Source organism: Mytilus californianus, unplaced genomic scaffold (assembly GCF_021869535.1).
Source record: "Mytilus californianus isolate M0D057914Y unplaced genomic scaffold, xbMytCali1.0.p SCAF_17, whole genome shotgun sequence".
Classification (NCBI taxonomy): Eukaryota; Metazoa; Mollusca; class Bivalvia; order Mytilida; family Mytilidae; genus Mytilus; species Mytilus californianus.
In genome coordinates, this window is record NW_026262659.1 from 12,091,757 (window position 1) to 12,217,003 (window position 125,247).

The window sequence follows — 125,247 nt, forward strand, 5'->3', positions numbered from 1 at the left end:
GACACCGAAAAAACATTTAACGATGTTCAGAGTGACAAATCAGTAATTTTCGATATTCAGGCAGATAAAACAACATTTAGCGATGTTGACACCGATACAACAGTGTGTGGAAAAAATGTGTGTGACGCAAGTGAGAATAATAATTTTGAAAATAAAGTTGGCAATTATATGGAAAAAACTAGTACAGAGGAACAAAGTATTGAAAATAGTATTAAGGAGCAGGATACACAGGAAAAAGATCAAATACAGCAGAAAAGTGCAAGTAAGGCTAAGTTATTAAAGGAAGAGGGGTTCGACAAGGTGTCGGTGTCTATCCAGGATTATAAGGAATTAGACTCAGGGGTAGATAACAAAAGACCTATGGTGAAAATACCGTTAACCACGGTCCAACCAGCAACAGAACTAACCATAGAAAACCCCGTGGAACATTTCAATGTAGAAAAGACAGTTACTGATGGTTCTGAGAGGACGTTCACTACCATGCAGTTAGGTAACTCGTCTCTTTTGAGACTGAGCTTAGAATTAGGAGATACACCGTTGGTAGCAGCTGTAGACACAGCTGCGGAAGTCACTATTATTTCAGATAAAGTGTTTGAATCGCTTAAGAAGAAACCAGCGACTTTGAGAGAGACGGTTATGCATGCTGCCGGCCGGGGCATGAAAATGAGGACCTTTGTAGTGGGTCCAGTTAGCTTGAGGATTGGTACAAAACTTTATGAAACAGATGTGTATGTGGCCCCAATTGAAGATGAGATGTTACTGGGCTTAAACTTTATGGTGGCGTATGGTGTGACGGTTGACCTAGAAAAGCTCACTTTCAATATAGGAGGAGAAATTTTAGAAATGTCCCCTGGACCAAAACAAAGTATTCCTGTTGTATCAAAAGTTGTAATCAAAAAGAGGACTGTCGTTCCACCTCATTCAGTTATACATATTAATGCTAAATTAGAAAACCAACTGGATAATTACATTATTGAACCTTGTAATGAGAAGTTGCCAATTTTAATTCCAAGATGTCTGTATAAATATCAGGATCAACCAAGTATTTGTTTAGTTAACGCAAGTGATAGATACTATACACTTAAGAGAAATTCTGTGATAGCCAAGGCGGAAGTGGTCAGTGAAATTGAACTCGGTGTGTCGATGAATCAAATAACAGAAGTAACGGATGGAATACAGGTGGAATTACCTACTCCATTGAGACAATTACTGGAAAGCTCAAGTGTGAATTTATCCAAAGACGAAAAACAGCAGTTAGAGGCGCTTTTGTCAGAATACACCGACATATTTTCAAAGGATGAATTTGACATAGGTACATTCAGAGGAGTAGAACATGGTATCGACACGGGACAAGCACAACCTATCAAACAACGAATTCGAAGAACACCATTGTAGTTTGTTGAAGAAGAAAAACAGCAAGTATCCAAAATGTTAAAATCGGGCGTGATTGAGCCAAGTGTATCAGAGTGGGCGTCGGCTCCAGTTTTGATAAGAAAATCAGATGGTAAGGTTCGATACGCGATTGATTATAGGAAACTCAACTCCGTAACGAAAAAAGAAGTGTATCCGCTACCATTGATAGAGGAATGTCTCGATACACTAGCCGGAAATGAGTGGTTTTCAAAATTGGACGCAAATAGCGCGTATTGGCAGGTGAATGTGGCAAAGGAAGATCAACCTAAAACCGCTTTCATAACAAAATACGGGCTGTTTCAGTTCACGCGTATGAGTTTCGGGCTATGCAATGCTCCATCCACGTATGCACGTGCTATGGACTTAGTATTGCGGGGTCTTACTTGGCAAATTGTACTGTGTTTTTTGGACGATATTCTTGTCATGGGAAGAAACTTCAATGATCACATCGAAAATTTAAGAGCTGTGTTTGAACGCTTCCGTGAATACGGAATAAAGTTAAAACCACGAAAATGTGATTTGTGCAAAAGAGAAGTAAGTTTTTTAGGTAGAACAGTAAACCAACAAGGAATGGCAATTGGTGAAGAGTATGTGCAAGTGATAAAAAATTGGAAAAAACCGAGTAACACTAAAGAGGTAGAGCAGTTTCTAGGTTTTGTCAATTACCATCGGAATTTTATCAAAGGGTACTCCAAAATGGCTAAACCATTGACAGAGATAACAGGGAAAAAACCGTTTAGATGGGAGCAAAATCAACAAGAGGCGTATGACGCGTTGAAAAGTGCGTTACAAACCACACCACTGTTAACGTTACCAAATTCAACTGACAAGTTCATTTTGGATACTGATGCCTCTGACATGGCCATAGGAGCTGAGTTATTGCAAGTGCAAGATGGTATTGAACGGGTTATTGCCTATGGAAGCTTCACATTGTCACCTGCACAGCGTAGATATTGCACAACAAGAAAAGAATTGTTAGCAGTAGTAAGATTCACACAACATTTCAGACACTATTTATTAGGCCGTGAATTCATTGTTAGATCAGATCACAGTAGTTTACAGTGGCTAATCAGTTTTAAAGAGCCACAAGGGCAGCTAGCGCGTTGGCTTGAAGTTTTAAGCCAATATCATATGAAAATCCAACATCGCCCAGGAAGACAACACGTTAACGCGGATGCTTTGTCTCGACTCAATGTGGAAAAACCTTGCCCTGAGATGTCGATTTTGGTGAATCCAGAATCTTTACCATGTGGTGGATGTAAGTATTGTGTTAGGGTTCATGAGAGTTGGAAGGATTTCATGACAATTGATAATGTGATACCGTTAGCTGCGGTCCCAAATAAGGTAAATAGTTCAGAAGTAAAAATCGACTCCAGGGGTTGCTCTGTTCGAACACAGGAAACTGTAGCGCCAGCAGTAAAAGTAGCTGTCGAGTGCAATGGTTCAAATGTATCTGTGGATAGAGTGCTAGTGAAATCTGCATTTGTAAATGAAGAGAGTGAATTTGGAATTCAGTTTACAACTGACCAGTTGTCATCTGAACAAGCCAAGGATCCTGATTTGCAGTTGATATTGCACTGGTTACAGAGGAACGAGGAGCCACCGGATAACAAAGTATATATTGCAGGACCCGCAGCAAAGAAGTACTTGGTGAATAAAGAACAGTTTTTTTTCGATAGGTCAGTACTTTTCAATAGGTCGAAAAATAATCAAGTGCGATTAGTTGTACCAACGACATATATACCGGAGGTGTTGAGTTTAAACCATGATCTCCCAATAACTGGACATCAGGGTATTGACAGAACAACAGCTAGGGTCAAACAGAAATTTTATTGGTACAAAATGGGGAACACGATTAAAAATTATGTCCGATCATGTAATGTCTGTAACAAGAACAAAAAGGCAACTAGAAAAGCAAGATGTCCTTTGACACAGTTTCATTCAGGAGTACCGATGGAGCGAGTTCACATAGATTTTTTAGGACCATTACCCGAAACAACACAGGGAAATACAAATATATTAGTAATGGTAGACCAATTTACCAAATGGGTAGAAATTATACCTTTACCATCGCAAACCGCCGAAGACACAGCAAGGGCAGCAGTGAATGAGTTTTTTACACGATTTGGATGTCCATTCTCGATTCATAGTGATCAAGGGAGAAACTTTGAAAGTAACCTGTTTAAATCAGTTTGTAAAACTCTTCAAATACATAAAACAAGAACCACTGCGTATAGACCGTCTGCAAATGGTCAGGTTGAAAGGTATAATAGGACTTTAATGGACACAGTCAGATGCTTTGTGAGCAAATCACAAAAAGATTGGGACGAATATCTCCCACAACTCGCAAGTGCCATTCGTTCGTCAGAAAATAGAATGACAGGACAGACTCCCAATAAAATGATGCTGGGGAGGGAAATAAACTTGCCAACAGATTTAGTTTTTCGACCGCCAAGTCAAGAGAGTGATGAGAGCGAAGAGGAATATGTGAGTCGGTTGGTAGAAGCAATCCGACAAGCGCATGAAATTGCACGAGAAAAGTTAAGAACTTCTCAGGAATACATGAAAAGAGACTATGATATCAAGATGAGGAAAACTGAATATGTGCCAGGTGACTTGGTATACATACTAGACACGGCACAGGTCAAAGGGCGTAGTAAAAAACTAGACCCACCGTGGAAAGGACCAGGTATAATTGCAGAGAAAATAACATCGTATGTATATAAAGTTAAACTAGAAAAGACAGTATTCGTGATAAATCACGACCGAATAAAAAAGTGTAATGATCGTAATATTCCAGCCTGGCTAAAGAGAGCACAAAATCAGTTAAAGGATGGTGAGAATATATTACAGGATATGGGAGACATTTATTGCATATGTAGGAAAGGTGATCAAGGAGTGTTCATGATTCAATGCGATATGTGCGATGAATGGTATCATGGGACATGCGTACATGTGACTCCGGAATTAGCCGAGACTTTCGCGACGTATCACTGTCCGAAATGCCAAACTCCGAACAACGTGTAATATACCGAAAAAAGGGGGAAAGTGTATATAGGCAAAAATATGTGTTATAATGAGTGTTTTCTTTATGTTTCAGGATTTATACAGTTTTGACTTTGTAGACATAGACATATAATTGACATTTAGTGTACATATTGGTGCGGTTTTGCGAGTTTAATATTGCGTATTGTGTATATATATAAATGAATAGTGTTTGTGCGGTTTTGCGAGTTTAATTTTCTGTTTCGTGTATATATATAACTTCATAGTGTATTAGTGCTTTACCGTGTGGACGGTCTCTTAGAGCACTCGTGGTTGGTCAGAATGGACAGTGATAGGGCGGAAATTGTTTTTGAGGACATTTCAAGTTCAGAAGACACATTATTAGATGCAGAGAGCATCGGGACAGATTCTGTGCCGGATATGGACGAGTTTGAGGATAATCCTCATATTGGCTATGATGAAACCACTGGGGACATTGTGGTGCAGGAACAGATTCCCAAGTCAGATTTACCATCTAAATTACCAACATGGACGTACGAACAGATCACACAAAAGGAGCGTACATGCATTGTTAAGGAAGACTTGACCAATATTAGAAATTTACTGTCTCAGTGTGAGAATATTGAGTCATCAGAATCTGAAACAACAGAACCTCGTTGGTTTCCAAAGATGACAGAGAATATGGAAGTAAGAAGAGCATTCAAGCTGGAGGCGATTGAGAGTGATAGCGACTGGGATAACAGCTCGAGGGATGACAATAACAACTCGGTATATGAAGATATATCAGAAGGTAGTTTGCAGTTACAACAAGTTGAAGAAAAGAAGGATGATCCTCGTAACTCACCATGTCCATTTGAGGGGTGCGATTTTGTGGGGAGAAAACTCAAGTTTCATGTGCAGCACATCCACCTGCCGCGCATCATGTGGGACAATCCACAGCCACCAGTGAGACCAGAAAGATTAGCAGAGGTCCATCAACTGAGGGGTACTATTCTACAGTATTTAAGTGAGTGTCTGACTGGACACAGTTCTATGACTGAGCTTATAAGATGGGCAAATAACAACATTGCCAGACAGATACCTAGAAGAAGTGAGATCCTGTCTAATGCAAGAATCCAGATGGAAGGGCTTTGTGAGGAGCTAAAATGGCGCAAACCAGACAGGTATACTCTTCGGCCTATAGTGTCGCCTTGTGTATTAATTCATTGGAGATACCAGGTTTTGTTCAGTCAGTATTTGCTGAATGAACAACTATCAGCGTATATGTGTTTTGGGTTGGATTTCATGACTAATATCGACAACTTGGAAAAATCGCCACTGGAATATGCCAAGACTTACTCACTCATTGCTCGAGTGCTTGCCATGAGAGAGGAATTGAGTGTTGACATGGATGAAGAAACAAATGAAATAGAACCACCGACGGTAGAGGGTACACTGGTAGAGTCCGACAGAAGAATAGTGGTACGTAAAAGAGCAACATCAGAGGAACCAGTTATCCCTGTTAAAAGGTCTAAACAGGAACACTCCAGTGAACCACAGGTTCAGAAGAGGAGTGTGCTTGATGTTTTTGACTCCCATTTCCATCTGGACCGTGCCAGTACAAGAATATCTGGTAATCCGACCGCTATTACCATAGAGCGTTGGCTTGGAGAGCAAATGGAGAGACCACCAGTAGTGCCAGTAAATATAAAGGGTGGCCTTTTAATATTTTGTGACCCAGAAACATATCCGGAGACAGTTCCGTTTGATTTAAAATGGAAAGTGGCTATTGGACTTCACCCCAAGAAAATATATCAAGCATCACCACAGGCTGTAGGTAGATTTTATGAATATGGGACCAACTCGCGTGTTTCGGCAGTAGGTGAGGTGGGGCTGGACAGCAGCATGAATCCTGGCAGGGCAAATTTAGATAGACAAGAACAATTTTAAAAGAAGTAACCGAATGGATTAAACCAACAATGCCACTTATTTTACATATTAGAAGCAATAGAGAAGATGTATATTCCAAAAACCTGTATTTCAAAGCTTTACAAATTTTTAAACACCGTTGTCATCCGGATCAAATTTTTATATTACACTGTTTTACGAGCGATAAAGAGACAATAACTTCATGGCTTTCTAATTTTAGAAACACATATTTTGGATTTACACACCTGATAACAAAATTCAACCAACAACAGATTCAGGCTCTTCGTTACATCCCTGTCAACAGACTACTGGCAGAAACTGATGCACCGTATATGCCACCGAGGGGAATACGAATAAACACCCCAATATATGTTGGAGAAGTGGTTGAGAAATTAGCAACACTGAGGTATGTTGACCTCCAGACAATAGCATCAGCAACCTTAGGCAATGCTATGGAAATTTTTAAATAGCTGTATGAATATAATTTGTAAATATGTTAATTGGATTATCCTGTGTAATATTCAGTGGACTAAAAAGATATAGTAAAAGTGAACAGTCCGAGCGGAAACCAATAGTGATTATATGTAAATAGTTCACATGTATAGGACAATACAATGTGAGGAGGGGAATTATTTTTATTTGCCTTGAGACCGTGTTATAGTATGTGAAATGTGATGTTTATGAAATATTGAGTTTATGGACAATCAAGCAACTTAATGGATATTCAGTGATTGATAGAATTTTTAATGTGTACAGTGATGGAAAGTGAATCGTATTCGTTAAGTGAAGTTAGTTTGTGCAATGTACCCGTTTACACGGGTCCCCCGTTTTCACAGCTGACAAAGTTAACGCTAATTAATCCATGCTCAGTGAGAAAGGAGCAAAGGACGAAATATATATATGTTTTTGTTAAGAATAACGTCGAAATGCAGAAATGTTAGGTATTTGGCATGGGAAAAATAATTTTTTTTGTGTTGCAATTTTTTTATCCGTTTCAGTTTAATGCGATAAATAGAAGAATAAGTTTATTTCTAGGAGAAAGCTCTAGTGCTCATAGTGTTCATATAGGAATTCTGTTTTAAAAAGAAAAAAGCTGCAGGGGCGTCCCTTCGTCTTTTAAAAGGGGGGAGGGTGTAGTAAGTTAGGTAACTCTTACGGTATGACATGACCAGGACGGACATAGAGAGAACCAGGGACGAGAATAGACTAGAAGTGTGTGTGTGCGGATGGCTCTACCTCGTGTGATCGACAAGTAGCCGACAAGTGCCAAGAGAGAATCAGAGTGCAATAATAAGATTAGTTAGTGTTTCCACTTAAACCTGAACCTCGAGCCTGACTATCACAGCATTATTGGTAAGTACGCTTAAATATACATCAGATGTAAGCGGTTTTTCCCCTATGACCTTTGACCGGGCCGCTTACGTTCCATGTGTTGATACAAGTTATGATTGTAAAAATAAAATATCGACAAATCATTTTGTAACAACTGACATGTTTTCTCCATATAAAACAATGTTAAAATTTATCGGTCCGATAATACTCTCTCGCTGGTTACTGATAACGTCACACCCGCAGAGCTGTCCCTGATTCTTGTGTATGGGTAATATTCTTTGGTGTACGCTGCGACGCCATTTTGAATTTAACGCCACAAAGTTGTAAAGTTGATCGCGTTAGTTTTAAGCATTATGGATGATAATGAAATAGTTGTAGATGCTGAGCAAGAACTAAAATTTGATGCGCCACAGCCGGTACTAGATAACCCAGATCATTTCCCATGGGTGCTCACGGAATATGATATACCGGGGGCATCACTGCAAGGAAAATTGCCACATTTGTTGAAGGTTCCAGAGTTGCAATTTTGGTTACGCTGTCGCGGTATATCAGTTGCGGGACTCAATAAGTCACAACTGGTTTCAACAGTGCAAAATATACTGCCAGTCCAAACGAAGTCAACCCCCTTGTATGACCCAGACTACCCGTACTACACTGACAAAAAATTCAGCAGTTGTCGACAACATCTAAACTAACTGACGAAATATTAGAGAAATTTCCAACTTTAAAACCTCCTCTCTTTCCTGTTTACAACTGGACTCAATTAGAAAATGTAACGGACGAAATGAATATATTTCTCAGTCTTTTTACATCCTCTGAACTTTATAAATATTTTGAAATAATGGCAAAAAATAGAGGAACAGACCTGAGTTTCAGAACTTTAAGTCGTGGTGCCAAAATATTTTATGCAGGATTTGTTAAAGACACTGTAATTTCTCTTCAAAATGTTGCACCTACAACAAGCTTAGTCAGCCACGGACTTTACATTAAAGCTTTTGTATATGCTTCCATGAGAAAAGAAACACATGAGGTCCGCATTCAGATAAAAAAAATATGACCCGCAAAATCAAAACAAAGTCAAGATTACATTTCATGTTTGCTGTTTGCTTGTGCAAAGCCGGGTAAGTGTAATACTAAATCTATGAATACAAAAATCAAAGATTATAAATGAAATATATGTGCCTATATATCCTACCTTGACTTCCTTTTCTGCTTCACTCTAGATTCACACATGTTTTGACTTTTGTCATAATGAAATTCCTATTTTGTCCTGTGTCACTTTATTGTATTTTACTCCGGCTGTGATGTCACTCAGATATGTTAATTTTTTGCGAAGTCAATGCGTATGCGAAACACTTTTTATAGTTGCATTTAAGGCACTATTTGTCTGATTAAATTTTAAAGAAAACACACAAATGTAATAAAACAACACATTCCACTGTCACATATGTACTGTATTGTACATCTATACACAAAGAATACACAAACACATTTAGAATTTACCGCCCAATCAACTTCCAAATAAGTGGGTCAGCCAATGAGAATCTATGTGGATGAGTCTACATATTAGAAGGTGTAAATTAAGGTTAATAAAAATTATGCCACGCAGAAATGTAGAATAAATTAAAAACCAATTGTTCAGAGAACTATTTTGATATGAAATATTAAAATTTGGTTTTAAATGTCAATTGACAGCTTATTGTACGCTGATTCCAAAAATATATGGTATCTATGCAAAAAGATATAAATAAGGGAGATAATTTTTTACTTCCGGTTTGAAAAATGTCACTTCTGGTATTGTTTGATAGTTTACTTGACACTGATTCCCAAAATATATGGTTCTATATACTTTCAAATTAATTTAATACAAAAAATAGCTACTTCCGGTTTACAAAAGGTCACTTCCGGTTGCTTTTTCAAGTTCAAATGTCTTGCAACCTAATGCAAAATCCAATGGCTTTATCATGTATACTTATGAGGTAAAAGCAAAGGTCAAAATCTAGAACGTTACATTTACCTATGACCTTGAGCTCAATTTCAAGGTCATAAACCAAGGACCTCAAATCAAAAGACCCTAGGTCTTAATTATATATGATAAATGAGTTATATCACCATACGTGTAATTTAAAATATAATAGGGGAGAAAACTCCCATTAAATGTCTCCGTACGCTTTCAACTCAAATTTACCTGTTACGACATATCGCAACTAACAGTTCTGTAAAAACTTTTGTCGATATCTTATAAGATTTCTGAAAATTAGTGATAACAAGCCAAAATCAAAATTTTGAACATGACCTTGACCTTTGACCTTGACCTCATTTTCATTTTTATGGACCAAGGACCTCAAATCAAAAGACCCTAGGCCTCTATCACTTATGGTTTTCCAGTTACAAATACATTTCACAAATATCAAATACAAAAGGGGAAATAACTCTCATATGGAGTCTTCGTAAAGCTTCGGTCTTAATAAAACCTAACATCCTGAGGATTTAACAAGCAATTTGGAAAAATAAATTTGTTGCTTTCTTTTACGGTTGCGGAGGAGATCTCATAACAAGAAAAACAGTGTTTGGGGAGATAACTCTTACAAAGAAAAATGTTCGGTTAAACAGGGTCAGTTTCAAAAGCGTATAGACTGACAGTGTATGATATCATATACCAAAAAACTAAGCGACAACTTTTGAAACAAAAATACACCGCAAGAAAAAAATTAGGCGGAAGAAAAAAAAAATAATCAGAAGAAAACCAATAGGTCTTTCCACGGAAAGGTGGAAAGACCTAATAATCAACAAAAACACCAAAGTCGTTAAAGTGGTTAAAAAGATGACCACAAATCTAAATTCTTGAAGAAAGACAACTTGTATCACTCACAAAGTGGCAAAATTATAAAAGTTTTTTTTTATTTCACTTGTCACGGAATTTTATGAGGAAAACTTCTATCAAAATATTTTCACTCGTGGTAAAAGAAACTGTTCCTCGACGGCGCAGTTCAACATAATTATACCGGAGTCAGATTTAAGGAGGGGACAAACTTCTGAGGTTTGCTAGTTTGGGGTCCTCTTTTTCAAAATACTGATCGCAGGGACACGTACACTTTTTTTTCTAGAAATGCACAACAACTGCTTTATATATATATATAAGACATGCAGACACATTCTATGAGTCAGATATAGGGGAATATAACTATACCCCACCCCAGTGGCGGATCCAGAGGGAGGGGGGTTGGAACCCCCCTTTTCAAGTTTTTGGACGATTAATACATTTGAATGGGGACACATAGTTGGAACCCCCCCCCTTTTTTATCCTGGTTTGGGAACCCCCTTTAAAATGGCTTGATCCTCCCCTGCACCCAGTTCAACTTCCGTAAAACTTAATTAATACGCCCTGTAAACTGTTCTCTGATGCATTACTGAATATTGATAACACCCCGGATTTTGAAGGGGGGGGGGGGGTCCTTAGCAAACCAATGTTTGAATTTAAACTTGTAAAATGTCAATGCATTTATCATACATATAATTAAAACTCCATAAAGCTCCATATGGGGGACGCCACATCCTCATCCCGAAATCTGCCTCATGTTTCAGAAAGATTCGCTCAGAGTCCCTGATGATGTTTTGGTTTGTTTTCAGATTATCTGGTACATGCGGTCATGTATCCGCTGTCCTGCATCAGCTTATCGAATGGTCTCAAAGGAATAAACATATGGACTCATCATTACATTGTGAAAAGAAGATTGATATCAATGACAATACCCCTTGCACTTCAAAACAAAACACATGGAAACCACCAAAAAAGAAATCGGTGTTGCCTAAAACATGTATAGCTGACTACACATTTCATAAAAACTTATCTGTATGGGAAAACCAGCCAACAAAATGCAAGCAAAACGGGATTACAAAACATTCAATTCAGACCCCTCATTAACTGAAGACAAAATAACAAGTCGTGTTCAGGATGCAATTGATAAGTTACAATTGTCAGACAGAATTTGCCGTGTACAAACAATATTGCAACTAAAATATGTCAAGAATGAAAAAAATATTTTTTCAACAACACGATTCTCTTTCAAATTGTATTTTTGTGTATTTTAATTGCATTGAAATATTCTTTATCAATTTCTATTATTCATATACTCGACTGGCGGTTTCATCTGTTACTTTTCACCAAACTGGTTACGTGCTGGTTCATAATTATAGGTAAACAGTATTGCAAAATTGGATAAAAATAAATTACTGTGACATGTATGACGCTGCAGGTAACTATATGTAAAACTGAATATATTCTCGTGCCAACCAAGAAACAAAATTTTTTTAATATTCATTCTGACCAACCAATGCATGTATATAATGTAGGGAGGGTGCTGATCTTTTTTTATTATTGAAATATCTCTATTCATTTCTAACAATTTTAATGACTACACATGAGACTGATTTTATATATCAAATATTCATAAACTTTTTTTAAGAGAAAAATGTGCATTTCAAATGATGCTATAATGCGGGCCGTTACCCCGTTATCACAGTACAATTTATAACTAAATTTCAGTCCAGTTCTAAATTAAATCATCGGGAAAATAGATGGAGATATTATTTAATCAAATGTATAATTATCTGTTCCAATCTTTTCTTTTTCTGTTGCTGATTGCTATGTATGAATTGTTTTTTTTTCAATTTTCGCTATTGTTTGTATGTTTGATTGTTTGTTTGTTTGCTGTTGTCTATTTTAGCATGACATGTTTGCTATTCAGATTTCAGTTTAACTCTGTTTGGCAAGTAATTATTTCTTATGACCAACGTTTGAATATTGCATTCTTAATATTAGCTAATGATAGACAAAGAGTGAAGTTTAGAGGTATTATTTATCTCTTTAATGTTTTCGGATTGGAGATCTGCAGATTAACATATGCTGTACACTTCCTCGGCTTCAATCTCCCCTTCAATTAACAAGTCGACTAACCCAAGCACTAGCTCGTCGTCATACACTCTGACGTCAATCTCAGGAATGTCGGGGTCACCGTCACAGACGTTTTCTAAATTTACAATGGGCTCTAAAATGCTTCTATGTTTTCCTCTGTGTTTTCTTCGCTTTCATTTAAAAGCTGTTTGCAAAACTTTTCAATGAGCACTTTACGGTGAGCGACAAGTATTGGATGATGGATCTGCAGCGGTGACAAATGCACGTTGGAAATTTGTAAGGTAAGCGATGTTTTGTATATGTATTGAAGCCAATCAGTGAATCACGAAGATATCAGAATTCTCCTGGTTAAGAATCTGTACGATTTAATTCTACCTATCGCCTGTTCTACAAAAATGCGGGTAGATGCTATGTGCTTTGTTTTTTCGACCTGCTGTGGGTTGAATTGTTTCTTATTTTTATTGGCAAACGGAGGAACCAGAAGTTGCGCACCCTTTTCCTGAAACTGTCTCTGAAGGGTGAAACCTTTGTCGGCCATGTATACCTCGCCAGATTTAATATTATCTAACAAGCCTGACTTTTGGCACATTTCAACATCTGTTGTACTGCCAGGGAACAGGTCGGAAATGAAAGATAAAGACCCCCAAAAAGTGCAACCAACTAATACCTTCGCCGTATCATGTATGACGACTCCAATATTTGGACCAAAATACCGACTGTTTATCAAGTTCACTAGGCTCATCAACCTCAAATTCTGTACTTTTAAATTGCCATCTCTTTACCCCAGAATAAAAAGACAAAAAACGCTACAAATCACTAAAAGACAAAAACCACTACAAATGATTGTCTCGTGGAAACAAGGTTATAAAATACTTTTTAAATAGTGTCTTCCATGTTGCTTTGATGTATGACCTCGGCTCCCAGGGAACAGGTCGGAAATGAAAGATAAAGACCCCCAAAAAGTGCAACCAACTAATACCTTCGCCGTATGACGACTCCAATATTTGGACCAAAATACCGACTGTTTATCAAGTTCACTAGGCTCATCAACCTCAAATTCTGTACAGTCCAAAATCATAACGCAGTTTGGAAATTTTTTAAGTATATCAGGGGGACATAATGTCTGTTATTCGTCCATTGTAGGGTTCATATTAATTTTTGAAAATATTGATTTGATGTGACAGGCCCATGTTGACAAAACACATGAAACAGAAGATATTGAAATATTGAACATAGAAGAAAGAACGGTTTCACTTATGTCTTGTCGTAGTCTCAGTAAATACATAATAAAACTCGTCTTGTGCTGATAAAGCTCTCTGTCTACCTAAATTTCCATCCAAATTCTTCTTATCATAAGACCAATACTGTTTAGGTTTGTCAAATAGTGTAAATAGTATCTCAAATGTGTGGTTATCAGGTAAGCCAGTTAATTCTTTTATCTTTGTATCACTGTTCTTGAAATTGTTATATCTGAATAGTTTATTACTGAGCATATGTTTTTCATTTGATAAGATAGTCATGTTTTTTTCTTGTTCTAGCGCTTTTTCTAGATCTCGTATTTTCTCTTTCAGTTTGTTCTGTTCTATTTCATTTTCCGTGGCCGTGGGGTTTGGTTGACAAGCGTCACCAGAAGGCAGTAAAGGTAATTGAGACCGAGATTCATTTGTGAAAGAAAGTTGAATTATCATCTGCTTCTGGTTTATCTAGCTTTACTTTAGATTTTTTTTCTATCTTTTGAGTTTTGCGCGTTCACATTTTTTTCCAATTTGTTTGCCAACTGACAGGTCGGGGATACCATTTCTCAGAACTTTTTCACCAGCGAAAAAATGTTAAGAACAAATTCTTGTTGCCGTATTTACGTTTTCTTCCTCTAAGTTTAAGGCACTTAACCACTTTTTCGTAATTTGTTTTTTGGAATTCTGAAAAAGCTCAAGTTTTGTGAATTTCTGGAATGTATTTGGGCAAACGGCACATGTCCAACCTATTATCATTGACGTTTTCTTGTACCAGTTACTGTAAACGTTAGGGCGTCCTTAAAAACAAAATGGCGTCGCAGCGTACACCAAAGAATATTACCCATGATGCATTAGATTCTGAAACGGCGAATTACGATATTTGAAATTACTTCTGGTTTTCTTTCTTATGTTTCATGATTATTTTCTTTTTAAAAGAATGATATTTACTTGAATATTTCAGGAAATTTTTTCAATGATAATTTGTAAAATTATTTTCCAATTTTTTAACAATCTAGCTTTAATTCAAATACACTCATTTATTATTTCATAGTATTTGTAAAGGTTAAGTTTTTTTTCTAATAACTATTCAATAAGTTAACTACCCAGATAGAATTTTACAGCAAAGGAAAAAATATCCCAGGGGAATATTTTCCTCCGGATAAAAAAACAACAACTACTGTGACATTTTTTCCTCCGGATCAAATTTCACCCGGATATAATTTTGCTTTACATATTACTAGTCCCAGCGTACATTTCAGTCCATTAATGTAACAATAACACAATGTAACCGTAGACACAAACATTATTGTTACATTCGTAATTAATCGGTTCCTTACCCAACCCTGCATTCCGGCAATTAGTCTCCAATAATTTATTTATTATTGTTACATTTCCATGTAACCGTAGCCAGTGCACACTGGTATGGTTCTCCTATACAGGAGGTTAAATATACAGAGGTAAGGTAAGGTTTCCTGTTATTACGACTGGTTTCTGGTTTGGAAATACCAAATTAAGCGTTAAGTGCTTCGCTACAGGACCAGTCGATTAATTTATAGAAAGATCAAGAAAGAGATGAACCCCTTTGAGGTAAACATTTTCACGTCATTACATTCATTTTCAGCAACCAACGCATATTTTATGTCCGCTTAAACTATTTTTTACCACAATATATTCCCAGCGCGAAATGTAGATAATTTAGGAAATTTATTTATAAAATCAATTTTACGGGGTCGTACAAAATTTGTCAAAAAGCTATGATAATATTGATAAATAGGGATTAAATTCCACAACGGCTTGTCATAATGATCGGAGAGTAAAAGGGGTGCAAGTCAAATTCGCACCTGGTCAATTCGGTATCAATATAAAAAAGTCAAATCGGCACCTAGTCAAATCGGCACCTATTTTTTTCAAAAGTCATTTCGGCATTTGGTTATTTAACTGAGGGGGGGGGTAGGAGGGGTCCTGATCCCGAAATCCCGGGCTTAAAAACATAGAATCCCGATGTCCCGAATTTAAAAAAATTTTAATCCCGACATCCCGAAATTCGAAAAAAGAATTCCCGGATCCCGAAAGTATCAATCCCGACTTCCCGAGCTTAAAGACACCCGACTCCCGGAGTCCCGATAACGGTCCTACCCCCCCCCACCTTAACTGGCACCTAATAATTATTTTTATCTATTTCTTTTTCATGATGATGCTACGAGATGTATAAAAAAATTTTAATTTGATTTTTGTTTTTCTGTTCAATCTTTAAAATTATTAATGAAAGTGAAATAGTGCAAAAATAATTTGCTTGTAGTAGGCAGTTAGTATGGCTTTATTTTGTCAAAGTAAGGAAAGAAACATTGAAGATGAATTATTCACTTGCAAGTGAATAATTCAACCTCATTTAATCTGTATTCATGTGATATTTAATTTAACCCTTAGCCAGAGATGGATGACGCATGAATTATGCGTGTTCAGTTATTAAAAGTTATACAGGTAACATGGGTAAAAAAAGATGATTAACATATATTTTTTACCTATAATATGAAATTAAACCAACATAGAAAAATCCAATCAATTGCACGAGTTTGCTATCTATTTATATCTATATTTATGTTTATATCGCTTACACAATGTATATGACCGTCAGCAGTCTTTTGAGGTGAACTCAATAGATAATAAGATGGCGTCTAGACTAAAATACACCCGAAATGATGATACATATCATGCATATTATCGAGCCCATGCCTTGTAAATTGTTTATTTTAGACTTTATAATTTGGATTCTTCAAAATTGTCAGATTTTGTATAGATAATGCATGGAAAACCTAATTTTGTGTCATAAAACGACAACTACGCCATAGAATTTTGAGATAAAACATGAGAAGATAGCTCCAATAATATGCGCCTGATAAAAAAAAGAAAAAATGGGGTCACCGGACTCCTTTTCTTGCTTCATAATAAAATAGGTTAATTCCTAACACATTCTATTGTAAAAGTTACTTTATCTGAATTATCTCTCCTTACATTTGAGTTGTCTCCCCTTATGTGACAAAGTTGAAAAAAATTGAATCAAACAGAAATATTCTGTTTTTTTGTAAAATACATCTGTAAATATGATAAAACATGTCATTTTCTGTATTAGCTTGAAAAGTCTTACATATGAATCACCTTATACTCTCGAAATTTGCACATTTCATTAAAGATCTAGACCGATTGTTATCTGGTATTTCAAAATCCAAGATGGAGGAAGACACCCAAGCCACCTTAATATATCATGATAGAATGAAAAGTTTCATATTAACAGACATGGGGTACTTGAAATATGTAATTGTAGTTGACTGTAATTTATTACAATTTCTCAAGTAACTGAATGTAATGTGTAATTGAGCATTTTTATAAGCCCGTTTACGGGACATATTATGGTATACCGTTGTCTGTCCGTCCATCGTCAACATGTCGTATACTAACTCAAAAACGCTTTTCCCAATTTGCATGAAACTTTGGTGAATTGTTTATATATCTATTGACGTGAGCTCCCTTTCGATTTTTATAAATTTTAGATTTCATATTTCTGAGTTATATTCATTGAAAAAGGGGGACTTTCAAGTTTTTGGACAATAACTCAAATATGCTTTTAGCAGTTTTCGTGAAACTTGGGTGAATTGTTAATATCTATTGATGTAAGCTCCCTTTTGTATTTTATAAGTTTAAGTATTTAAGCACCGAATAATTTTTTTGCCCATTTTTTGTCTTTTTTTTTTTTTTTTAATATATAGACAGGTTTTTCCAATTATCTGCCTTAGTTTGTGACGCGACTCCTAGGCGTCGTTGTAGTACGATCGCCATTACAACCGTGAAAAAAATGTAAACAAGATATACATCTATTTCCCAGACCGCATATAATTAACATTAACACACGAATGTGAAGCGTACTTGACCTCGGCAAAATTACAAAATAAATAATAAAGTAATTAGATAAAGAATGGGCATTAAAATTATAAGTGTATTGCAGTCCAGGTGTTGTGTCCTTAAAATATAACTCATTTTATTTGATACGTTAATAGAACCGGGACATAATATTTGCGAATACGAATCCCAGGTTACATATCGATTATAATCATAATATTGATTATTATAACACATACATAAATAAAAATAAATTGTCTTGCGGGTCGAATGTGATATATCAGAAAAACCAGGTGCAATTTTATCAAACTCATAGAAATTTCTTAAGTCATGCAAACCTATAATGAGGCAGTCCTAAAATTCAACAATCTTCTAACCCAACGGTCCTATATTCGACAGCGCCTTTTCTCCGGCGCGGGGTTACTTACATCTGAAAAAAATATACCTATAGACATGTACCGTTTGATGATAAACTTTTTCACAGAAACGATTTTTTTTGTTTGTGATTCGACTCACGTATACTGCTCAAAATTGAGTAACGTTTTCGTAATCACTTTTGTCTCTGCATGAATTGCGCTATATGCTATCAGTGCGTCGGGTCATATGTTACAGTAGACTTAACTTTGCGATTTAATTGTGCCGAAGAAGTTTTGAACTTTCACGGCCCATGTTATCATATAGTTATTAGGTGTTCGATTCCAATTTCTTTTCAAAGTGTAGAAAAATTACTTGACATGAAACTACTAGTATGCATAGTATAACATCATGCTCCGGCCCGTGCTGAAAATAAATGAATGTCATTAAACCACAAAAGACACAAACGTGTAAATTAAAAGCAGTGATTAGAATTATGTTTTAAAAGCGTCATTTAGTGTTTTGCCAATTTCCCCCTCCCCACCACCCCAAAACAGAAGTCTCGTATATTTTCATCCTGAATCTGTATTAGACTCCTTTATAAGTCCCCAATATATATAATACAGTGAAATACTGAATTACAGTATTACATTAGGGATGTATATTGGACCATCCGACTAAAGTGAATATATACTTTAAGCACACATTCCTTCATATATGGACCATTAAGACGAGGTTTATAGAGAAGTGCCCTTAATAGTAAGTTTTGCTGTGATTTGTCTATGGATGCAGCTGTTTGTAAAACCTTTAAGTTTTTCAGCAAGAACTGGCACCCAGGAATAAAATAGTTTACTAGCCTTACTTTTCGAAATATGAAAGCGTCGTCCCAAATAACCAAACATCAAACTAAGTGTTAACCTTTAAATCAGTACGATCGAGCATCAGCTGATCTGCAATATCGTAGTTGAAAAGTAAATTGTGTATTTATTCCACTAAAGTACAGAAAACTTAGTTACATAAGATTTGATTTGATTTGATTTTTGGTGTTTTAACGCCACTTTTAAGCACCGCTTTTGGGCTATTTCGTGGCGGCCAGTTTTTATTGGTGGAGGAAGCTGGAGTGCCCGGAGAAAACCACCGACCTTCGATAGGAAAACTGACAATCCTAGTCAATTAAGATTGGAGTCGAGTGCACCCGCACGAGCGGGGTTCGAACTCACAACCTCAGTGTTGACTGGCTAGTGATTACAGTAGTAACTACTTAGACCACTCGGCCCCTAGTTACATAAGACAAGTATACAATAAAGCGTAACTGTCATTCATAATATGTCTATTTATACGCTGACGTGGTTTCCTTATTTTATTCAATTTTGAACTCCTTACTCCTTACTCCTCTGTTAACAATATGTTTGTCTGAGTTAATGTTGTCGGAACGTCTGTCCATTTTGCAGCCTAAAGATAGTCGTCATGTATAAAAAAAAATCGTTTTTTCATACTTGTTTGATTTACACGCATGTAGCCTCGGGGTAGGTTTTTATTATTATTATCTAAAGAAATGTGCAGGAACGGATTTAGGGGGTGCCCAGGTCCCCTTATGAAGCTTCATTCATGGTTAATTCAGACTTTTTACCGCTTCCACTACAAATTGTGTCTTGTTTGGGGACCCGCGGCCCCCTTTCAAAATCCTGGATCCATCTACTGTGTAGATCTTCTATACAAACAGAGGCAGATGCACTGTAGTCATCGGATTAATTTTCATAGATAATTTCGTTTGACGACGTGTCAACATTCGTCTGCCAGTGTAATTTTACTTTCATAAAAAGTTTTATTAAAAAAAAAGCATCGTGTGCAGTCGGCACAACTTGTATAGTTCACATACATTATTTATTGATTTTTTTTTTGCACATCTGAAATTTTCTACAATTATTTGGACAAATATTAACTGCACAAGAAATGCCTCCACCTTTTTTTTATAACTTTCGGCAGTATCCATAGTGAAATGAATAAGAAAATGAAGAAAATACAAATGTAAGCAGAAAATCGATAATGTTTTGATCAATACACGTGCATTATTTTTCACGGTTGTAATGGCGGATTGGTCACGTGAGAGGTTAATGGATGCGCCCATGTTTTCTAGGTCAATTATAGATAAACCCGTCTATATGGAAGATTCTTTATTTTCTATTGAACAAACAAAATAGAAAAAATAATAATTGTAGAAACATGCCATAATTTGTGTTTAAACATGTTAAAAGAAACCATTAGTAAGTCAATGCCTTATACCTTAATCAGCTTGTTACCTACATGTATATTCAGATAGATATTGTTCGACATTGTTTTAACATAATCAACTTTACCGCACATATAGTCAATCAATAAATATAACCTATGACTATTGTTTTATTGGAAACTATATAATGACTGTTTTTACAACAGTTATGTTTGCTTGTTTAACAGGTGTTAAGCCAATTAGAGAGATAATAAAACGTACCTCTAGGTGCATGATTTTTATGGCCCTTATACCCTTGACTGTTAGACATTCAGATTTTTGGAAAAATGACTTTTACTGTTGACCAGACTTCCAAGCCGCTTTCCGAACTCGGTTCCGTATTTTATATACTTATGTACTATACAGAATTTCATTCTTAACCTGTCCATATGTTTATTGGTATTAAATGGTATTTTGAGCTATTCCTTTGGTTTATTTTTCATATTTATACGAGCTTTTGCTTTTATGTGCATGTCTTTACAATCCGTAAAAAAATCAGAATATAAATAGATCCGTTTTGTTATGGTTTTGGACTTTTTACATACCAATGATAACCAATTGCTAGACAAAATAATTCTTGAGAGAATTTCAACCTTTCTTGTCAGCTGAACTTTTAAATCATTAAAAGAAATAATACTCAGAATCATCTTGATATCCATACGAAAGACAATGCTCTTTAATAAGATTTAAGAAGTTTTTAAGAATCAAAAATTAGTAATACTGTTATATCCACGCGGTGCGTATGTATTTTGTTTACAAAGTTATAGCTGCAGACATAGGTCAAATAACGCAGGGACCAGTTCGGCTTTTGCAGAAGTTTTTCTGTCAGCAGAAGAATTTATTTCTTTCTGAATGTTTTCACTTTTTAAAAGAATTAAAAGATGCAGAAACTTTATGAAAGGAGTAGACAGTGCTCAATAAATCATACCAAAAGTATTTAAGGAAAGTTTTACCCTTTCTCTGACAACATGGACAACGTGGTCTTGTCCATTTTGGAAACATCTACGATTATTTCATTACTATTTTAAGTTTACAACTAAACTGTTGAACCTGTATTGTTTTGAGAAAAGCATTCCCGTTGTCCATTACAAGCCCGTATTTTACGATTACTTGTCCTTGCATTGCTATTTTCAAAATCGAATATTGGATAACTACACGAAAAATAAATATAAAATATCGAGATTTGCCATCCATTTTTCAATAACTATTAATTAAACTTTATTTTAAAATCTATTTTTAACAGTGGATGGCTTGGATTAGGAATGGCATTTTAATAATACTTAAAAGACATGTCATTGGTGTAAACAGGAAATGCATAAGGGAGACAATTTTTGTGTAAAATATTTCTGGTGGCAATATTTCAAATATTCATAAAATTACCAAACACAAATTTTAAAGGTGGTTGTAATGTTTGGATTGGCAAACATTTCTATATTGATAATCCACCTTTAATAATAAAAAAAAGACTTCTTAAAAAAAAGATTTCTATCATATTCATCTTGGAATATGATCAAATATATGTTAGCCTCTTTTAAACATATCTTTAATAACATTTCAGTACTTATGGAAAGAGTTATTCCATTTCTTCCTTTCATATTAAAGGATATAGCAATTTTAGTTGCAAAATTGTAATTTGATAGATGTAAATAAAAGTTAATAAATAAAGTTCCAATTTTTATACGACCGCAAAAAAATTTTGCGATCGTATATTGGTATGACGTTGGCGTCGTCGTCGTCGTCTACCGGCGTCATCGTCCGAAGACACATTGGTTTTCGCACTCTAACTTTAGTTTAAGTTAATGGATCTCTATGAAATTTTACCATAAGGTTCAATACCACAAAAGGAAGGTTGGGATTGATTTTGGGGGTTATGGTACCAACAGTTAAGGAATTAGGAGCCAAAAAGGGGCCAAAAATAAGCATTTTTGTAACTTCCAGACATAACTTGTGTGTTAGTGTATGGATCTCTCTGACATTGTACCACAAGGTTCCATATCACAAAGGGAATGCTGGGATTGATTTTTGGGGTAATTACATCAAAATTTTAGGAATTAGGGGCCAAAAAAGGGACAAAAACAAGCATTTTTATATGGACAAATACTTAAGTACAAAACATAATTTAAAGCATTCTAAGGGAGATAAATCAAATTATATCATTTGAATTACCTCCCTTACACTGCTTTTAAATTATGTATAAAGTAATGGTTAATGAACAATTAAGACAATTTAAAACAGTGTAAGGGAGGTAATCCACATACAACGTTTTGATTACTTCCCTTACACTGCTTTTAAATTATGTTTAAAGAAATGCATATTTATAAAGGAAGACCAGTAAAAATATCTGCAAATGTTGCATCTTTTTTTTTTACAAAAAAATCCATATGAAAGATTTGACACCACATTTTAAATTCTATTATAAAATAGATTAAGTTAGCACTATGGTAAATTTAAATGGGTAATTATTTAAAAAAATCTTTTTTATGGGGGGTAAAAAGAAATTGTGGGGGGTAAATTTTTTCTCATTTCAGATTTCAGAAATTAAAAAGAATTATTCTTCAAATATTTTTTTTTTTCAAATTTCAAATATTGAAAAATTTCAAAAAGTAATCTTTAATTGCACAGTATGGCGCATTAGATTTGTAAAATCTTTGACCACATTTATTTATTTGTTATGCCAAATCTGACTGTGTATTTAGATTTTTAATTTTGGGCCCAGTTTTCAAATTGGTCTACATTAAGGTCTAAAATTAAACTTTGTTTGATTTCAACAAAAATTGAATATATGGGGTTCTTTGATATGCCAAATCTAACCATGTATTTAGATTTTTAATTTTGGGCCCAGTTTTCAAATTGGTCTACATTAAGGTCTAAAATTAAACTTTGTTTGATTTCAACAAAAATTGAATATATAGGGTTCTTTGATATGCTGAATCTAACCATGTATTTAGATTTTTTATTTGTGGGCCTGCTATCAAATTGGTTCATATTGAGGTCAAAAGGGTCCAAAATTAAACTTTGTTTTATTTCATCAAAAATTGAATTATTGGGGTTCTTTGATATGCCAAATCTAACCGTGTATTTAGATTTTTAATTTTGGGTCCAGTTTTCAAATTGGTCTACATTAAGGTCCAAAGGGTCCAAAATTAAACTTAGTTTGATTTTAACAAAAATTGAATATATGGGGTTCTTTGATATGCTGAATCTAAACATGTATTTAGATTTTTGATTTCTGGCCTAGTTTTCAAGTTGGTCCAAATTGGGGTCCAAAATTAAACTTTGTTTGATTTCAACAAAAATTGAATATATGGGGTTCTTTGATATGCTGAATCTAACCATGTATTTATATTTTTTATTTGTGGGCCCCGCTATCAAATTGGTTCATATTGAGGTCAAAAGGGTCCAAAATTAAATTTTGTTTTATTTCATCAAAAATTGAATTATTGGGGTTCTTTGATATGCCAAATCTAACCGTGTATTTAGATTATTAATTTTGGGTCCAGTTTTCAAATTGGTCTACATTAAGGTCCAAAGGGTCCAAAATTAAACTTAGTTTGATTTTAACAAAAATTGAATATATATGGGGTTCTTTGATATGCTGAATCTAAACATGTATTTAGATTTTTGATTTTGGGCCCAGTTTTCAAGTTGGTCCAAATTGGAGTCCAAAATTAAACTTTGTTTGATTTCAACAAAAATTGAATATATGGGGTTCTTTGATATGCTGAATCTAACCATGTATTTAGATTTTTTATTTGTGGGCCCCGCTATCAAATTGGTTCATATTGAGGTCAAAAGGGTCCAAAATTAAACTTTGTTTTATTTCATCAAAAATTGAATTATTGGGGTTCTTTGATATGCCAAATCTTACCGTGTATTTAGATTTTTAATTTTGGGTCCCGTTTTTTAAATTGGTCTACATTAAGGTCCAAAGGGTCCAAAATTAAACTTAGTTTGATTTTAACAAAAATTGAATTCTTGGGGTTCTTTGATATGCTGAATCTAAACATGTGTTTAGATTTTTGATTATGGGCCCAGTTTCAAGTTTGTCCAAGTTGGGGTCCAAAATTAAACTTTTTTTGATTTCAACAAAAATTGAATATATGGGGTTCTTTGATATGCTGAATCTAACCATGTATTTTGATTTTTGGGCCCCGTTATCAAATTGGTCCACATTGAGGTCAAAAGGGTCCAAAGTTAAACTTTGTTTGATTTCATCAAAAATTGAATTCTTTGGATTCTTTGATATGCTGAATCTAACCATGTATTTAGATTTTGGATATTGGACCATAATAGGTAAATTAAAAAAATTTAAGTTCTTAGACCACATTCATTCTGTGTCAGAAACCTATGCTGTGTCAAATATTTTATCACAATCCAAATTCAGAGCTGTATCAAGCTTGAATGTTGTGTCCATACTTGCCCCAACTGTTCAGGGTTCGACCTTTGCGGTCGTATCAAGCTGCGCCCAGCGGAGCATTTTATTGTCATTGAAAACCTTCTTTAAATAAGTGTCAGTAAATTATGAAGCTGTGAAGGATATATAACTAGTTTATAAGTCAAACAACTAAAAGTGAGAAAAAAATATACCCACTGCGCTACATTTGGGGATGGGTGGTCATGGTGGTAATGAAATCAAATTATTTAAGTTATCTAAGCATTTAAATTTTTAAATGTTTAATAATAAAAATGTCACTTATTTGCATTTCTGTTAATGCACATGGCACATGTATAAAAAATGCAGGTCTTTGTCTATTTAATATAATATAACCAACATGGTAGTTGTAAATAAATGTGACATCAAATTGCAAAAACAACACTTAAGGTGATATCGAATCAATCTAATATCGCACGCTTACCACAGTGCTATAAAAAAATCCTGGGGAGAACACTGGATTTTATTGCTAACAGAGTTATGTAATACACCTTGCCTAAGAAATAGGTCTAGCTAGGTCCTTATAAAAAATGAGGCTATAATGATGTAAAATTACCATATTTACATTACAGCTGCATTTTTTGCATTTGATATATATCTTATATGTACATGTACATAGAGAACAACAGATTAAATGCACATGGGTTTAATTACCACCCTAGGCATTAATATTAATAGGTGGCAGCAAATAGGGCAGATGGGCCTATATATGTGGTGTCCCCACATCTACTCTGTTGTTCCTAAGTCTCAAAATTCTGCTCGCTCTGGCTAAGTCCTCAACATCTTTCTTTTTCTAAGTATAGATCAGCAGCTCCTCTAAGGATTAGTAATGGAGCACTTTATATATAGTCCAGTGGCTCAGTTCTGTCTTTTTTGTCTCTCTTATTTTCTTATTTATTTTCTTATTATTATATTTCTTATATTTTCTTGTAAGCCACCCAGCCACAACTCCTCTTTTTCCTATGGTACCTGAAAACAATGAACCGGTTTTGTGCATTGTTGAGGTCTGAAAGTGACTTATAACTGCCAACAGCCACATTATTTGGACTCTGGTGGATAGTTATCAGACTGTTATCTCATTGGCAATCATACCACATCTCCTTAATTTAGTATGGGTTAATTATTTGAAATAAATGACTACCAAACATTAAATCATTTGAAGAAAAATAATTTTGCAATAATTTATGTTGTCATTTTAAGATTTCAGTTTACATATATATATATATATATATATCAGCAATAAAATTAAGTTGTATAAATGTTGTCACTATGTTTGTAATTGTCAAACTAGTATAACAATACTATTGTCTAAATCTACAGAAATTGGTCATGTTTAGGTAACAGAAATAACAATGTAACTATGCAGGGTCCGACACTTACGGTTGTCCGATTGCCCGGGGCAAGTTAATGCCATATTCGGACAAGTAAAAACATCATCTTGGTTGTCTGATCGGGCAAGTGAAAAAAAAAGTGTTATATGATTAAAATTCCACAATATCAATAGTGTCTGTTGTTTTGTCCATAGATTACTCAGTGAAAACACCTCACGGTCGAGTAAAGTGATCTTAACCCCCCTTCAATGAGTGTATTTCGTCATTTGTTCGCACTGAATTCCCCATTTTACCAAAAATAGATTACGTTTAAAAATATTGGCCAATCAGGTCGCTGCAGCGTTACTTCGTCATTATCGTTATCAATCGGGACACCACTCGGGCGTTTCCGCGGCACGTGTTATTCCCACCGACCAATGGAAACCGAAGGTCTATTTCGTTGTTCTAACTTTAGAATTTGACATCGGATGTGTATTTCCCTAAGATGGAAAAAAGTAAAAGCTTGAAAGAGAAAATGAAATTAAACTTAAGGTAGATGGGGTGTCTAAATTATAATCCATAGATTTTTTTAATAATTTGACAAAATGTAGTTTATATCATGCTTTTTAAAAAAAAATAATAAAAAGAATGGGTCACGGGGCTTATTTTCACGCTACAGGTTGTGCAAAATTGACAGATTTTGTATAGATTATGCATGGAAAACCCAATTTTCTGCCATAAAACGAAAAATACACCATAGAATTTTGAGATAATATAAGAGAAGATAGCTCTAATAGTATGCTTTCAGATAAATAAAAGAAAAAATGGGGTCACGGGACCCGTTTTCTTGCTTCATAATAAAATAGGTAAATTCAAAACACATTCTATTGTAAAAGTAACTTTATCTGAATTATCTGCCCTTACATTTGAGTTGCCTCCCCTTATGTGGCAAAGTTGGAAAAAAATAGAATCAAGCAAAAGTATTCTGGTTTTTTGTAAAATACAATTATAGATATGATAAAATATGTCATTTTCTATATTGAATTTAAAATTCTTACACATGAATTACCTACTATTCTCAAAATTTGCACCTTTTATTAAAGATCTAGACCGATTGTTTTCTGGTATTTCAAAATACAAGATGGAGGAAGACACCCTATCTACCTTAAATAACAAATTTGTCAGTTGTCAGTTTATCAAGAAGGGTTTTTGAAATGACATTTCTTAGATAAATTATTATGAAATAAGTATCTCTATGTAAATGATCCAATTCCCATATATTCGTCGATCTTTTCCCTCCCTCCTCGGCTCATATATGCCTCATAGTATCTCAGTGTAGTCTAGTTGCTGCCATCATGGCAGAACAATCAACCCTGGCAAGTTTTTTCAGTGGAATTCCTTGAAAAAGGAAATCTGACTCCCAGTTCGAGTCAAAAGCTAAATATGAACAAAAAAGGAAGCCAAGTGTGTTCATTGAGTCTTGGAAAAAGGAGTTTGATGGTATTGACAGCTGGGATTCTGGAAATATTATTGACTTCTCAATTCATCAATATTCATACTCCATAATCAATTTACACCCCATGTACATGATAACTATATTTTATCTGCATGTACTACATTACAACCACAAAAATAGCATGTAAAAGTTTGGGCATGTAGATTTCACTTTCGGACAAGTAAAAGTAATAGGGCACTTGCCCAACTGGACAAGTTGGTATAAAAGTTAATGTCGAACCCTGCTATGTCACCTGTAACTTATCTCTTGAATAAGGACTATGTGGAGTATAAGAGCTAGCTTACTACAGGCTCTTCATAATCATTTTGTTAAATAATTCTACAAAGAAGGGAAACAAATTCACATATTACTTTGAATATTGTAGATTGTTCAGGTAGTCTTGAGCTATTTCTTTGTACAGCAGAACAACTAGAAGAACTTTATCTTCACTTCACACATATATATATATCTTGACAAACAAATAAAAAAGCTATAGACATTGAAAACAATTCATATCTATTCTACTGTCAGTCACCCTACCTACCATGAACTGAAACGTCTCCTAAGATTCAGAAGGTAAATTATGTGAAAATCAAGACTTGCATCAAAAATATCCCAATATGAGAGACAATGGCATCATTTTTCCTTAGAGCTTTCAGCTTTTTGATTTACTTATACAAGTAGAAAAGTCAAATTATCTTCTTTTCTAGAATTTCTCAGGACTTCTTTGCTCCAATAGAAATTTTAATTGTCTGTCCATTGCAGGTGTCTTTACTAATCATTTAAGGTCAAGTTACAGTAAATGGGCTAAGTCTCAGATTTCAGTAAAAGTTTGCATGCAACTCTGGCTCGATGAACTACAACTGAAAATCGAAAAAATAATGCATTTATCTCATTTATGATTTGAAATATTACTGATTGAATTCTTTCAAAATGGGTGAACATTTGTATAGAAAGCACATAAAATCGGCGAAAAAAACCTTCTAAAATTTGTCTTAAAATAATCAAATCTCTGATTTCTACTCCATAGATTTTTCTTAAAAAACTATATGTTGTTGATACATAAATTTCCGTTTTAATGATACAAAATAAAGATAGGGTCACCAACTTCGTTTTTGTCTCGCTTGACGGAGTCAAAAAGCGAGACATAGGTATGCTGTTTCTGGTGGCGGCGTCAGCAATGTATTAGTTTGTGATTAGGTCTAGTTTGTGGTGAACCACAAGTTGTAGGTCAATCATACTTGGTATACAGTTGTATAGCATTGGCCCATTTCATTTCCATGGAGATTATTTGGCCCTGCCCCCTCAGTCATGGTCTATTGACTTTGAAACTTTTGCTTATTTTACATGTATTAGTTTGTGATTAGGTCAGTTTATGAGGAACCATTAGTGGTAGTTCAATGATATTTGGTATGCAATTGTATAAGCATTGACATATCTCATTTCCATGGAGATTATTTGGCTCAGCCCCCTTAGTCATGGTCTATTGACTTTGAAAATTTTGCTTAGTTAACATGTATTAGTTTGTGATAAGGTCAGTTTTAGGGGAACCATTAGTTGTAGGCCAATGTTAATTGGTATTCAGTTCATCTCATTTCAATAGAGAATATTTGGCCCCATCCCCTCAGTCATGGCCTCTTGACTTTGAAACTTTTGCTTAGTTTGCATGTATTAGTTTGTGATAAGATCAGTTTAAGATGAACTGCTAATGTTAAGTCAATGATATTTGGTATGCAAATTTATTGGCATTTGTAAGTATTGTTTCCATGGAGATTATATAGCTCCACCCCTTCTTCATGGTTCATTGACTTTGAAACTTTTACATAGTTTACAAGTTAATGTTTGTGTTTAGGTTTGTTTAAAGGGAACAACGTTAACTTATAATTAGTCAATGATATTTGGTATGCAGTTGTATTAGCATTGGCCCATCTCATTTACATGGAGATGGTTTAGCCATGTACATTTTGTACCTCAGTCATGGTTCATTGACTTTGAATATAAGCCTAACTTGTTAAGAATGCCATTTTAATTTCAACATTGACGGAGTCAAAAAGCGAGACATAGGTATGCTGTTTCCGGAGGCGTCAACAATGTATTAGTTTGTGATTAGGTCTAGTTTGTGGTGAACCACGAGTTGTAGGTCAATCATATTTGGTATACAGTTGTATAGCATTGGCACATCTCATTTCCATGGAGATTATTTGGCCCTGCCCCCTCAGTCAAGGTCTATTGACTTTAATTTTTTTGCTTATTTTACATGTATTAGTTTGTGATTAGGTCAGTTTATGAGGAACCATTAGTGGTAGGTCAATGATATTTGGTATGCAATTGTATAAGCATTGGCATATCTCATTTCCATGGAGATTATTTGGCTCAGCCCCCTTAGTCATGGTCTATTGACTATGAAAATTTTGCTTAGTTAACATGTATTAGTTTGTGATTAGGTCAGTTCAAGGGGAACCATTAGTGGTAGGCCAATGTTAATTGGTATTCAGTTGTATAAGCATTAGCACATCTCATTTCAATGGAGAATATTTGGCCCCATCCCCTCAGTCATGGCCTATTGACTTTGAAACGTTTGCCTAGTTTACATGTATTAGTTTGTGATAATATCAGTTTAAGATTTACTGCTAATGTTAAGTCAATGATAGTTAATTTGGTTTGCAAATTTATTTTCATTTGTAAGTATTGTTTCAATGGAGATTATATAGCTCCACCCCCTCTTCATGGTTCATTGACTTTGAAACTTTTACATAGTTTACAAGTTAATGTTTGTGTTTAGGTTTGTTTAAAGGGAACAACGTTAACTTATAATAAGTCAATGATATTTGGTATGCAGTTGTATTAGAATTGGCGCATCTCATTTACATGGAGATGGTTTAGCCATGTACATTTTGTACCTCAGTCATGGTTCATTGACTTTGAATATAAGCCTAACTTGTTAAGAATGCCATTTTAATTTCAACATTGACGGAGTCAAAAAGCGAGACATAGGTATGCTGTTTCCGGAGGCGTCAACAATGTATTAGTTTGTGATTAGGTCTAGTTTGTGGTGAACCACAAGTTGTAGGTCAATCATATTTGGTATACAGTTGTATAGCATTGGCACATCTCATTTCCATGGAGATTATTTGGCCCTGCCCCCTCAGTCAAGGTCTATTGACTTTAAAACTTTTGCTTATTTTACATGTATTAGTTTGTGATTAGGTCAGTTTATGAGGAACCATTAGTGGTAGGTCAATGATATTTGGTATGCAATTGTATAAGCATTGGCATATCTCATTTCCATGGAGATTATTTGGCTCTGCCCCCTTAGTCATGGTCTATTGACTATGAAAATTTTGCTTAGTTAACATGTATTAGTTTGTGATTAGGTCAGTTCAAGGGGAACCATTAGTTGTAGGCCAATGTTAATTGGTATTCAGTTGTATAAGCATTAGCACATCTCATTTAAATGGAGAATATTTGGCCCACTCCCCTCAGTCATGGCCTATTGACTTTGAAACTTTTGCTTAGTTTACATGTATTAGTTTGTGATAATATCAGTTTAAGATGAACTGCTAATGTTAAGTCAATGATATTTGGTATGCAAATTTATTGGCATTTGTAAGTATCGTTTCCATGGAGATTATATAGCTCCACCCCCTCTTCATGGTTCATTGACTTTGAAACTTTTACATAGTTTACAAGTTAAAGTTTGTGCTTAGGTTTGTTTAATTGGAACAACTTATAATAAGTCAATGATATTTGGTATGCAGTTGTATTAGCATTGGCGCATCTCATTTACATGGAGATGGTTTAGCCATGTACCTCAGTCATGGTTCATTGACCTTGAATATTAGCCTAACTTGTTAAGTATTGCCATTTTAATTTCAACATTTGCATAATCAAAATTACAAAAAAGCGAGACATATCTCTGTGATAACAGTTTATTACGGTATACATTGTACATCATTCAAAGTTGTGTTCTTTGTGAAAAAATCCCACAAAACGTCAAAGTAATCGTAATGTCATCAAGTTGCAGGCCGTAATATGTGGATTTTTGACTTTTTCACTACCAACAAGGTAACAAATTGATTATTAGACAAAAAACGAAGTTGGTGACCATATGATAATTTTATATCATTAAAACAGAAATTTATGTGTCAACAACGTATAGTTTTTAAAGTAAAATCTATGGAGTAGAAATTAGAGATTTGATGATTTTCAGATAAAAATTTTAGAAGTTTGTTTGCCGATTTTATGTGCTTTCTATACAAATGTTCACCCATATTGAAAGAAATCAATCTGTAATATTTCAGATAATAAAAGAGATAAATGCATTATTTTTTCGATTTTCAATTGTAGTTCAACGAGCCATGGTCGTATGCAAAATTTTAGCAAAATCTGCGACATGGCCCATTTACTATTACTTGACCTTAAGTGTATATTCATGGACAATGAAAATCTCATTTGTCTGTTATCATGGTTATCTTCAAAACACTGCTCATTTTCAAGCCTCCAAGGGGCAATTTTTGAAGGCCTTGCACAATTACTAAAGATCTTTGCACGATTAGTTTCTTTGTTGAATTAATGAGATGAAACATTGAACATGTTGAACTCTAATTATAAATTATGAGCTAACCAGAGAAAAATTGTTTAAGGCATGTTTTAACACCCCAAAACTCTAGAATTTTAGAGATAGTAAAAACAAGTTGCTTTCTTTAAAAAAAGAAAAGCAATATGTGAACCTAAGACCGCTGACTGCCGGGTCACCAAAAGATTGTTGCTGAATTTGTGTTTGCTTTTGAATTGAAATAATTGACTGTGAATAGAAGAAGCCAGTTGAAAGTATATATTTACAGCTACTATTTGAATATACATTTTAAAGCTTGACTATTTTATTTATTACTTGGGAATGTACATAATTTTTCCGATGATAACCCTTTTGCAAATCCCAATTTCTACAAACCGGATGACTTATGCAAATTGCACAAACCAATCGCAATATAAATTTATGCATTCAGTTTGGTTTATAATCTGGAATTCTGGATGCATTTATTTTATCTATCATATCTTTGTATTTTGTTTCCTGCATGGATGCCTTCATATTCTCAACTCGTTATTGAAGCTGTCTGTAATCATGATAGGTGTTGTATAGATAAATTTAAAGTCCAATTTCCATGTGCGGTGCAATTGATTGGGACCTCTTATAAAGAGACTTATTTTGGTTTCATAAAACATCTCAAATTTTAAGGATTTCCTGATTTTACTAAAATCAATTCAAATATTCTACAGGGAAACTTGGTTTTGCCGAAGAATATCTGAATTCAGAAGTTTTATGAATACCTGTACATACTTTCAAAATAACCAATTTATATGAAAAGGTATGTAGATATAAAAAGATACCAGAATTAAAATAATGTATGCCAGACGCGAGTTAAATCTACAAAAAAGCATCAGTGACGCTCGAATGAAAAAAGTTAAAAGGCCAAATAAATTACAAAGTTAAGGAATCTATTCCTTGGGTAGACAATCCTTAGCTTTTCGAAAAGGTCAAAGTGACTCAAAAAAGAAACCAAAGGGAAACAACTAGAGGTCAGAATACCGTTAGTAATGATGACAGTGCTTGAAAGTCACATGTCAAACTCTTACTGCTGTGTCCTGAATTTAGACAAGAAAAACGAAAATGCGCTTTCACGAGTAAAATTAATATTATTGCATGCACGCGGTATTTTAGCGCACGAAATAGTAAATAGATAGCATACGCACTGATACTCAGGAAAAGAATACACATTTGAGTCATCACATATATTAATCTAATAGTTGAAGTCGAATGTCAAACTTCCTGCCTCAAGTGTTTTGACCCCGGATTCATTGACATTTTATCCGGAATTTTTGAGAATGCAAACCAATAGTGTGCGTTTGAAATGTGACCTATAATATGAATGAATCAAGACGTGTAGGATAGTTGGTCAACACAGTGAATACAATTTTCAAAACCGTACCATAGTACAAATATATAGATGCTATAAGGTTAAACTATAAAGCAAACAAACAAAAATAGAACTGAAATTTTATCATGAACATACGTTCCTATTAGTAATTTTTTCCGAAAATTTTGAATATATATAATATCAATAAACACAATTGTCAAGTATTTACGGATGGACATTTTATTTATCAAATGAATCTATTTTTAACCCAATTTTCGAAGGAAATATCGGTTATTAAAATGGTGATGTACGGCTGGTGGCTGGGCGGGCCTACGGGCGGCTGCCAAACAGTGTCAGCACAATAACATGAAAACGCTTGAACAAATTTTTTTCAAATTTAAATATGTTGTTTCCTGGGACTTAAAGAAGGTCAAGTTCAATTTTCAAGATATTAGTATATCTCCTTTGTGAGTTATCGCCATTTTTAATATCCAAAAGTGGAATTTTTAAATATTTTACTCTTGTTATCTTTTTTATGACTAAGCATAATGTCTTGTCTCACAATAGACATTGGAGTAAAAGATTTATTTGAAAATTATCTATTTCCTAAGTGGTAATGATTATAAGCTATATTATTAGACATTTTGAAGTTAATTACATTATTAATTATTAATTAGATCTGGGTTATATCTTAGCATATAATATCATTGGAGTGACAGATTTATTTGAAAATTTTCTGTTTTCTGATAAGATCTGTAGGACTGTATATATAAAGTTTGAAATTTACTAGTAGGACTGTATGAATGAAATTTGAAATTTACTGTTCATTATTAGACATTTTGTAGATAATTAAGTCTCCCTAAACCATATATATTCTTACCCCCACCCCCTTTCAATTTGAGAATGTGCTTTTATCTTGTAAACGGTTGAGATCCCCACCCCTAAACCATATATATTCTTGTATGGGACAATAAAACAAATCAAATGAAATATTTAGGGAGTCCCTGGGTTCACCCCCACCCCCCTACTTTTTGAAAATTGTAAATTGTCAAGATCCCAACCCTGAAACCATATATATTCTTGTATGTGACAACAAAACAAATCAAATGAAATAAAAGGTGAGTCCCCTGGGGTCACCCCCACCCCCTCCTGTTTGAGAACTTGTAAACGGTCGAGATCCCCACCCCTAAACCATATATATTCTTGTACAGGAGAATAACACAAATTAAATGAAATATAGGGGAAGTCCATGGGGGTCACCCCCACCCCCTTCTTTTTGAAAACTTGTAAACGGTCAAGATCCCCACCCGGAAACCATATATATTGTTGTATGGGACAATAAAACAAATTTAATGAAATAAAAGCAAGTCCCCTGGGGTCACCCCTCCCCATCCTGTTTAAGAACTTGTAAACCATCGAGATCCCCACCCCTAAACCATATATATTCTTGAATGGGACAATAAAACAAATCAAATGATATATAGGGGAAGTCCATGGGGGTCACCCCCCTTTCTTTTTGATAACTTGTAAACAGTTGAGATCCCCACCCCTAAACAATATATATTCTTGAATGGGACATTAAAACAAATCAAATGTAATTGAGGGGGAGTCCCCTGGGGTCACCCCCACCCCCCTTTTTTTTGAAAACTTGTAAACTGTCAAAATCTTCACCCCAAAACCATATATATTCTTGTATGGGACAATAAAACATATCAAATGAAATACAAGGCGAGTCCCCTGGGGCACCCCGACCCCCTCCTGTTTAAGAACTTGTAAACGGTCGAGATCCCCACCCCTAAACCATATATATTCTTGTATGCAATAAAACAAATCAAATAAAATATAGGGAAAGTCCATGGGGGTCACCCCCACCCCCCTTCTTTTTGATAACTTGTAAACGGTCTAGATCCCCACCCCTAAACCATATATATTCTTGAATGGGACAATAAAACAAATCAAATGAAATTAAGGGGAAATCCCCTGGGGTAACCCCCACCCCCTTCTTTTTGAAAACTTGTAAACGGTCAAGATCCCCATGCGGAAACCATATATATTCTTGTATGGGACCATAAAACAAATCAAATGAAATATAAGGCGAGTCCCCTGGGGTCACCCCCACCCCCTCCTGTTTAAGAACTTGTAAACGGTCAAGATCCCTACCCCTAAACCATATATATTCTTGTACAGGATAAAAAAACAAATCATATGGAATAAAGGGAGAGTCCCCTTGGGATCACCCCCCCTTTTGAGAACTTGTAAACGGTTGAGATCTCCACCCCTAAACCATATAAATTCCTGTTCGTAATTTCAAGAAGATTTGAATGACATACAGGGTCAATCCATAGGCGTCACTAATGCATATCATAAACCAATTTGTACTGGACATTGCCCAATGTCAAGTGACAATGGGAATGACGAATTATTGGAGCTTTGTTTGGGAGACCTCGTAACAGCATTCTGTTACAATTATTTCTTGTTACTGATAAGTTTTATAGATTTTGAAATGACATTGTATTAATGATAAATCAAATTTTGGATTTTTTTCTTCATTTCTTTGGTAAATTGTTTGTAGCATTTTGTGGCAAGTTTGTTTGTTATTCTGTAAAAACTAATTTTCTGAATGCTATATATATATTTTTTTTTGATGAAGTAAACTCCTTTAAAAACTAAGCTTATATTGTCTATTAATAAACATATATTTAGATTTCTGATTTTGGGCCCAGTTTTCAAGTTGGTCCAAATTGGGGTCCAAAATTAAACTGTGTTTGATTTCAACATAAATCGAATATATATAGGGTTCTTTGAAATGCTTAATCTAAACCTGTATTTATTTTCATTATTAATAAGATAATACCACATTGAGGTCCAAAGGGTCCTAAATTACACTTTTGATTAATTTCATCAAAAAATTGAATTTTTTGGTTCTTTGATACGCTGATTCTAGCGATGTTTGAGTGTTAAATCATATCTAATTTTAGAGAACTTAGTCATCACTGGTTGTTGTTATTATATTATTGATTATAATTTGAAAAATTGCATCATATCTTATTTTAGAGAACTATTTATCCAGTTTGATTTATTTCCCTTTGCACAGAAAATATTATGGATAAAATTAACCTGTGTTTCATTTCAACATAAATTAAATATATATAGGGTTCTTTCAAATGCTGAATCTAAACCTGTATTTAAATATTAGATTTTTGGGCCAAGTTTTCAAGTTGGTCCAAATCAGGGTCCAAAATTAAACTTTGTTTGATTCAACAAAAAAAATATTTATGGGGTTCTTTGAAATGCTGAATCTAACCATGTATTGAGAGATTTTGGATTGTGGGCTCCTTTATCAAATTGGTCCACATTGAGGTCCAAAGGGTCTTAAATTAATCTTTTGTCTGATTTCATCAATAATTGAATTCTTGGGGTTCTTTGATATGCTGATTCTAATATGTACTTAGATTTTTGATATTGGACCATAATAGGTATTTAAATGTCCAATTTCAAGTATTTCAGTTCTTAAACCACATTCATTTTGTGTCACAAACCTATGCTGTGTCAAATATTCAATCACAATCCAAATTCAGAGCTGTTTTAAGCTTAAATGTAGTGTCCATACTTGCTCAACTGTTCAGGGTTCGACCTCTGCAGGAAAATCCGGTTTGCTGTCACTCTGACAGCCTCTTGTTAAATTCTAACATTCCACTATATGTATATATTACTATACAAAATATAAGCAAAGACTTATAAATCCATACTAAAACAGTATAAAATAATTAACATTATCATGATTATGATAGTAATTAAATTTTGTAATGATTGTAAATTATCATTACGTTTTTTTGTGAGCTGCAAGGATTTAAAATCTTTGTGAATTGAAAACACACACATATTTTTATTCACGAAAGTGTAAAATTTAAATATTTAATTAATTTATCTTACTTTCCGTTTTATGGATATATTACAATACAAAAAATTAAATAACAATTACTTATAAAACCTTACTAAAACGGTATGAAATAATTAACGTAGAAATATAATGATAATTGTTTATCAACATTTTTTTTGTAGGATGCAAGGAGTTATTCAAATTTAATTATTATGTTTCATTAACAAATGAATATTTAAAAATACCAAAGCAGAGTATCTTGTCATATAAAATACTTATTTCTTAATTGCAACTCTGAAAATATTCTGACTTCAATTATTGTTAGTTTCTACAGAAATATAAATACAGTATATATTTCTTTGATTTAAATACTTTTGATAATAATATTATCTTTCTGTTTTCCGATCTAATATAAATATTTAAACCAGATTGTTCTCTCCTAAGTCTATGATGAAAATACACAATATCACGTGGTTAAATCTTCAGACATAATTAGTTTACATGTTATCGTGAAACTGCACAATACCACGTTATGTCTGTCTGTCCATCTGTCAGTCCGGCAAATCAGTTTTCCAGACTTTTTCTTCGTGCTTGAAGATATTGATTTGATATTTGGTTCATTGATTTATCATGACAAGTTACAGGTCAAGTTCAATTTTCACAATTTTAGCTTTTCTCTTTGTTCAGCATGTTCAGTTAAAGCCCTTTCCCTAGGATTAAATTTTTGATGAAATACTTATTAATTAGTAGATTTCTGTTCAAAGGGAAATAACTAATTTTTTAAAAGATTTTTAAAAGACAAAATGACATTTTGGATTTTTTTCCTTTTCTTTGGTAGATTGTTTGAAGAATTTAGTGGTAGGTTTGTTTGTCATTCTTGAAGACATTGATTTGATAATTAGTATATAGTTTTATCATGACAAGTTATAGATCAAGTTGGAATTTTGTTCCAGTCTGATAATTTTGTGCAGAATTATGGTCTTTGGACATAGAAAATTCACTTAAATAATCAGTTTTCAACAGTTTTTTTTTTCGTCATGCTTGAAGATTTTGACTTGATTTTTTATATGTAGTTTACATCATGACAAGTTATAGATCAAGTTAGAATTTCGTTCCATTACAATGAATTTGTAACTGGTAGGGGACTATGTATTGCCATGCAATACTCACAGAATGCTTGTTTCTTTTCATATACAGTCAGGGGTACTACTTGTACAAGTAATTTTTATTTACTTGAAGAAGTAAATATTAATATACATATATAAGTAAATTTGTAAGATACTTATACAAGTGTATTTTATTTACTTGTATAGGTAAATTATTTTTTGGCTAAGTTATGTCCCTTAGATATTCAGATTTTTTATATGACCGCAATATTGGTATCACGTCGTCGAAATCTATGAAATTTAAACTCAAGTTTTATAACCACAAAAGGAAGGTTGGGATTGATTTTGGGGGTTTTGGTCCTAACAGTTAGGGGCAAAAAGGGGGAAAAACAAGGGTTTCCTGGTTAATGTACAATTAAGACAATTTAAAAGCAGTGTAAGGGAGGTAATCCAAACACAAACAATGTTTTAAATTATGTATAACGGAATGTTGTATTGTCTTGAGCTGATTAGCTGTCAATTTACTATAAGAAGTTACTATTAAATTTATGATGATTAAGGAATATTGATTTTAGCCATGGTTTGTATGTCATTTTTATACAACCGCAAAAAATTTTGCGGTCCTATATTGGTATCACGTCGTCCGAAGACATTTGGTTTCCGGACAATAACTTTAGTATAAATTAATAGAAATCTATGAAATTTAAACACAAGGTTTATAACCACATAAGGAAGGTTGGGATTGATTTTGGGGGTTATGGTCCTAACAGTTTAGGAATTAGGGGCCAAAAAAGGGCCAAAATAAGCATTTTTCTAGTTTCCAGACAATAACTTGTGGAACGGTGAATGAATCTCTCTGAAATTATTTCACAAGTTTCCATACCACAAAGGGATGGTTAGGATTGACTTTGGGGGGGTTATGGCTCAAACCGTTTAGGAATTAGGGGCAGAAAAGGGGGAAAAACCAGGGTTTCCTGGTTAATGGACAATTTAAAGCAGTGTAAGGGAGGTAATCCAAACACATTTAAAGTACAATGTTGTGTATGTTTGGATTTACCTCCCTTACACGTCTTTTAAATTATCTATAAAGAAATGTTGTATTGTCTTGAGGTGATTAGCTGTCAATTTATTTTTAGAAGTTATTATTAAAGGAATATTAATTTTAGCCATGATTATGTATGTCATTTTCTATTTTAAGACTTTTATGATGTATTTAAATTGGTAATTACGGTTGCAAACTCCATTGGAAATTTGAATTGAGATTATGACCATATCTTGCATGTCTTGAGGGAAAGAATTTTTTTTTTGGAAAAAGGGGTGGGGGGCAATCTTTTCTCATTTTAGATTTTTTTTTTTTTTTTTTGGGGGGGGGGGGGGGGGGGTCAATATGCAACAGCATAGTGTATTGCACAAAAGCAAAAAATTGAATATAAATTCAAATCATATTCCCAATTCTAAGTTCTTTGACTACAGTTATTCTGTGTCAGAAACCTATTATGTGTCAAATATTTAAGTACAATCCAAATTCAGACCTGTATCAAGCGCGAATATTGTGTCCTTCTTTGCCCCAACTGTTCAGGGTTGGACCTCTGCGGTTGTATCCAGCTGAGCTCAGCAAAGCATTTTATTACTTATACAAGTAAAAAAGTCATCCTATCTTCTTTTCTTGAATTCTTTGGACTTCTTTGCTCTAATAGAATTTTTAATTGTCTGTCCTTTGCAGATGTCTTTTCTAATCATTTAAGTGAAATTTCATGGACAATGAAAATCTCATTTACAAGCCCCCAAGGGGCAATTTTTGAAGGCCTTGGGCTAATACTTAAGATCTTTGCACAATCAGTTTCTTTGTTGAATTAATGAGATGAAACATTGAACTCTAATAAAAAATTATGAGCTAACCTGAGAAAAATTGTTAAAGGCATGTTTTTACATCTCAAAACTTGAGAATTTTTGTGGGATTGTAAAAAAAAATTACTTATACAAGTAAATTTTTGAGCTTATTCAAACATTATAATTAATGATGTGATTTCCGAGTATTATCACTCAATACTAATACAATTCAACGCCTCTAATTGTACTAACTTACCAAATATCCTCTGATATGTCCCTGGTAATATGTTTCTCGTTGCGTCCTTATTCCCGCCAATACGCCAACTCTCGTTACCTGGTAACTATCTGAGATCTTATCCTGAGCTGGGTAGTTTACCATGGATCATTCCGGGAACCGGACTACGCGGTATATCTAACTACCGTACTGTCTACATAGTAATGTCACGTCCATTATACCATATTACACAACACTCCCCCCACTTTGAAAAGAGGGAGTTTACTTCCTATTCGAATATTCACTATCTTCCTTTAGTCCACCCCGTCTGGTCGCACCACGGGGATACAAATAAATCTCCATATATATAGTTATATATATTTTCCAATGTTGACATATTAACAACATACATATATTTCAAAATTCCACAATTGCTCCGTTGTCGCTCTGCGGAGTTAATTTATAACTGACATATCATTCCTCGATATATATATTACACACAATCTTCACTGTAATGTCCAATCAAAATTTACAATTGATTTCCTTTATTCTCTATGTACACACGAATCTGCTCTATATGTACATCATAGTATCCTGTCTTATATTTTAAGTTACCTTGCGGTATCAGAGTCCTGGCACCGTGGACATCTGAACTTTACCATAGTGTCTGCCACCGCTGGTGTCAAATCTATACAAGCTCCATGGTACCACTCATCGCAGAAATCACACTGTATCATAAACAGTCCATCATCTGGTTTTCTGCACAAACAGTGTAAGTCTGGGTTAATCGCCTTGGTTACATCTTCACCGTCCTGTAACCGGTGCTGGCACTGTTTTAACCAGGGTGGTACTTCTCTATCTTTGCATGGTTTTAAACGGTCATGATTTATTGTCAGTACAGTTTTTTGTAATTTTATCTTGTACACATACGAAGATAATTTGGCACATACAAGTCCTGGACCTTTCCAAGGTGGGTCCAATTTCTTCGCCCTACCTTTAATTTTTGCAGTGTCTAAAACATAAACTAAATCTCCTATTTTGTATTCTCTCTCCAGGATACGTACATCATAATCACGTTTCATGGTATTCTGTGTAGTTTTTAGCGTGTTGCGCGCTATTTCATGTGCAGATGTTATGGCATCTCTGAGTCTTATCACATACTCATCTTGTGACTCGTCTGTTTTAGCACCAGGTACGCTGTACAATAAATCAACAGGCTGGTTAACCTCTCTCCCAAGCATAAGCATGTTTGGCGTAAAACCAGTACTTCTGTTCACCGACGATCGAACAGCTCCTGCCAACTGTGCCAAGTGTTCATCCCAATTGTTTTGTTGTTTAGACACGAAGCAACGGACGGCGTCCATTAAGGTTCTGTTGCAACGTTCTGCTTGTCCGTTTGATGATGGTCTACGGAGTAGTTCTCGCTTTGTGCATTTGCAAGATTTCACAGATGGATTTGAAAAGCTTACTTTCAAAATTGCGTCCTTGGTCTGTAAAAACCTGAAATGGGAATCCAAAACGAGAGAAAAACTCGTTCACAGCAGCTCTTGCCGTATGTTCTGCAGTTTGTGCTGGTAACGGAATACATTCCATCCATTTGGAAAACTGATCAACCATAACTAGTACATGTGCATTCCCAAATTTCGTCTCTGGCAGTGGTCCTAGAAAATCTAAGTGGACACGCTCCATTGGTGCACCTGCATGAAACTGGGTAAGCGGACATTTAGCCTTCCTGTTTGGCTTCTTGTGTAAATTGCATGTACTGCATGTTTTGACAAAGTCTCTTATGGCAGATTCCATATAAGAAATTGAAATGTCTGTCAAAATGAATAAATAAATAAAAATAATAGTTACTGTTATTTTAAAGATAATCTGTGAATGTTTTGAGGAATAATGATGTTAGAAGAAATTATAAAAATAATTTTTGGATATGATTGTTTCCGTTTAAAGTAGAAATGATTAAAACAAGTTGAAAAAATGCAAAAATTTTGACAGAATTAACTCCCATTTTTTTACACAATGTTTATGTGTTGCTATGCTTTATGTTGACACTTGTATACTGGTATTTACTAGTGTAGTCTGGTTATTCAAACATCCCTGTTCCCAAATTTGTTACTTTTTTTAGTCAAAAACATCTGTGATATATATTTTTTTTCACTTTCAAATATCTTGCTTTATAGCTCAGTGTCTGTCAATAAATCTTATGTCAGGAACATCGCTGTAAAAACTTTCAAAATCATTTTAGGTTCCAATATATGCCAGTTAAAACTGTAAGTCACGCTGTGCATAAGAAAAAACACATGTTGATTCTTTTATTTAACTTTATTCAAGCAATAGATTTAACTTATATGTTTCCTACATAAGATCTGTCAAACTTGTTTTCTTATGTCTGAAACATTTGAATGTGCTAACAGTTAAAGTTCTTTGACCTGTAGTGAAATCTTGTTAGATGTTAGGCTGCAGTATTTTCCAGGAGTTTTAAAAATGACTTTCAACTAGGATTTGATTTCCAATGTCAGTCAAAAAAAACAAATATATATTGTCTGTCAAAATATCTTATGTATGAAAAATCTTATGTCAGAATAAAGTCTGTCAAAATCTTATGTCAGAAACTCAATTTTTCTGTCAAATCTTATGTCAGAAATAATAAAGTCTGTCAAATCTTATGTCAGAAAAAAAAAAGTCTGTCAAATCTTATGTCAGAAATAATAAAGTCTGTCAAATCTTATGTCAGAAAAAATAAAGTCTGTCAAATCTTATGTCAGAAACACTAAAGTCTGTCAAATCTTATGTCAGAAACAATAAAGTCTGTCAAATCTTATGTCAGAAACATAATATTTAAGGCTTCGTTTATTTAAAAAGGATGATGCTCATAATTTTTTTTTTGGTCAAATTGTCTTTATCTTTATTAGTAAAGCATGTATTCAAAAACAGAAGTTCATTGCTTATGATTTTTGCCTAACATGCTTATGGGAGTTGTTTCACTTTCTTATATGGAATCTGCCTTATTCGTTGTGTCATACCATACCATTGATATTTCGCCTTGATTCTTAGTGTGGTCCTATTCATACCTTGGTGACCTGCAGCAGGAATATCATGACATAATGATATCACTTGTTCTACAAGATCTCTTGGTACCACAAGTCTTGGTGTTCTGTCTTTCTTGTCCAAATTTCTCAATATTCCATTATCATCTAGATAGAACATATCTTTGTTTATCCAATATTTCTTGGCTATTGGACTGCATCTGAATATTGTAGCCTCTGATGGTTCTGTTTTGTCCCTGAACCATACCAGTATTAACTCCAAGTCTGGGTCTTTAGACTGATAATCTCGTAATTGCTCTGGTGAATAAGTACTAGCTTCTATACCTGTCTCAGTAATGGCATTTACATTTGGAAGGTCCAAATATGTCGCGTAAACTGACATACCAAGTGGTGTAGTGACTATTTCAACTGAACTGTGACAAACATTTTGGTTCTGGCTTACTGTATCTTGATTGGTACTGTCAAATACTTGTGGCTGGACCGGAGATGTACCTAAATTCTCATTCACGTGACTTGTCACGTTCTGTTCCCCGTCTTGGGATACTAGTATTGAACTATCTGGTCTAGCATTGTCCTGTTTCATTAATTTGTTCTCAGAAATCAAAGAACTCGGTAGTACTGTAAGTGGTCCTGTATTGTATGGTTGCTCATAAGTTTTACAGTCTTGATGTGAAGCTAAAGGAATACCGTTATCTACGTCTTCTTGAAAACCAAGCCAACTTTGGTGAGCACGAGTACAATAATCGCATGCTCCACAGGGTAGATTGTGTTTTAGCACGTTCCCAGCTGCTAATCTATTCTGTGAACAAGCTAAATCTGGCAGACGTGATAATGCGTCCGCATTTTGGTGTCTTTTACCTGGCCTGTGCTTTACTGTCATGTGATACTGGCTTAGCTCCTCTAACCATCGAGCTAGTTGTCCTTGTGGCTCTTTAAAGTGCAATAACCACGTTAAACTACTATGGTCTGTACGGACTATAAACTCTCTGCCTAAAAGGTAATGTCTATAATGTCTGGTGAATTTCACTACTGCAAGCAATTCTTTCCGTGTCGTGCAGTATCGTTTTTGCTCATGGGTTAATGAAAAACTTCCGTAGGCAACGGGACGCTCTACACCATCTTGTACTTGTATTAATTCTGCGCCAATTGCGAAATTGGAAGCATCTGTGTCCAAAATAAACGGATCTTTATTGGTGGGTAATGCCAATAACGGAGTTGTTGTCAATGCATCTACAAGTTTGTCAAAAGCCTCTTGCTCTGAATCTCCCCATTTGTACGGTTTCTTACCGGTCAATTGGTACAAAGGGTAGGATAAATCCGCAAAATTCTTGATGAAAGTTCTATGATAATTAGCAAAGCCAAGAAATTGTTCAACCTCTCTTGTTGTTGTAGGTTCTTTCCAGTTTTTAACAACTTCAACATATTCAGTGCCAATTGCCATACCATCTCTATTGATTGTTCTGCCTAAAAAGTCTATTTCCTTTTTAAAGAAATCACATTTCCTGGGTTTCAATTTGAGCCCATACTCTCTGAAACGTTCAAAAACTGATCTCAAATTCTGTAAATGGTCTTCAAATGTCTTTCCCATTACTAGAATATCGTCCAGGAAGGCGAGTACAACATTCCATGTTAAACCTCTGAGAACGAGATTCATTACTCGTGAATATGTTCCAGGGGCATTGCAAAGTCCAAAACTCATACGGACAAAGTGGAATAATCCATATTTAGTGATGAAGGCAGTCTTTTCCTTGTCTGAGTCCTTCACTTTAATCTGATAATATGCACTATTAGCGTCCAATTTTGAAAACCATTCGTTTTCCGCCAAAGTATCCAAACATTCGTCTATCAAGGGAAGCGGATAGACATCTTTTTTCGTCACGGAATTCAACTTCCGGTAATCAATACACCAGCGCACGTTGCCATCGCGCTTGCGCACAAGTACTGGGGCAGATGCCCATTCTGATATAGATGGTTCTATTATACCTGCATCTAACACTTTCTTTAAATGGCTTTCTTCTTCGTGTGCAAAGCACATGGGTGTTCGTCTTATTCGTTGTTTGATAGGGCGCGCATCACCTGTATCAATCTCGTGTTCAATGTGGTTAAATGTTCCCAAGTCAAAATCATCTAGTGCAAAAAAATCAGCAAATTCATGAAGTAAATTTGCAACTTTGGACTTTTGGTCTTCAGCAAGTGTACTGGATTTATCCAATATGTTCTGCAACTGTTCCGGTAGTTCATTGTTATCTCTGGCTATTCCAGTTGTTGCTACTGACGGGGCTGGCCCCGTTTCAACAACGTCAGCTTCAATTGCTTCGCCTAATAGAGTTCCCTTTTGCAAAACTATCTTGTTGTTCGTTACATTAAGTAAACTGACACATGGCAAAGAACTAGCATTGTAATAACCACGTGGGATTAACAAATCTATCTCTTTATTAGGTTCAACTATAAAATCAGTTAATTCCGCTGACAAATCTGACTCTAATTGTACGACTGAATTAGGAGGTATGACTGTTCTATGTGGAACGGTAATTTTAGCTACTCTTGCTATAACGTTCACAGGCGGTACCAGTCCAACATGTCCATGTACCATAGGTAGTGCCTCTCCATTGATGAAGAAGATTAATTTTCTGCAGTCTAAAATTACTTTTGCTTTGACTAGAAAATCAAGTCCTAATAGCATGTCATTATCAATAGGCGCAACATAAATATCTGTCCGATATGTTCTTTCACCAATTTGTAATTCAACTGGTCCCACTACAAAGGCATCCATGTGCATACCACGCCCTGCTGCATGCATTGTTGCTTTTCTTTTCATGGGTGGTTTTTTGCTAAGAGATTCATAAACTTTGTCAGAAATGATTGTTACTTCTGCTGCGGTATCTACTACCGAAATTACAGGCTGTCCATGCACTTTTAAAGTGAATCGAAGCATAGATGCTGAGCCTAACTGGCAAATAGTTCCCCCTAAGTGTACGGGATCTTGCAACTGAAGGTCAATTACTTTCTGTAAATCATTATCAGGCTCCGTTGTGTGCAATGATGAATTAGACAGAGTATCTGTGGATGTTGACATGTCACATGTTTTCAACGGGGTAATCCCCGAAACAGGTGTCTTGTTTCTTTCGTTTGAAATGGTGTTTAACGTTAGGCGGTTAGGTGTGGTCTGAGTCAGGGTTCCGCCCTTTAGCCCGACTCTTTCTGGTTTAAATGGTCTGTGTAATTTTTTCCTGTTGATGAATGCAACTCAGGACAGTCCCGTTGTATATGGCCAAACTGGTGACAGAAGTAGCAAGCCATATTTGCTAATTTTTCAGGTGGAATAGGTCCCCAGCGCCTTTTAAATGGTGATTGTCGCTGATTGTCTTGCCTATTTTCCCTGTTACGCCATTGTTGGCGATTACCTTGATTTTGTTGGCTGAATGGTTGGGTTGCTGGCTGGACTTCATTTTGTGCAGGAAACTGTTTTGCCTGCTGTTGTTTTTGAAGCTGCTGTTTAATGTCTCCAATTTCCTGCTTATGAAATGCTTCCATAGCAGTCATTTTCTCTAGCAATGTTTCCATTTGTTTAGACAAATCGGACTTTGTGTCCGTCTTACCCATAGCGTGAACAGCTAGGTCGCTATCATAATCACTTGGTTCATCCTGATTTGGTGTTGGGTCACGTCTACCGGTTGGTTTACCAAATATAGCTGTGTGGTTATGTTGGAACCATTTTATCTGGTCAATTGCTGCTTCAACAGATGTTGGTCTGGCGGTGGCTCCATGTTGACCAGCTTCTTTATCTGAGCATCCCTGGCATATTTTCAAGATAGCTTGTGTATACATATAATTGTCGGGAAGATTTCTAAAGGCTTTACAGGCTAACGAGAGAACTCGGTCTGCCCAATCTTCCAATTTCTCATTTGTATTTTGTCGTGCACTCATGAACTGAACTTGCAACGTCTCTGGTAAGTCTTGAAAATTGAACCTTTTCTCTAATTTGTTAATTAATTCAAGGTAATCCACACCTTGGTCTCTATCCAGTAAATTTGCATAGTAATCACCTGCTTTACCATGTAAACACCAACACAGTTGGTCTTTTCGTTCCGTGGTAGTCCACGATAAACGATCAGCATACCTATGAAACTTGGTGTAAAAAGTTTTCCAACTTGAGGAACCATCATACTTCAGTCCTTTAGGTATTTCTAGGTTCTTTGATTTTGGCTTTGCTGGAGGCATTAATTGCGGTGACTCCCCATAACTTAAATATGGTCTTGGAGGGTACATATTTCTGTTTATTGTAGAAGAGTATGTTGGATTTGGTGTTCTCAAGGAATATACTGGTTCCCTAAATATTTCTGGTAAAGGTATTCTGCGACGGATTTCAGGTGAAGGTATTCTGCGTCGGATTTCTGGTGAAGGTATATGTGATTCTACCTGTTGTCGACGTCTTGGGACTGGAACTGGCCTTTCTAATCTAGGTTCGTGCTCGTTGGGCCCTTGCTGCCATCCCAATTGTTTTGTCTGCTGTTGTGTATTTTGATTACGTGAATAATCACGTTTTTCAATGTGCTCATTGGGACCTTGCTGCCATCCCAATTGTGATGTCTGCTGCTGTGTATTTTGGTTACGTGAATAATCACGTTTTTCAATGTTTTCCTCAAAATTTAATCTGATACTTGGTTTCGTGTACCCTAATTCATCTGTTCTATGAATTTTGTCTGGCTTAAACTGTCGATCAATTGAAAAATCTTGAACTTTATCCTGGTCATCATACTTGGTTTGTAGTAATGGTTTTCTTTCATCAGGTCTTGACAATTTTGTTGAATACTGGTGGTCCCCATACTGCAAAGTGTAATTTAATGGCTTGCTCATCGCTGAACTGGGACGTGATAACTCACGTTTGACTTCCTCAGGCTCAGGTTTAAGCAAACATTCATCAGAAGGTGTGTCAGAATCTGAAAAGTCATTGATTTCTGCTTCTCGTCTTGCATATTCCGAATGAAATCCAGATGTTTTAACTTCACCATAATCAACATAGTCTTGTAAATCATAACTTGACTGAGTCCGTGATTTGTATTCTTGTAGCTGTGTAACTGGTGTAAAATCTATCAAATCCATCAAAGTTTCAGTAAGTCGTAGTCTTGGTATTTCAGAAAGATGCTCAAACTGAATATTACCATATGTCTCTCTCAAAGAGATAATCTTGTCAGCTGTGACATTTCCAACACCAGGTAACAATAATAATTCTTCATAAGTACAGCTATTAATCTTGGTACGCTCCTTCTGAAAAGCTAAGTCTGCCATTATGTTATTATAACACAAATACAATTCAATTTAATCACTGATTGCTGAACCAGAAAAAAAAATAATGTGTATGTGCTATGTGGCTAACCACACAAAAAACGGCTAATTTTTCCGAAAATGGCTAATTATCTCCAAATTGCTCTGATAACGGCTAATTTGTCTAATTTCTACACAAAACGGCTAATTTTAGCAAAACGTAAAACAATTTTCGAAAATAAATTTGTAAACACTGTAATTAACGCAAGTTTTTATGCTTATATTATTTCCGTGTTCAAACACTTCATAATATACCAAATATAGCAATATGAACTTCGCAATTACACGTGATGTAATCACTTCTGTGTCTCGATTCAAATCGTACTTTATCACAGGAAACCCTGCTCGCCAAGCGCCAGTGATGTGATTTCCGAGTATTATCACTCAATACTAATACAATTCAACGCCTCTAATTGTACTAACTTACCAAATATCCTCTGATATGTCTCTGGTAATATGTTTCTGGTTGCGTCCTTATTCCCGCCAATACGCCAACTCTCGTTACCTGGTAACTATCTGCGATCTTATCCTGAGCTGGGTAGTTTACCATGGATCATTCCGGGAACCGGACTACGCGGTATATCTAACTACCGTACTGTCTACATAGTAATGTCACGTCCATTATACCATATTACACAACATTAACTTATAGAAGTATAATTATTTCACTTCTTCAAGTAAATAAAGATTACTTGTACAAGTAGTACCCCTGACTGATATAAGACTTCAATAGCTCACAAAAGGTCATTTACCAAAATTTAAGCAGATTCTTGATTTCTTTTCCTTCGATTTGAGACCTAAATAATTCCAATGCAAATATAAGGTAAAAGTCCGAGTCAGCCTTCTCCAACCATTTTTTAAAAATCGAATATCTCGAAAAGGAGCTCCATAACCCATCAATATTTTTGGCTTATTTTGTTCTTTAATTAATGCACTTCTGAATTATAGTATCAATTTTAAATTCTTGTTTTTTTTAATTTCACCTAAGTACATCCTTAAGTCAATGTTCTTGAAATTTCTCTTTGATTTAGATTATATCCTGCCTTTTTAGCTCACCCAGCCCATAGGACCAAGTGAGCTTTTCTCATCATTCAGCATTTAGGGTCATTCATTAACTTTTACAAAAATCTACCCCTCTGAAACTACTGGACCAAATTTAACCAAACTTGGCCACCATCATAATTGGGGTATCTAGCTTAAAAAATGTGAATGATGACCCTGTCTGCCAACCAACATGGCTGACATGGATAATGGAAGTAGATGTGAAGAGGTGTAGAATTGAAGTTTTGTCTTTTATCTTGAAAACCACTTTAAATAGGAAAAAATCTGAAAAAGAAAGTTATGAATTCCAGAAACTTTATACGCCAACTTTTAACATGTTATTTGTCCTTAAATTAAGAAGAGGTTGGGCGAACAACATCTTTATTTTAGATATATATACACTTGCATATAGTTCCTTTGTAAATAAAAAATTTATATTAAATTGCCATTTTTAATTAATGTGGAAAATGTGATTTATCAAATTTAAGCAGTTGATTTATAAGAATAATGAAAGTGATTTATCCGTATCTTATATTCCAGTAAGCCATTAAATAGAATTTGGTTCAAGATGAGTATGAATATCAGAGTATATTCCTGAACTTTTTTGAAATGCTATAATGCCCATTCTTTCATTAGGCCAAATAAAAGTATATGTGTTGTTCCAGTTACCCGACCGACCCTAGTTTAAACCCCCTGACCCTAGTTAAAACCCCCGACCCTAGAACTTTTTTTTCATTTCTGAAAAATAAATTTTCAAAGGATCAAATTTGAGGAATGTGAATTTAAATAATTAAATTCACAGACTTCTGTCATCTGAATTTCCACCAGAAGTATCTAATATGGCTAAAATGCAACAAAGTCATAACAGAATGCAACAAAATTAACTAAAAACGTAACATATCTGTTTATTTTACAACCAAACACATGGGAAATGGCGAACTTCTGTTAGGGACATGTATAATACCGGAATCCGACTCTGTGAACACACAATTTTTTCCGTATTTTGACAATCCAAATTAAAAGAGAAAAAAATAATTAAATAAAATTGCCGACCTACCGACCCTATTTTTAGGCAGTTAAGCTGCCTTATGCTACCACCCTAGATTTGTGTTCTTCCCACTGAATGGCGAAAAAGTGCTATTGTTATTATCTTGATGGCTAATATGTTATTAATAACTAATTGGGCACTTTTTTTATACTTTTAATTCTGGAATACAAAAAATATGACCAGAAAAACCTTAAATGATCGTCGAACAACCCAAAAGTTTTGAAGTTGCACATAGGAAGTAGTGCTCAATAGAAATCCGTATGTAGTTTATTTTCCCCTGTGCTTTTGGCTAAGATGTCAAAGAACAATTGCATGAAATATTTAATCGCTGAAAATCTCTAAAGACAAGTCGTTTACATTTCCCAAATGGCAAAAATCGTAGGAATATTGTTTGTCGTCAGTAATAAGTTGGCGGCAATTTCAAATTAGAAGACGAAATATACGTACCTTTTAAATTTGGAGGATTCTGATGATAGAAGGTAATTATTGTTAATCATGATATTCTTTTTGTTTGAGATGAGTGTCAATAAATTGTGTATTCACATTTGAATTTCATTCTTTTATATTACTCCCCATTCAACCGGATAAAACCGGAAATCAAGAAGGTCTCACTAATTACAGACAAGAAGATTGCAGAGACAATAAGCGACAAGAAGAAAAAAACTTAGCGACAGGAAGAATGAATTTGCGACAAGAAGATAAATTTAGAGACAAGAAAGTTTATACACTATTAGAATAATTAATTACAGTTGATTATTTTCTGTTGTGTAAAGTTTAAAATTATGTTATATTTAGTAGCCTATATATATTTACGTACTTCTTGACGCTTCTTGCCGTTTCTTGTCCCTAATTAGTTCATCTTACCTCTGTATCTTTACCCCCTTCAAAGGAGAACCACACAAGTTCTGTGTGTTGAACAGGTGCTTTGGGTGGCGGTGCTCATTATTTACAATGGTGCTGTGACTGTGGATCCCATCACCACAATTTATCCATGAATTTTGGATCATCCTTCCACCATTATGTACATTATTTACATATATGAATATCGTTAAAGATTAGTCAAGGATATAACTCTATAGGGTTATTAGAGAAAAATAACATACATTTGTTATTGTGGACTAAAACATCAGAGAACTGTGATAACATATGTATGTTACATGTTTCAAAGGGCCAATATACATAATTTGTTTTGTTAAAAAGTATGCAGGTTCTATTGATATTATTATTGTCTTTATGTATACTAAACTATATAAGATATAACAGTTCATAGTTTGCCAATCATGCATAGTACACCTATGTTATTACAGAAAAAATATGCCTGTAATAACTAAAGGGTGTTATTACAGCTTCTCTACATCACATCAAAGCCTTTGCTCAGACATACATCATGCTCAATCACAATGTATTTTAATTTATTGTAAGAAATAATGATCAGAACATGTAATGAGGTTCTGCCCAAGCTTCCCAATAATTCCCAAGTGTCTCATATTATAAGTTGCATGCCTTTAATAACCAAGCCTGGTTATTACAGCTAGGTTTATCCCTTAAAAGCCTTGTTTCATTGATTTACCATGGTTGATAAAAAATGTATTAATTTAATTAGAAAATTAGTTATCGAGGCTATGTATTTAGTTTCTGCGCAAAGTTTCAAGAATTCCTAAATGCCCACCAAAAATTAATTATATAAATATTTATGATTTATTTAACAAATAACAAACATATGTTACTACAGATTTAGAAAAAATAAGGAATAAAGAGAAGACAACTCATGAAAGTATCTGTAATAACACATGCAAGATATTTTCTCTAATAACCCTATAGAGTTATATCCCTGACTGAAGATGGTATTTGCAATCTGCAACGACACCTCCTGACATTTTAAAAGTTATATATGTTTTAATTAAAAGTTCATGGCGATTTTTATCAAAGTTAAAACAAGTCTTTCCACACAGGATTTTGCGGTAATATATAAAAGCGACGCCTTATTATTCGTTTAAAAACTAAAATGCCCTCACTATCACATACGGAATACATATAGAGCGGCTTTGCCTGGTTAAAACGTATTTAAAGTTCAATGTTCTAAAAATATTTGCTCTTTAAAATCTAAAAGTTCAGTGTTCACACAGGATTACTATATCGTGATAAAAGTATATGTACGGTAAAGTCTAAAAGTATGTTCACTAGGAATCTGTAGGCAAGTCGGTGCTTTATGACCCAGAGTCAATGGTCTCCCTACCTCTCCCCCTCTCCATGCTAGTGTATCTTCTACGCTGTGCCTCTAAGTCTTTTCATACAACAGTACATTTCTCTTTATGTGCAGCTTGAAGAAAAGGTTCCCTGAATGGTTTTCCAAACGGGCTGCGCTGGCTGATTTATATTTATTATTGATCATTATTGATGAGTTTTACACTGTCAAGGAGCATTTGCATTTGTGTTGTAATGTCATGGAATCTTGTGGTGTTATTCATTTCATTTTGCCATATGTCATTCACCTCTTTAAGTATCACTGTTCTAACGGACTGCAACTTCTCGCATTTGCATTACAAAATGTTCTAGCGTTTCCTCTTGCAATCCACAAAGCAGGCAGGTCGGGTCTGTTTCTTGTCTGTAGAATTGAATCCGTTACTACATAAGTTCCAGTAATAAGGCGTATTCTGGTAGGGATTCTGCTGTTGTCTAGCGCGGAGTGACTCTTGTGTTTGAGGATTGGGTAGAGTTTTCCCTTGATGAGGTTTTGATTGCTCAGGTACTTGAGCCCTATAGTTCGGACATTTGTACAATTTTGGTGCTCCAGTATTTCATCACAGCGTTCTTTATCAATGTGATCCACTGAGTTTTCTTTATTGGATTGGCCAAGTAGGTATTCGCTTCGTTGAGATCGTATAGACGTAGCAACTTGTTGATGTTTATGAACCAGCTATTACTAGCCTCACTGCAGACTGTCAGTTGTCTCCTGACAAGCTTTTTCTCGGTGCTCTCTTCTGATTGGTGGCAGACACTGTTGAAGAAAGTTAGCGTCTTGATGTAAATTTGGGCTTCAATCGGGAGAATTCCTGTGAGTATGTAGACTGCTGGATCAGGTCATCTTGTTGGCAGCGATAATATCGGTTTAAGCATTCTTTTTTGGAAGATCTCAAGTTGTTCAAGTGGCTTACCGGATGGGGTTAGTAGTTCTATTCCGTAAAGTAGCACGGGAAGTATATACGTCTTGTAGATGTGCAGTAGAAACTCAGGGTCCAAGCCATTATGTCCATGAAAACCAGATCCAAGTAGACTGTATGCACTCCTTCTTGCCTTTGTTATATTTTCGTTGGTGTTACTTTGTATATTGTTCTTCCGAGTTGTAGTTCTGATGATCCCAAGGTGTGTAGACTGCTCAACATTAGGCATAGGTGTGTTTCCCATCATCAGGTTGTCTTCTTCCAGTTTGGTGTTATTGCTGTTACCGCTTATTTTAATTACTACACTTTTCTTTGGCTGCAGCTGGTATCCTTCTGAGTTGGCAAAGTCAAGGGCCATGTTGACCATAATTTGAGCATCAGTTGATTGCGTACTCAATATTGCGACATCATCTGCACATCCGGTGTTGTTTGTGTTGACATTCCATATAGTCATGCCGTAGGTTGTATTTTGGAAGTGGTCAAACTTGTACAGGTCTGTACTCAGTATGCCTGACACCCATGCCTACTGTGAAACGCTCTGATGTTTTTCCGGACCATATTATGCTACTTCTGCGTTTCGATGAAGACTCTTAATGATTGTCCATGTCCTGTCTTGAATCCCAGCATGATACATCCTGCGGAATAGATGTGAGTGCACCACAGTGTCAAAGGCAGCTTTTGCGTCCAGCAAGACAAGATAACCGTTTTGCTTATTGTCGGTGAGAATTCGGTACATTTCCTCCACAGGTAGGGCTGCATTCATCGGGGAGGATCCTTTGGTGAATCCTCTTTGAGTTGGGTTTTGCACCTTCTGCACTTTTGGTTGTATCCGGTCTCTAACGATGGCCTCAATTATCTTGCTCACTACGGGTAAAATAGTTATCCCTCGGTAGTTTAATGCATCGTTTTTGCTGCCTTTGTTCTTAAATATAGGAGAAAGCAGTCCTATTTTCAGAATTTTTGGTATATCTCCTTCTGAGAATGTGATGTTAATGAGTTGAGTGATGGCGGACAACATATTTTCTCCTGCATATATGAAATGTTCAATGGTTATATTGTGGTAGTCTGCAGATTTTTTTCTTTTTATTGTAGATATAGCTTTGCGGACTTCATTTTCTATGACAGGGCGTATCGATATCTTGGTCTACCAGTTTGCAGATATTGCTTATTTCCATTTCCACTTGGGAGTGGTACTCAGGGTTGCTGAAGGCCCCTTCTTTAAGTGTAGACAGGGTACAGAAGTGTTCCTTGAATCCCTCTATGACTTTGTCTCCCGAGAATGTGTCGCCGCTAACGTTTATATCCTGTATGTGATCAATTCCCTTCCTGCGGTTCTTTTTGACTAGTTTGTGGAAGACCTCCATGTTATTAGATCTTGCTTCCATGATACTCTCTTTTTCTGCCTCCAGTTGCCTTGCTACTGCTATGCGTACTGCTTTCCTAAATTCCTTTTTTCCTTGCTTTTTCCTGTGTGTTAGAGGATTTGTGGGGTCGTTTGGTCTCCCACCTTTTTGCCATTCATTGTACGTAATCCGTTTTTCCTTAAAAGCGTTCTTTATGTCACCATTCCATACTTTGAGCTTTGGTCTCGAATGGTAAATTGTTTTATTTCCTGATGAAGTTTGTGATGCTGTTGTGAGTATATCATTCATCCGCTCAATTACTTCTTGTGACTCTAATGAATCTGTAATCATGAATTCTTGCAGCTTCAGTGCCTCGTCGTCTGTTATTGCTTTATACAGATCCTTGTCTACCTTGTCCCATTTAATTTTGAAATTCGGACGGGCTTTCTGGTTCATATCAAGTATCTCATGCTTCCAGTTTATACTCATACTGATTGGATAATGGTCTGAGGCGTTGGTTTGGCATTTGAGGATTGATTTTCCCTTCTCTTGTATGTCTGGTGTTAAGTTGTGTAGGAAATGGTCAATTTCAGAGCATTCGCATCCCTTCGAGTTAAAGAATGTATTTCCAATGTTGTCAAATTTCAATTCAGTTTCTTTTATAAATTTCTTCAGGTACTCTTTTCTCTGGTTCGTTGGGTTTCCAGCGTTAAGGTCTTCGTTAATGTCTCCACCTATAACAATGTGGTGAGTACTGTTGTATTTTTGGCATATCTCGTGCAGTTTGTCTATGCACTCTTGATATTCTATTTGATGGTTTTTGCTCCCGTTTGATGGTAGATACACGCTAACAACCAATATTCGCCTAACTGCGTTCCCAAGTTCAATACACTGTATTTTTTCCGATCCGTCGGGAAGAGGCCTAATAAGATGATGTATGTTTCTGTTCCAAATGATTCCCACGCCACCATATCCTCTGGGCATTGATACTGGAAGAATTGGTTCGTTCATTTCCACCCCCTTGGCTGCAAAGTTTATGTTAGAGTTGATGTCCGAGATCATATGTGTTTGTGAATGAAAAAGCCAATGTTCCTGAATTAAGATGATGTCATTTTCCTGTAGAATTTCGCTGATGGACTGTCCACATGTTTTGATATTTTTACAATTGTATGAGGCTATGCTGATGGATTTGTCCTTAGTGTCTAATATCGGTTAATGTTGTTTCGTTGGGGATTGCACTGCACTACAAAAAGGGTTGTTTCCACGAGCGGCACCTGTTGCCATGTTGTATAACGGTTGGTGATTAACAAGATGATACGTTGGAGGGGTTTGTGGCTCTAGTCTTCTGACATAGTAGTGTTGTCTTGGTGGTCATTTTGAAAGTCTGCTTAGGTGATAATTCCACATCTGTCTGTTTGTCTTGCCTCGAGGCGGCTGTGCATACGTAGCATTGCGGTTCCTCGTTGGTATATTCCATGCATTGCATGTGACATTGTCTGTTACAAGTTGAGCAAACGTCAGAGCCTATTCTTTCCATAGATTTTTCACACTTCGGGCATTGTTGTGTTTGTTCATGCCAGTCAATCTGTAATTGCTCTTTTCTAATTTCGACTTCCTCCATTAGTAAGGTTTCGGCTAACGACTCCTCAATACTTTCCTTGCCCCTTGTTTGCCTTAGTGGTGTATCGCATAACTTGCATGTATAATCGGTGTCTGTATCGTCCGAGCCTTCTACTATTTCAATGGCGGATAGCTTTTGACAACTGTGATGCACCCAATGATTGCCTGTCTTGCAGAATGTTCCTTTTGTTCTGTGGGGTCTTTTACATTTTGGACATGTGATGTTATTGCTGCTGTTCTCTCCTTTACTGCAGTCAGTCAATTGTTTAAGTTGATCTTGAAGTTGATTGTTTAACAGATCCACGTCAAGATTTATTCTGTCAGCTTCATTGACAAAACAATTTCCTGTATTTTAGGGGCATCCACCCTCGTAAATATATCACTTCCTTTGCCGTTTACTAAGAGTTTGCTTTGTGTTGTATAGATGTTGACCGTGTTTTGGGGGTTCTCAGGTTTCTTTATCTTAGCAGTATATTGGACAGTTGCTCCTGACTTGTCTTGGTATGGTTGTATATGGACTTCCACACCTTCCTTCTTTATACCTTCATAATACGCCATAGTCGCCATCTTGAACAGCTCGAATGTTACGGCATCTGCTGTAATTACTTTTCCGCCACTGGTATACCTATATTGGAGAGTTCTTGCCCTTTGTGTCGCTTTCAACTTTTTCGTTAGCGCTTTGTCAATGTTCAAATTGTAGTCGTTGACAATATTACTGATATTACTGATTTTTGTTGAACGTTTGTTTGGTGGGTCCAATTCCATTGTGGATTTTATGCGAGATAAACTGTGTGCTGTCGGGTGTATCCAACGCAAAGCTAACTTTCACAATTAAAACTATTAGTGCAGTATGGCTTGGTCATCCCATGCCTCCTGTAACACAATAGCAGTTGAAAATGTCAAAGTAGCTATTGGTAACAGTCCTCTTTTAGTTGGTCCAAAATTTCTCTTAGCCAGACTCTAGATAGCAGTGGAGATGGGTGAATTCCGTCGGAGAGCAGACTGTACTTTATGACGTCTTTAGTAGGCTTGTTTTTACCCCTCTTTACTTGCTTACGGGTTCGAAGACGAACGTTCAGCAGTGGTGACGCACCCCTAGTTCGCTGTTAAGTGAGTGGAGCTTCAGGTTTAGTTCTTCAACTTGCTGTCTCAAGGTTATGTCTTGTTCAATGAATAACTCTGGGTTTTTGTGGCCTTTGGATGTATTCCAGCGGACTATGGAGTAATGAGGCACTTCGAGGAATGTTAATTTGAAGCCTGGGTGTTTCTTGACCAGTTGTATGAAATTGGCATATAATTCTGCTATTTCTTGCACCGCTTCCTGTGTGTTTGCGTTGGCAATTGAGATTTGTCCCTTTTTTCCCCTCTTAGTCAGATTGCATGTGCCGAGCCAAATGTAGAAGTGAATATTCCTGTATTGCTGTATTGTTGTTGTTTTTCAGCCAGCGCAGTCGGTGTTGAATGTCGTCGCCGGATTTGTGCCACCATTTAATGTGTTGGTTTGCCGGGCCTATGTAGTTTTGCAGATATTTTGACTTACTGTCAGAGATAACCGCTGCTGTGAGCACTCTTCGGCCTTGTACCGGCTTATCTTCTTTTGTGAGAAGTCAATAAGTCTCTAATTTGACATGGGTTGATGTTTTGATGTGAGGATGAGGAGAGGGGGAGGGGAAGGGGGGGGGGGGGGGGGGGGTACGACTTTTGCCTAGAAGTGCACAAGTTCACACGGATGGGAGGTGTACAACGATGCTTTTTGATTATTGTGTCTCGAACTACATGATTTTGGTCGGTAATATGAATAGTAATACGGAAAGGTTAATGTTCAAGTGTTCATAGAAAAATTTCAATCACTTTACGATAGGAATGTACGAATTTGTACGGGTTTTACTGCATAAAAGTATTGTATGTAGATCAGTGGATGTAAACGCACTCCACCAACTTCTTTTCCAGTCGTTATAACTCAATAAAACACCATAAAACGTAAAAATCTTTCACCAGAGAAAAAAATTTCATCCACCATTTATTTACATCCGGGTATCATCATTAGTGAGACCTTGTAAATATGTCAAACTTGCCGAGAATGACAGTAGTATGTGATATATCGATTTTAGACTCAGACAGCTCATGTGATAATAGAAAGTCACACGAAAATGTAGTAAACCCATATATATATATCACTGTAGACAGGTACGGATGTCTGAGCAATGTATAAAATCAGCGAAAATAAAAAAAGAGCAAATGTGAATTGGGAAATATATGCGGATAAAAGAATTCGGTCTACATCACCTTGATCATGACATGAAGCCAGTGTCCTACTCTCAGGCACTTGTTTATTTAGAAGATTTAGCTCAAAATATACGTTGAAACTGGGTCTTCCCATGCATAGAAACAAGTGCCTGTGGTCCGACTTTGACATTTCAATGTTTACGGTATTTTTCTAAACCAGAACTTTTTTATTTCTGGGCCTAAAAAAAATCTTCATCTATGACCCATTTTAAAGAAGATATATCTTTCAAAAAGTGTAAAGTCCAGGGGTGGATTTAGGGGGGGAAGGGGCCCGGACCCCCTTTTCTGGAAAAAACTTTGTTGATTATATAGGGAATCACTGAAGCATGTTAGTGGGCCCCCACTTATTAAAATTTCTGGATCCGCCACTGAAGTCCAAGAATGTTTTTACCAATCGTTTATTTATTCCAATATTGGTATAGATCTCGAGTAACATCATGGACTTGGAGGGAGCGGGTAATTTACATTTACTAAAGGCAGATCAATCAGACCTCACCTTTGATTCCTGTAATAGTAAGGCTTTGTCTGATTTGTGTCATACATTTTGTACTGTAGAACTTAAATTGAACAAACTCAGTGTTCTCCACAGGGAAGCAAGTCAACTCACACTATTGCAAAGTTGGACCATGCTAATTAACTTATACTACTAAAATTCAACTCAAATCAACATTAACTACTAAATTTTGGAATTAACAATATAATTCTGTCTGATAGACCTATAAGAGACCATGTGTCAACTTAAAACAGAGGCAGACTAGAGCATACTATATTAAATGACTTGTTCATTGTATGAATAAAATTGAATGAAAGAAATAAAATTTAACATAATTTTATCTCTCTGACACTCAAACTGCTCATCTTTTTAATTTGTCGAAAATCAAACTTTGATCTGACAAAACTTGTGTAAATATATTTTATCATGATTGTATATCTAAATAAACAATATAAATATTTTTATTTGTTTTTATTTCAGCTATATTCCAATTCTTGGCTTTGATATCCTAGAAGTGACAAGACATACACGTACAATACATGATACTATCTAGTAGTTGCATTGACTAGTAATCATAATAATTCCATGACAGCTATGAAATTCAAGACCTTTTTGATGTTTTAAATATAGTTATACATGTATGACATGTATATCTACAGATATGATCAAAGCACATGAACTATGAAAATATTTACCAGGTCTTATCATATGACGACTAGTCAGACAAATTTTGGTTCAGATTTCTGACAGGAATTTTTACAAAATTGCCAGGGGTTACAACACAGGAATATTATTTTCATGGAGTTTATTGTAACGGTCCAGTTATTTTTAGAGGCCGTCTAATGATATGTCTGTGCAACTGTTACTATAAAATGTGGGAGATACATCGTATAATATGCACACTATTAATATATATATACAAGTAGTAATCTAGGTATCATTTATGTTATATAGATACAATGGATAAGCGTGGATTCTTGAAAAAGAAACCATGAGCCCGGAGGGCGAATGGTTTGTTTTTCATGAATCTACGCTTATCCATTGTATCTATAACTTAAACTATTGTGTTAATTTCTTTTCAAAATTAAAGCCTTTTCTTAATTAGAAGGTATTGTAAGTGAGTTTAAATAACCATGTTATCGTGTTCAACGATGCATTGATAAATCTCAGATCACAATTAATTGGTTAACAAAATAACACCTTTACCTTTAAAGATCTTTATATTACCAGGCATATGAATATTATAAAGCATATATAAAGTATATATAATAAGTATGTTATCGAAATTTTTTCTAGGCACATCACGATTTTCTCGCATAGGAATTTGCGAACAAACCTCTGTAAAATTATGTAGTAAAACAGATGAAATCATACTATATTTATAAAACAAAAATTGACAAATAGAATGTAATCATTTTTGTTTAAAACATGTGAAATAGCCAATAATGATAAAAAAAAAACCCGGTAAAACTCGCTATAATTACAAAAATATCCACTATAACATACAAAATTAGAAAAAAAAAACAGGATAACTTAAGAATTGGAACAACAGAGAGAATACAGGGATTCGAACCTAAACCGACAAATCCCTATCTTTAACTCATTGATTTTAAACATGCTAACCTCGCGGCTACCAACTCATACTATACGACTGCCTATTGTGTCTATATAAAGGTACAAGCCCTGTGTGTCCGATGAACCGATGTATATCAGATGTTCATTTAAATATATAAAATAGACATCTATAGTGTAACCCATTGGTAGCCTAGAGGTTTCGTCGATGTGTTGATGGCAGTCACACATAACAGATTTCAAGGAAGGGTTCGATTCCCAGTGAAGGCATATAAAAATTACAAAAATTAAAGGTAAGTTTTTAAATTAATTCCATTAGTGAACAGAAATCAGTAAATTAGCCAATTCAAACTAAATGAAATTAGGCACACAAAGGAAACAATTGAATATAATTTGGTGAGTCAATTTCAGCGGCAGATTTAGGAAGCGTTGATTCTAGAAAAAGAATCCACGGTAAATGAATAGGCTGACGTCACCACAATGGTTTAAGTTATATAGATACAATGGATAAGCGTGGATTCTTGAAAAAGAAACCATGAGCCCGGAGGGCGAATGGTTTGTTTTTCATGAATCTACGCTTATCCATTGTATCTATAACTTAAACTATTGTGTTAATTTCGTTTCAAAATTAAAGCCTTTTCTTAATTAGAAGGTATTGTAAGTGAGTTTAAATAACCATGTTATCGTGTCCAACGATGCATTGATAATTCTTAGATCACAATTAATTGGTTAACAAAATACAAATATAACACTTCTACCTTTAAAGATCTTTATATTATCAGGCATCTGAATATTATCTGTTTTTACAAAATAAGACATTTTCGAACTTATTTCTAATAAAATTGAGAATGGAAATGGGGAATGTGTCAAAGAGACAACAACCCGACCAAAGAGCATATATAAAGTATATATAATAAGTATGTTACCGAAATTTCTAGCACTCTAGGCACATCACGAGTTTCTAGCATAGGAATTTACGAACAAATATTTGTAAAATTATGTAGTAAAACAGATGAAATCATACTATATTTATACAACAAAAATTGACAAATAGAATGTAATCATTTTTGTTTCAAACATGTGAAATAGCCAATAATAATCCAAAAAATAAACGGTAAAACACGCTATTACATGTATTACAAATATATCCACTATAACATGCAAAATTAGAAAAAAAACAGAATTGGGACAACAGAGATAATACAGGGATTCGAACCTAAACCGACAAATCCCTATCTTTTAACTCGTTGATTTTAAGCATGCTCACCTCGCGGCTACCAACTTATACTATACGACTGCCCATTGTGTATATATAAAGGTACAACCCCTGTGTGTCCGATGTTATTTATATATATAAAATAGACATCTAAGTTGTAACCCATTGGTAGCCGAGAGGTTTCGTCGATATGTTGATGTCAGTCATTCATAACAGATTTCAAGGAAGGGTTCGATTCCCAGTAAAGGCATATACAAATTACAAAAATTAAAGGTAAGTTTTTAAATTAATTCCATTAGTGAACAGAAATCAGTAAATTAGCCAATTCAAACTTAATGAAATTAGACACACAAAGGAAACAATTGAATATAATTTGGTGAGTCCATTTCAGCGGCAGATTTAGGAAGCGTTGATTCTAGAAAAAGAATCCACGGTAAATGAATAGGCTGACGTCACCACAATGGTTTAAATAAACATAATGATGATACAATGTGCAGATACATGAAATATGTTTTATAAAGTATGTAAGAAATGAAGAATATAAACATATTAAAAAAAGACAGACAAAATATTTGTATGAAATTTGATGTAAATGTAATAGGTTGGACACTTAGAAGTACAATAATGTAAAAGAAAATTAAAAGCATTTCTAGCCCAACAAATCATCATTTTGTGTAATATTATCTATGCATGATAAACAATAAAATAAAACTACCTCACATTGTTCCCAGTATTATTGAATCAGTTTTTGTAAGGATTGACACCTGCTGATCGGACTAAAAATGCTAATGTGGCATATGAAAACTCTTAGTACATGGTTAAATTAAATTATCCCCGGCTTAGTATATTTCTAGGATTTTGATTGGTTAACGCACGTCGTTACAAAACCCATAGCCCCTGGTTGTTGCTAACCCATATACCCGGACGTTGCTATCCATTACCCCGGTGGACGTCACGCGCGTTTTCCTTAGTTCAATGGTTGTTCCTTGTGAAATATAGAATTCTGTAGAATATCCATGATGTCTGTAATTAATATTTAATCAACTAACGAATTTATCTCATTATGTCGATCATTTGCACTCATTTTAGTAAACGCATCACTTGGCTGCCACATTGTCAATAAATGGAACTACTGACCTAGCTATGCAAATGACCCACGTTGACGTCACATCGTCTATGATGTAACTCTCACAACATTGAGCGCCAAATTCGACCCATTCCAGTTTCTCTGTCTCCGGATTAAAAACGTCTTATATTTGACTACATGTAGGGTTCTACCAAAGGTAGTACCCTACACCCCGTAAAAAATACGTCGAATTCCCAAATTTCAATATAAGATTTTTATAAAATGAAAAACACGTTGCTTTCACGTTACACTTTGTGGTCGAATTTCTCTAAAAATGGCCAGATTTGGACAAAGACCGGGGATAAATTCGTTATCTACGTTCATATCCGTAGATATGGATATTTTAACACCCTTCAGTACCCTGTACACCCTTCGGCTTCGCCTCAGGATGTACTTGGATACTTCAGGGTGTTAAAATATCCATATATACGGATATGAACGTAGATAACTTATACTATACCCACTGTGGAAAACGTTAATTCTGATGACATTATTGCTGCATAAGTTAAATTCATTCATCAGGATATTGAGAATTGAAGTTGATAGAAGTAAGCATCTGTATGCCACATACGGCCTGTAACAATGAGCAAAATCCATACCACATAGTATGAAGCTGTCAATGGCCTTGAAATGACAAATGTAAAACAATTCCAACAAGAAAACCAGCGTCCTGATTTATGTACAAATCAATAATGAAAAACAAATATGATATACAGCAACAAATGACAACCACTGAATGACTTCGGACAGACACACACGTAAGCTTGCAGGGTTAAACATGTTTACTGGCGCCAAACCTTCCCCTTACCTGGGACAGTGTACATACATCTTCTCAGACTTTCAATCATCGAAAGGATACATATTTTAAAGTAATTTAAAAATGAATAATAAACATTTGAAAACAATGTTATATTGTTAGAGAAAAATGTGTAGGATAGTGGAAATCAGTACAGCACATGACAAAAAACAAATCTGAAAAATGCGATATGACAATTTAAGCAACACTGCCACAGTTTTCATCATATTTTTGATTAACTGCCTATAGCACTTACAGTGCTTTGATTTGTAAGAATGTAACTGGTACCACATATATACTTTTAGTTGGCCTTAATAGGCAAATAAAATACAATACCAGTATGATAGACCACTGTCACAATTTTCAAACAATTACACTAATAGGTGTTAGTATTAATTGGATTAAACTCCACTCAAATGCAGTCTTAATTGGCCACAGTTAATATATCATTACAGTTGATAATCATACTGGTATTGATGTCAAGAATTTGTGTATTACACATCTAACGGGAATACACAAAATCTTGACCTCAAGCATTTATCTTTAATTTATTTCGATCAACACTACATAAAATTATTCTGTTAATTTTGTTTGAAAGCTGACTGATTAATAAGATGTGTTTATTTTTTTTCAATGAAAAGACTAAAAATAAAATATGTAAAAAAAAAGCAACCAGATTTTATTTCACCTGTAAAATCAGTGTCATAATCATCTGACATAATTTAGCCTATATTTAAATGAGGGTGTTAACGTTTTAATGATCTTTCCAACTACAGGGGTATAGCTCTTTCTAGCTGTTTAGGTAAATTTTTCTTAAAGATATTATCTACCAGGTTAGAGAACTTTCTTGAAAATAACAGTATATTACACAAGGAGCAAATAGGCTTTAGGAAAAATAGCAGAACAAGTGATCACATTTTAACATTAAAAACTCTGATTGACAAGACTTTTCAAAAATCTAAACATCTATACACTTGTTTTGTAGATCTAAGAAAAGCGTTTAACACAATCAATAGAGATGGCCTTTTTCATAAGTTCCTAAAATATAATATAAAAGGGCCTTTTTTTAATATTTTAAAAAAGAGGGACGAAAGATACCAGAGGGACAGTCAAACTCATAGATCGAAAACTAACTGACAACGCCATGGCCAAAAATAAAAAGACAAACAGACAATTAATAGTACAGATGACACAACATAGAAAACTAAAGACTAAGCAACACGAACCCCACCAAAACTGGGGGTGATCTCAGGTGCTCAGGAAGGGTAGGCAGATCCTGCTGTGGCACCCGTCGTGTTGCTTATGTTATTACAAATCCGGTAAATAGTCTAATTCGGTAAGTCACATTCGTGAAAAGGGAAGGGTATTGTAGTTACGACATAAGGAACATATCCGATATCATCTGAAACGGTTATTCCATAATGGTCAAAAGATATGTACAAAGATGTCTCTTTCTCTGTAAAATTAAAAGAGGGACTAACACAAACATTTCCCTCATGTGTAGGATTAAAACAGGGTTGTATATTAAGCCCTGCATTATTTTCATTGTATATAAATGAACTGGTTGAAACGTTTGACCACAAATGTGATCCAGCTAGATGATAAACAAGTGTCTTGTCTTTATGCAGACGATTTAGTAGTAATATCAGAATCTGCATCTGGCCTGCAAAATGCTTTAGATAAATTAAATATATTTTGTGATAAATGGAATCTATCTGTTAATCTTAATAAAACCAAGATTAAAATATTCAAAAAAACAGGGAAAATAATTAAAAAACACAAATTCTATTACAATGGAAAACTACTAGAGCTGACTGATGAATACAAGTATCTAGGTATAATTTTTAAACCATCTGGATCTTTTACTACAGCAATTGATCAGTTATCTAAAAAGGCTAGCAAAGCTATATTTTGTATTAGAAAATTATTATTTTTATTATGCCCCCGCCATAGCGGAGGGGGCATTAAGTTTTACACTTGTCCGTCTGTACGTACGTCCGTACGACCCAAAATTGGTTTCCGTTCTCTAACTTCAGTTTGCCTCAACCAAATGTTATGAAACTTATACACAAGGCTTATTACCACCAAATACAGATCAAGTTTGAATTTTGGTAGGGTCACTCTAACCGTTCTATAGTTATGCCCCTTTATAAATGAAAAAATTAGAAAAAGTTTCCGTTCTCTAACTTAAGTTTGCCTCAACCAAATCTTATGAAACTTATACACAATGCTAATTACCACAAAACACAGATCAAGATTGAATTTTGGTAGCGTCACTCTAACCATTCTAGAGTTATGCCCCTTCATAAATGGATAAATTGCAAAATTTTTAGTTTTCGTTCTCTAACTTTAAGTTTGCCTCAACCAAATTTTATGACACATATACACAATGCTTATTACCACAAAATAAAGATCAAGTTTGAATTTTGTTGGGGTAACTTTAACCATTCTCGAGTTATGCCCCTTTGTAAATGGAAAAAAATGCAAAATTTTTAGTTTCCGTTCTCTAACTTAAGTTGCCTCAACCAAATGCTATGAAACTTATACACAATGCTTTTTACCACAAAACACAGACCAAGTTGAATTTTGGTAGCGTCACTTTAATCATTATCGAGTTATGCCCCTTTATAAATAGAAAAATTGCTAAATTTTTAGTTTCCGTTCTGTAACTTAAGTCTGCCCCAACCAAACATTATGAAACCTATACACAATATTTATTACCTTAAAACTCAGATCAAGTACAAATTTAGGTAGCGTCACTTTTATCGTTCTTGAGTTATGTCCCTTTATAATGTTGTATGCAAGCGGGGGCATCATATTTGTCGATGGGGACACATTCTCCATTTATCTGAAAAGATGACTTTACTACCACATTTAAAGCTTTTTGATTCATGTGTTAAACCTATTTTATTATGTAGCAGTGAAGTTTGGGCTACTGTTAGTTTAGTGAAACAAAATACTACCATCGAGTCAAACTATGCAAACTTTAGTCCAAATAAGATTCAAATCAAATTTGCTAAATTTTTATTGGGTGTAAATAAAGGTGCTGTTAATAATGCCGTACTTTCTGAATTAGGTTTATTCCCACTTTCATTGTCAGCCCTTAAAAATACAATTAATTTCTGGCTTCATATCATTAATATAAATAGTGAGAGTATGGTAAAGAAAGCATACAGTGAAAACTTTAACATGATTAATGGTTTTTGTAGTAAAATAAAAGTGTTATTAGGTTAACTTGGTTTTCAGCATGTTTGGGAAAATCAAAATACTATGTCAAAGACAAAATTACTTTTTTCATTTCAAAAGAAATTAGAATAAGAATTCATAAAATCCTTGAAACAAGCTCTTTTTTGTGACTCTAAAGATAGTCATGGTAATAAACTAAGAACGTATCGCAAAGTTAAAAATAATTTTGAATTAGAAAAATATCTCCTACTGGACCTTAACTAAAGTGTTATTTCTAGAATGGTAAAAATTAGAATTAGTAATAGCAAATTACTAATAGAAGTTGGTAGATATACTAGAACGTCTTTAGAACAGAGAAGTTGTCCACTTTGCAAGGATGGAATTGAAGATGAATTCCATTTCCTCATTAAATGTCAAGCATTAGAATTTAATAAAAATATACTCTTTTGTAATTTAAGTGATATAGTTCCATCTTTTGTTAATATGTCTGAACAAGATAAATTTAGTTTCATTTTGAAAAGTACATGAAGTAATGACACTGACATTTGTACTGTATGTGTAGCTGGAATAAGAGATATGTATGATTCGAACATTCATTTAAAGCAAACATAATGTTGTTAAGAACTGTTGTAGTATTAAAGCTTATTGTAATAGCTTGAATTAATAATATAGTATAAATAACACCTCCACGCAATGTAGATATAAAATATGTGTCTCTTATCATTGAGAAAATATGTCTCTGTATATTTGTTTTTGTTTATTTTTGTCTTTTTTTTGTATTTGTATTTTGTAAATGTCAGCTGGTATCATTCCTGTATTGGAATTTACACCAATAAAATTATTTGATTTGATTTATTTAATTTAATAATTTTAAGTCCATTTAAGTTACAATTATCAGTAATTTGATTAAAACAATAAATACAATTGCTTTACTCTTACCTGAGCATTTTCTGCAATTAATTTATTCCCCATTATATTGCTATTTAACAGTATTTGGGATTATCTCAGTATTAAGTATTTGTACATGTAAATGTGAATACAGGAAATGTATTTTTTTTCTTAGTGAAGAATTTAGATAAAAAATAGTAGTTTATTTTTGATGCTGTTGAGAAAGGGCATTTTTAAGGTAGATTCATGGTATACCGCCATCTTGGATTGTACAATCGCAGTACACAATCGGTCTAGATCTTTGCCCAAATCTGCAAATTTGGAGACAAATAGGCAATTTATAGGTTAGACTATTTATTTAATGAAAGAAAACTTGGTGATTTATTGCATTATTCAAAATGTTTAAATAAATACCAAATAAATGTGTTTTTAGAATAATTTTTTCAACTTGGCCATTTAAGGGGAGATAACTCTTTTAGTAAAAAATTTATACTGGACTGATAGGGAAATTTTAAGTTTTTACTTGTAGCAAGAAAACAAGTTCGGTGACACCATTTTTTCTTTTTATTTTCTTAAAGCATATTATAAAACCTATCTTTTCATATTTTATTTCAAAATTCTATCTCATAGATTTCTTTTTCTGCACAAAAATGTGTTTTTTCATGAACAATCTAAGCAAATTTGTGCAATTTCGTACGACCCGTAGCTTGAAAAATAGCACGGTGACCCATACTTTTTATTATATTTTTGGAAAAGGCATAGAAAAATCTTTATTTTGGCAAAGTATAAAAAAATTCTATCTGAGGAAATATATACCTATGATCTACCTTAATGCCTCTTTCTAGAAATTATTAAGCCAATTATTATTAATGACATATAAAAAATATGCTACACATTTGAAGATTTCCCTTAACATTCTTGTCAAAATCATTGAATTTCAAATTTTTAAAAAATTAGAAGATGGAAAAAATCTGACAGTGTCTTCAAGTGAAATACCAAAATAATTTGCATCAATCTCATGAATATTGCAAACTTTCCATCTTTGGGCAACAGAATAGAAGTTTTGAAGTGATATTATGGAAATGAAAAGAACGAAAGAAATATTGAAAGTATGGTCAGAAAAAATGTCAGACTAGCTACAAAAATGGCTGGATCACAACATTCATGATGCTTTGATTCTAATACTGTATGCAATTTGTCAACTATATTTGCTGTATGGAAATATTTTAGGATGTACATGTCAATCTGGCAAAGTTTTATTTGACCTTGACCTAATTTTTACAGTTCACTGCTCAATGTTAACATGGTTAGGTTTTTGTGTTTAGGTCTGGTTTTCTTAAACCAAAACAATATTTCAACTATATTTGGTGTATGGAATCAATGTAAGGTGTAAATGTCTGTCTTTCAGTTATCATCTGACCTTGACCTCATTTTCATGGTTCATGTTAATGTTAAGTTTTCTTGGTTAAGTTTGTTTCTTAGATACTATATGCAATACAGTACAAACTGTGACATTCCCCCTCCTGTATGGTCAACATCAAATGGTGACCATTTATTGGGGTATTCAATATTGAGATGTTGGCCATTTATTGGGGCCATAAAAGATAGGTTGATGTTTAATCTAATTATGTTACCTGTTAAAATCAATCAGGGTTGAAGTTTTCATCTTGTATGTTTCATTAAAATTTACCTGTACAGGTAACTCATGTCAAAATTGACATTTAACCTATTGTTGAAATTGTAGAATAAAATGTTGTTTTAGTCTTTGTTAATTTATTATAGATTTTTGTCTCGCCTTGACGGAGTCAAAACGCGAGACATAGGTATGCTGTTTTCGGCGTCGGCACGGGCGGCGACAGCGTCAACAATGTATTAGTTTGTGATTAGGTCTAGTTCATGGTGAACCACTAGTGGTAGGTCAATGATATTTGGTATGCAGTTGTATTAGCATTGGCACATCTCATTACCATGGAGGTTATTTGGGCCTGCCCTCTCAGTCAAGGTCTATTGACTTTGAAACTTTGCTTAGTTTACATGTAATAGTTTGTGATTAGGTCAGTTAATGGGGAACCACGTGTGGTAGGTCAATGATATTTGGTATGCAGTTGTATAAGCATTGGCATATCTCATTTCCATGGAGATTATTTGGCCCCGCCCCCTCATTCATGGTCTATTGACTTTGAAACTTTTGCTTAGTTTTCATGTATTAGTTTGTGATAAGGTCAGTTTAAGGGGAACCGTTAGTGGTAAGTCAATGATAATTGGTATGCAGTTGTATAAGCATTCAGCACATCTCATTTCCATGGAGAATATTTGGTCCTTACCCCTCAGTCATGGTCTATTGACTGAAACTTGCTTAGTTTACATGTATATGTTTGTGATTAGGTCAGTTTAAAATGAACCACTAATGTTAAGTCAATGATATTCGGTATGTAAATGTATTGGCATTTGCAAGTTTCATTTCCATGGAGATTATATAAACCCACCCCCTAATTATAGTTCATTGACTTTCAAACTTTTACATAGTTTACAAGTTAATGTTTGTGTTTAGGTTTGTTTAAAGGGAACTACTTATGAAAAGTCAATGGTATTTGGTTTGCAGTTGTATTAGCATTGGCACATATCATTTCCATGGAGATTGTTTAGTCCTGTACCTTCAGTCATGGTTCATTGACTTTGAATATTTGCATAACTAACATGGTAAAGTATTGCTATTTTAATTTCAACTTTTGCATTATCAAAATAACAAATAGGCGAGACATATCTATGTGTTAACAGTTTATTATGTCTTTGGATTTATTTTTTTTTTTTATTTTTTTAATGTTTTGATTTTGTTTTTGTTATTTGTTTTAGTTTGTATTTTTTATTTGTTTTTAACCTGATTTTCGAAGGAGATATCGGTTATTGATTTGCGGATGTACGGCGGGCGGGCGGGCGGGCGGACGGGCGGCTGTCAAACAGTGTCTCTTCAATAACATGAAAACGCTGTGATGATTTTTTTTCAAATTTAGATATGTTGTTTCTTGTGACTAAATGAAGGTCAAGCTCAATTTTCACGATTTTAGTATTTCTCCTTTTTGAGTTATCGCCATTTTTGATATCCAAAAGTGGTATTTTTTTAATATTTTTCTCTTGTTATCATATCATGACTAAGCCTATGGTAAATGACTTATCTCACAATAAAAATTGGAGTGACAGATTTATTTGAAAATTTTCTATTTCCTAAGTGGTGATGATTATAAGCTATATTATTAGACATTTTGAAGTTTATTACATTATTAATTATTATGTATGTAATTTTAGAGAACTATGTTAAACCATAATTCTGTTCAAAGGGAAATAACCCTTCAGATTTGCAAGTATGATTTTCATTATTAATTAGATCTGGGAAAAATCTTAGCATATGATAGTCATTGGAGTGACAGATTTATTTGAAAATTTTCTGTTTCCTGATAAGATCTGTAGGACTGTACATTTAAAGTTTGAAATTTACTAGTAGGACTGTATAAATGAAGTTTGAAATTTACTGTTCATTATTAGACATTTTATAGATAATTAAGTCTCCCTAAACCATATATATTCTCACCCCACCCCCCTTCAATTTGAGAATGTGCTTTTATCTTGTAAACGGTCGAGATCCCCACCCCTAAACCATATATATTCTTGTTTGGGACAATAAAACAAATCAAATGAAATATTGGGGGAGTCCCCGGGTTCACCCCTATCCCCCTTCTTTTTGAAAACTTGTAAACGGTCAAGATCCCCACCCTGAAACCATATATATTCTTGTATGGGACAATAAAAAAAATCAAATGAAATAAAAGGCGAGTCCCCTGGGGTCACGCTCATCCCCTCCTGTTTGAGAACTTGTAAACGGTCGAGATCCCCACCCCTAAACCATATATATTCTTGTATGGGACAATAAAACAAATCAATTGAAATATAGGGGAAGTCCACAGGGGTCATCCTCACCCCCTTCTTTTTGAAAACTTGTAAATGGTCAAGATCCCCACCCCGAAACAATACATATTCTTGTATGGGACAATAAAACAAATCAAATGAAATAAAAGGCGAGTCCCCTGGGGTCACCCCCTCCTGTTTGAGAACTTGTAAACGGTCGATATCCCCACCCCTAAACCATATATGTTCTTGTATGGGACAATAAAACAAATCAAATGAAATTTAGGGGAAGTCCCCTGGGGTAAACCCCACACCCTTCTCTTTGAAAACTTGTAAACGGTCAAGATCCCCTCCCCGAAACCATATATATTCTTGTATGGGACAATAAAACAAATAAAATGAAATAAAAGGCGAGTCCCCTGGGGTCACCCCCACCACCCTCCTGTTTAAGAACTTGTAAACGGTCGAGATCCCCACCCCTAAACCATATATATTTTTGTATGGGACAAATAAACAAATCATATGAAATAAAGGGAGAGCATATATATTCCTGTTCGTCATTTCAAGAAGATTTGAATGACATACAGGGTCAATCCATAGGCGTCACTTATGCATATCACAAACCAATTTGTACTGGACTTTGCCCAATGTCAGGCGACCATGGGAATGACGAATTATGGGAGCTTTGTTTGGGAGAATTCGTAAAAGCATCCGGTTAAAATTATTTCTTGTTACTGACAAGTTTAATAGATTTTGAAAAGACATTGTATTAATGATAAATAAAATTTTGGATTTTTTTCTTCTTTTCTTTGGTAAATTGTTTGAAGAATTTTGTGGCAAGTTTGTTAGTTATTTTGTAAAAACTAATTTTCTGAATGCTATATTTTTTTTTGATGGAGTCAACTCCTTTAAAAACTAAGCTTATATTGTCTATTAATAAACATATATTTAGATTTCTGATTTTGGGCCTAGTTTTCAAGTTGGTCCAAATCGGGGTCCAAAATTAAACTGTGTTTGATTTCAACATAAACTGGATATATATATAGGGTTCTTTGAAATGCTTAATCTAAACCTGTATTTCTTTTCATTATTAATAAGATAATACCACATTGAGGTCCAAAGGGTCCTAAATTAAACTTTTGTTTAATTTCATCAAAAATTGAATTCTTTGGTTCTTTGATATGCTGATTCTAACAATGTTTGAGTGTTAAATCATATCTAATTTTAGAGAACTTAGTCATCACTGGTTGTTGTTATTATATTATTAATTATAATTTGAAAAATTGCATCATATCTTATTTTAGAGAACTGTTTATCCAGTTTGAGTTATTTCCCTTTGCACAGAAAATATTATGGATAAAATTAACCTGTGTTTCATTTCAACATAAATTAAATATATATAGGGTTCTTTCAAATGCTGAATCTAAACCTGTATTTAAATATTAGATTTTTGGGCCCAGTTTTCAAGTTGGTCCAAATCAGGGTCCAAAATTAAATTTCGTTTGATTCAACAAAAATTGAATTGATGGGTTTCTTTGAAATGCTGAATCTAACCATGTATTGAGAGATTTTGGATTGTGGGCTCCTTTATCAAATTGGTTCACACTGAGGTCCAAAGGGGCCTAAATTAAACATTTGTCTGATTTCATCAAAAATTGAATTCTTGGGGTTCTTTGATATGCTGATTCTAATATGTACTTAGATTTTGGATATTGGACCATAATAGGTAAATGTCCAATTTCAAATATTTCGGTTCTTTGCCCACATTCATTTTGTGTCACAAACCTATGCTGTGTCAAATATTCAATCACAATCCAAATTCAGAGCTGTTTTAAGCAAAAAATGTAGTGTCCATACTTGCTCAACTGTTCAGGGTTCGACCTCTGCAGGAAAATCCGGTTTGCTGTCACTCTGACAGCCTCTTGCTGGAAAATTACGCTGTCTGTTATTTTAATCCAAAAGTCTTTTACAAAACTACAGTCGTTAAAAAATGTTGATAATTATCTGTGCATTTACATAAAGCACACTCTGGGGTATTTGATATTTTCCATTTGAAAAGATTTTCTTGGTTTGGTAATATATAGGTTAATAATTTCCATTTATAAACTTTAAGTTTGTTTATGTATATTTCATTGTTTGTAAAGGATAAGGATTGTCTAATTTGTAATTGTTTTGCGTCTAATATTCTTTGCCATTTTATTATTCCAATATTAGGAGGTATTTTGTTTTTAGAAAATGACGCTGTCAAAGCGTCAATTTTACTATACCATTGACTAGATTTCATTTTATCGCTTCCGGTCGCTTCCAAGCCGCCTTCCGAACTCGGTTCCGTATTTTACATACCTATGTACTGTACCGAATTTCATTCTTAACCTGTCCATATGTTTATTGTTATTAGATGGTATTTTGAGCCATCCCTTTGGTATATATTTCGTATTTATATGAGCTTCGCTTTAATGTGCAGGACTTTACAATCCGTAAAAAAATCAGAATATAAAGAGTTCCGTATTGTTATGATTTTGGAGTTTTTACATACCAATGATAACAAATCGCTATCGCTAGAAAATAGTTCTTGAAAGAATATTTACCTTTCTTGTCAGCTGAACTTTGAAATCATTCAAAAATAATAATCGGAATCATCTTGAAATCATACGAAAGATAAAAGTCTTTATCAAGATTTAAGAAGTTTTTAAGAATCGAAAAGTAGTAATATGGTTATATCCACGTGGTGCGTATGCATTTGTTTACCAGGTTACTGCTGCAGACATAATATAGGTCAAATATCGCAGGGGTCAGTTCTATTAAAGAATAAAATGGCGTTAATTGCAGAAGTTTTTCTGTCTAAAAGACTTTATTTCTTTCTGGATTTCTTCACTTTAAAAAGAATTATAAGATGCAAAAACTTTATGAAAGGTGTAGGCAGTGCTCAATGAATCATACCAAAAGTATTTAAGGAAAGTTTTACCTTTTCTCTGACAACGTGATCTCGTCCTTTTTTGAAACATTACGATTATTTCATTACTTTTTCAAGTTAAGAACAAAATTATTGAACCTGTATTGTTTTGAGAAAAGCAATCCCGTTGTCCAGGTGTTCATTACAAGTCCATATTTTACGATTACTTTTACTTGCATTTCAAAATCGGATACGGAAATTTCGTGAAAATAACTAAAAAATATTGAGATTTGCCATCCACTTTTCAATCACTATTAATTAAATATTAATTTAAAATCAATGTTAACTGTGGATGACTTGGATAATGAATGTCATTTAATGATTCCTAGAGATACAGCAAAATGTGTAAACAGGAAGATACGAAGGGAGACTATTTCATTGGGCAAAAGTGCAAAGACAAGTATTGTCAAATCTTGTAAAATATTTCTGGTGTGAAAAATTCACATATTCATAAAATAACCAAACACAACTTTTAACGGTGGTTGTAATGTTTCAATTGGTAAACATTTACTTATTGATAATCCACCTTTAATAATAAAAAAAAAAACTTCTTAAGGTTCATGTGGACCTATTGGCTAAAATGGCTTTATTTTCAGCTCAAAATTTACTCTGAGTACAGACAAACCTGTGTATCTGGAAAAGTTTTAAGGCATAGCATGCCCTAGATAAATAAATTTCAAATATATTCTATGTTTTAGAAAATTTAAAAATCAACAGGATTTTACAGTGCACTTTTTTTTATTCCTCCAGAAGGTGCCAAAATAAACTAAGTTGGGAAAGAGTTTTGAGAACTTCCCCACAGGTAATAATTGAAGTATACTGTTTTGATTGAAATGGACAATAGATGGACAATAGACACGTGACAATAATTGGTGATTTAAACTGTGTACCTGAGTGGACCATATCAAGTGAAACTCAACTGTTTGTTAATTTTATCATCGTATGCAGGGACGAAAAAAAGTGCACTGCAAAATCCAGTTAAGTTTTAAATTTTCTTAAACACAATGCATTTGAATTTTATTTATCTAGGGCATACTATGCCTTAAAACTTTTCCAGATGCACAGGTTTGTCTGCACTCAGAGTAAATTTTGAGGTGAAAACGCTGCCATTTTAGCCAAAGGGTCCACATGAATCTTATAAAAAAGATTTCTATCATATTCATCTTAGAATATGATCAAATATGTTAGCCTATTTTAAACACGCCTTTAATAACATTTCAGTACTTATGGAAAGAGTTATTCCATTTCTTCCTTTGATATTAATGGATATACCAATTGTAATTGCAAAATTGTAATTTGATAAATGTAAATAAAAATTAATGAAGAAATTCCAATTTTGTCATTGTAAACCTCCTTAAATATGTGTAAGTAAATTATGAAGCTGTAAAGGATATATAACTAGTTTATAAGTCAAACAACTGAAAGTGAGAAAAAAAAATATACCTACTGTGCTACATTTGGGGACGGGTGGTAATAAAGTCAAATTATTTAAGTTATCTAGACATTTTGATTTTTAAAGTTTAATTAATAATTGAAATGTCACTTATTTGCATTTCTGTTAATGCACATGGCACATTTATAAAAAATCCAGGTCTTTGTCTATTCAATATAATAAAACTTACATGGTAGTTATAAATAAATGTAATATCAAGTCACAAACATGAAACTTAAGGTGAATCAATCTTAAATCGGGCGCTAATACCACAGCGCTATAAAAAAAATCCTGGGGAGAACACTGGATTGTATAGCTTTCAGAGTAATATAATACACCTTGCCTAAGAAAAAGGTCTAGCTAGGTCCTTATAAAAAATGAGGCTATAATGATGTAAAGTGACTTATAACTGCCAACAGCCACATTATTAAGACTCTGGTGGATAGTTATCAGACTGTCATCTTATTGGCAATCATGTTACCACATCTCCTTATTTCAGTACGGGTTAATTATTTGAAATAAATGACTCACAAACATCATATCATTTGAAAAAAAATAATTCTGCAATAATTTATGTTGTCATTTAAAGATTTCAGTTTATATATAATATATATAAATATCAACAATGAAATTTGGTTGTATAAATGGTGTCACTATATTTGTAATTGTCAAACTAGTATAACAATACTATTGTCTAAATCTACAGAATTTGATCATCCTTGAAGTAACAGAAATAACAATATCACTAAGTCACTTTTAACTTATCTCTTAAATAAGGACTATGTTGGGTATAAGAGCTTGCTTACTGCAGGCTCTTCATCATCATTTTGTTAAATAATTCTACAAAGAAGGGGATAGTCTGTTAATGTATCCTTGACTAAGAATAATGAAATTGCAAGAAACTAATTCACATATTACTTTGAATATTGTAGATCGTTCAGGTAGTCTTGAGCTATTTCTTTATACAAAAGAAACAACCAGTATATAGATATAGCCATGTTACACCACTGTCCCAGGTTAGGGGGAGGGTTGGGATCTGGCTAACATGTTTAACCCCGCCACATTCTGTATGTATGTGCCTGTCCCAAGTTAGGAGCCTGTAATTCAGTGGTTGTCGTTTGTTGATGTGTTACATATTTGATTTTTGTTCATTTTTTTGTACATAAATTAGGCCGTTAGTTTTCTCGTTTGAATTGTTTTACATTTGTCATTTGGGTGCTTTTATAGCAGACTATGCTATATGGGTTTTGCTCATTGTTGAAGGCCGTACGGTGACCTTTAGTTGTTAATTTCTGTGTATTTTGGTCTCTTGTGGAGAGTTGTCTCATTGGCAATCATACCACATCTTCTTTTTTATATTCACTTCACACATATATATATATATATCTTGACAAACAAATAAAAAAGCCATAGACATTGAAAACAATTCATTTCTATTCTATTGTCAGTTAGCCTACCTACCATGAACTGAACAGTCTCTTAAGATTCAGTAGGTAAATTATGTGAAAATCAAGACATGTATCAAAAATATCCCAGTATTAGAAACAATGGCGTCATTTTTATACGACCGCAAAAAAAATTTGAGGTCGTATATTGGTATGACGTCGTCGTCGTCGTCGTCGTCGTCCGAATACACAATGGTTTTCGCACTCTAACTTTAGTTTAAGTGAATGGATCTCTATGAAATTTTACCATAAGGTTCAATACCACAATAGAAAGGTGGGGATTGATTTTGGGGGTTATGGTACCAACAGTTAAGGAATTAGGGGCCAAAAAGGGGCCGAAAATAAGCATTTTTGTAACTTCCAGACATAACTTGTGTGTTAGCATATGGATCTCTTTGACATTGTACCACAAGATTCCATATCACAAAGGGTCAATGCTGGGATTGATTTTGGGGTTAATTGCCTCAAAATTTTAGGAATAAGGGGCCAAAAGGGGGCAAAAAACAAGCATTTTTCTAGTTTCATGACAATAACTTGTGTGTAAGTGTAAGGATCTTTCTGAAATTTTACTACAAGGTTCCATTTCACAAAGGGAAAGCTGGAATTGAGTGTTGTGGTAATTGCTCAAAACGTTTAGTAATAAGGGGCCTAAAAAGGGGTTTAAAATAAGCATTTTTTAGTTTCTAGACAATAACTTGTGTTCAAGTGTATGGATCTCTCTAAAATTGTATTACAAGGTACCATACCACAAAGGCAAGGCTGTTATTGAGCTTGGTTTGGGGGGAAAGGGGGGTGGGGGTGATGAATCATAAGGGGGGCGGGGGTCAAAAAAGGGGTAATTTTTTTTTTCCTTTTTTTTTTGTTTAAAATTTACATTTTAAGTTAGTTATTTTTTATCACGAAGAGAAAGTAGGAATTGAGTTTTGGGGTTAATTGCTCAAACATTTATGAATAAGGGGCCAAATATTGGTCAAAAATAAGGATTTTTTTAGTTTGCAACAAAAACTTGTGTTCAAGTGTATGGATCTCTGTGAAATTGTATTGCAATGTACCATACCACAAATTGAAGGTTGTGATTGAGGTGGGGGATGATGAATCAAAAGGGGGTTGAAAAAATGTGTGGGAGGTAGGATTTTTTTTTTCCTTTTTTTTTCTTTAAAATTTTCCATTTAAAGATGGTTGTTTCAGATTTATATATGAAAGAAAATAATAATGATACGGTTATATATCATGAGGAATTGAAATTTAAAATTATTTATATTGGAAATTTAAGTTACATTGGAAAATAATAATTGGCTTTGGTGGGGGGGGGGGGTGGTTATGGCTCAAATGTTTAAGGAATAAGGGGAAAAAAGGTTAAAAAACAAGGGTTTCCATTTTAATAGACAAATAATTGAGTAAAGAACATTATTTAAAAGCAGTGTAAGGTTGGTAATTCAAACTCATTTAAATATCTCATCTACACTGCTTTTAAATTATGTAAATTGGAAATTTGCCAATAACTTTATTGTTAATAAATGCATTGGAAATTTGCCAACAATTTTAGTGTAATAAACTTCATTGGAAATTTGCCAATATAAAATTTTGCTGATGAAGGTTTTTTGTTTACCTTTAGCCTTGACTATGAAGTCATTTTCTATTTTTATAGCCTTATGATGTAGTTGAATTATTTAATACTTTTATGATGTGTTTAAATGGGGTTTTATCATGTTTATGGTTGCAAATGTATTGTTTTAGTATAATAAACTCCATTTAAAATTTGCCAATAAAAACAATTTTTGTTTATTTTTAGCTATGATTATGATGTCATTTTCTATTTTACTTTTATGGTTTCAAAGAAATTTTTATTTTTAGATATTACTGTTAAATGATGCTGATTAAGGTTTTTGCTATGTTTAGCCATGACTATGATGTCATTTTCTATTTTAATACCTTTATGATGTAATTTCCATTTTTAGATATTACTGTTAAATGATGCTGATTAAGGGTTTTTTGCTATGTTTAGCCATGACTATGATGTCATTTTCTATTTTAATATCTGTTATGATGTATTTAAATGGGCTTTTATGGTTACAAAGGAATTTTATTTTTAGATATTACTTTAAATGTTGCTGATTAAGGATTTTTGTTTATTTTTAGCCATGACTATGATGTCACTTTCTATTTTAATACCTTTATGATGTATTTAAATGGGCTCCCATGTATTTAGATTTTTGATTATTTATACATGTTACCAAATTGGTCCACATTGAACAAAAACGGTCCAAATTTCAACTTTATTACATTACATCAAACATTGAATTCTACATATTCTTTGATATATTGAAATTAACAAACAATTTAGTTTATGGATATTCCACCATAATAGGTAAATTAAATTTTTTCCAGTTCTTACACCACATTCATCCTGTGTCAGAAACCTATGCTGTGTCAAATATTTAATGACAATCCAAAGTCATAGCTGTATCAAGCTTGAATTTTGTGTCCATACTTGCCCCAACTGTTCAGGGTTCGACCTCTGCGGTCGTATCAAGCTGCGCCCCAGCGAAGCATTTTATTCCTCAGAGCTTTCAGCTCTTTGATTATTCATTTTTGTATGGTTTTTTTAATTGAATTTTGTTCTTATTCTTTTAATTTCTTCTTGGTAAGAATCTTGAGTAGAAATGACAAAAAGTCACAGATAAGTTATTGACTAGCATTTGAAAACAAAACAGAGAATCCTTTAAATAATTATTTTTTAAGTAAAAAAGTTATTGTACATGTTGTAGATGATGTACATTGTATTCAATTGTTCATTTGCATTATTAAATGAATAATTATAAATCATAACTTATAATCATGCAAATGATATGTTTATAGGAACCATGAAGCCAGTAATTTATCAAGCCTGTTTTCTTAACAAAATAAAATGATCAATATCAATCCTTTTACAATCAATTTTGAAAACAAAGTTGTACAATCTATTATTATTCAGGAAAACTACGAATATGGTTTAGGAAAAAACTATTTTTTGTCTATCTTTATTTTTTCAAATCTTAAAACAGGAGTTTTGCATGAAGAATCACTAAAGAGACTTTAATTTTCCAAATGCCCACCTAGTTATCATCAAAATTTGATAAATGGTCATTAAAAATGCTAATGAAAAATTTTCTTATCTATGAATAAAGTGAATCTTATGAAAAGAAATTATTTAACGTTTTTTGAAACAATGATTATCGTAAACATGTCAAATATGTTATCTTCTATTTGGTTAAAATAGTGGATAATATAAAATTCCTAGAAAGGATAGAATATGTAAACTGTGCAACTTGCTGGACGATGAAGAACACTTTCTCCTTGATTGTAAATTTGATAAATGCTCATTAAAAATGCTAATGAAAATTTTTCTTATCTATGAATAAAGTGAACTTTATGAAAAGATATTATTTAAAGAAAACAATTGTCTTGTTTTTTGAAACAATTGTAAACCTGTCAATTATGTTATCTTCAATTTTGTTAACAGCCAAAATTTGTCTCCAGAAAAAATAATGTACACTTCTTTAGATTGTGACATTTTTATGATAGATAGATAGATAGTTTATTTCTCATAAAACCATCCAAGTTCAAAGGTTACAGAGAAGTTAAAAACATGCATACAAAATATAAATAAATACATAAATAAAAATAGTTAAATAAATAAATAAAAATATAAGAATACAAAACAAGTAAATAAACCTTGTAAAAGAAATAGTTTTAGTGTTTAAATATGTTGAAATTATGGTTGAGAAGGAGTAATTTTTTTGTTGATACATCTTATGAAATTGCAAAGCTGTTTGAGTGTCTTTTGTTTTTTTGAGTTAAACAGTGTCTTGAATTTTAAAACATTATGTCTGCTTATCAGTTCGTTTGGTATCAATCTGTTCCTTTCATCTTCTAATGCCGGGCTAACAAAAATATAGTGATATTCGTCTCCGATATCTCTATTCTGGCATATAGAACACTTTCTTTCACTTCTGTCAAAATGATACCATCTCCCCTTTTCTATTGGGAGTGAATGATTTGAAGTTTCGGAATTTGCAGAGTGTATATATATCTCGGTCATTGCTAATATTGAATAATTTTCTAATTCCAAATTTTCCTTGAAAAGCCTATATGTGATGCATGTTTAGGAGTGGATAGCCGAATTCCAAATTTATTTAAACTGGTCTATCAATCGAAGTTTGTGACTTTTCGGTAACCATTTTGTTAGGTCTGTATTTTGCACATGAAATAGAATTGAGAATCCAGCATTGTCCAATATGGTTTTGATGTACTTTATCCATACAATATCATCGTTGCATGTATGATACCGAAAATATGCAAATTTATATAAAATGGATGATAACTTATTTTCATCTACCAGCAATAGCACCAATATGATATCATTCTACAATTAATGCTTATTTCTAATGGACATCGTCCGGTTTCCCCGTACACAATCATGCTTGTGGTAGATCTTTTAATATGTAATAAAAGGTGAACTTGCTCGATAATGTTATTGTTTCCAAATCCCTAAACTTCACATCCGTAAAGAAGAATTGGTTTCACCAGTTTATCAAATAAATCTATCTGACATTCTGTAGATAAATTACATTGTCTACCCTCTTTATATTTAAGTACACTGTACATAGCTTTCGTTGCTTTTTCTGATTGCTTTTTCTTTGCTTTTTTTTAAAGATCCAAATCTGGTTAGCAACAGTCCAAGGTAGTTGAATTCGTTCACAATTTCAAGTTCGTTTTCCTTATATTATTAGTTTTAGATGCATTCACTTTTAGTTTCCATGTATCACAATATTCACTGAAGCAATTCAGTTGCATTTGAAAATCCGCCCATGTTTCTGACATTAGAACAGTATTATCGGCGTATAATCATGATAATAGGATGAAAAGCTTCAAGTAAATATCAAGATCATTTTCAAGGCAATTTGATATCGATGACAAACCTTTCACATTCATTGATAATAAATAATCTGTAAGGTCATTTATATATAAAGAGAACAATAGAGGGGAAATTTACTCAAGTGTTACACGGGAAAAAATCTGACTTTTGATTATTATAACTCGTGATTTAATGTTGTTGTACATACTATGTATAACTTTGTGCATTTTTCCATTGATATTAATCAACTCCATCTTAAACCATAGTCCGTTTCTCCATACTGTGTTACACCCTTCCCTAGATTTTCCATCAAACATGATGAAATGGTCGAATTCCGCAATAGCTATTCCGGTTGTTTTTCCGTATACGTTCCCGATATTATTTTTATCATCTACTTCCGGGACGTCTCTCATCATCAACATATCATAGCAGCCACAATCAACAAGACGCAATTCACAAAATTAACTTACTATTTCCGATCATCGATAATATATAAAGGTAAACAGTTTTGCTTTGGTATAGTACAACATATATAGATGTGTTTTAATACAGAATCAAACTTTTTTTCATCTAGAAAGATGGATTCTGACCCAATCTCCTATAGTTTTGTACATTTTTTGCGTAAATCTTGTACGTTAAAATCGTACACGGCAGGACCAGTATATCGCATTTGTATTTATGTGTACCCTTGGGCTAAAACAGGTTGAGAACAACCCTCTCAATGAGGAATGTCCCTCAAACAAGGGTTTATTTTCATGTTGTGGATAATTAGAAAACCAGAAAAACTTATCTTTTTTAACTAAAAAGGGGGGAAATTATTTATTTTTGAAACAACATTTATAAAAGTGGGGTCCACTTTCTTTTAATTATAAAGAGGAGATACAAGTGAATATTACAAAATTCTTGGACATGTTTTGACCATGTAATATAAGATACTGATAGATATAAAGTTCTTTAGGCAAAGTTTCATCAAATAATATAAATATGTGCCCTTTTCTACCAAGAATTGTTTTTACAAAAAAAAAAATAAAAAATATATCACTAGAAATGAAACTTTTCTCTAAGAACTATACATCTATCTTGTATTATATGCCATAATATGGTAAAACATGTCCAAGAATTTTGTAATATTCACCTGTACCCCTTATAAAAGGGATAGACTTTACATTGAGGGGTTGTTCCCAACCTGTAAAATGGCTGTGTTTTCATCTCAAAATTTACTCTGAATACATACAAACCTTTGCATCTGGAAAAGTTGTAAGGCATAGCAGAGAGTGTTTTAATATTAGCTATTATTAGTCTTAGAGTGCTAAATTTTAAGATAAAGAATATATAGAAAAACAAATTAAAAAAAAGAATAGAGAATAATGGGATATATATTAAAATATAATGATTAGAGAATAATGTGCAAACAGTACAAAGAATGAAGATTAATGAAAAAAGAAAAATGACCTACAAAATAAGAGAATAGAGAACAATGGACCCCCTACAGGCCCTCATATCATGCTCTCAGTTTTTAATTTTCTAAAACATAAAATTAATTTGCATTTTGTTTATCTTGGACATGCTATACTATGAAACTCAGAGTAAATTTTGAGGTGAAAACACAGAAACACAACCTTAGCCTAAAGGTGACTGCAGGGTCAATATGAACCTTAGTCAACTATGAAGAGTGTGAAATACTACATGTCAGCTATAAATCTTCAAAGTTAAATCCTAACTGCATCTTTGTCATATCAAAAATAAGGAGATGTGGTACTATTGCCAATGAGACAATCATATACCCGAGTTCAAATGAAGTGGATGTAAGCAATTATGGGCAATCGTACATCCTGCAACAATGAGACATACTCATACTGTATAGATATATATTACAGATTACGAATGTGTTGATATCCATAGATGTTAGCATTTATTCAGAAAACTACCAGGGTATATATACAACTTTTTCACCCCATTTAGAACCTCAACAAATTCATCATAACAAATGTTACTACTAGTATGTGACGAAGTCTTAAGCTGTACAGTTTGTCATAGGCTCACACAGGGAAAAAAAATACTTATATCAGTCAATAATACGCTTCTTATTTAAAATCACTTGGTTTGAATATCAAATACTATTAAAATTGATGTCTCAAATTGTTATAACATATTATTTCGCACGCAATAAAATTATTTTCACAGCAAATTACTATATTCCTCACATATGCGGAAAATATATATACTGTATACAGTTATCTCTTAATTCTAATGAAAGATCTGTGAAAGAAGTGAAGGGGGCTCCAGTCATGCTTCAGTGATTCCCTATATAATCAACCAATTTTTTTCCACGAAAGGGGGTCCCTGGGCCCCCCTGGAAACGCCTATGGTTATTATCTTTTATTAATTTTCTTATATATATAACCTGTGGAGGGAAAATATAATACAAGCACAAACGAAATAAATATATACTCATCCAGTCACATTACTCACATTATTTAAAATCTCGCAATAAATTATAATTGCTAAATTTACAGTACATATTGAAAACCTTGCATTCAATATATATAAAGTTCTCTTTTTTTAGGATGGGTAAAAGATACTGTTGCGTTCCGGGATGTAGCAACACCTCTGACAGTGTAGATTTAAATGGCAACAAAATTATTTTGCATCGTTTCCCAATGTCAGAAAAGAAAGCACACATCAAAAGACTATGGATTCAAAGATTGAACAATGTAAGAGCAAATTTGGTGGTGAAAGACCATACTAGAGTGTGCAGTGCTCATTTTGAAGGGACATTCACAGATGAATCCATACCAACCATATTCCCTAGCAAGCCAAAAAAACAGGAAACTCCCCGCCGACCATTGATTAGGAAATTAGGCAATAATAATGAGTTGAATGATGCTGAAGAAAATGAAAACCCAGTTGGACTTGAACCATACAGCAAATTCAGATCAGTGTCAACACAAACTGATGGTGTAGTTTTAAACCATGCTGAGACTAACACAGAAAACATATCTACTGAGACAGTAGAGGTTCAAACAGAGAGTTCCTTCTCTTCTGTTTCAGTAGAGCATGTAGAGGTGCAGGCAGACCTACCGAGAATATCTATTGAAAACATTCAAAATGATGATGCAAAAGTTCGGTTTTATACTGGGTTTGTCGGCTTTAAAGTCTTTTGGATGTTTTTTAGCACACTTGTCAAGCATGGTGCTGATAATTTAAATTATTGGGAAGGAGAGGCACGATCAATGGGACAAAAAACTTACCATGAACCAGGTGTTTGCAAACCAGGAAAGAAAAGATTTTTAAGGCCAATCGATGAATTTTTAATGACTTGCATGAGATTAAGATTAGCACTTAGACATGAACATCTTGCAGACATTTTCCGTGTGTCCGAATCTACTGTATCTAGAATAATGAACACCTGGATAAATTTTTTATATGATCATTGCTTGACACTGATTGCTTGGCCAACACGTGAACAAATTATGTGCAATTTGCCAAAACTTTTTACAGGACATCCTGATACGAGAATTGTTGTTGACTGCACAGAATTTTATATTGACAAACCAACTTCATTGAAAGCACAGTGGTTAACTTGGTCTGAGTATAAACATTCAAACACTTTAAAAGTATTGATTGGTGTTGCACCAAATGGAATGGTGACATTTGTGTCTAGACTATGGGGTGGAAATGTGTCAGATCGACATATTTCTCAACATGACGGATTTTTACCGAAGTTATCACCTGGAGATGTTGTCATGGCAGACAAAGGTTTCACAATAGAGGATTTGTTACCAGCTGATATTGGTTTAAATGTGCCACCTAGAGTATCAACAAAGTGTCAAATGTCCTCCAAAGACTTTTTTAAAACTACAAATATTGCATCCGCAAGGATAGTTGTTGAAATGAAAATGGAACAAATTAAGAACTTTAACATTTTGAATTCTGGCATTCCATTAACTGAAGCCCATTTATCAGAACAAATTGTACTAATATGCACTGCTTTGACCAATTTGTTACCTCCACTTCTGAAGTGAAAATATTGAAAGGGATATAGTAAAGCCCATTTGTTGATACATTGTAATTTTCTGTATAGCTCATGAGAATTTTTTTTTCTTTCAATTTAATGCATGCATGTGATAATGTATAGAATTATCAACAATCCAAATTATCATGCTTAAAGATTTTCACTGTTTTGATAAGAGAAAATTATTTAGTCTTTAATTGTATTCTGTTTCTTAAAAATGATTGACATGATTGACAACATGAAAGTTTTACAAGGTGGTGTTTTTTTTTTTGTACAGAAAATGAGCTTTACTATTAAATTGCTGTTTTCATTTATATTTGAGATGAAACTTTGTTATATCCATGTATATCATGTAAAATGATGTATATTTGCTATTTATTCATGTTAAAAGTTCAACATATCAAGTTTTGCTTCGTTTTTTTACTGGTTTTGCTTCATTATTGAAGGCTGTACAATGACCTAGCCTATAGTTATAAACTTCTAAGTCATTTGAAGTCTGGTGAAGATATAAATATACACCATTTAATTATTCCATAAACCAAATATAGTTCACATATTCTTTATTGTCAGTATATGAAAATGAGGTCACAAGTCAGATGACACCTGCCAATTGGATATGCATATATACCATACACCAAATATAGTTGACCTATTGCTTTCAATATCTGAGATATAGACTTAATATAAAAAAGAAGATGTGGTATAATTGCCAATGAGACAACTCTCCAACCATTGTTTATAACCTTCAAAACTTAACCTTGTTCATCACTGATCCATGAAATGTAGTTGAGGGCAAATGAAAACTGTCTGAAAGACATGTCATGAGGCTTGCAAGGTAAAAATGTATAAACTTACAAAATTCAGTGAACTTATTACTCAAAATAAGAGAATGTCAAATTAAAAAATTCTTAGCTTTTTTCCAAACAATCACCTAACCATGAAAATGAGGTCAACATGCATATACATGTATGGTCAAGGACGTTTGACATATGACAGATGTAAATTTTGTAACATAAGGTATCTTATACAAAGTATTTTAAATCATCTACCTTCTGTAATATTGTTTCATGGCGTCACTATCACTACATGTATGTTTTGCTTTCTGGGACAGAAGTAAAAGACAATAAAACTGTTTTCTTTTACACATACATGTACGAACTATACACGTTGGTTATATTTCAACACAGATAATTCTATATATATTTTACTTATACATGTACATACCAGTAGAAGTCATCATAAACATTCTAGATCTTTATGTATAAAATAGTAATATTAATTTTGAAAAGTACTCTCAGATCTGTACCTAGTGTCTTTTTGTTGTTGGAATGTACAAGTACCTGGCCACGTCCACTTGTATTTTTTTCCATCTGATGAGTTAAGCCTTTTTCAACTGATTTTTATAGTTCGTTCTTATGTTGTACTGTTATACCACTGTCCCAGGTTAGGGGGAGGGTTGGGATCCCGCTAACATGTTTAACCCCGCCACATTATGTATGTATGTGCCTGTCCCAAGTCAGGAGCATGTAATTCAGTGGTTGTCGTTTGTTTATGTGTTACATATTTGTTTTTCGTTAATTTTTTGTACTTAAAAAAGGCCGTTAGTTTTCTCGTTTGAATTGTTTTTACATTGTCATTTCAGGGCCTTTTATAGCTGACTATGCGGTATGGGCTTTGCTCATTGTCGAAGGCCGTACGGTGACCTATAGTTATTAATTTCTGTGTCATTTTGGTCTCTTGTGGAGAGTTGTCTCATTGGCAATCATACCACATCTTCTTTTTTTATATGATGAAGAAAAAAGAATGTCATAAATAACATGAATAAGTCATGAAGGATCAATCAAACATTTAAAGTAAAAATCTGACTTGGGTTTAATATTCTAATAAAGAGACTTTCCTCTCCTTACTCTTCTTGTAAAAAGTTCTGGAACAATTCCACTTACATAGAAGTTCTTTAACTTGGGTAACATTTCATCCCAAAGAGTTTGTGAAAAGTTTATTCTTTGAACATTTATCCCTTTCTTTGTCCAAACAACAAAATCTGCCCAATCTAGTTCATACAGTGCTAGCTGACCTTGTACTTGATACATATAATTGTGATTTTCATCAAGATAAAGCTTAGAGTCTCTCTCTGTACAAAAGAATTTTTTGTCCTTGCCACATTCAATGGGAAGCATATTTCTCCAAGGTTTGTCATTAACATCAGAGCCATAAGGACACTTCACTTCAACAATGCCAGTTCCACACTTAGAACATACCACTAGACCATCAATACTTGCACCAAGATAGGGATAGGTGGGATTTACTAACAGTCCACATGATTCGATACGGACATCATCACAAGTTTTCAAGTGTGACCTTGTATAATCCCCAATTGCAACAGCTTCATTTTTGCGCCCATATTGAAGACTTTTCACTGCATCTGGTATCGTAATGTACCCACACAATTTTTTCACCAAGTTATCAGGCTCAAGTTTTTTACGCTTGACAACTTCCCCCATTACTGAAGCTGTAATTAATACACTTCTGGCCTTCTTCCAATTTACATTAAAATGCTGACCCCTTGTAGCTTTCTCTAAATTCTCACTAATGTTGGAAGTGACCATCAAGCTGTTAACAAACGCTTCAAATACGTTTAAACATTCTGCTGATTTGATAATAACATTATCCATATAAGTAAAATTGGTTTGAAATAGATCTAAAAATGTATCAATGTTTGCATGTTCCGGCCGCAAAGTCTGATAAAGTACACACTCGGGGTACACATCCTTTAGTCCATCTAATATATCATGCAAGAATAAATTGCCTTCTTCTTTACAAGGTCCAGCTTGATATACTCCAGGGTATGGTTTTATTTTTTCAGCTTTTTGTTCTTTTTCAGTTTTAACAAATTTAATGTCACACACTCGTTTTGGACTTGGTTTTCTTTGTAGTGGCCTAGGTCTATCCCATCCACATGCATTAGATGTACATGCATCTTTTGTCTTAACAAGTGTGTACAGAAGTGCACCTACGTGTGCACATAACCCTGCTCCCCCTGCTTTACAGTTACAAAAAGCACTAACAATTAGGCCAGTGACTTTGATGGTACTTATATGCAGTGAATAGTACTTTGCAGTATTTCCAGTGTCTCCGACTTGTACAATTTGTCTCATAGAAGGCATACATTTACTCCTAAAATAATTATGTTCTGATCCTTGATTAATAGGATTATATTCAATGTCTCTTATGAATCCTTCGTTGCACAATCTTTTTGCCTTTTTCATTTGCCTTTCAAAATTGGTACTCTCCCCAGTTGTGGGATTTTTGTGGTACATGAAATAGCTGTCAACATCTTTAATGGATATTTCTGGAATATCAGTAAAGTCTAGTGGTTTCCATGGATTTGAAACTAAATCAATTGGAATAACTGGAAAACTTTCTTCTTCTGAAAAGTCTGAGTCCTCATTTGACATTGCCCTATATACACGTTTGACTAATGTATCCTTTAGACCTGATTTCTTTAACTTTCGCTTTTCCAACCAATCCTTTAATTCCGGAACTTTCCATTTTGACAGTTCTGCCAATGACAGCTGTTCTTCTTGACATTCTGACTCTGTATCTGATGACATAACTCTGGAAAAAAAAAATATTATTAAACTCTTATCGCTCACTAGAAATTTTCAAATTTTTCAAAGCATAATATTTTTCTGCAATTTTGTGTCGTCTCAAATAATTTAAAATATCAAGATTTTACACAGTATAATTAAAATAACTAGATATCATTGAGATGGGAGCCATCTCTGTGGGCCCCGCTGTGAATAATGTGTGGTAAAAAATTTGTATCTCTATCATTGGACATGGGGTTGTCAACTGAAACCGAAGTTTATGACCTTGAACTTTGACCTAGGAAGCTGTACATAAATTATGACACACCCTCTGGTGTTGGTTAATATACATGTCAAGTATAAACTTTGAAATCATAACGGTTCTCTAGATATAGAGTGGACATAATTTGTTACGGACTGACAGACGGACAGACTGATCACTATAGGGCGTCCGCCATTCGGCGGGGCCCTAATTATCATAACAGCCTTCACGGTAAACTTTTGAGACCACAAGCCTGAAGCTCAATTTTTTGAAAAGTTTATAAAGATTCCATTGGCCTGTTCAAATGAGTTTTACAGGCCTGTAGTTACATTTTTGTAAGTGGGAAGACGGGAGTGATGTATAAATAAGCGGCCACCTCCTGTCTGAATTGTATGATGTTTTTTCTGCTTTAAATCAACCCTATGAGTTGAGCCCTTTTTCAATTGCAGCTTGTTCTTGTCAGGAGCTTGTAGTTCAGTAGTTGTCATTGGTTGATAATTGTCACATTTCATATGGTAATTTGTTTTGACAAAATTTGTTAAAAATTAGGTTGTTAATTTTTCTCAATTGAATTGTTTCATAACTGTACTGTCATGGCTTTTTATAAGTGACTAGAGAGTATGGGTTTTGTCAATATATGTTGAAGGCTGTACGGTTGCCTATAATTGCTTAAATCCACTTCATTTGAACTTTGGTGGATTGTTGCCTCATTGGCATTGATCGTGTTGATTACACATCTCTTTATTTTTATATGTGTAGATATCAATAAAATAACCATTAACTGACTCGAAATGTAAATTTTATTTGTACAAGGCTTACAAACAGGTAGAAAACAAGACTTTGCCAAACATTTATATCCTGTTATGAGCCGAATATGCATGCGAGAAAATTTGAATTCACGAAATTTTCACTTTTTTTAAAGACTTTGTACATGTTGAATATTAACATGTTTATCAGGGGATTAATCATGTTACATGCACATGAGTTAATCCATAATACTATAAAGGTTTAGGAGGATCTGGATCCTCATAAATGGGTATTATACATGTTATACCCAACAAATTGTCATTGATAAAAATATAAGCTTTGGATTTAAAGATATTTTCTGTTGTGGTGCACGCATTCTGGTAAGGGACTTCATTTTGCATAAAGACAACATAACTGAACATGCTGAATATGATCATCAGGAACAAAGTTAACAGCTGGCCATAGAACATAGTTATTTTCGTAGTGCGTTTCTTTTAAACAATAAATGCAAATTAAAAAATATACATGTATATCCAAATAAAAGAAAAATTCATCAGCTCTTCACTAATTGTATGGAAAATTTTAGGTTAAGGGGCCTGGGGTCTTGAATTCTTTTGAATGCTTCAGATATACTAGTTGTTAACCTTTTTTGTCTAGACCAAATTGAAAACACTGCAATAATCATAACTTTACTTTAAAATTTATGACCCAAATTTGTTTAGCAATGTAATTTCACCCCTAGTATGGTATTTAACCGTATTATATACATGTACATGTAGCTACATATTTGAGGCATACAAAATGAAGAAATAAAAAAATGCAACTAATACACTGTCCACGATAGGGACTATTAGTGGACCAGGAAAATTAAAGAACGATAACAGTGTTCTTGGACCAGCCTTCAAAAAGTAGGATTTGTATTTAAAAGTTCTCATTTGAACTATGGTCTTAAACTTCAACATGTTCAAGGTAAAAACTTTGCCATGTAAATGAATATTTGCATTATGACAGGTATTATGAAGATATACAATTCTTTTTTAACACTAAATAGTCGGTAATCTGATAGTAATGATACATGTACCCAATTTTGGATATAATATATCCTATAAATTTATAGTATTTATCATTTTATGAGGATTCTCCTTAACCATTTTAAAGCTTTCTTATGTTTTTCGAATAAAATCTTATGATTATGAGGCACAGATGTTCAAAATGTGGATTTCAAACAAACAAACACGGATATATGTGTAAGAATTTGTCTTTAAATCGTGTTGGTTGAAGAAAAACAACATCTTGTTTTCACATGTATTGATTCCAATTTCGTGCTTTTTACGCTTTACTATCACATTTATGACAAGAAGCATACTCATAAATCTTAACCTTACCATTAATTAACGTAACTAGTTGAATAGAATTAATACATGGTCGCTCTCCTTTCTGTTATACTATGATGAATGGCTTGTTATGAATTTTCCTGCGTAAAATGGTTGAACGTCCCGGAAGTGAAAATCTGTAAATTCTAATGGTCGGAACGTAAACGGAAAAAAACCCGGAACGGCTATTGCGGAACTCAACCATTTTGTGATGGAAAAAATGCCATCACATTCCATCATGTTGATGGAGTATTGGAACAACTTTCCATCAACTTTCCATCAATGCTGGAAAATGGTTGATGGAAAAGGTTTGATGGAATTTGTGTTCATGATGATGGAAAATTGATGGCATAATTTCCATCTGATGGATAATTGATGGTATTTTTGCCATCTGATGGATAATTGATGGTATTTTTGCCATCTGATGGAAAACTGATGGTCAGTTTGCTATCAGTTGCCTTTTCAATAGTCGTCTGGCGCGAAAAGGACGATAATTCAATTTTAGAATTTAATATTTTCGGAGACGGTCAATTTCCGGAATTGCATGCTTTATCATCACGGTTTTTTCTTTGGCCGTCGATGACGACACTATTGCTGCATTCTTTGACAATTAGGTATATTTAACAAGACAGTATTATCAATGTTTTATCGTGGTATCAATATATGTTAGCAATGTCAGATACCTGAATTAATTGTTATTTTGGCAAGGACAATTCATCACTTCCCCTGAAAACATGATTTTGTACAAGTTCACTTATCGGCATCTCCGGGCGGCAAAGCAGATCAATTTCCTTATGATTTTTACTACGGTATTCTGATTTCTATTAATTGCTACATATTACCGCTTTTTTTTAAATCAATTTTTGTTTATATTATCAACAAATAAGAGTAACATACTAGGTAGAGTTGTCGTTCGTAGTGTATAGTTTGTTCCAAACCAGTGTTTATTTCTGGTACAGGTTGGCAGTTGTTTATTAACAATAAAGTTGTTGCAACTAAAACACATGTTATCTTCAGTGTGTGTGTTTTTTTTTCTAATTAGTAATTGTTTATAAAAACAAATTGTTTCTAAATACATTTGGCAGATAGGATTATCATGTAATTTTTATTTCCCTTGTTTAAAAATAGAAATTGCATGTTTCTATATTTAACGATTTACATGACACTTATATTCAGTACATATTTGTTAAATTGAATAGATATTGCTATTTTGAATTCATTTGTTAAAGATATTTATTTAGGTTCTAAAGTTTAGTATTTGCATCCTTGCTAATCATTTATAACCTTCATTGAAAGACTTAATCATTTTATATAAGTTGTTTGGAATTATAATATCGAATTAAATTCTTTATAAACATTAAAAGGCGCTATGCAGGGCTAACTAGGCGAATGCTATATAGCCAGTCAAGGTGGTTTTAAACTTCCATCATCATCGATGTATGGTCTGTGGACTGACATTCAGTCCAACTATGGGAAGCTGTGCTCTTCCAAAATCTCCCTATGAGGTTAGTGCATCTGCCATATGCGTTCTTAAAACGGATGATTATTGCAGTCATTCAATGCTCAATTTCTCTACTTTTGGTCTACATGATACAAATTGAATAAATTATATATTGGTTTTTTTTAGTTTTTTTTTTTCTTTTATTTAGATAGCGCTATTACATAAGGCATCAATCGTCTTCTTATTTATCAGTTTACAAACTAGAACAAGCTGTGGTCAGCATCCCCTGCAGAATTGCTCCTTCTACATACATGACCCCCAACCCCTTTTCTTTTTTGGCTATCAGTAAGGGGGTAGACAGGGAGTATTGACTCCCAGTTCCCTCCCCAAACTCCCACTTCACTCCGTATTCTGTTCCTCTGCACTCCTATTTTTTCGTCAACATGAATTATCCCTGTTTTAACATCCTTTCCTCACGGTTAACACCACCCTGACTCCAGCTTTCATCTATCCAATTCCTATTTCCAGCCCTCTCATTCCATAGTTCCCATAATTCTGTCCACCCCCTTATCAATGTCACAATGACTCGCACCCATTAACAACCCATCATTTGGCCACAAAATATATTATACTACCTGATTTGTTTCCTATATGCAAAAATTACGAGTCAGGACTTTTGCTTTAATAATGGCCATTTTGTTTAACACGTCTCGTTTTTAACCCCCATGCGTATTCTTTACTGTCAACTATATATATGGCCTCAACGCATACAAGAAAAATACAAAATATCTCTTTACAAAGGTGTTGTCAAAATAATAAAAATGTACTCTTTCAATAAATATTCTTGCAATAAATTCATAGTCACTTTTAAAATTTTCTATAGAATAAATTGAACAAGAATCAGACTTCCATACACTCAATTGAATTTTGAATGTTTCGATGTCTTAAATTGTCATTCTTGTCTATTTATTTGATGGCGCCCTTATTACCCTATAATGAATCTTTTTTTTTAATCCACAAAGATTACATAGCAAATAAATATTGAGGGTTTTTATTAGATATAAAAAAGAAGATGTGGTATGATTGCCAATGAGACAACTCTCCACAAGAGACCAAATGACACAGAAATTAACAACTATAGGTCACCGTACGGCCTTCAACAATGAGCAAAGCCCATACCGCACAGTCAGCTATAAAAGGCCCCGAAATGACAATGTAAAACAATTCAAACGAGAAAACTAACGGCCTAATTTATGTACATAAAATGAACGAAAAACAAATATGTAACACATAAACAAACGACAACCACTAAATTACAGGCTCCTGACTTGGGACAGACACATACATACAGAATGTGGCGGGGTTAAACATGTTAGCGGGATCCCAACCCTCCCCCTAACGTTGGTCAGTGGTGTAACAGTACAACATAAGAACGAACTATAAAAATCAGTTGAAAGAGGCTTAACTCATCAGATGGATAAAAATACAAATACTAGTACTACAATTACAAGTAGACGTGTCCGGGTACTTGTACATCCAAACAACAAAAAGACACTAAGTACAGATCTGAGAGTACTCGCAGTTACTGACAGCTAGTTCAAAGCCACTAACAACTAATAAAAAAAAAAATCATTTTCGGTTCCAAAGTGAGGAACTAATTATAAAACATGAGTAAGCAAACTAAATACCTAGAAGTTGTTTTAAAAAATAGACTATAGTTGAAGAGATAACTCCTCATGTAACAAGATTTATCTCTCCTGTGATTAAAACACATTGAGATTGAGATTGAATTGTCTCCCTTTGATAACAGATTATTTTTTTGTGATCTTTTATTGATTAACAATAGTTAAATAAAAGAAAAAAAGATAATACTTTCAATTTCGAGGTCTCACAAAAGCTTTTTTACCTGTCTTTCTAATTTTACATTAAAAACCCAAATTTAGATGAAAAGGCTACTATCAGATGGAAAACTGATGGAACATTTTCCATGTAATGGAAAACCAATGGAATATTTCCATTACATGTAAAATGCATGGAAACTTGATGGAGAATTGACCATCAGATGGAATTTGATGGATGAGTAAGGAGAATGTCTTTAGAAAATCTTTCCATTTATGGCATTTTCTGTGATTTAATAAAACAATATTTGTTCTCTGTCGTCTATAGGTAGTCCTGTTACATGTGTGTATCTTTTCGTTCAGTGTCCCATTGAACTCGCTGTCCTTAATGTTGAATTTGTTGATGGCAAATTCTGCAAAATAAAAGTAAAAGAATCTAGCATATAAAAGAATAAGTTAACATTGTACAGATATAAAGTTAGTTAGTTACATTTGTTGTCAATTCTGAAATTATCAAATGAAAATAACACTTTTTGAAAAGATTTGTATTAATGTGTCACTTGCAGGGTCAATTTCTAAGAGTGTCAAATCCTTCTAGAAATTTAATATTCAGAGGTGGATTTAGGAAAGGGGGCTCCCCCTTTCTGAGCTTTAGAGCTACATAACTTATTGCATAGAAGTTTTATAAGTCTTACTCCTAATGTTGACTTAATTGCCACCACCACCACCCTGGTTCAGCAGCTGATATATAACTGTACAATACATTAAACCTCATGTCAGTACTAAATTATCATCATTATAATAAGTGACTGTCCCTAGAAATAAAGAGGTTGTCCTTTCTTTTTTGTTTAATATTTGTTTTTCATAATCATTGTACTATAACATAATGGGTCTTGCCCATGTTTTATATCATACTTTTGGTGGGTAGTGTATATACTATACATGTATATATAAAGATATATTGTTTTACCATTTGTGGATATATAAATGTCATATTTTCAGTCACACCACAGATCTCTAATTTTATAGCAAAATTACTTTTTCAGAAGTACTATTTTATAAAACAATGTTTTAAAATGATACAAAATATGACTCATGTCCTACACAATTTTATGATATGTATATGCATATTTTTTGTGTCATTTGGTCTCTTGTGGAGAGTTGTCTCATTGGCAAGCATACCACATCTTCTTTATTAATACTTTTTATAAATCTATGACATTCTTTTTTTGTTGACTCTTAAAAGTTAATAAAACACTTTAAATGTCACTACTTTGAACTAAAAGAGCATGCACATATATTCAAAATTGTGGAAATTCTAATATATTGTACTTACCAAAAGATATAATCCAAAATATGTGTACACACTAATCTTCCTAAATCCAAGAGACATATGTCATCAGAAGAAGGCATGTTTACAAAATGTTCAAACGAGCCAAAGACCAAAGAATTGACAAGGACAGTTAAGCGCCTTTTATGGAGTCAAATACTACATTCATACAAAAGCTTTTGTGTATTTCAATTGAAATAATAGCAAGCTTACTTTAAAGATTATAATAAGGGCAAAATTCTCGTCAGTACTTGCCAAATTTAACAAATTTAAAGTTGTTTATAAAAATTATATCATGAATGATGGTTAATCACGTTTTTTGGGGTAATCAGTTATACCGCATGTTGCTGTTATTACCATAGGAAAACACCCGAGACGTCCCAAAAATATATATAGGCGGTGCTACTATCATTGGCGGTAACACTACACAGTTTTGTACATACACATGGCGACACGAAACACAATCAGAAATCCATTTTACGATATCAAATGTTTCAAAACGGAGTGGAAAATATCGTGCGCCACGTGGGCGCTTACATTTGTCACTCTATGCGCCATTTCTGGTCGAAAAGGGCAATTGGCGCAAGGCGGACGTCCTTCCCGATCACTGTGTTTAATAGCTTATTTAAATGGCTGTCAAGTTCCCATTAAAAAAAATTGACTTGTATTTATTTTAATGTCAGATCCTTAAACTCCCATCAAAATTAGATACTAGTACTTACTACTAGCAAACTTGTTGGCCATTTTTAATGGCTGCTTAGATTGTTAAATTACCAATCAAAATGGTTCCCACCCCCACCCCTCGTCCTCATGTTCACGTATACCCTTAAGCATTTCATTGTCTTAATTCAATAATTGTATTTAGATACACATTGTTCACCATGGCTTAATGATGCTCGCTGTTCAGTTTCAAATATTATAAGGCCTAAAATAAAATATTGTTTGTTTCCCCAATCCCTGGCCTACCGACCCTGCAAAAACGGGTCCGACTCATACAATTTTATTGTCAAAACTAAGTCAAATATTATTTTATTCAGTTCCAATTTTCAGGCTTGCCAGATCGACCGATATTGTTCCAGCTTTTTGGAAAAAATAAAATTATTTCCCTACCTACCTACCCACACCTGGCTTCGCGGTGTCGGGATTGGGGAAACAAACAATATATTAATTTAGGCCTAATTAAAATCAGATATAAAGGATACATGTTAAGTTCTTCTCCTTTCTGTAATTAAATTCACTGTCTCTGTACTTCCAACTAGTATTGCTGAGTAAAGGAAACTGGAATCTGCATGCAATCTGTTTACTATCAAAATCTGGCAGCTCCATTTTAAAATCATTAAATCCCCTAAAAGTAAAAAAAAAATCCACAAAGAATCAATTGTTCAAGACGTTTTGAAGCAATGTTTATACAGTACATTGGAAGCCATTTGGAATCAAATTAATTACCCTCCCCCTTTTTTTATCCCCTGAAGATTAAAAACCGGCGACTTATTATTTTCACCAAATAACCATTCACACAACTCAATATTTTTTTACATGTCTACCAGTTATGCTTGTTATGACTTATGTGACAACAAGATTATTCATTGTCAAAAACTCATGTTGAAAATAAATATAATTTTCAGTTTATGATTTCAGACTTTCTGATGTTGATTTGCTCAAATAAAAACAATAAAAAAATCATAGTTCCTCAATAAATTATAATTTATAATCATTATATACACATGTTGAATTAAATTTTTAATGCTTTATCTGAAAACATCTGCATCGGATTTTCCAGCATCGGATTTTCAAGTTTGATCTCCATATCCATGATATCAGCGTAATCACATTTTGATGACGTATTTCTCAAGTGCGCTAACGTCGAAGTGACAATCTCGCCCCATATTATATCGACCAGAAGTTGATCCATTCCCGTACCGGTATTATGAAAATAGATCAAGGGTGTCGCATAAAAATATAACAACTGGCCAGTTTTAAATAAAAGAAAAAAACAACACTAATTTAATCGGCACAGGGTGCATGCGGATGAACTATTGGCCGCATTATCTAGAACGGTATTTTCTAGGGTCGAACTGTTCAGTACAATTACAAAAAACACGTGGTCATGATTTGTTTACATTTTACACAAGTTGAGAAGCTTGTCTGCCCCCCCCCCTTTTCGTGGGAAAAATTTGGTTGATTATATAGGGAATCACTGAAGCGTGACTGGAGCGCCCCCCCCCCTTTAATAGGCTAGTCAGCGGGCCCCCCTTACAAAAAGTTCTGGATCCGCCACTGCAGCTAGCTGTGTAAACTGTAAAATTAAGTGACCCATTAAGTGCATGGCTTCACCTGACAGCTTTGGTGTCAAACACATTGTTAATTAAACACCAATAATCTTTGCTTTATGTCAAAAACAATTTGTCTATTTCAAAAATGTTTGCAAAAAAAAAATGAGTTACTTCCCCTTTTTTATCACCTTTTCACAATATATTCCGTTAATTTATGTTTTTTTTTCGTAATTAATTAAATATAAAACAAATTGAATGCAATTGCATATTAGAATATTTCTTTTAATTATTTTTAACCTGAAAACACTTAAAATATAAATATTTTGAAAATTGTTTTTTTCATCTTCACCTCCATTCATTGATCTATCAAGTGCATTAAAATAATAATTGAAATTCATTTATTGGAAGTTTGCACAAGATACTAAAGATGAGTAACTAACAGGTTAACTTAAAAGAAACTCTTAAGCCACTAAATATTTAAATTCAACTGCAGTGTGAACATGTTATTAGTTACTATTAATGACCCGAGATTTTTAAAACTAAACATAAAAGATTGTGCCAAAAGTTTTGAATTTTATTACTCCCCTTCAACTGAAACTTGATTTTACCTTAGTGCCTGAGTTTTATTTTAGTTTAATTGCCCTTTTTTCAATGACATTTTACGAATAAAATTGTCATTTTTCTGACTAGAGCACCCTGCCCTTTTTAAATCCTGGCTAGAACACTGTATCTTTATGTGAATGTGAATATATATATAACAAACAATTGTTAATTTCAGTCCCAAAGATTTTCTTTTTTATTTGGTTGAATTTGTAATACAGATTATATTTTTTCTTAAGTCCCAATACCAGGAATCATCCAGGACTTTTGTTTTTTTTTTTCCCATTCAGATAGAATTTGTAAATGTCCTGAAAGTTGGATGAATGATGATCGAAAAGTCCTGATATATTCTGGTTTATATAATATGGTTTTTGAAAGTCTTGAGATATCCTGAGAATTCTCCCAGTTTTAAGCTGCTTGATTTGAAAGTCCTGACATTTTCTGGAATTCTCCCATTAAGTTTTTTCCTAAAAAAAAAAGGACTTATAGCCTAACAGGATATTTTCAGGATATCCCAGGATAATCTTGAGATATCCTTATTATAAAAGTTGTCAGGATTTATTTCTGCAAGGGGTGTATACATCATTTGATGGAAAATGTAAAAATAAAAGTATTGGTTACAGAACAGTCATATAAATAGTGACAAAAAGTAATTTTAACAAAAAATAATATGTCACATTTAATAAGTTTACACTGGTTGAAATAAAAACCAAAGTATTCTTGAACTCCTTTCCTGTTACAAGATATCATAAGTGTATTGCACAGTTTAAGCAATTGTTTGTTGCAACTTTCTAACAAACAAACTCTTTCTTGCAACATTGCAGCAAAATACTGCAACTTTCTCACGAACAAATATTATTGCAGTAACATTGAGAGATTATGTTACAATTTACAGCTGCAACAACATGTAACTTTCTTGCTAGTACTTCTTGTAAACAAATTTGTTTGCTCCAATATAATAGGAAACTTTTTACTTCAGTAAGGGATGTTAAAGTTTTGCTGAAATTTTCTAAGTTTTTTTCCATCAAGCAAAATGACAGAGTCCAAATTCCATCTCACTTTCCATCAAAGAAAATTTTTAAGTCCAATTTCCATCAAACTTCCTTCATTTCCATCCTATTTTCCATCAGATGGAATAAATGCCATCATATTTTCCATCAGAGGGTAAAAATGCCATCCAATTTTCCATCAGGAGTTAAAAATGCCATCAAATTTTCCATCAAAAGAATGCGGATGGAAATAAAACTCCTAATTTCCATCATCCTTTGATGGATTTTTTTGGTTTAGGATGGAATTCCATCAAGTACCATCAACTTTCCATCAATTGTCCATCAAGTGTTGATGGAAAATGAAGAAATTGATGGAAGATCTAGGGAAGGGTGACGAAAGCCTTTGTAAAATCAATAAAAACACAGAACAGCTTTTTCTTTCGGGATCTGGCTAAATCGAAATCGAAAAAAGACATTGTAATATGAATATGTTATATGTTGTTGAATATTTTTTTCTAAAACTGCTTTGATTGTTGTGGATTATTGAAAAGTTCTCAAAGTATTTTGTTAATCGTTCATTCAGTATGGACATAAACAGTTTTCCAAAACAGCTCAAGATAGTTATAGGACTTTAATTTTGAGGAGATTATTTCCCTTGTTTTTAAATATGGGATGTACATTTCCAGATAACCAATTATCTGGTATGATTCCTGTGTCAAACATTAAATTAAATAATTTGACATAGGTGTTTATGATTTCGATGAAGCACATGTAGCTTTCAAGAATTCATTTATTATAAGGTCATCACCACTGGCCTTGTTATTTTTCAAGTTTTTTATATTTCTTAATATTTCATCAGGCTTAATCACTTCATTTAACATAATATTTTGGACATTATTTTCCATACCCTCTGAGTTGAGTTCCTTGTCTTCTTCTTTACCTCCTTTTTTTACATCTTTGAAGAAATCATAGATGAAATATTAGGTTGCTTTTTCTTTTATCCTTTATTTAGAATGTTCCAGTACTCTTTTTGGTTAGCAGTTTTCATTGTTTTCATTTCATTTCTAACATTTTTCCTAAACTTTTTTATGTTCTTGTTCATGATGTTTTTATATTGTCTTTCACTATGTCCTTTATTTTCCTTGTTAACAGCGGTTTTGTTGAATTTATATTTTCTTCTGTGTTTTCTAGCAGTTTTTCTAGCAATTCTACATTCTTCGTTAAACCAGGGTTTTTCATCATGAACTCTTTTATTCGTATTGCCAATTTCTTTTTGTAACTTGTTCTCAAAAGTACCAAAGGTTTTCTTAGCAGAATTAACAAATATGTTTGAAAATTTTCAACAGCTTTGTTAATAGTGTTAGAGTCTACGGCTACAGTATTTGTTACTTCCAGGTAAATTTCTAATTCATAAATTTTTTCCCTGTCTAAATTAAGGATAAATTCTTCTTCCTTGTTTAAATAATATATCCCACTTTTTTATTTTCTCTTCGCTGATTTGATCTGTCGGTCCAGATTCGCAATTACATTTTAGTTTATTTAAGTTAATATCGATATCTATTCAGGACAATGCACATCAGAGTATAGACAACTAAAATCTAAAACTTTGGAATTAGAGACAATGTTAATAAAATCCAGTGACCCTGCGAAGTCTCCTACTGCAGCATTTTTGCTCGTAAGTTCTCCCGTTATATTGTCTCCAATGCGACCATTTATTATATTTATAAATTTGCATAAATCTAGTAAAAGTTTCCCATAATTATTTTTTGTTTTATCTTTATTGTTTCTAGCCGTCGGCATATTATAGATTTCAAATTTATGTGTGTCGTTTTCTACAAATTCCAGTAGATTAAAAATTTCAGAAATATCGTTTTTGTCTAAAGGGATAAAATCAGCTTCAGTTGAGGTAAATATACTGTTGAAATCGCCGGATAAGCACATATATTTGTATTTATTTGAAAACCAGAATATCAGTTTCGATTTCGCGAAAGGCGTCTGGGGAACTATACTTTGTGTTTTCTGGTGGTATATATACAGAACCAACGACAATGTTAGCATCTAGTTCAGTGTATGATAATGATATTTCAAACCATATGACAAAATTACTATCACTTGATAGGAATTGTATATGTTCGTCTAATTCTTCTTTATAAAGAACAATAAGTCCACCTGATTTTCTAAAAGTCATATTTCTGTTTTTCATTTTACGGATATAGCCAGGTAGGTCAATGTCATCACAGTTGTCAGTTTTGCTTTCTTGAAGACATATAATTTCATAATTTTGAAGCAGTTCTATAAATTCAGGGTATTGAAGTCGTTTCTTTACACCACAGACATTTCAACTCAATATATTTAATTTACGAACATTATTTTTAAAAGGCACACAATTACATTTTTTCGTATTTCCATCAGTTACTCCTTCTTCGCGTCTCTATGATTTGGATTCTGATCCAGGTCTTGCTCGTTTGTGGGATTTTCAGAAATTTTTTGGCGGTGTTCCCGAGAAGGAAGTTGAAAGTTGGAGTCTTTGGTCAGTACTTGATTCCTTATTAGCCTCTTCTTTGTAAATTATTCCATCAATAAATGGCTTATCCTTCATCATGTAAGCTCTTTTTCCTTTTTTCTTTGCCTCTTTCATAATGGGGTACAATTTTCTTCTCTCCTCAATCTCTCTAGGGAATTGAATATATTTATTCCATTATTTGGTTTGTTTTTCAGTTTCAGTCCTGATCGTAATATGATTTCTAAATCTTTATACTAAAGAAATCTCGCTACAATCATGACAATTGGTCTGTGCTTGCCTTTGTTAATTTTTTTTCCAAATCTGTGCACAGTTTCAAGTGCAATTTCTTTTCTTACACTAAGCTCTTTCCTCATGATTGTTTGCAAAACTAGTTTGGTGTCTTCTTCTGCGGACTCTTCTAGACCAGAAAATACCAAATTGTTCTTCATAGATCTGCATTGTGAATCTAGGATTTTCTCTTTTACTACTGTGATGTTATTTTCTGTATCGTTTATATTTGCTACATCATTCTGCAATTGTCTGATGTTGTTGCCTTGGGTAGCATTTTCATCCCGTAATATTTCGTATTGGTTACTCAGGAATGTGGCACTATCCTCTAGCTCGGTTGTTCTTGCCTTTAACATGTTTAAATTTGAGATTTCAACATTCATTTTATCGACCTTTTTTGTTAACTGATTTAAAGTTGTTTCGATAATCTCAATTCTATTTGTTCTTTCCTCAATCACTATTAATCGGCTATTAATAGTTGTTAACAGTTCGAACACTTCAGTAGTTATATCAGGGGACTCAGACATTTTGATCGTACTTTACTAAGTCTCACTGTAGACATGTTGTATATTCAATAGGAAGGAAATTTGATTTAATTTTCCGACGTCGCTAGTACGTTTCTACGGTACAATAATGGAACAATGGATTCTTTTGAAGAGAAGAAACAGTCGCTAAATATTTTCAATGATAACGTTCGTTTTAGCGCTATCTAAGTCTTGTAACGTTTACACAGCGATATTCTATAAATAAATCGGACTAACTGACCTGTTTATGTTTTTAGACGACCGCAAAAAAATTTGCGGTCATATATTGGTATCATGTCGTCGTCGTCCGAAGACATTTGTTTCCGGACAATAACTTTAGTAAATGTAAATAGAAATCTATGAACTTTATACACAAGGTTTATAACCACAAAAGGAAGGTTGGGATTGATTTTGGGGGTTATAGTCCTAACAGTTTAGGAATTAGGGGCCAAAAAGTGGCCCAAATAAGCATTTTTCTAGTTTCCAGACAATAACTTGTGGAACAGTGTATGGATCTCTCTGAAATTATACCACAAGTTTCCATACCACAAAGGGATGGTCAGGATTGGCTTTGGGGGGTTATGGCTCAAACCGTTTAGGAATTAGGGGCTAAAAAGGGGGGGAAACAAGGGTTTCCTGGTTAATGGACAGTTAAAAAAAAGTACAATGTTAAGTTTGGATTACCTCCCTTACACTGCTTTTAAATTAAGTATAAAGAAATGTTGTATCGTCTTGAGGTGATTAGCTGTCAATTTATTTTTAAAAGTTACTATTTAAAAATGCTGATTAAGGAATATTAATTTTAGCCATGATTATGTATGTCATTTTTTATTTTAAGACTTTTATGATGTATTTAAATGGGTAATTATGGTTGCAAACTGCATTGGAAATTTGAATTGAGATTATGACCATATCTTGAGGGAAATAATTTTTTTATTTTGGAAAAAGGAGGGGGGGAGTTGGAAAAAAGGGGGGGGAAAGAAATTGTTAAGGGGGGGGGGGGGCAATTTTTTCTCATTTCAGATTTCAGTAATTAAAAAGAAAATTTCTTCAAATTTTTTTTTTTGGGGGGGAGGGTCAATTCCCAACAGCATAGTGTATTGCACAAAAGCAAAAAATTGAATATAAATTCGAATCATATAACCAATTCTAAGTTCTTTGACTACAGTTATTCTGTGTCAAATATTTAATTACAATCCAAATTCAGACCTGTATCAAGCGCGAAAATTGTGTCCATTTTTGCCCCAACTGTTCAGGGTTGGACCTCTGCGGTCGTATCCAGCTGTGCTGGGCAAGCAATTTATTTATGTATCCTTTTATCATGAGAATAATTAAATTATAACACTGCCAATTTTTTACGCTGTCTCCTAGTTACCTCATCCGGGCCATTTTTTTTTTTTACTATTGAATTAAATTACTTTTTGTTCTGTGTATTATATTGTCGAAACTGCTGGACTGGCATGATACATTTTCTTGGTATACATTTGCCAAGAATATTTCACTCAACCCAGGCCTTTTAGATAAAGTTAATATTTGTAGGGACTTGAAAAACTGTAAACTCAAAATGCAACAGTTTAGGAATTAGGGGCCAAAAACAAGCATTTTTGTAGTTTCAGGACAATAACTTGTGTGTAAGTGTATGGATCTCACTGAAATTGTACCACAAGGTTCCATATCACAAAGGGAAGGCTTGGATTGAGTTTGGGGGTAATTGCCCCAAACATTCAGGAATTAGGGGCAAAAAGGGGGCCAAAAACAAGCATTTTTCTAGTTTCCAGACAATAACTTGTGTTTATGTGTATGGATCTCTCTGAATTTGTAATGCAAGGTTCCATAACACAAAGGGAAGGCTGGGATTGAGTTTGGGGGTAATTATTCCAAGGTGGGTTCAAAAAGTTTGGAGGGGATTTTTTTTTTCAAATTTTTTTGGGGGTTCATATTTTTTTCTTCATGATTTTTCAAATTTTTTTATTTTTTTCTAAAAAAAATTTGTTGGGGTGTGTGTGGGGGGGGGGGGGGGGGGGGGGGGAGGGTTTCATAATTTTTTGTTTTTTTTCTAAAAAATTTCCATTTTTCCATTGATTATTTCTGATTTATATATAAAAGCAACAAATACTGATATAGCAGGAGATACACACCAAACAGGGTGTGTAAATTATTATATATAACAGATAAACAGTATTGCGCAATAACAAGAAATCTTCAATTGCACAATATTGCACAATATCAAGAAATCTTCAATTGCACAGTATTGCGGAATAGCAAGAAATCTTCAATTGCACAGTATTGCGCAATAGAAAGAAATCTTCGATTGCACAGTATTGCACAATAGCAAGAAATCTTCAATTGCACAGTATTGCTCAATAGCAAGAAATCTTCAATTGCACAGTATTGCCCAATAGCAAGAAATCTTCAATTGCACAGTATTGCACAATAGCACAGTATTGCACAATAGCAAGAAATCTTCAAATGCACAGTATTGCGCAATAGCAAGAAATCTTCAATTGCACAGTATTGCGCAATAGCAAGATAACTTCAATTGCACAGTATTGCGCAATAGCACAGTATTGCACAATAGCACATTATTGGGCAATAGCACAGTATTGCGCAATAGCAAGAAATCTTCAATTATGCAGTATTGCGCAATAGCAAGAAATCTTCAATTGCACAGTATTGCACAATAGCACAGTATTGCACAATAGCATAGTATTGTGCAATAGCAAGAAATCTTCAATTGAAAATAAATACAAATCTTTTAACCAATTTCAATGGGATTAATTTAAAGTCTTTTATTTTGGGGGGTTCTTACCTTGTATTACTATTTTGGATATTGGGCCCCATTTTTAAATTGGTCTACATTGAGGTCCAAAGGGTCCAAAATTAAACTTTATTTGATTTCATAAAAAACTGTCTTATTGAAACATTGTAATTATATTTCAGAGTGATATCACGGCAAACTTGCCAATGAAACAGAAGTCTGTGAATATTGATACATTGTAATTATATTTCAGAGGGATACCACTGTTAACCTGTCAATGAGACAGAAGTCTGCCTTGAAGAGACGGATAACACGTGAACATAACAGTAACTTTAGAGCAGGTTATATCAACATTAATGAACAGTATTTACACAAGACTGGAATTAGAGGACGCAAGAGATATTTCCTTTACTGTTTAGTTGCCTTGCTATTTATTGTAGCTGTAGTAAATGCATTGGTAAGATTTGTTATTGATGAAAATATTTTGAATGGTATTTAAAGAATAAGTAGAAAACATGGAAGTGCTTTATATATGGCACGTAATACTGACCAACTGAGGTGAACATACTGATATTGGAACCCAGAAATGTAATATAGAACAAATTGGGTAAGCAGAATGAGACTTGGACTCAGAAACCATGGAAATAAAACTATCATTTATAGACATCTACGGATCACTATAAAAAGGTGTCAAAGATAAACAAAGGTACACATTCTGTTTCAAGCACTAACTAGCTCTTAGTCTATAGACAAGAACGAAATTAAAGAAAAACTAATTACATTTTATCAAGCGTCAAAGCCAAATTTTCAAATGGAACAACAATGAAGAACATTAGGACAACCGTGGATTGGGTTCCTAACTGCATATGGATAACGAATGTAATTATTGTAATTAAATTTGAGGTGAAAGAAATAAGTATTAACAATTTGTAGACAAGTACACGTCTAGAATAATACGACATGCACAAGGATACATTTCTATTATTTTATCAAAAAAACAGTTGCATCAAAGTAAGGTGACACAATTATATGCAGCTTAACGTTTTTTCCTCATGAAGACAGATTATTGTACCTTATTCTACTCTAATCCTGCTTACTTTTCTATCATTACATTTATATTTACTGCAGCCACGGCAGACATGACATTCTTATAACATTATTATAATAAAATTAAAAACCAATGCTGTATAATGTTTGCTTACAATGTAAAATACTCTATATGTGATATGAACATGATAAAAATCTTAAAATGATACAGTTTATATACTGTAAATTCATAAATTATGTTGAGGTTTTTATCAGTGCAAATAATGCGACTAGGTGAGTATAGCAATAATAAGAACTTGCATTCTAATATTGGATACATATATCTGTATGCATATTTTCTTGTAATCGCGATAATAACTCTTGCATTTTTATCCATTCTTCTAAAATCACAATATTAAATGCACACAATAATTTCTGAATTTACAGTACTCCATCTACTAAAGGATACACAATTAGTATGAAAATTACTATTTTTTTCCCTTAATCCTGTATAAGTTTGATCTTCCTATTTAATGTATTTCATGCATATACAGGTACATGTATCAATGTGTAGTGATGCATGAAATGTTATAAGATGTATTCTTTTATATATGTACTTATGGAAAAAGGTTGAATTTAATTTTTAGTTGACCACAGCCATTATTTATTATATGAGGATTTCACCACAACATGGTATGGATTCAATGGAACACATCCCAGATTACGACCTTTTAAGATTTATTGGAAAGTCTGTTTTTGATACCGTTCGGATATTAAATGGAAGAATAGGAAGTAGAGCTAACAAAAATTTATATATTGAAGGAAACAACAGCTCTGTAAGTCATTTACATATCATCATCATATCATTTATGCAAATTAGGATCAATTAGGTGTAAAGTCTTAAGAAACTTTGTTTTTCAGAGATAAGTTGAAATTTAACAAATGTAGATTTCAGACTTTTTTCTTTAATGTGACATTCTATCAATAAAATGAAACTTTCATGTAGTTAGATTGTATTACTTTTAATTTAATCTGCAAATAAAAAAATACTGTTTTATTTTTATTTTAATTTTTTTTACGCCTTTTAAACTATTAACTGTGGTTACTTACTATAAGGGGACAGTTTATGTATAAAGTATTTATAGTCTAGTCTAATGCATGATATGTATCACATGTATGTTTAGGCAGGCATACCAATAAAACTTATTGGGAGTAGAGAGGAAAAAGTATTTTGACTTAAGGAAAAGTAGTACACTATAACATTATTTAGGGATAAATATTTGGTATCGCAGGGTTACCGTTTACATTAGCAAAGATAATTACAGATATAATAAAATCTTAATAAAAGTGTAGACATACATATATTTTAAAATGATTGTAAACCCATTTCCAAGAAGACAACATTAAGAATTAGTTTAAATTAGTTTAAACAAATTTCAAACCGGAGTTCTATGTTTGCCACTAACAGTTACTAATTAAATAATTTGTTTCTGTTTACAGGTTATTATAACAGACAAAGGATCTGGGTTGAGGCATCCAAAATGTAAGATTTTATTATGTTTTGTGGCGTGATGTATTGAGGTACATGTGGATCCATGTTTATTTCTTATATTTGTTATGAAGAAATAAACTTATCAAACAATGAAATAATTATAATACCTTTGCAAACAAACATAAGTACCCTGTCTCTATTCCTCAATGTCTAAACCAACTCTATTTTATTTAAACTTAGTTCAAAAGCAGATCATATGGTGTTTTAACATCATCATATGAATTTTTGGGGAATCAGTTTATCAAAAATTATGTGCCTCCCTGCAAACCTTTTTCATATTCCATAAAGCACTTTGGTTAGGCATGCAAAATATTCTTTTGATATATTTTTTAAAACCTGCATGACCGAAAAGATTTATTTCAAGTGCATACTTTGCTGCTATATCTAATTAAAAGTGAATTTGAGAAAGACCTTAGAAGGTAACTTCATATAGTAGATCCTATTTATAAATTTATTACATTAAAGCTGATGTGTGTACATTTTTACCAAATTAAGGATGTTCGCTACTCTGTTTCAAAATAACAAGCTTTTTAAAAGACTGTTATAAATTGATAGTATATAATTAAAGGAACTGAAAAAGCAGAAAAAAATGTAGGGTCCGTGTGCTTGTTTTAGAGATATAAGCCATTGAACATTTGGCGGGAAATAATTCTCTCTAGACTTTTCTTACATTTAACATTGGTACCCTTTTACTTTAAAAAATTATGAAAAAAATAACAAGGATTTTATAGGATTTTCAAATTTGGCTTTTTAAACTATAAGTAATAAAATTATAAAAAGAAAAGTAGGGGTTAGCGGGGAAATTTTTTTAATGACACTACATGGATAAAACCAGAGGATTCCGAATATGTGGCAAAAATTCAAAAACAAGAGGAGCGAACATCCTTAATATAATGATTGTATTTTCAGTAACTGTTAGTCCAAAGACAACATCTATGGAGAATGTGGAAACCATGTCCATTATTGATTCTGTGACAGGGAAAGAGATGTTTTCCACCAAAGACAGTTCAAGTCTCCTATTGGATGGTGAAATAAAAAATCTGATTTCTCCAGAAATTTATCCTAACAATGTAAGGTTGAGTAAATGCCATTACAAATATTTAAGTGATATAAAATGAAAAGATGAGGTGTAAATAAACATGCAATAATATCCTAAATGTGTGAGTGAAATCTATTAAAGGTCATTCAATGATGTTCATTGATGGATATGATCTCATTAATATACAGAGTTAAAAGCAAATGACAATATGAACAAACTACTAATTCATTTTAACTCTGGTGGATAGCTTTCTCACTGGCAATCATACCACATCTCCTCATTTTTATAAGGTTGAAAATCTGACTTACAACAAAATAGTATAAACAATGGCAGTGAAAGTAGAACACTAATACAATAAAAAGAAACAAATCTAAACATTTTATTCTGGCTTATTCCAAACACAGAAATTATAATTGCATCTGGCATAGAGTGGTTTACTATACAATGTTTTAAGAGGAAATGATGGGTATATACCAATGAGACAACAGCCCATTGACACAAATCACCAGATCAACATTAGGTTAGACTAGTTTCTTAATATCTCAAACCCCCTATTTAAATTGATATCAGTGAAGAAAAAAAGGTACACCTAAGAACTTACAATGAAAATCAGTACAGGAAAAAATTTACATCTGTACGGTATAATAGAAAATAAAAAACACTAAGTACAGAAAAAAAACCATTCTCTGTCATTAACTGAAAGCAAGCTCATATTCCATTTTCTCATAGTGTTGAAAATTGTTGTTCTGTTTGGAGAATACACGAGTTATTTTTACAAACTTGATTTTATATAAAAGATAATCCGCATTTTAGTTTTTTCTATAAACCTGTTTTTTGAATGAATATTCAACAGTAAATAATAATTTAAAAGTCTTTTAATGAAGAAATTTTGTTGTTTATTGATTCAATAATTGAAAAAAGATTTATTCATTGTCTTTTCACAATCAATGCATCCTTATTTAAAATATTAGATTAAGTTGCCGGTTGAAAACACAAGATAAGCTTCTGTATTTAAAACACAAGATGAACCTCTGTTTTTTAGGGCTAAGTTACTAAGTTTCAATTTTGTCTTTTTTGACAACATATTTTGCAGATAACTAGCTTGAATGGTTTTCCTGATCTGATACTAGAATCCATTGGTAGTCATTTGAACTTAACAGGATGGGAAGGTGTGGAAATGTCATCTACAAATAAAAATATCACATTTTTTACAGACTATTATGATATCTCGATGTACTCTACAGTAAGTCTCAGTCTTTATAAATATTGTTGATTTTAACTTTATCATTGATGGTAGGAACAAGTCATTACAAGACTGATAAAATGTTGTACAGATAAATCTGAGGTAGAAATGAAATACATAGGGGATAATCAAAATAATTAGAAGGAAAGATAACACCATGCCAAAATAAAAAAAGATGGAAATAGGATTTACATTACACGATGAAATACACAAAAAACTAAAGATTGACCAACACAACCCCAATCCAAAACCAGGGATGAACTCAGAAACTCCTGTTATGTTGCTTATAAATAGAAATCTGGCGAATTGTCACATTCAGTAATAGTCATAAACAGGGGAGTTCAGGATAATGGATTGTGCCTTTGACAAAATGAAAATCAAAATGGTCATTTGTGTCATATATTTTCTTAAAAACTTAAACCAAGCCAAAATAGTGTTAGAATACTTTCAAACGTTTCTTGAGTTTGACTTGCTGAGGAAATGGTATTAATTTGCTAGAGCATAAATTGCAGTTCTGATATTGTTGGGTGGAATTTTAGATGATAAAGTATATAATCATTGGCTCAGCAATCCATTGGAAAAAAATATTGTAGAGTTGTACTAGGTAAAGAGATATACATTTGATACCTTTTTCAATTTGTATAATTATTGTTCTACCATATGCAGATTTTCCACTGTCACTGTAAATTCATTTCGAAAATTAAGAAAAACAACAATGTCATATTAATTTGCAGATTTCCCAACCGACCCTAATTTTGAATGCTGACCCTAGCGTTTTAATCAAAGTTGCATCAAAAACATTTCACCAACATATAATTTGTTTTACAATTTAACTGCTAACTTTATTCTCTCAAATGATGAGAAAGAATTCATAAGAAGCATGAAGAAACATCAAGAATTTGTTCATTTTGTCAAATTGCAAATGGTTGCGTTCTAGTCAAGGGTATAATAATGGAAATGACCATGTTGAAACAATATTTTTCAAATTACCACTAAAAAAAACACCTACCCACCTCATTATTTTTAGGAAAGAAACATTATACACAAATATTTTTTAATATCAAAGAACGTATTTTCATGGTAAATTTTAGCACTGTATATTATTCTGTTTTGATAGCATGGTAGTTTAACACTGGATGCTGCAAACGGTATAAGACTTGATGTGGAACATATTCCAAAACCAACTGTGTCTAACACACCAGGACCAAGAACTTATAAATTATGTGTATGCATACCACAGGGCCGGTTGTTTGCAGTACCAGTCACTGGGCCAGGTATTGGTTGTCAGAATGCTGACCCAAATGATGATCCCTGCAAATAGGATATAAGATAAATTAAATTGCTTACCATTTCTCCGTCCAGATTAGATTTTATGTTGTTTTTGTATTTTTAAGTGTTTTCAATAGTTATTGGGATTATTTATACTGTTGTGTGATTTTCATAGGACATATATTTTTATAGAAAGTTTTAATCTTTCCATAGAGTTATCATGGTTATAGACTGCAATATTATTACTGTGTGTTACTGATTTTTATTTTAGTATTTATATTTCATAAAAGAATATCAGGATTTTATCGTATAAATTTGAACTTAGATAAGACATTGACCAGTAGTGAGTGTGAGAATGCTTATATGCTGAGAAAAATGTACCTATAAAACCTGTCAACATGAGAAAAATTAAGGAGAAATTGTAAGTTTGAAAACTGACATAAAATTCTATAGAAAGATGCTTTTATATGAGTTTGTATAAGGAACATTAACATATACTAATTTGTTTCATACATTATACTTAAACATGTTAAATCTGAAAATGATAAAAAGGAAAGTTTTATAAACAGATTTAGATGTTATTACTTTGAATGTAATTATAGGACAATCAGCTTTTGTTATGCCATAACAATTTTTTCCCTCTGATAATAAAAAAATATATTTATGTTTTGAAGTATGAAAATTTATTCCAAATTTTCATTATACTTAATCTGGGCATTTTGCAATATTTTTTGATGTCATTGATTTAATTTGATTTTTAGATAAATGTGTAGCTTAACATTGATTTAATACATCAATATTGATATATAACTTTGGTGCTAAATTAAAATGTTATACCTCATTTTTAAGTTGTATGTTAAAGGTTGAAAAAAAGATACTCTGTTATTTCAGAAACTAGTACTAGATGTAGTAATTTGAAAAATGCAATTGGGTTCAGATCATATGATTTATAACTTGCATTTTTTGTGATGGTGTGATTATAAATATTTCATTAAGATATTTCTATTAAGTCCTTATGCATTTTAATTAACTTTTAATGATTGATATTAATAAATGAAGATGGTGATAATTTTTTTTTATGGTATTGTGGGCAGATCCTTCTTATTGGGAGATCATTGATAGTCTCTTTTAATACAAAAAAATAGAAAATTAAACCATAAAAGTTGTTTTAAAGATTTTAAGATCAGTTATCATTATATTTACAAGTTATTTTATACAATTACTTTGATTATAGTAGATTGATGTCTACCAGTTGTAGACTTGGTAGATTTTTTTTTATATTTTTCACACTCTATAACAAACATGTGTCTTTGGAGTTAAACACTCAACTAATATGGTCAAAGTCACATATACATATATTTTCCATATTTACAATTGAATTAGGAAGTTTTAGGATTTTACTATTCAACTCATCACTTAATAAAAATGGCATTTTTAAGGCTACCATTTGAAGATTAAGATATTTTTTTTTATTATACATGCACAATCATAGACTAGATGATAGGAATTTGGCTCCATCTGTAGAGTGTTGACTCAAATGATGGTTGATTGTATAGTTTGAATTCTTATCACTCAAGTATTTGTGACTGCAGGATATTAATTATATTTTTAAAATGATAAGCCAAATTTAAAGGCCAGACTGGGATGAGATATTTTTGTACTGTATTTGTTAGCATTACAACTTATTTTGAAAATAGAACTTAAAAATCCACACTTTACAGATATTAATTTATTTATATAGTCACATAATCTTTATAGTGCAATAATAAATCAACCATGACCTCATCTATTTATCTATAAAGTCAAATTTAGTTTTACTTATTGTATCCTTTTAGAAGTCTCATGTATTTGTTAAGCATGTTTATATACACCCGTTTACGGGACGTATTATGGTATACCATTGTCTGTCCGTCGGTCTTTCTGTCCGTCCATCGGTCTGTCCATCTGACCGTCCGTCTGTCTGTCTGTCTGTCCTTCGTCCAGGTCAGACAATAACTCAAAAAACACTTTAACCAATTTGCATGAACCTTTGGGGAATTATTTATATCTATTGACTTGAGCTCCCTTTTGTTTTTTATAAATTTTAGATTTTACATTTCCGAGTTATGGGGGTTTTATTCATTAAAAAAGGGAGATTTTCCAGTTTTCGCACAATAATTCAAAAACACTTTCACCAATTTGCAAGAAACTTTGGTGAATTGTTAATAACAATTGACATGAGCTCCCTTTTGATTTTTCTAAATTTTAAGATTTTTTGTTTTCGAGTTATGGGGTTTTATTCATTAAAAAAAGGGGGATTTTCCAGTTTTCGGATGCTAACTCAGAAAACACTTTCACCAATTTGCAAGAAACTTTGATGAATTGTTTACATCTATTGACATGAGCCCCCCTTCAATTTTTATAAATTTTTTAATTTTACGTTTCCGAGTTATGGGGTTTTAATCATTAAAAAAAGGGGGATTTTCCAGTTTTCAGACAATAACTCAAAAATGCTTTCAGCAGTTTTCATGAATCTTTGGTGAATTGTTTATATCTATTGACATAAGCGCCCTTTCGATTTTTATAAATTTTAGATTTTACTTTTCCAAGTTATGGGATTTTATTCATAAAAAGGGGTGATTTTCCAGTTTTCAGACAATATCTTTAAAATGCTTTCAGCAGTATTCATGAAACTTTAGTGACTGGTTTATACCTATTAAGATAACCTCCCTTTAGTTTTTTTTAAATTTCTAATGTGACATTGAGAAGTTATTGAACTTTATTCTTTGAAAAAGCGACGGGCGTATCATGCGCTCATGGCGCAGCTGTTTATTTACATTTAGACTCACAGATGTTTAGTTACTTTGATATTTTTATGCATTAACCAAAGTAAATTCTAAGAAACTTCATTTGATCTTTTTCTATTATTAATTTCAGTAAGCAGTAGCCATTTTGGATTCACTATGATATTTGGAAAATCCTTGGAAAATATTTTGCCATAGATGAATATTTTGATTACTGATTTGGCTTTGAAATCCTATAATCAGTTTATATTCTGACATTTAAAAATATGTTTGGTATTTTTCCTGACCTCTCAATGGTCATATACATTAACATTGAGTAACAGTGACAAAGACATGAAAGACATTTAATGAGGTTTTATTCTATTTTACTGTTATATATTTGTATTATCATTTTATATTTATATATATATATTTTAAAACAAATGGCAAAAGTATACATTGTTTGTTGAGTAAAACTTAATTTCATACATAATTGAAATTTGTGTTTATCATTTAACTCTGAAAAGATAGTACTGAAAACGTAAATTCTGATTTCTATATAGATTGCTTATATTGGAATTATTTGTGTATTGTTTAATTCAGCCAAACTCAATTTTACTCATTTAATATGGTTACCAATACATATAATGTGTGTACATTTTATTGTGATTCAAGATGTCATATGCTGAAATTTAATGCATGAATAAAAATCTATTTTAGCAGAAATCATTATTGATATTACATTTTTTTTTAAATACGTCTTTTAAAATGGTTGGTGTTGTCCAAAATTTTCACTTGGCATTATACTTGTCTTTAAAGTTTTAAATAATTTCTAATCTTACATCAAGTCATCAATTTTACCAAATTTTGTCGGAATGATCATTTGGACATTTCTTATCAGAATGGAATGACAGATTTTACCAATTGGCAACCCATTCTTAAGGATAATGATGAAGAAAGGATAATGATGAAGAAAGGATAATGATGAAGAAAGGATAATGATGAAGAAAGGATAATGATGAAGAAGAAAACAATTATTTTGTTGTTTTTTTCCTTTAAATGTGAATACTGACTCTTAACATTAAAATAGTCTTTGAATACCCCCTTTCCCTTCAAAAATTATCACCAATGTCAATTGGTGTTTCCTTGGATAGATTTATGAACCCAGAATTTTAGACCAGTTGTATAGTGAAATCATTTAGGCCATATTTAGGTTTTAAGGTTATCTTTCTGGTTCTCAGAAACTGCTAATCAGCCAAAAAACCGGGCGCTGGCTTGTTTTTATTGCCAAACCAAAATAAAGTGTGTAAAAAATCCGAGTTGTTAAAATTTTAGTCAAACTAGTCAAAGAGCGATAACCTTACACATTCTGAAATTCAGGATTTTACCTCTGTTTTATAGGAAGTTTAGACTTTCGGTAGACTTGAACCTTTTCAAAATATCAAAATGTAACACAAATGTAAAATATTGGTGCAATGGAATTTCTGTACTAGTCTAGGGGATTGCTTTAGCCAAATTCCAGATACACTTTTAGATAAAATTCCTGAAGCAAAGCTCGTAAGCTTCATTTGTATGACTTAACATCAGACTTTTACACCATTCTTTGATTAATTAAAGGTGAAGCAATGTCTCTGAACTTTTCGAAAGATATAAGGGATCATAGATTTATTCTTACGGGGATGCTCCGAGCATGCTCGGAGGATGCTCGGAGCTTTTTAAGAAGGCTCTTCTCAGCAGTTTATGTGATAATAATTATCATGATCCATTAAGATGTCAATCAAATCTACACCACTTCTATAATAAGGAAAGTAAAGCATTATAAAGGAAGCTCAATTAACACCTGTGTAAACATCTGGTCTATTCAAATACATTTTGCATGAAATTTTACAAAACTATCAGATAGATTAGAAATTCTTCAACAGTACTGTGTAATGCTTAGAAAGAACGATATCTCAAGTCTCCACAAAAAGTAAAAGTCATTTAAATATTTTCTTATTATATTTAATAATCATTCCTTTTTTATAATAAAAAATTCTCTAATTTTATAATTAGATGATACTATTTAAAAATAGTTTATATTATATAATATGCTACATAAAAGTTATCAAGACACAAACAGCAGTCAGGTGTCGATACTAAACAAGGTTTTTTTTTATTTAGTCACTTATATAAGTTTTTTTTTTTAACTATTTAATAACTCAATAGTTATTTTTAATGTCAAATGAAGCATGGACTAAATGTAGTTTATAAGAATTTTTATATCATTTCATTAAATAAAATTAAGTATTTACCCAATTTGAGATGAGTATAGAGAGGTTACTTTAAAAATAATGACAAAAATATTACTTTTATAAATTATTTTATACAACTTCAAAAAACTTAGTATTTACAATTATTTAAGGAACATATATGTAATTGTTTTTGATTAACATTCAATTTATAAATAACTTCAAGTCTTAATAAATCACAAGGTTCCATCTAGTTATATCTGCCTATGTCTAAGATTTTAAGGGGAAATGATATTTTAATAGCCCCAAGAGGCCAATCTTTGACCAAGAAGTGTGGCATCAGAAAGGCAATTAGTGCTTGTGGAGGATTTAAATAGTTTTATATTTCATGGGGTAAATAACCAGATGTCTGTGAAAATTTGTTAAAGCTAGTAAAACCTGTATGAATGGACTCCTATAAAAATAATATTAACAGAAGTTACTTATTCATGATATAGAAGTAATATTTGAAATAGCCTCCTTTTCAACATAACTTGTATAGGTAATTTTGAAAATTACTTGTTAAAGTAATGCCCCTAACTAAACAATGGTAATATGTTTTTTTTTTAGATAGCAAACTAAGTTCTTTAATAGAACATTATGGCTACTTTAGGAAAAGATGTAATTCATTAGTGGAAACCTGGTTTCCCTCTAGTATGTCTCTCTTTAATTGATTTTTTTTTTTAAATTGTGCGGATTTAGCTTTGTTTTAAATAAAGAAATACTTGGCATGAGTATAATTATTTTCCCCCTATAAGTCTTTGTTTAATTGTTATATTTCGAAAAAAAAAAATGTGCAGAATTTATCTATATTTTAAATAAAGAAATACTTGATGTTTTAAATAAAAAAATACTTGACAAATAAAGTTTTATCCTGTCCTGTACTACAGTAAAATATAACATAACTTTTCAGTGCATATAAGAAAGTAAACATCACCAGAAGTTAACCAATCAAATTCTCTCCCCCTTTTTTCCCTGTTTACAAAATAAAATATTTTTATTGCTTTGAAACACCCAAGATACATGTTTACGATTCAAACAAACTTTTCTGCAATGAAATGGAGGGTTAATTCCCAACATCTGTCAAATTAAATAAAATATAAAAAAAGATCAATCCTTTTTCGCATGAAACTGAATAAACGATGTTTTGGTAGTATGGTTATAAATCAATAACCATAGTTTGTGTCTTTGATGACTTTTATATTTTCATTTTGTATAGTAAAAATTTGAAATATATTTATATTTCAAATATAAAATTTTAGTATTTTTTTGTATCATGTGTATTGAAAAAGAATGATAATTATTAAGAAAACATTTTCTTTCTGTTAAGACTTGATACCAAGCATTGTACAGTAATACTGAAGAATTTCTCATCTATTTTATAGTTTTGTAGAAATAATGCAAGATTTGTTTGAATAGACCAGATGATTACACAGGTGTTAATTGAGCTTGCTCTATAATGCTCTACTTTCCTTATTATAGAAGTGCTATAGATTTAAAAGTAATATTTTTGTCATTATTTTTAAAGTAACCTCTCTATACTCCTCAAATTGGGTAAATACTTAATTTTATTTAATGAAATGATATAAAAAGTCTTATAAACTGCATTTAGTTCATGCTTCATTTGACATAAGACATTTAAAATAACTATTGAGTTATTAAATAGTTTTTTTTTTTTTAAAGATATATACTTATTTACTTATATAAGTGACTAAAAAAAATAACTTGTTTAGTATCGACACCTGACTGCTGTTTGTGTCTTGATAACTTTTATGTAGCATATTATATAATATAAACTACTTTTAAATAGTATCATCTAATTATAAAATTTGAGAATTTTTTATTATTAAATATAATAAGAAAATATTTAAATGACTTTTAATTTTTGTTGAGACTTGAGATTTCTTTCCAAGCATTACACAGTACTGTTGAAGAATTTCTAATCTATTTTATAGTTTTGTAAAATTTCATGCAAAATGTATTTGAATAGACCAGATGTTTACACAGGTGTTAATTGAGCTTCCTTTATAATGCTTTACTTTCCTTTTTATAGAAGTGGTGTAGATTTGATTGACATCTTAATGGATCATGATAATTATTGTCACATAAACTGCTGAGAAGAGCCTTCTTAAAAAGCTCTGAGCATCCTCCGAGCATGCTCGGAGCATCCCCGTAAGAATAAATCTATGATCCCTAACCCTATCGAAATTGACAATGTCAATGAACAGATTGTCAAAAAAGGCATTCTGAATAAAGCATGAAGATAGATGCAGTTGCTCTATCTGTTTATTTAAGAATATTAAACAGACGAAAAGAGGCATTTCCAAAAGGACAATAATCCAAAGTAAAAAAATATTGATTGATTTTGATTTAATGATAGACTAATTAAGATTATGTAATGTGTCTAAAGCGAAGGTTGCAATTCCCTCAAGCAATGTTAATCAAAGACTTGGTTGTCTTTATAGTTTCATGAAATTGATAGGTGTTGATTGCAGATCTTCGTTAGTCTCTGTTTAATTTTACTGAACACAATTTTATTATGACATTCAGCACAGCACTGTGGCGGTTTGATATGATATTTTCATGCCTCATACCTCATTTGTGAAATAGAAGCAACGTACCTATATATCAGGGGCCTGGTTTTCGAAAGTACCCTAAGTATCTTAAGATATGTCATAAGATATATCTTAGGACACATTCTATGACCATCTTATGATATGTCATAGAATGTAAATCAAAGCTGTCCTAAGATAGTCCTACCTGTGATGCTCTTATGAATGTCATAAGTGAATATAATTTCTTTTATTTTAAATAATGATTAAACAATGATAATAAATATGAAAATAATAATTTTGAACATAATGATTATTACCATTCTTATTATTTACGAATATTTTATTTTTTTCATCATAATGAACATGAAATTATACATGAAAAGGAATTAAAAGCTGAGTTGATAATTTGTTTAAAATTAGTTTGTATATTTAATAAATCTTGAACTTCGCTTTCATGTATTATCATACATGAAGTGTTATTTGATTGTGAATACTTATAAGATTCAGTACATCGAGTACTAGCTTAATGAAATGCCATGCAAATACGTTAATAAAGTCTTCAACAATAATCCTTATATAAGGAAAGAAATATTATGTATATGTATTACACAAAATCATGAGTAAGAAAAGGAGTCCAAATTTTACGTCCCATGCAGGAGATTCAAATTTTAATTGACGAAGTGGAGAAGAATAAATCTTTACTATTTAGCCGACTGAGCAACACAACTATTATTTTTATTGCAATGAACATGAAATTATACATGAAAAGTAATAAAAATTTTAGTTGATAATCATAAGACCATCATAAGACATGTTGCAAGGTGTCAAGTTTACGACAAAAGTTATGATATATCGTAACTGGGGACACTTTCGAAAAACATATCTTACGACTATGACATGTCCTAAGACCATCATAAGACATGTCCTAGTCATAAGATACTTTCAAAAACCAGGCCTCTGGTTAAGATAAGATTTATTTTTCTAGCAAGGCAACACGTACATCCTTAGTTATGCATTAATTTTTTGTTGTTCAGAAATTAGTTTTCTGTGAAATTTTTTGCAGACTGGTAATTTGTCTTCTCCGTATTTCAATCGTGTTTTATTTGATTTGATTTTTATATGCATATAGCATGGGAAATACTGTTCAATATCAACATAATGATAAACACATAATTTGAATACCCTGCTTCCCTCATTCATTTTTTTTTGAAGTCATTGTCTGAGAACCAGAAAATTAATTTGACATAGCCATCATGCCGCAAGTCAACATGAAATTGAACATTTGTCATATATTACAAGTTCAGCAGGTCAACTATATTTGGTCTTTAGAATCATCGTAAGGTCTACATTATCTTTCTGAGAGGCTTCACCTGACCTTGATCTCAATTTCATAATTTGATTTGATTTTTAGTGTTTTAACGCCACTTTTAAGCACCGCTTTTGGGCTATTTGGTGGCGGCCAGTTTTTATTGGTGGAGGAAGCCGGAGCGCCCGGAGAAAACCACCGACCTTCGATAGGAAAACTGACAATCCTAGTCAATTAAGATTGGAGTCGAGTGCACCCGCACGAGCGGGGTTCGAACTCACAACCTCAGTGTTGACTGGCTCGTGATTGCAGTAGTAACTACTTAGACCACTCGGCCACCAAGGCCCCCTCAATTTCATGATTCACTGATCGACATAAATGCATGCAGTTAGACCTTTGAGGTAAAGAATGAGAAAAAATCATGAAAAAAACGTGGTAAAAAATTTAGGCAACAGTACTTCATCGATGTTCAAATCTCATAGATTGATAAAGAATATACAAGACAAGGTAACAAACAAAACTGGGGGAATCTAAAGAGCTACAAAAGTAGATAGACCGGGTGCGTCCACATGGTAAGCATCTCCTGCTATACATGCATCACACACCATGCGAATTCTCACTCCGTCAAAATGTCTCAATCGGCAAAATTACAGATCCGACGACTGGTAAGGTAAGGTCTTTCAAGATCTAAGGCCGCGAAAACCTGTCGCTTGTGGGTTGAAACATTGACACACCAAATTGTAATGGTGATCATCAAACTTTTATAGAGTTGATTTCAGTCTTTCTCCCTCACAACCCTGTGAGAGTAGTTCTTGTGTAAGAAGCGCACCCTGTAAATGAAGTCCGCCTAGTTTTAATTCCGGTATGTAAACGCCATACGACGGAACAGAGGGTTTGTTACTCTGAGAAATGGATAATTGATGGTTGGAAATTTGAACTCATCACGTATGTCATAGGTTCTTGTTTAAAGTCGTTCATCTGTGTAAATACCGATGAAAAGGTTTATGAAAGTTAATTTATTTTCATCTGAGCGATTTTCCAAGATCGGCGCATAATATTGACCTTACCGCTGTGTGATTTATAGTACATAGTAATATTTCCAGCACATTTCCAATCTGCCATGTTTAGAAATCGCTTTCAGTTGCTGCATTGATGACGCCATGAATTACATAATTTCCGGTTACATATATTTTTGCCACAAAATGAAATGGCGTAAGAAATTGATTAATCTTTTGGTCACAAATGTTCCTCACTATAAAGAATAATAAAAATAATTTGTGGTAGAATTGTTAAAGAAACAACCAAAGGTGGTTGAGTTAAACCAATACAAGCCACTCGAGAAAAACCTTTACCGTAGAGTTAATATAAAGTTAAAGAATAAGAAAGACAAAATATGAAACAGTTCAAAAGAGAAATCGAAAGACCTGATAAAATACAGTTATTGCAAACAGTAAGCAATGTCAACCACTGGATTATGGGTTAAGACAAGCTCACGAAATATGTGGCAGGATTTAACATCTTTATTTATATCAGACTGCCGGTTATACTATACTGCCTGTTATTGAAAAATAAGACGGTTAATAATTTTAAAAAAATCAGTAAGAATCCAGCATATACATGTGTGAAAAACTGGAGGAGGATTCGTGTTGTCAATATTTCTTCTATGATATTGTGTGAGGTGTGGAGGCAAAAATACTTTTTATGGTGCTTAGATTAGTACACAAAATGTTATGCCTTCATATAATTATAAAGGCAGCCACATTGCTTAGGCAATTTTGCGCAATATATTACATAAATGTTAGTACGTTTTGAGTTAGGGTTTCTCGACTCCAATTTAGCTTCTATCAATATTCTCTAGTGTATTCGAGCATTTTATGTGTTTTGGTATATTTTAATTTCGGTAAATATTCTACAGTCTGGTTTATAAGATTTTTGTCGGTACAAGCTCTTCTAAAGATAAACAGTTTCGTCTTGTCGAGGAAGTTTGTTAAAATATTTGTAACCATTTATTAGAATTTTTAAACGTTTTGCTAGCGTTTACAACACCTCGTTATTATACTGTGGATTCATTTATTTTCGTGGGTACCAATTTTCGTGGATTAAGGAAAACTCACATGTTCGTGGATATCTAATTTCGTGGTTTTGCCAAAGTCTGCATACAGACCTATAGGAAATTTGTCATTTGTTGAACATTTAATTTCGTGGTTCATCTGTACCCACGAAAACCACGAAAATTGGTATCCAACGAATAATAATGAATCCACAGTAATACGGGTTATTTCATTCCCTAAATTCTAGTATATGTAAATTGGTTCCAGTTTGTCCACATCCAATAAGTATTTGTTCATCCATTGATATAGTCATTGCATACGCATCAGTTACATTAAAGTCTCGCAAGCTCCATGTATTTAGAAAAG

The 125,247-nt window shown here is 33.3% G+C and overlaps 3 protein-coding genes across 3 annotated transcripts; 2 read left to right on the forward strand and 1 right to left on the reverse strand.

Moving 5' to 3' along the window:
* Nucleotides 1-15,336: 15,336 nt before the first annotated feature.
* Nucleotides 15,337-117,431, forward strand: LOC127726393 (beta-sarcoglycan-like). The gene is made up of 7 exons (XM_052233793.1): nucleotides 15,337-15,396; nucleotides 108,065-108,268; nucleotides 109,485-109,673; nucleotides 110,338-110,380; nucleotides 111,299-111,459; nucleotides 112,522-112,671; nucleotides 113,789-117,431. The coding sequence occupies exons 1-7, from the start codon at nucleotides 15,382-15,384 to the stop codon at nucleotides 113,990-113,992; spliced, it is 966 nt and encodes a 321-aa protein (XP_052089753.1). The 5' UTR covers nucleotides 15,337-15,381; the 3' UTR covers nucleotides 113,993-117,431.
* LOC127726389 (uncharacterized) lies at nucleotides 83,624-87,838 on the forward strand. Its single transcript, XM_052233787.1, has 2 exons — nucleotides 83,624-83,781; nucleotides 85,850-87,838. Exon 2 carries the CDS (start codon nucleotides 85,851-85,853, stop codon nucleotides 87,306-87,308), a length of 1,458 nt encoding a protein of 485 aa, XP_052089747.1. The 5' UTR covers nucleotides 83,624-83,781; nucleotide 85,850; the 3' UTR covers nucleotides 87,309-87,838.
* LOC127726378 (uncharacterized) lies at nucleotides 89,128-93,449 on the reverse strand. The gene is made up of 2 exons (XM_052233762.1): nucleotides 93,280-93,449; nucleotides 89,128-90,913 (listed from the first exon to the last, which is right to left on the reverse strand). The coding sequence occupies exon 2, from the start codon at nucleotides 90,907-90,909 to the stop codon at nucleotides 89,179-89,181; it is 1,731 nt and encodes a 576-aa protein (XP_052089722.1). The 5' UTR covers nucleotides 90,910-90,913; nucleotides 93,280-93,449; the 3' UTR covers nucleotides 89,128-89,178.
* Nucleotides 117,432-125,247: the final 7,816 nt, after the last annotated feature.

Excerpts from the sequence above, each read along its gene's own strand:
- LOC127726393 (XM_052233793.1), top strand. Across the intron at positions 108,269-109,484 it reads TAGCTGTAGTAAATGCATTG|TTGACCACAGCCATTATTTA; the intron begins GTAAGATTTGTT and ends TTTAATTTTTAG. Across the intron at positions 110,381-111,298 it reads TGGGTTGAGGCATCCAAAAT|TAACTGTTAGTCCAAAGACA; the intron begins GTAAGATTTTAT and ends TTGTATTTTCAG.
- LOC127726389 (XM_052233787.1), top strand. The coding sequence starts at position 85,851 with ATGGGTAAAAGATACTGTTGCGTTCCGGGATGTAGCAACACCTCTGAC.
- LOC127726378 (XM_052233762.1), bottom strand. The coding sequence starts at position 90,909 with ATGTCATCAGATACAGAGTCAGAATGTCAAGAAGAACAGCTGTCATTG.